We start from the raw sequence: 144,179 nt of genomic DNA, 5'->3' as shown, positions 1-144,179 counted from the left end.
CTGTTTTACAAGTTCAAATATTAAGTTACGATTTAAAGGAAAGATGGGAAGATGTGAACATATATTTTAAAAACACAAAATAATTCAAATGTATTTAATATTTTTATAATCAAACTATCAAGAGTGGAAAACAAATCTTTCTTCCTTAGCATTTCACTGAAAAACAAAAATTAGTTTACAACCAATTTGATCCACCTGTGTTAGAAAGTTAGTTTGTCATCCATGATTATTTCTTCTTGGTCTTGATTCAATATGGTGGTTTTCAAGACTTTCTCAAAAATCACAAGCCTAGGTGCAAATATTGGGGGGAAGGAGGAGGAATGCAACAAAAAGCATTTCTGATGATGCGTACAATTGTATTATATAATCTAAAATCATATACCGTATATACTTGAGTATAAGCCGAATTTTTCAGCCCACTTTTTGGGCTGAAAAAATCCACTTCGGCTTATACTCCAGTGAACAAAAAAAAGAACTTACCGAGGACTTGCGCGCGGCCGAGGCTTCGGTGCTTCCGGGATCGCGCGCACCTCTCCCAAGCCGCCGCCGTCCGGAGACCTGCCGAAGTTTGGGGAGGTGCGCACGCACCTCCCCAAACCTCCCCAAACGTCGGCAGGTCTCCGGACCTCCGCGCCCTGCCTGCCTGCTTCTTTCCGCTGCCTGGCTGCCCTACGATGTAACCCGCTTCATGATAGAGTGCGACGCCTGCAAGGACTGATTTCACGGCAGGTAACACAAAGCGGTCATTCTCGCCTTTCCCTCCCCCCCTCGCCCGCCCGCTCGCTTTTTTTTTCCTCTCAAGCATCACTGGACTGGGCCAGGGAAATCAGAGAGAAGCTGGGCGTGCAGCGTCACGGCAACGGCTGGAAGCCTCGCCCAGCTAGAGACAGAGAGGAGGGAGGGAGGGCGTGCGCAGGCAGAGAGGGTTTGGTCAGGGTGGCGGCGGCGGCGGCGGACGCGGGGAGCTGAGGCGCCGTCCGGTAGGTAGAGGCCGTTATGGGAAGGAGGCGGGAGAAGGGACGTGTGGGGAAAGTACGGGGGCCGTGTAAACGGAGTACGTGCGGCGCCGCGCGGGTCTGATAGAACTGGGCCGGCAACGGGTGCTTGTGAAGCGGCTGAGGGCTGACTAGGAAGGGGGCGGCGGCGGCGGACACGGGGAGCTGAGGTGCCGTCTGGTAGGTAGAGGCCGTTATGGGAAGGAGGCGGGAGAAGGGACGTGTGGGGGAAGTACGGGGGCCGTGTAAACGGAGTACGTGCGGCGCCACGCGGGTCTGATAGAACTGGGCCGGCAACGGGTGCTTGTGAAGCGGCTGAGGGCTGGCTAGGAAGGGGGCGGCGGCGGCGGACGCGGGGAGCTGAGGCGCCGTCCGGTAGGTAGAGGCCATTATGGGAAGGAGGCGGGAGAAGGGACGTGTGGGGGAAGTACGGGGGCCGTGTAAACGGAGTACGTGCGGCGCCGCGCGGGTCTGATAGAACTGGGCCGGCAACGGGTGCTTGTGAAGCGGCTGAGGGCTGGCTAGGAAGGGGGCGGCGGCGGCGGATGCGGGGAGCTGAGGCGCCGTCCGGTAGGTAGAGGCCGTTATGGGAAGGAGGCGGGAGAAGGGATGTGTGGGGGAAGTACGGGGGCCGTGTAAACGGAGTACGTGCGGCGACGCGCGGGTCTGATAGAACTGGACCGGCAACGGGTGCTTGTGAAGCGGCTGAGGGCTGGCTAGGAAGGGGGCGGCGGCGGTGGCGCTGGCGCTTTGCGGGTGGGACAAGGCTCTCGAGAGAGAACATGGCGGAGGCAGAACCGACCCCGCCGCTCCCTGCAGGGGAGAGAAGCCGGGCAAGCGCTGCTCCAGTCCTCGCTCTTCTTCCCTCTCCCGATTTTGCCTTCCTCTCCAAGATAAGTTCGAGCGGTAGGGGAAAGTTAGAGCCCCTTTCCGAGGCCGCCCCTTACTTGGGATTGTTGGGCGAGAAGGCGATGTGGGCACAGAGGAGGAAGTAAGTTGCGCTTTACTCGTCGCTGTGGGGCGGGGAGAAAAAAAGTTCTTGCCGGCCGGACTTGGATGGCGGCAGCGGCCTCAGCTGGGAGCCGCAGCCCCGCCTAGTCCGGCTGAGCTGAACCAGCTCAACACAAAGCGATCGGGCCTTTCCTCCCCCCCCCTTTCCCTCCCCCCTCCCGCTCTAGGGCAGAGATCCCCTTCCTATCGCTCGGGGCCTTTTGTCTCTTTGGCTCGCCAGGGCTGGAGCGGTGAGAGCGAGCGGCAGAGGAGAGATGGTGGGCTCCTGGCTGCCGCTTCTGCTCTGTGCAGTTTTCCAGCAGGCCTTTTTGGAGAAGAGGAGGCAGAGGCTTGCGGAGCGCGGATCCAGCCTCCGCCGGCGGCAGAGGCTTGCGGAGCGCGGATCCAGCCTCCGCCGGCGGCAGAGGCTTGCGGAGCGCGGATCCAGCCTCCGCCGGCGGCAGAGGCTTGCGGAGCGCGGATCCAGCCTCCGCCGGCGGCAGAGGCTTGCGGAGCGCGTATCCAGCCTCCGCCGGCGGCAGAGGCTTCCGGAGCGCGGATCCAGCCTCCGCCGGCGGCAGAGGCTTGCGGAGCGCGGATCCAGCCGGCGGCAGAGGCTTCCAGAGCGTGGATCCAGCCTCCGCTGGCGGCAGAGGCTTGCGGAGCGCGGATCCAGCCGGCGGCAGAGGCTTGCGGAGCGCGGATCCAGCCTCCGCCGGCGGCAGAGGCTTGCAGAGCGCGGATCCAGCCTCCGCCGGCGGCAGAGGCTTGCGGAGCGCGGATCCAGCCTCCGCCGGCGGCAGAGGCTTGCGGAGCGCGGATCCAGCCTCCGCCGGCGGCAGAGGCTTGCGGAGCGCGGATCCAGCCTCCGCCGGCGGCAGAGGCTTGCGGAGCGCAGATCCAGCCTCCGCCGCCGACAGAGGCTCGATCCGCCGTTCTGCAAGCCTCCGCCACCGGTTAATACCCTGTATTCAGCTCTGGGAAGTGGGGGGAAGGGGGAGAGAGGGGGAGTTTGGGAGGAGGGGGAGGGGGAGCTCCACGGTGTAAAAATAAAGCCCTGCCGCTCTTCGCGTTGCTTGCCCGACTGGCTGTCACGGGACTGCACGGATCGCCTCGCTCCCACCGGCAGCTGATTCCTTCGAGTTTGGTCTCGAGCGATTTTGCATTTTCTCCAGTGCTGAAAGCCACTCGGGGAACTTGAGTTACCGGCTCCCCGATCGCTCCACCCTCATCTTCTCTTCGTTCCCGCTTCCCCTTCCGAAGGTTCCTCTCGCCATCCGTGACTAAAGTCCCACTCCCACCCTCCGCGGCAGGTTGGATCCCCCCAACTATCTTGAGTACCTCCTAGAGCCCCGCGCTGCCCTCCCCCAGGCCACCGCAGCCGGTGAGGACGGCTCTGAAGTTAGATATTCCGCCCATAAGTCGCAGAGGGACCCCGGGTGTTCATAATTGATCCATAAAAACCTAATACCGAATAAAAGTACGATACATCAATAAAAAGATCCAATTTGATTTCCCCTCCCCGCCACACACACACACACACACAGGTTGGAGACCCTCCGACGTGGCTTGGGCACCCAGAGGCTCCCGCTGCCCCCTTTTCTCCACCGGGCGAGAGAGGCAAAACGTGCACCAGCCCTGCCCCCATCCACCTCCAGTATGGATGGCTCTGCCAAAAGAAAAGCAGCCGAAGCAAGCCTCCCATTGAGAGAATGGGGCAGTGGAGGCTTGCAGAACGGTGGATCGAGCCGAGGCTTATACTTGAGTCAAGAACTTTTTCCAGTTTTGGGGGGTAAAATTAGGGGTCTCGGCTTATACTCGAGTCGGCTTATACTCAAGTATATACGGTACATTTTAAATTTCATGGTGTGACTAGCAGGAGGAAATGCTTTTAGAAGTACTTCCAAATCTAGCAAGAAAGCTTCCACCATCTGAATACTGTTTCCACACATCAAGGTGGAGGAAACTCACCTTACTTTGGAGATAGTCCCGCTCCCAGCCCTACCAAACTCACAGGGTTGTTATGAAGAAAATGAAAAGAGGGAACTCTGTATATATTGTCATGAGCTACAGTAGGACAAATAAATAAAATTGTAATTGTGTCTTTGTTGGGAAACAGGAAAATACAAAGACTAAAAACAATAAAAAGGCTGAAATCATGGACGACAAAAAGGCTGGGCAGAAATTTCAACATGACAGGGAACATATTATAATCAAGAATTATTTTTCACAAGTTCTTTCATAGAGTTTTTAATTTTCATTACAAAGCAATTTATTTTTTTCTTAAAGATCAATAATATACCTTTAAAATATAATGATCAAATCAACTGGTCTGATAACTCCTTTCAAACTGCAGCCAAATGTCGATTGGTGGCCCCCAGGGGGAGGTCCTTCTCTGTGGGCGCCCCGGAGCTATGGAATTGGCTGCCGGTTGAGCTCCGGATGGCGCCCGACCTTCGCTCCTTCCGTCGCGATCTGAAGACACTCTTATTTGAACAAGCTGGCCTGGCCTGATGGGGGATGGGTTGGGTTTTATGGTCATTTTTAATATTTGTATTTACTGTTTTTAGTCGGGCATATGTTTAATTTTCTTTTAACTTTTGTATTTTGGTATTTTTTATATATTTGCCCTGTTCACCGCCCTGAGTCCTTCGGGAGAAGGGCGGTATATAAATAAAATTATTAAATTATTAAATTATTAAATTAAATTAAATTAAATTAAATTAAATTAAATTAAATTAACTCTGCTTCTGCTACCATAACCTGTACCTTTATCTTCTCTTGTTTTCTTTGAGGAACAAGCTCTCAGATGCAAACAAAAGTTCCTCTAGGAAGACCTATAGCTATGTTGGTTGCTCTGTGGTGTTTCCAAAGGCATCGCATACTGTATCTCCTTCACTTCACGGCCTGATCAAGGTGACAGAAATGTTTCACTGGGAAAATCAGGCTTTTTGTTTTGCTGGAAAGTTTGACCATCCATTGTGTCTGGGTCACTTTGAAAAAATTGACTTGATAATTCAATTTTCCAATAGTACAGAAAATCAACCCAATTTGATCAAATCAAATCAAACAGACATAATCTTAACTCTTGCAACAAACATAAAGAATTTAAATATACTTATTAGTGGTTTGCAATTTTCAATTATTTCATGCAATAACATTTAGGATTAATTATATAAAATTATACAGTAATGAAAACTGAACAAAGTGGAAATAAATGGCTAAAATGTATCTTCAGTTGCAGTTCTCTCTTTTCTAGACATTACACTTTACTGGTGTTTAAAATAGCAATTTACCTTTGTTAACTTGCAGAAGGCAGCATAATTCATACAACACTCTCTTTCTTCCAGCACAGAAGAAAACCTAGGAACAGTCCACACCTAATTTACAAGATTCACTAGGTTAAAAGAGTTCCCTTTATTTCTCCTTAGTTTGATCCAGCCTCCCACAAACTTGCATTGCAGAAAGAGGGGCACTGTGACATAAAACGCAGAACTTTTTTTCCCCCAAGTTCTTTCATAGTCTTTAATTTCCAGTATTTCACACTGTAACCTTTTGTTCTTTTATCTCTGTATTCATATTTGCAACACCTTACATAATATTGGAGGAAGGGAGAAAGAGAACAATTACAAACCTTTTTGCCATGTTAAAAATATTCAGTAAATTTAGTGTGGTAAAATTAGCGTCACTGATTAGCAACCTTTGCCTATGCATAGTTATGCAGAAGTAAAAGCTATTAGTTTTATGAGATTATTTCCAAGTAAACATGCACAGAAATGTAGTCCATTGCAGCCTTATTCTATAACCAAATGCATCATCACCACCACCACCATCATCATTCTGTTCCTCCTCCTCCTCATCATCTTTTTTCCTCAGAAAGAATGAAAGACAAATATCAATGCACCATTTTAAAGACCACAAACAAATGAGCTGTTTTCTTTCCCAGACCAAACTGGATTGATGTACCATTTCATAACAGTAGTTAGCAACAGTTGTATTCTTCATACTAAAATATAGATTTGATTTTACTTACCTATTTTAATTCCAATAAAAATGGGAAACAATATGATTACCCAAAGTCTGTGAACAAGTCCTCATTTGGCTATTAGTGACAAAAACCACTAGTATATTCATCATTAGGGGGGAAAAATCCATATATGAAAGTACCAAGACTGTGTTGGAAAACATCATTAAGCTTTAAAATACTTTTCACCTTGAGCAGAACAGAATCCTGTCAACGAACAATTTGCAATAGGTGTCCTGGAAGGCACTTCTGCAACTGTCATTCTAACAACCCCAGGCAGCATCATTTCAGGGGCTCAAAAAGAAGAGCCCAAATTAGCATCTTCAGTGGCATCTCTTAGAAATAAATACATGGCTGCCTTCACACAAAATGTTTAACCTGATTAACTTAATTAACCCATTTTCTGATTCACACAGCACAATGAATCAGAAAGTGAGTCCAGGGTTTGCCCAACGTGAAAAGCCATAAAAAAATAGCCACGGTTACATTAACCACGTTTAGAACGTGGTGTTTTTTTTTATCTGTTGCAAAACAATTTACATAGGAAGGGTGGCAATGGAAAGCTTTTTCGTGAATGCACAGAATATGCCCTTCAAGTTCAGCACTCAAGCATTTGCCCTTGTTAGTGCTTCTGTGTGAAGGCCACGGGACTCGGTTCCACATAGAGGTCCGGCTCGGTGTGTGTAACAGATGAGTGATCCCTCACAAGAAAGGGGCCACCGTAGACGGTTGCCCAAAAGAGCCGTGTGCCCGAATCGGAGGTAGACACCGAAACGAGAGCGGTCAGATAAGGATTCTACATCAAGGAACTCAAATCACACTTAGGGACCGGTGGAAAGCAGCGCAGAGCCACCGCCTGGAGAGCGCGACTGCCAAGGAAGATCACCGTTGCGGAGCGAACCAAAATCACTACGCGATCTACGGGGCGGCGGGGGGGGGTGACGGGAGGGATGGAAGGAGGAAGAATCCGCGAAAGCACGGGCCGATGGAGTCCGAGGCGTGAAGGCAGAAGATGGACCCGAAAAGACGTCCGAGAGACAAACGGAAGAAGGCGGAGAGGAATAAGGACAGGCGAGCGCTCGCAAGGCTCGGACCCGACGGACCACAAGGTTTCCCACCCCCACCACCCCCACCACCCCAAGGAAAGGCTTCTGACTCCCCGGTTTACCTGGCATTCGGCGCCGGTGACCCCCGGGCGACACTGGCAGCTGTAAGCAGGCTGAGGCGAAAGAAAAAGCAACGGCAGGCGGTGGGGCGCGGCGGGCAGTTTGGCTAAGACCGGCGAGCAGGTGCCGTTGTTCTTGCAGGGCTGGCTGAGGCAGGGGTCCGCCGCGCTCTCCAGGGACGAGGCGGTGGGCCCGGCGAGGGAGACGCGGCGCTGGGCCAAGCCGAGCAGCAGCAAGAGGAGCGGGACGGCACGAGACATAATGGCACGGGCCGCCCCGGGGAGCAAGGCAAAGAGCGCACCCGGCTCGTGCTCCGGTTACCGGCGAGAAGCGAAGGCTGAGGAGACGGCAGCGCTACGGCGGCTTCCCGGCTCTGACAACGTGCGGGCGGAGACTGGGGAGGGAGTGGTCGGCATGGCCACACGTCAGCGCCGGCGATCGGCAGAGGGCGCTGTCAGGACCTTGGCGCTGGGAGCCCACGGACGGGGGGGGGGAGAGGGGCGCAGCTGCCCGGGCAAGGACGGCCGGGCCGAGGAGAAGGCGAGAGCGAGAGCAAGAAATGGCAGCGCGTGCGTGCTGGGCAACCTGCGGAAAACGGGGCAGGTGTAAAGGAGAGGTCGTAGCCGGAGGGACGAGGAGAGGAAAGTGGAGGGTAGGGAACAGCGCAGTAGACCAGCATCTTCACGGAGGCGCTCATTTGGTGACCCTAGGCCTCTTTACTGTCTGGGGTCTTAGCCGACCTCGCAAATTAAATCACCTAAACTGCCCTGAGCTTCTTGGGTGGACCCCGGGCAAAAGTAATAGCTATCATACCTTCAAAAAAAATTGTCAGTGTCTGTGGTCGAAAGAATAACTGTGCTAAAAATAAAATTGCCTGCCTAGATAGATAGATGGATGGATGAATGGATAGATAGATAGATAGATAGATAGACAGACAGACAGACAGATAGATAGAGCGATTCTTGAAACAGTAAGATACACAGTTAATCAACTTAATGAATACCTTTTTAGAACTGATAACATACAGAAAAAATAAAAAGTTGGCATAAAATGGGAGAAGCACAAAACCAGTAATAATAGATAATCCATTTGTTGTTTTTTTAAAAAAAATACATTTTTAAAAAAAATACATTATTAAACCTAAATGAGGACCCAGATTGTTGGGGGCAATTAAGCTGACTTTGTAATAATGCCGCTTGGGTGTGTGTGTGAAAGCCCTAATAAGCAGGCATATACATAGAATGAAGGCTACTGCTAAGCTTGTAAGCCGCCCTGAGTCTTTGGAGAAGGGCGGGATATAAATGGAATTAAAATAAATAAAAATAAATCTCACAATATTATATTACACTGATAAAGAACGGACAGACACATATTGTTTGGGGTAAATTTATTTATTTATTTATTAGACTTATATACTGCTCATCTCACTGGAGCAACACTAGGTGCAGTGGTGGGATTCAAATATGTGAACAACCAGTTCTCTGTGTGGATGCCGCTTCTGGAAGTCCATTCTGGGTCTGGGCAACAAAAAATTAGCTACCGGTTCTGCCGAACTGGTGCGAACTGGCTGAATCCCACCACTGACTAGGTGGCTGTACAGCATGGTAATACTGTCCATATTGAAAATATGCTATGCCTATACTTAGAAAATCCATAGTTCATTGTATGATGACAAAAATCTAAAATTTTGGGATATAATAACATATTTCTGGATACTATGTCAAAATCCAGCAATGGTGAGAAAAGGTTATCATTTTCATAAATCATGCCCATCATTTTACATTTCTAGCACATAAAATTAACCCTCAGACATTTTTAAACGTTCTATGAGATGTCTAATGAGGGAGGAACTTCTCTTGAATCAATCTCATTATGAGATCATTCAAACCTTTAATTTTTGCTTTGTTTTCACAGGATTTTCCAAGTCTTTATTCCAAAGCTTTTCTAAATAATTAATGGACATATTAAGTAATAGAAGAGAATATAATAGGTATATAATATAATAGGTAGCTGAGAGTTCAACTGTAAAATCCTTGTGTTCTCTGAGCTTGGTTGCTTGCTTGCAGACATTTTATTACCCAATTAGGTAACATCAGTGCACAACATTGGCTCACAGATACATTAACTGTACATTCAATTGTCTACTTAAAATAGTACAAATTTCAACACACAAAATGCATTTTTGTGCAGAAATAATTCAAGAGTTTTAGATGTCCTCCTGTATCTGGACTAAACTGATGAACTACTAAACTAAATCAGATGAACTTTTAATTGAATATAATCAGTGGATTCCTTGGTTTTAAGCATCCCAGATTCTTCATAATTATTTAAAAACTGGAATTAAGCACCTTTCATGATGTCAAAGGGATGATATAGTAACTATCTCATTGTATCCATGATGGTTTTGGTGTGTGATTACAGTACTTGAATCCCAGTCATGTCTTTTTTCAGGATTGCGTGCTGCTTTGGAAGCTACCCTCAGTCATTTCCAGTTGGATGTGCATACCATCCACTTAGTTCCACTAGCTATCTGCTGCTCCCAAATAGTAGGGCTATTGGCAGGAAACAGCGTAGCATGAAACTTCATGTTGTTTCACTTGAGAAAGTAGCCTCAGTAATGGATAGGTAGACAGCAGAACGTTTGTACACACACACACACATACCTTCTGATCTGTCACTTATTCTGTTTTGAAAAGATGTAAGCATATTTCTGCAGAAGAGATCCAGTCCTGGGGTTTTTTATTTTCATTAACTGACAAAATGAGGGTGGGGCAGGGAGTACCTAGTTGAAACAATCTCAGTGAAACAGGAAAACGTGGGAAAAGGGAGCTTTTCTTGAAATCAGCTTCAAGGTATGGCATTTATCTTTCTGAAGGGAGGTTCTATAAGCCAGCAGTACAACATGTGTTCCAATATCTCAGGGGCTGCCACAAAGAAGAGGGAGTCAAGCTATTCTCCAAAGCACCTGAAAGCAGGACAAGAAGCAACGGATGGAAACTAGTCAAGGAGAGAAGCAACCTAGAACTGAGGAGAAACTTCCTGACAGTTAGAACAATTAACCAGTGGAACAGCGTGCCTCCAGAAGTGGTGAATGCTCCAACACTGGAAGTTTTTAAGAAGAGACTGGACAGCCATTTGTCTGAAATGGTATAGGGTTTCCTGCCTTAGCAGGGGGTTGGACTAGATGACCTCCAAGGTCCCTTCCAACTTTTTTTATTATTATTATTATTATTATTATTATTATTATTATTATTATTATTATTATTATTATTATTATTATTATTATTATTATTATTATTATTACATGTGTCCTACATATGGGAAGTAGTATATTCAGTCATTTAGATTTTGGTGACACATGTTCTCCCTAAGACAGAACTGAGCAACCAAACCAAACCCCAAATGATCACATATCTCATGTCACATTTACATCGATGCCAAAGCTGCTTTTAATACTCAGCTGCAAATTTTGAGCTAGATTCTGGAGAAGATAATAAGATCCATTCCAGAGCAGCTTAGGGCCTGGGTTTAGCATCAAAGCAGCCTTGAATGTCCTGACTGATTAAACTTCTCAGGAGGGAGACATGGAAAATTCTAACATATTGAGTCTGCTGGTTTTTACATCGCTGATCATGTGATCTAGAGGCATCAAATCAAAGGCAGTGGGGTTTTTTCCCTCTCTGCAGTGCTACCAACAACAAAAAAAATGGCAGCTGGAGGTTTTTAATCTAGTCTAGACCCATGATCTTTGAGCTTTGGGGCTATCACAAGTTTTATTCTTCACTATTGTTAAGAGTCTACCTACATGAAACCACTGGAGGCAGTCATCAAGAAATCTGGAATTCATCAGTATTGCCATCAGTAACATTCAGCTCTATATTTTCATGTGAATCAGGAAAGGAAAATTATGGGGAGGCTGAGAAAGGAAGGCAAAGACAATAGACCTAATCAACAAGAGAAAGAGCACAAATTTGTTGATATTTGTATGATGCATTGTCATTCAGCCCAGATGGAAAAAAGCCTCAGAAGTATTTCAAAACATTCAAAAAGATCCTACCTTAATTAATTCACTATACGGAGAGACAGGTAATTCCTCTGATAGTTTCCAAAATTTACTCCAATCTACCAGTGAAAATACCTTACTGAAATTTGCATATTCTTGACCATGCCTAGCTGCATAAAGCTTGATATTGGTCTTAGAAACACCTTATCCTTTTATGTTTTTGTGTTTTAGTTCTATGCCATGACCATAGTTCCACAACAAAGCCCATCGACAGCAGCATAAGTTCCTGAAGCTGTCTTCCAGAATAAGTACCGGTATGTAGCTTAGCCAATTCTCTTGATTCTCATCTGTCAATAGAGACACAGCTAGCCTAAATAGCAAAAAACTTCCATGCAAAGATTGGCTGTAACACCAACTAAAATCCTACACAATCTAGCCTGACTGATTTATGATGTAATCATTGCTTGATTTGTTTACTGCAGTACATTTACTTGAGGCTAGAGATGACCTAAAAGCTGCCACTAGTACAGAATGCTTTAGTTGCGTTATCCCTGCTAGTGGAGTGGCTGAATAGAACCACAAAAGGTGTTATATTAATCTGTAAGATACCTTGCAGTCTAAATACTCATCATATCTCTCATTTAGTTTGTTGTCCATTAGCAAGTTTGATTCACAGTATAATAGCTTAAAGTAGGACTTTCTATTGACAATGCCTTGATTACAGCAGTCTCCAAGAGATACCCAACTAATCCCTATGCTGACTTCTTTCAGAAAACAGTAGAAACTTGCTTATGCATTTATGGGGTACAGTACTTCAGAATCAGGTTACTTTATGTTTGCTGGTGGAGATGTGAAGAAGAGAAGGAAGAATATTATATTCTTAGACCCTGTAGATTTTACATAAGATTTCTCCCTCCTTTTCTGGAAGGGGTTTCTCTGGGGAAAAAGGATAATATAGAAATCATATAATGTTACTGAAATCATCAATTTAGTTTTTTACCATTGAGGGCCAGCAAATACACATAATTTTATGTAAGTCTTAAGCTTAGCATAGTTTTCAAATCAATACATTTTTCAAACACTTTTCAAATCCAGGGAAAAAATGGAAAATCCTGGCCCAATCGATTAAAGATACTACATAGTTTACCTTGATCATTGTCCAATCTGCTGTGGCCATTGGTCCTTCCTAAAATGTTACCTGTTGCACCAGCCACCAAGAATGCGCAGATATATGCGCGTGCGCACACAGGCACACACACACATGCACCAGTTCCTGTGGTTTATTTTATGGCAAACTGAGAATGTCCTGACAATATGGGGAAAGCAATTAATTTTCCCTTCCCCATCTGGCTGCATCTTTTTATCTGCTGAATTTTAATATTACATAAAGTGCCACACTCACTCCCTCTGGTGGTCCATTGTTTCCTGAACTTACACTCTTGTGCCTGCTGCTTTGGATCACAGCTTCTGTGCAATATCCGTGTTGGTATGATATTCAAGGAATTGTAATGAGAAACACCTGGTGGGCTATTAAAGTGCGGGCTGCTATATTAGATAATGTATTTCCTTTGACCCCAAGTGTTCTTTCATAGCATTTTTATAATCTCTCTGCTCAGTGCTGACTCCTTTTAAATGTAGAATGAACTAAATGAAACCAATCTGATAATGTCCAGCCAACACTATATGAAGGTATTAACATGAGTACAGTTTATTACAGGTTTTTTTGTAATAGGTTGCCACTTTTGATTTGCAGAAGTGATTTTCATGGCTTTTACAACTTGCTTCCATCAGCAATCAATTGATTAAAGAAGCCAAGAGAGACTTGCCAAAGTCTTTGGCAGAAAAGAAAATTGAATCCAGCTCAGCTCTCTAGAGCAGTGTTTCTCATCCTTGGCAACTTTTAAGACGTGTGTGCTTCAGCTCCCAGAATTCCACACATTTTGAAGTTGCTGAGATTGAGAAATGCTACACCAGAAGAATATCTGTTCTTTATCTTTTCTAAAACCTAATATACTTTCTTTAGTTCTAAAGAAGAAAGAAAGTACAAATCCATGTACGCAGTGAAATTTTGGGCTGACTGGTAACTCTTTGCCTAGGGACCTGACCATTGGCTAAAATCAACTGTAAACCAGCTTCAAGTCCCATTATCATACATTAGATATGGTTACTAAGGAGGTACATTTATTAGTGGGCCTGTTCATATAGTACAGATTGAAGAACTGACAATATTGTAGCCTTATTTCAAAGGATTTTCACATCCTACTAGCAAAAAGGAATTGCAAAAAACAATCGTTATGCTTGGAATAGATTATCAATATTTTAACATTCTTCTAATTTCTTCATATGTACACATCATATGTTGCTTACTGTATTTCAATAACTCTTGTGTTAGGACTGTGCAGTTAGACTTCTGTAGCTTAAACATGGATTTTAAATAGCAGAAAATTGGGTAGGTAATGAACCAGAGTAGACTGTTATCTCCAAAAAGTTATAACTAAATAACTATAAATTATAAATAGCACCATTTGTAAATCATTTCAATATTAATTCTTTTCAGAAATATATATCATATAGACATTTATAGTGCAAATGGAACAATTATCTTTGGTAGGGAAAGTGCTTACTTTCAGTTAAGGCCACTATTATTAGGCCATGCATGTTAACCGTTTGGTCAATTGCATCTAAAATATTTAAAATCTCATTTGCGTCCAGCTCTTTATTTGAGCAGAATGTGCTGAGGCAAAATGTTTGTGAATCTATGAAAACAACAGGAGAAAATTCCTTCAAACTTTTCCCTAAGGGAAGGAGTCATATTTATTTATTTATTTTATTTTAATTCCATTTATATCCCGCCCTTCTCCGAAGACTCAGGGCGGCTTACAAGCTTAGCAGTAGCCTTCATTCTATGTATATGCCTGCTTATTAGGGCTTTCACACACACCCCCAAGCGGCATTATTACAAAGTCAGCTTATTGCCCCCAACAATTGCCCCAAACATGTATTGAATGTACATGTATTTTGCTCAACTATTGAGAGCTTTGCATAAAACATAAACCCTCTGCTTCAAATTAGGTACAATTGTTTCACTACCTAATGCCTAAACTTTGATGCCTTGATGCCCTGCTGTGTCACTTATGACCTTGTAAGCTGGGTAGAACTACAGGAGCAGAAAGGAATGCATGGGGGAAGGGTGGGAGGGAGAGTATTCTTCTCTCACCCTGGGCTCACAGGAAGATGGTTCCCAGCAAGCAAAGGGCCTGTCTAGTTGGGTTTTTGCATAAAGAGCTTTCTTTGGCAGAATGCACCTTTCGACTGTGAAGGGAACTGACATTACATGAGGCTTGAATTAATTTTGCAATTTTAAGCATCTGGGAGAAAATTATTTTTTCCCACCATCTAGTTATGGTGGCCTCAGTCCACATAAGCATGCTGACTTGGCTGCCATGTCATCCTAAACTAAGAGCAGAAAATGAAAAGTCTCTAAAGCAGTATTTTTCAAACTTGGCAACTTTAAGATGTGTGGGCTTAAATTTCCAGAATTTTCCTAGCCAATATATGAAGACTGCAGTATTTTTTTCCTTTATCAGTAAAGGGAGAAAAAAAAACTTAAAATAAAAAGACTAAAAAAGCACCCATTTTGGTGTCATAGCCCCCTCTACTGGTAAAGAATAAAAAAGTGCATGGGGATTCAAGAGGAGGGAAATTGTTACCCAAAATAAAGTTGTATTTTAAAATAATAAAATAAAAATACTACTTTTTCACTGACAATAAAATATTTAAGAAAAAATAAATTTAAAAAGTGTACAGACCTTGTTGTGCTATGCACCCTAGTATAGCATTCAAGCTGAAATAAGGTACAAATCGCTGCCTAAATCATGTGGTTTGATTAGCTTTGGATTACATTCTATTCATGTTCTATTGTAAGACCAGCCTATTACAAATTGATTCACTAAACCACAGTTAAGCAAGCCCTATTTTAACATGTACAAATTAGATTGTTCCATACCTAATTAAAAGAGTCAACTGCATCCTTAATAAATGTGATGGTGCCTAACTTCATTTTAAAAAAGTAAAGTCTCCATGAACTTGATTCCTGGTGTCTTTCTGACAACATGGCATTCCAGGCTGATTTTTTTATTCACCAGTCTATCCTGCAGCCCTTGTACTCCCCATATCTGCCTACCCAGATTCTCAACTACTCTGACCTTCCCAGCTAACAGGGTAAACATGTGGGATCCTGGCCAGCTGAGCCCTAAGCAAGTAGCTTCAATGAAATAAAGAAATAGCATTAAAGTATTAGAAAAGTTATGTAATCTATGTGTTGGCTTTTTTCTCACACAATGCATTTGCAGGTAGGAGACATTAAGCAAGTAGATCTAGTAAGATGTTGATTTCTAAAACTGTGACTTTATTTGTAGGTGGATGGATTCTGAGCTGTCTGTAAAACCCGGAAAAAGAGGTCATGTTGGGTATCTCACAGAGAATGTTGGCTCAGCATTCAACAAATCTGAAAAGAGTAAATGTCATGCCAGAGATAATTAAGAAAGGGATTGAAAAATAAAAGTGCCAACATTGTTTGAATACTGTTTATAATTCTGGTTACTACACTTTAAAAAAAGACATAATAAAGCTACAAAAAAGGCAGATGATGGCAAATAAGATGATTGCAGGATCAAACATATTATTTATGAGAAAAGGCTTTGAAGTTTGGAACTCTTTAGATTTTTTAAAAAGAGATATGATTGGAATTTATAAAATCATACTTGGTATGCAGAAAGTGAGCAGGAAATATTTTCTTTCCCCCTATTACTTTGTAAAAACATCAGTCAGAAACTGATTAGGACATGTAAAAGAAAGAAAGGCACTTCTTCACCCACCCAATAATTAATCCATGGGATTCATTAACCTAAAAACATGATGATAGGCATTTACATGGACAGTTTTAAAAAGCAACTGGATTTTTAAAAAGGGATTGATTAAATTCATGGCTGACAGGTATATCAAAGATTATGGATCTTGCAAAGTGTTATTTCCAGATTGGGGACAATATGCTTCCAAATACGAATTTGAGGAGAACAAGAGTGACATTTAATGTTTCTTTTTCATGTTTACAGCCAAAATGTTAGTCTAAGATGAGCCTTGGCCTGATCCAAGAAGGGTATTCTTATATCTCTGTTTTGCAATTTGCTTACAAAATAATTTCATTTACTATTGCTTTTTCTTTCTTTTATTTTTACTATTTCCTTTATAATTTCTTCCTTTAACATTTAGCAATAATTTCTTTTATCATTAACAAAATGGCATTTTGTTCACCATTTCCAAACATATTAAGAGAATTCTGATAAACAGAATAACTAGCATGTCTTTTATCAGTGCATTGCCAGTATAATATTTGTTCTACACAATTTGTCTAATGTTTAATGAAAAAAATAGATTAACATTGTTTATTTATCTTATACTCTACTACAGTCCAACAACACTAAGCAACTTCCCTAGTATCAATATATGAAACAACAAAACAAGATCCATGATAGGGCTAAAAGAGAACATCATAAAGCCCTGGAAACAAAAACAAAGATAATATTTTTTAATGAAGCAGTTCTTAACTAGAGTAGGAGACTGTCCTCTGAAATAAATGTGGTATCAAATTCCATAGAGAGATCTAACAGATCCTTGAGGGGCAGATTGCCCCTCATCCAGGTCTTGGCATAGGTCAGAGATGACAAATGTTGGGTTCAGCATGTTAAAAATTAGGAAAATGCCTAACATGATTCTGATGGGGTATTACACCCCCAACTCCTAAGCAAACAAGAAACAATTCTTTACATATGCATTTATTTTTTTAAAAATACAGTCCAATCATGATCCCCAAGATATTCCATGTACCACTTACCCCTCAGGTGGCATTCTGTATCTGTTGATAGGCCCTTGCAACCAATTTGAGGCTGCCTTTTCAAAAAGGGGCAATTCAGTCTCCTTCAAGGCTGGTAGTAACTACTTTCCTGCAAGGAGGTGCTTACAATCTCCAAACAATTAACTTTCCCCCTGCTCCAATAGTCAGGAAGGCCAGGTTCTAAAGAACAGGTGATAGGAAACAACCTAAACAGTATTCCCTCTATTTCTTCAGAGTTCCCAGGCTGAAAGGAATCCCATATACAGTAATAGTGCAAGAAGGTGCGCCAATCTCTATGAAGACAGCCCATATGGGCTCAAACTGTGTTAAATCTGAGCAATTTGACCCAGTGAGATCTGTATGTTAATATCTCCCTATTAGGAAATTGGTTGTTGTAAACAAGACTGCCTGCTAATACAATAAGAGAAAAAACAGACATGCTTTGTCTTCCTTATTGCCACAAAGTAGGCCCAAACATGGGCATATATTTATTCAGTTAATTCAACTTTAAAAAGGTAAAGGTAAAGGTTCCCCCGCACATGCGTGCTAGTTGTTTCCGACTCTAGGGGCCGGTGCTCATCTCCGTTTCAAAGCCGAAGAGCCAGCGCTTGTCCGATGTGGCCGGCATGACTAGATGCCAAAGGCGCACGGAACGCTGTTACCTTCCCACCGTAGTGGTCCCTATTTTTCTACTTGCATTTTTACGTGCTTTCGAACTGCTAGGTTAGCAGAAGCTAGGACGAGTAACAGGCGCTCACTCTGTTACGCGGCACTCGGGATTCAACCCACCAAACTGCCGACCATCTGATCGACAATCTCAGCATCCTAACCCACTGAGCCACCGCGTCCCTAATTCAACTTTAGTGCCACCTAATTGCTCAGTTAGATTTGCTTTTCATCTTTTTCCACTGGCTCTCTAAACACTGTTTCTCAGCGTCCTGTCCTGAAGATCCCCATTAAATCAAGATCCAGGCTGGGGATGGCTCCCCAAAGAGGCTACTCAGGAAGCAATACTGTTCATGGCCTGATTTGTCTCCCATTGCCAGTTACTCCACAGTATTGCACAGAATTCCTTGCTGAATGGTTGGGAAATTATTTGCAGAACAACAGAATAAGAGAACAACAGAGTTGAAAGGGACCTTGGAGGTCTTTTAGTCCAAACCCCCTGCTCAGGCAGGAAACCCTATACCATTTCAGACACAGTTGTCTACTCTCTTCTTAAAAATTTCCAGTACTGGAGCATTCACAACTTCTGAAGGCAAGTTGTTCCACTGATTATTTCTTCTAACTGTCAGGACATTTCTCCTTAGTTCTAGGTTGCTTCTCTCCTTGATTATTTTCCATCCATTGCTTCTTGTCCTGCCTTCAGGTGCTGTGGAGAATACCTTGATTCCTTCTTTTTTTGTGGCAACCCCTAAAATATTGGAATATTGCTATCATGTCACCCCTAGTCCTTCTTTTCATTAAATGAGACATACCCAATTCCAGCAACCATTCTTTATATGTTTGAGCCTCCAGTCTCCTAATCATCTTTGTGGTTCTTATCTGCACCTTTTTTAAGAGTCTCAACATCTTGCCTTAGGTTGACTAGACGTCTTGGGAAGCACGTTCAATCATTCTTATGTACCTATCCAGAGAGAGAGGTAGATTATAATCACCCTGTTCAATCATCAGAATGCAAGCATTCAGGTCCTTCCCAAGCACTTTCTCAATAATTCCAAAACCCCACAGCTTCTTACTTCAAGCAAGGCCTTCTAATCCCTGCCACATATTATGCTTGAGGCAGTCTTTAAATTTAACAGAAATCAAATTAATAGGGCTGGGGTGTGTCTAAATGTTCCCCTCCAAATATTCAGGGTCCATAGACCTTTGCCTTCCATCTTAGTAGGTTAGTATGGAAGGTCTTCATCTGAATTCACCTTCCAACAGCAATTGTCCAGTCATCTATCCTAGACCTGGTAACTCTTTGTTACAGTTGATCCAATTCTGACCACAGTTGACTGATAACACACTCTGATGCTTTTACAGTCTGAATTCCAGCAGAGGTCTTGCTGAGTTATAGTCAGAAGCAAGAGTAATGAGATCACACTATCCTCATGCTCTAAAGTCCAGTTCAATTTAATTCTCCAGCACATTAATCTCCACAAACGTTTTAGAGTGGCAATGAGTGGTTCAGCTGTCACAACTCAGCTGCTACTGGAATTCTGCAACATCAGACTCTCCAGTCCAGCCAGATCCTTTGATTCATGTCTGCTCAGAACTATGAAGGCTTGGTTCAAATGGAATTTACTTCCCCAGAAAACTACCTAAGATTGTTCTCTCAGGTATGTATAAAGTTATGTAGTATATAAAATGTATAGAATTTGTCTTTCATTGCAGGTGTCCAGTTCTTAGCAAGAGATGGAAGGGGATTTGTCCTTCACCAGATACTCCATCATCCCCAGACAGTTCAGCTGATACCTACAATCCAGAAACTGGATTGTTACAGTTCTTTTGTACATACGGTTAGTCATATGCATTTGTTTTAATAAATAAAACCTAAACAGTCATGTTATTGCCAGGCACATTTAGCATGTTTTGTGAATATAGCAAAATAACTGTTTGCTTTTCCTTTCCATTTTATCATAGGAAATAGTAATTCAGAACCTAAATAATATTCATATATCAATCTTACGGGTAAGATTATTTGGCCCATGTTCAAGGAAAAGTGGTTAATACATCCTCATATTTTAGGATTCAAATATGCAGCTATATTACTGAAGAAACTTAATTATTGTTGAAAAGCCTATAGCAATAAAAGTGTAAACAAGAATCAGTGGATGGCAACTAATCAAGGACAGAAGCAACATGGAAATAAGGAGCAACTTCCTAACAGTGAGAACAATTAACCAATGGAACAGTTTGCCTTCAGAGGTTGTAGGTGTTTCATCACTGGTGGTTTTTAAGAAAAAACTGGACAGCCATCTGTCTGAAATGGTATAGGTTCTCCTGCTTGAGCAGAGATTGGATTAGAAGACCTCCAAAGTCCTTTCCAGCTCTATTCTGATTATTATTTTGAATGGGATTTAAAATTAAGAGAATGAGAAAAACTGCTGTATAATTAAATGAAGTTTTTTTTTAACTTAGAAGGGAAAATAGGACAACTCCTGAATTTTCATACCATGGTGTAAAACATTTTGGAGGACCACACATTAGCTCACGCTTTTGCTGACCCTTGAACAGTAGAAGATGCCTTAATGAAATCTATTTGTATACAGTAGTCCTTGACTTACAAACAGAATTTCCATTGCTAAGCAAAGCAGTTGGGTGAGTCACACCTGATTTTATGACCTTTTTGCCAGTTGTTAAAACAAATCACTGCAGTTATTAAATGAATCAGGTGGTTGTTAAGCAAATCCAGCTTCTTGTCAGAAGCCGGAAGGACAAAAATGTTAATCATGTAACTCCAGTATGCTGTAATTGTCTTAAATACATGCCAGTTGCCAAGTGGCTGAATTTTGATCCTGTCACCATGGGGATGCTGCCCCAATCATGATGGTGAAGACTAGTCATAAATCTAGTCAGTGCCGTTATAACTTCAAATGGTTATAAGTCAAAGACTACCTGTATCTAACCCAATATTGTTCCTCTGGCAAAGTTAGTGTACTTTGGAGCCATTCGATCAAATACCATATATCAGAACACAGAAAGCGTACTTTCTTTGCTGCAACATCTACCCTCTGGAATGACATCCCCCAAAATCCATGTTGTTCCCACCCTGATAATGTTCTGGAAGTCTTTAAAAACCTGACAGTATTCCCAGGCCTTGCAATAAAGAGTATTTGTGGAGCCCCTATCAGTTGTGGTACATACTATATAGAATGTGGTTTTTTCAGACACATTTTTCTTTTTAAGTGTAAACTGACAAGTGTCATTCTGGAGCCAGCAGGCCTCTAAATTTAATGAACAAACACTACCAGAGAAAAAGCACTGCTGAAGGTGCTATTGTAGATGGAAGGTCCACATCTCATCTTTAGAAAATTTAACTCAGCTTCTAAGACGTATTAGCCATAAACATTTCAATTAATCAGATTACACTAAGAATAAACAAAAGCACTTTACTAGTTGTGATTTTTATATGTACATAAAACATATGTATAGATGTTAGATCCATTCCGAAGTAGCTAAAGCAACTAGCAGAAATGAGATTTATCCGTCTTGTCTTAAAATGTTATCTTTGTAAAAATTGTCATAGTGGGGCTTTAAAAGCATTAGAAAGCAGATGACAAAAACGACACCTAAATTTTATCTTCAAAAGGAAGATGCTTCTGACATTTATAAAATTCCCATTCATTTAAGGCTCATCTTAAAGTGAAATTGCATGCAACACTTTCACTGTGTTTGCACAGCATAATACCCATGGTTGGCTAACCATAGTTTACTGATTTAAGTCATTTTCTCAGACTGCTTATCACACTGAATAAATTAACATAAATTCAGTTCAAACAAGCCAATTATATATCTTTATATTTTATATTTATAAATCCAGGCTTTATGAGCTTTATGCTTAATGGTTTTAGCTTGGTTTTTTGGATTTTAAAGTCAAATTGGAACAAACATCCTCTTGTGACTGCGTATTTCTGCAACAGTGTTTAAAATGATATGGTTTACACAATAACAGCCTAGTATGCTGTCTGTCTCCATCGACGGTGAGTTATTCAATAAACCATGGTTAGGTAAACTATGTACAATGCATGCATCCAGTCAGTGACATTTTCCAAGTGCTCTGCCACCTGATTTAGGAAGAAATACTCATGGCACTAATTTATCTATCTAGCTCAATTATCTATCTGGATTTTGTATCTTTCTACCAACTTCTCATCAACTCTAACCAATACATCTTTAGAATTTAGAATTCTAAGGTACCGAAGAGATGCTCAAGATACTAGCTTATTCTAAGGATACTACAAATCAATGTAACTTTGCCTGAAGATTGTTTTAAAAGAAAATATTGCAATTCCTTTTGTACATGGAATATGTTTCCATAGCATAAATCAAAGGCAATAACATTGCAGGAAGTGGCATAGACACCACTTTAGTATCTGAAAATTAAGCAGCTGTTTTCTTCCATAATTGCTTTAATGCAGTCAAAACTGTGCCTTATGATAGAGCTAAGAACTGTTCCTATATTAGGAATAAAATTCAGAGATGTAAAAGCAATTTTAAGACACTTAAACATGAATACATTTAGGAAAACTAAGTGAAGTTCTTTTGAGAAGAGTCACAGAAAGAGATGTCACTCATTGTGACAATTGTGTATTAAAGTAATGGTTCATTTTCACTTTCTACTTTGTCTGATTTTTAAGTAATTATGAAAAGGCACGAATGAATAAACAGAAAAAATGGAATGAAAAATAGTGCTCTTATGAACTATTATAAAAATTAAAATAGCAACAAGTAATATCTAGAAATGTGTATTTAGGCTAAATTAAGGACCAAGTATTGGAAAGCAGCAGTAGACCAAAGACAGGAAAGTACAAATGAAAATTTATTGCACCTTCATAGATATTAAAACTACAGGGTTATATAGTGTTTCCAATAGTGATGTGTCTGTAAACCTGGTGTGCTACGTTTTCAGTGAATGAAGTTAATAATAGAGTAAAAACAACTAGAAAAAATTACAAAATCCCAGAAATGGCAGATCGAAGTTCAATGCTTATGGAGAAAAAAATCTTGTTCCAATTGTGATTGGAGCCCCCACAGCAATACCTAAAGGTTACCCTTGATATATGAAATATCAGAATTTATTAGACCCCAACACTTTACAAAAACCCACCCTATTTGGAACTACCTATATCCTTGGACACCCCCACAATTCTTAGGTCCTTTGTTAGGACTTTTATTCAGTTTCCACCTCTTTAGACTACCTCATATGATAATAATATGGCACAATACTAACTAGAAATTTTCAGTTTGGAAGTAAGTTGGGCCATGATAGCTATGGGCAACATAATGTACTGATAATAAAAGAGTTTCAGACTACTATTAGGAGTCCTGAAAGGGTAACTTAAGAAAGAATAGCTTTGTCCACGCTATTCTTGGCACGCTTTACCCATGCTAAGTTGTTGGACTACAATTCCCACAATCTTTTATTATGCTTGCTAAAGGATTGTTTCCCATTCTGGTTTGAAGAGTGTTATTCAGCAAAACAAATAAGATTATTGTAAAGTCTTCAGGAAGCAGTATTTTATGTTGTCATTTCTTACTGTGAATAGAACTATAATTATATATTCAACCTAATTCTTAAAATTTAGCAATGCATATAAACTGCAATGCATATAAACTGCATGCATTAAGCAAGGAAAACTAACAAAATGTTTATCTGCTTAATTTGCTCAGTAATTCATTTTGCTTGAACAGAATTCGAAGACCATCTTACAAAGTACACAGCTGGAGGCATCCGACAGTCTACTAAACTACTGAAGACAAACAATTGATCTACATTTTGTTAGCTGCTTTAAAGCCTTGGTGGAGCAGTGGGCTAATGCCTCCTTAAGTAACACCAGCTGCCTGCAATTAGTGCAGGTTCGCATCCCACCAGGCTCAAGGTTGACTCAGCCTTCCATCCTTCCGAGGTAGGTAAAATGAGGACCCAGATTGTTGGGGGCAATTAAGCTGACTTTGTAATAATGCCGCTTGGGGTGTGTGTGAAAGCCCTAATAAGCAGGCATATACATAGAATGAAGGCTACTGCTAAGCTTGTAAGCCGCCCTGAGTCTTCGGAGAAGGGCGGGATATAAATGGAAATAAAATAAATAAATAAATAAATATGTTAAACTAGATTACAATGTCACTGTTTCTGCTAGCAGCAGCAAATATATATCCAAAATTACTGGTATGACAATAGTGATGAATTTTGTCAGTATCACCAATTTTTTCAAAGTAACAGATCTTATTGGTCAATTTTTAATTAACAAAAGACTTATATTATTCAGGAAACCACGATGCAGTTTTCTATATTTCACTTCATTTTGGCATACCAAAGTTTGCTATGGTAAAATAGTCAGGCTTCCTCATGTGTCATTCTATATGATTCTTGTGCTTGCTGAATGAGCACTATTCTGTTTAAACCCTTCTCATTTCCAGATTAGCCATAAAACTTGCCTGTAGCATGGATCCAATGGGGCAATAGCCCAGTTTTTCTCAAACAGTACTCTTCCAATCCCACCCCACCCCAAAGCTACGTGGGCTTTCAGAAATCAAGAGGACTATTTGAATTTAAGAACTGCCATTCAACGAAACCCAGATTCTGTAGGGAGACAACATGGGTAAAAAAAATATCAATACAGATGATATTTTAATACAAAATATTTTTACATAAGTCATTTTTTTTTAAAATATAGAACCTTAAAAAAAAGAACAAATTGCTATCAATATACTATAAACACGAGTCTTTGTGCCATGTTTGATAGCATTATCTGAACAATTTTAAATACCAGTCCATATTTTAACACTGCCTTTCGGTTTTTAAGAAATACTAGCCATGTCTGTTATGTCCACTGTGAAGTACTTCCATTCAGTTCTAATCTGACAGACTGCTCAATGTCTTTGCATAATGATTTTCACGTTCAGCTTCTCATCACAGTTCAGTGGTGCACAATATGGCCAGTCCCATTATCTTAAAAGAATATCAGTTACATGTACTTGAGTACATTATGTAGTTACAAGTTCTTCATCTGAAAAGCAATCTTGCTGAGGTTTAATAGATGCTCTACCCTGATCATCCAACCAAATTTAACAGCACTCCAATGTTTATTTTGATTTCTCAAAGTTGAATAAAGTCATATGTCAGTTTTTCATTAAGAGATGAACTACATAGCATGTACATCTCAGGAATGTTTTGGAATATTCTATTTTTGAACTCATGAAAATAAAAGAAAACTAGATCTTGCAAACTCTTGTTTAATGGTAAATCATCCATGACAAGATGGCAACTTAGCCAACGAAATTTAAGATGATTTACTTGCATTGGAATAATTTACAGGTTTGAACTTATGCATACAGTACAGAACTATGAACAAAAAGATGAAGCAAACTTTATTTATATTCAGGTAAAAACATTAACCTGATGAAGTAAATTATTGCAGATTTGAGAAATCAGCACATAAAACAGTAGGACAGCATTTCTTACAGGTGCATTATCTATGTCAAAAATGGATGAATTGTCTTGATTCATACCAGTATTATGGGCAAATGGGGGGGGGAGGAGATGCTAGCTGACAGCAGGGGCAAGTAATATAGAAAAAACTGTGAACTTAAAGGGAACAGGACTGAATAGGGAAGAAAAAATATTAATTTGACTTTATAAAAAACTTTACATCAATTCAAAATGTTCTGGCCACATCATAAATATTGGCCAGACCAATCAATTGTTGAGTTTTTCAACTACACAAAAAGCATTAATCCCTCCTAGCCCCTGGTAAGAGTTGATTTGCCTAAATCAGTGTGTAAACAGCTCTAGAGTTTCTTCTGTAAGTAGCCAATATACTCTACTACATTAAAACTAAGCTATAGGAAACATCCTACCTACTTACAAAGGTGGAATTATTGACAATATATTTAATAAAATTAAATTATGTTTTAATTTGAGAAAACATGGAGCAGTAAATGTCCATGTCCAAAAATGTAACAATTGTGAGTGATGCACAAATAGAGCCATGTGGATTGCATATCAGACAATACATGAGGGAGGGTAAGGGTAAGGGAAGCAAATCATGGTATACAGAACTAGTCTACTTAGCTGGAGGGTCCAATACTTCTTTCAATTTCTGTACTTATGTACAAAGTTGTCTTTGGGAGGAAAAAACTGCAGACTTGGCTAGATGGATACACACAGCCCAGTATTAAACTGCACAGCAACATTTATTGTTCCAGCCTGAAAAAACATCCCTTTTTAAATTTCACACAGCAAAGCAAGTTAAACTTCACTCATTGATAAATGATAATTTAAAACAAGAACTTGCTAAAGAAACTTTGTCACAACAACTTTAGGGCCTGATCACTTTAAAGTCCAAGGGGCCTTTAATGAATTTCAACCTAGTGTCTTTGCTTATAATCTGCAAGCCGTTTTCTAAACAAGGCGTTACGTTTCCTCGACTCAGATGATACATTTAGAAAAGAATCATGATTCTCTTTTTGCTGTAACAGGCAGACATTGCATTATTCTTTGTGATCAGGAAAGGTGGAATGACTGCTGCCCTTCTTTTGCAGCTATCAAAAGTTTTTCACGCATTATCTCAATACTTGAATAGTCTGGCAACTTGAGATAGTTTACACAGGTCATTACTGAGGGTAAGAAGTCATCTGGATTTTCTGTGGATTCAAATGTCTTCCGTACAATCGTAAGAGGAGGATTCAAACTTCGAAAGCCTAAAAAGAAAGGGAGGTAAAAAGCAATCTTCACTACAAATTATATATAAAGCTATCAGGCTAGAATACAGCATGCTTTACATTGTTATTGTATCATTGAAGTGGATCCATATGAAATCAAACCATCTTTCAGCTCACATTTGCCAAAGCAAAGTCTCATGTCTTTTCTTCCATTATAGGATTCACCATTACAAAAGATACATGTTTGTAGATTTCCACAATGTTTTGTTGTATGGATGGTATGATGCTCTTTTCCTAACAAAGAATTGCAATATTTAAAATGCAAGTCTTTATATTTTCCCTGGAAGCTACCTCAGATAGTAAATCATTTAAAAAAAATAGGAAGGAAAGATAGAGCATTTGAAGCTATGATGTTTCTTCAAAAATCTCTTGCCAACTTTTTCCTTCCTCAGCAGGCTAGAACTCAAGAGTTTTAAATGAGTGACTGTCACAAAAAGCCTAGTTATTTAGAGCTTTCTATATGCATTTCCCCCTCCCTCCACCGGAACAAGATAAGCTTGTTAAATATTGACTCCTTATTCAAGGCAAGTAAATGGTGCTGTGATGAAATTATACATTTTTTGATCATGTGTATTTGTTAGATCCGTTATGCTTAAAATCCTACAAGCTAGACTCCAGCAGTATGTGGATCGAGAACTACCAGAAGTACAGGCAGGATTTCGAAGAGGCAGAGGAACTAGAGATCAAATTGCCAACATACGCTGGATCATGGAAAAAGCTAGAGAGTTCCAGAAAAACATCTACTTCTGCTTCATTGACTATGCTAAAGCCTTTGATTGTGTGGATCATAACAAACTGTGGCAAGTTCTTAAAGAGATGGGAGTACCAGAACATCTTATTTGTCTCTTGAGAAACCTATATGCGGGCCAAGAAGCAACAGTGAGAACTGGACACGGAACCACTGATTGGTTCAAAATTGGGAAAGGAGTCCGGCAAGGCTGTATACTGTCGCCTTGCCTATTTAACTTATATGCAGAGCACATCATGAGAAAGGCAGGGCTAGATGAATCAAAAGTTGGAATTAAGATTGCTGGAAGAAATATCAACAACCTAAGATATGCAGATGATACCACTCTAATGGCAGAAAGTGAAGAGGAACTGAAGAGTCTCTTGTTGCGAGTGAAGAAGGAGAGTGCAAAAGTTGGGTTGAAACTAAACATTAAGAAAACTAAGATCATGGCATCCGGCCCTCTTAATTCCTGGCAAATAGATGGGGAAGAAATGGAGGTAGTGACAGATTTTATTTTCCTGGGCTCCAAGATCACTGCAGATGGGGACTGTAGTCAAGAAATTAAAAGACGCTTGCTCCTAGGGAGGAAAGCCATGGCAAATCTAGACAGCACACTAAAAAGCAGAGACATCACCCTGTCAACAAAAGTGCGTATAGTCAAGGCTATGGTCTTCCCAGTTGCAATGTATGGCAGTGAAAGTTGGACCATAAGAAAGGCTGAGCGCAAAAGAATTGAGGCCTTTGAACTCTGGTGCTGGAGAAGACTCCTGCGAGTCCCTTGGACTGCAAGGCGATCAAACCGGTCAGTCCTAGAGGAGATCAACCCTGACTGCTCTTTAGAAGGCCAGATCCTGAAGCTAAAACTCAAATACTTTGGCCACCTAATGAGGAGGAAGGACTCACTGGAGAAGAGCCTAATGCTGGGAAAGATTGAGGGCAATAGAAGAAGGGGACGACAGAGAATGAGGTGGCTGGATGGAGTCACTGAAGCAGTAGGCGTGAGCTTAACTGGACTCCAGAAGATGGTAGAGGACAGGAAGGCCTGGAGGAACATTGTCCATAGGGTCGCGATGGGTCGGACACGACTTCGCAACTAACAACAATTTGTTAGATCCAGTTTTCTCCTTTCAGGAACTCAAGAAGCATCTTTCCCCACAATAACCTGCCTGAGAGACAGTGAGTGGTCCAAAGATATAAAGAGTACGCCCATACAATTAAACAAACCAGAGGCCAGATCTACTTTCATTATAACTTCTTATGTACTAGGATAATGTTGCAGTCAATATATACTTATATATTGTTTATTATACTTGACAGACTTTATTTACTGGTATGATCCAAGCAGGGTCAGGCCATAAATGATTTCATTTTAAAGCTTAACTAGGGAGATGATTACAAATTAAGAATTATATAAATACACCCTTTGGAGCTGAAGCTGTGTTATGTGGAACAAAGATGGCTTTCAACACAAATAAATCATTATCATTTTTTTTATTAAGATACCAAACCAAACACCTACCTCCTACTGGCAGTCTAGGGCTACCAGTCACAAACTGAAGAAATAATCTCTGCTGTTCACTATCAAAACCACTAAGAATTTCAAACAGGAATTTCACAGCACGACTAAAATAATAAAAAGAGGAATACTTCAGTTAATAGCCTTATAGAATACAGTTATTATCCTTATATAGATACAATATAAAAAGCCATTCGATACATAAATGAATTATTGCCACTTATCAAGAAATTCATGTTACCTGTCATGTGTATATCCATGATCTGGCCTGCAACATTCCATTAGTGTCTTTGCATCCCAAGTATCTGTTTTGCTACCACACAGCAACTGATCCAGCTATAACAGTGTTTTAGACCAGGATGCAATATGAGAAATGCAAAGAGAGAAAAGTAGAAAAGCCAAGTCAACTTATTACCGCAGAACTATTACATGATTAACAGAATGCCTTGTGCAGAGCTGCAAGCACCACCACTTATCCAAATCTTGCAGAAATTCAGCTTGGTATTTTTCATATATTTTTTTCCCTTTTTGACCTAGTTTTTATTCCTTACAAAGAAAACCACATATCATGAAAGACTATCACTAGAAACACTAGAAAAATAAACGGCCACTTCAAAACTATGCCAAGAAATCAGGATAATTTAGTTTTATGAAGCTAAGTATTTTCCATGAGAGATTTCCATTACCAAATAAGTTGTATAAATCTGCATATATATACCAAGGAAATAAAACTTAGGAGTACAAAGTTATTTCTCTAGATTCGGACATAAAATGTACTAACCTCCTCGGGATAGAAGTACTGAAGATGACTAAGGGGAAAAACAGATTCAAATCCATCTCTGAATGAGTCAAATTGTCTAGAAACACCTTCATTTAGTGCCCAGAATATAACTAGCTATAAGAAAACATTGACAAGATAGTAACATTACTATGCTACTCAAGAATATATTATTAATAATGGGTAACAATATTTTCAAGAAAACTAATTACAGCTACCATTCAAATCTAAGCTATGTAAGATAAAACAGTTCTAAAGTTGATAGTTTCCTTTTAGTTATTAATATTAAAGCAGGAATATTCAGCAATATTTATGATAGAAATTTTTGAACTATGAAATTTATTCTGTATTCAGTTATAGGTATCAGCTCAATATCTGCTCATGCAGCACGGTTAACTGGCAAAACTACACATTTCTATCTAAATAATATTGTTGTCCTTTGCTGACAACACATGATTTTAAATATATATGTAAAGATTTCCACTGATTTTTTTATTTTTAAGTGTAACTTTTAAGTTTAAAAAATGATTAAGATATATTCGTTCTCTGAAATAGTTTAAAACACAATGAAAGCATAGAATATCGGTGTAATAAGCACGTTTATAAATAAGCGTATCCAGGAACAAGTGATTAAATAACTTTTAGCAAGTACTTTAATTAAAAATAATTACAGTTGAAGTTTCATCACCAGCATCATGGAACACATCAGCTATCATTCATTATTAGTATTAATAATAAAATCTTAAAGCCAATCAAATTCTTCAAGAACTCTAATGCTACTTACTCTGAGATATTCTTCTAAATTGTGAATAGTGACAGGTATGTCTTTCCCTCCTTTTTTCAGTTCTATATTTGGAAACCCTGGCAATGTGAAATCCAATCCTAGATCTTCTACTGAACAGCCATTCATTGTAAGGGTCTCCAGTGCGTATTGTAGACTTTCTTTGGTCTAAAGGTATAAGCATAAACAGAAGTGACAACTTGGTAAAAATGTTTTAGCTTTCTATATTTTAAGTATATAGTTAAACATCTTCTCTGAATAATTAATTTAAATGGGGGAAGAAGTGAAATACTCCTTTTAAGGAGAATTGCTGTCATTCACGGCCCTGTGACTTCCCATCTGGATTACTACAATGCACATGGAGCTGCCCTTGTAGAGCATTTGGAAGCTGCAAATAGTTGCAGAACGCAGCTGCATGGGTAGTAAATGATTTTAGATACTCAACACATGCTACAATGCAGCTTCATAAGCTGCGCTGGTTTACAGTGTGTTTCCAGGTACAATTCAAGGTGCTGGTTTCACCTTAAAAGTCCTTCATTGCTTGGGACTGGGTTGCCTGAGGACCATCTTTTCCAAGTTGTTTTCCAAGTCCAATCTGGTCCAGCAGGATGGGCATACTCTGGGTCCTGTCAGCCAAGGAATATCAGCTGGCAGGAACTCAGAAGCATGCTATCTCTGCTGTAGCCTTGGCTCTCTGGAACATTCTTGCTCCAGATATTAGGATGACCCGAGTCTCGTTGGTCTTTTTAAGTCTTGAAGACCTGCTTACATGCCACATTTCCTGGTTATATTAATATCTATGGCCTATAATTTTTCTCAGCTTTTGTATATATTTATTTGTTGCACTGTTTATAATTAGTTTTAATTGATTTTATACTTACTTATCACCCAAAGTCACTTGTTTCAGATGGCTAGCTATAAAAATTGAGTGAATGAATGAATGAATGAGGATGGAACCTTTCATCTCTCTAATCTCAGATATGAAAAATAAAACTGTGCAAATCATTCAAGAAGCTAAGGATAAGTATTTATTTATTCCATACAATTTGGAAGTTAGCAATTGACTAGAAACTACATCCAGCTGTTGCCTTTTTTTTTTACAAAATGTTGCCTTCAAGTATATGATAGTTGAGTTTGTGTAAAAGTATAACTTAGTTACAACTTGAGTTAATGCATCATGAGCAACCAAATAAAGCCTTTTCTATCTAATAAGCATGGATACCTGTGATTTATCTTGTTCAAGTCTTCTCTTCTGTCTCACAATTTCTTCAAGATGATACACAGATTTGGCTACTACAGGGTCAATATTGAACAAGTCATAAGATGTTAGAGATGTTTCCTGTCGCAGCATCCATTTGTAAAAGGGAAGGCCAAGTGGAAGGTCAACCTAAAAGCAAAAGGTAAAAAAAATCAATAGCTAAACCAAACCAAACATATATACATATACGTGTGTGTGTGTGTGTGTGTGTGTGTGTGTGTGTGTGTGTGTGTGTGTGTACACACATACATATATATTTTTCATCTCATGCTGCAGACCACATAGCTATATTAAAAAAGCTATCCATACCAATAGTTGATAAATGGAGAATAATTAGAATCAGGAGAAAGGAGAAATTATTGACAAATATTATGAATGAAATTAAACACAAAGGAAATACCACAAACATGGAAAGAAGCACATGCAGCAATTATACAGACCAATCTTTTTATTGAATGTAGACTATAAAATTTTGATATTAGCTGAATATCAAAACGTAAATCATATCCAGCAAATTCTGTATAATTTTTCCCCAAAATTAAAAGATGTACTGCTTAGTATGCAATTTCACATATGAAATTGACATATGTGACATATGACATAATAAAAGTTACTTCAAAGATAGTAAAAGTTACATCAAGCTCAACCCAGTTATGCTCTTACCAATCTAAAATCCATGATTGCTTTTGCCATTAATTTTCCCAGAAAACGAAACTTCATTTTAACTTTAGCAATATGGGCAGGCTTGGCAGTTCTGCCAAATGGAAGTGCAAAGAGACCTTGAATATTATGAATATATTTGGTCCCTTCTTGGCTTCCTGTTTAAAACAAAAAGTAGTCTTATATACAAATCAAATGACAAGATTAAAATAGTAACATCTTAAAGCTAACCACACCAGTCTAAAGGTATTTACCAGGCCTTTTTTGTCATAGAAGGCTCAGAATGGAGTTCCATCACCTTTTTTGGATGGAACCTTGTAGGGTAGGTAAGGTGGGCTGTATGACATGTGTGAGTTCCGGCACCTTTTTCTTTTACAAAAAAAGGACTGGTATTTACTGTAGTGCATTTTTAAAAACATGGAGAGTTTCAAGAAAAATTAACAATATGAAGCAATATAATATTTATATGCTGCTCCAAACTTAGCAAAAAGTCAAGCAATTGTGATTTAAACTTTTACAAACTGTAAACTCTATTTACAGTTCTACACCAGATTTGGGAATTTCTCCAAAGCTTTTGTCTTATTTACAGTATCAAATCTTCCAAAGTTTTCAATATCAGTATTGAATTTCCATTTTCTAAAAAAGTATCACACAGAGCAATCCTGATCCAGCATCTACCAGCTAATAAGAGTTAGGAATAAGCAAGCAAATCCTTGGGTTACTTCTATTGAGGAAATGTAGAAGACTGTCAGTCCAAGATGCCAATCATACTTGTAGCTCAATTCTGCAAGTCTACCATTAATTATAGTATATACACACTAGTACTCGTTTTAGAAGTGAAGTAGGACAGATACATGGCAGAAGTGACCCTACATTTACTGGTTTCTAAATTCCTTAGTCTCTGAAGAGATCTTCAGCACAACACACTGTGTTCCCTTCTACCCTCACTGGCAGATAAATTTCCATGGGCAGATACCACTGAATCAATGATGGAATACGATTTGATTTGATCCTTATTTACCTTTAGGATTGGCAAGAGTAACTTCTTCACCTCTCCATAGGCCTAAGTCTGCTCTTTGTAATTCCTGAGATACAAGTGCATAAAACTCCAGTGTGGGGCCTAAACCTGTGCCAACCTTTTGAAGAAGAAAAAAAATCACTATTTAACATTTTATGATCTTTGAAGGGAAAAACCAACAACAGCCCTCCAACAGGAAATACTGGTTGTTAAAATTCAGCAAACCATATAGGACTCATTCTTGAAAGGAAGAGCAAACATAAAAAACAGCCACTGAAAACATTGCAGTGGAAGACTTAATTATAAGTCAGTCACAATGGAAAAATAATCAAAATATTTTTACTTCAAATACCTTTACTTTAATCATTTTGTGATAATTCTGGACAAATAATCTTAAAGTTCCTATGTCAGAGATAACAATTCTGGGGAATGAATTCCTTCCAAAATTTTCCAGAAGACGTGAAATGTACAAGATGTGAAAAGTCACATTTCAGTCAAGAACAATGGCATTAGATTTCATGGCAAGTTTAAACCTTAAAATATTTTTAAAAGTAATTTTCAGATATTGTAGATACAATATTGCCAATCCCTGTGATTATAGGGGTTGGCAGTAGACAAAAAAAGGGAAAACAGAGATTTAGAGCACAGAACCTGTTTTATTGTTTTACTCACTCACAGAGGAAGATAAACATTACCACTATTTGTAGAAACAAGTAGTCATAATCTTTGCTTACTTCATTTTCATATTGGATTTCCAACATAGCTCTTGAACTGCCAAGATCTTGCATCACCGATTCTGCTTGTTTTAACAATTCCTCTCTATTCACTGTGCGCTGGTGTCAAAGAAAATGACAATTTATTTTTTCTGCATTTCTGCATTTATTGTCTAGCTCTAGCTGTTTCATTTATTGTACAACTTTAATATCATCATAACCATATATGAGAATATAAGTTCACTAAGGTAGACATCACATTTTTAAATTTTTTTTAGATCCTGCCTTTCTTATTTTTAAAAATAACTCAACGTAGCAAACATACCTAATTCTTCTTTCTCCTATTTTCCCCATAATAACTCTGTGAGATTGGTTAGGCTGAGAGAGATTGATTGACCAAAGTCACCCAGCCAGCTTTCATGCCTAAGGCAGAACTAGAATTCTGTCTCATGATTTTTAGTATGGCACCTTAGTCACAAAACTGTCTCTCTAGTCATGTAAATTACATTTAATTTAATATAATTCATTTAAATTATATATAATGGTAATTTGACATAGATTCACATATCATCTTAGGGTTGTTTTAGCTATTGTTTGTTGAAATAACCTAATATTGCAGATGAGCAATCCTGGTATTTATTTCCTTCCTAGTTTTCTCACCTTATAGGGAAGATGGACAGCATAAAAATTAATTAAATTAATTATTCAAAATCCAACGGCTTAAGAAAGACAATTTTCCTATAATAATTTACCTTCTTCCGATCCAGCCGGGGTGCTACTCTGCTATCCTGAGAATCAGACTGATTAATTTCTGGATTAGTGTCCAGCAGTCTCTGCATGGCTCGATCACGATCAAATGCAGTTACATAAAACAGCATTTGCCGAGTGTCAAATGGAAAGAAAAAAGGACTATAAAAAGAGAAATAATGTTTACATTACAAGTTTATTTTAGAATTAAATGCCATTACAAAGCTGTAATCATGAGGTTGAAAACATTTTCATTATCTAGTTCTCACTGCCCAATTTAAATTTTAAAATAACTTACCAAATAAGTTAATGAAAAAATATTAACTACAGTAAAATATTTAAAGTACACTACTAGACACTAAACTGGCCAGTCCTAGAGGAGATCAACCCTGACTGCTCTTTAGAAGGCCAGATCCTGAAGCTAAAACTCAAATACTTTGGCCACCTAATGAGAAGGAAGGACTCACTGGAGAAGAGCCTAACGCTGGGAAAGATTGAGGGCAATAGAAGAAGAGGACGACAGAGAATGAGGTGGCTGGATGGAGTCACTGAAGCAGTAGGCATGAGCTTAAATGGACTCCAGAAGATGGTGGAGGACAGGAAGGCCTGGAGGAACGTTGTCCATAGGGTCGCGATGGGTCGGACATGACTTCGCAGCTAACAACCACAACAACAACTAGACACTACTGAAGGTGCAACTCAACACAAGCATTTAAACCTAGCAACTGAATGCCTACTGAAACAGATTTCAAGTAAACACTTAGGGGAAAAAAAGATTCATGTGATTTTCTTGGAAGCTACAAAACATATCTCTGAAGTTCATGATGCTCTCAAACAAGCTGACATTACATTAGTTAGCCCTTCAAATAAATCCATTCAGCACTTTTATATGTTAAAACCAGTAGAAAGTGAATTAATGAACTGATTTAAGTATTGGCAAGATAAAGACTCACGTAAAGCTGGATTTTCAACCAATGACACTTTTAATTTCCAAAATTCAGCCTCATGTAATGTAATTCTATCTAGAAAATCTGGGACAATAGTAAAAGAAGCCAGATCTCCTAACTGCTTAAAGTTATGATGTTACATAAGTAATACTTGAGCACTCATTTGAAGAGCCAGTTTTAATAGAACAACTTTTGGGAGCAGAGATACAACCTAGTGTCATGACTTGAAAAACTGTCACCAGGAAACAATACCTGTCTTTTTATTATTTTCTTTCATCTCCCAACCACTAAGTATCTATGCAAACTGTAAATACTGCCTAAACATTAAAAAGACAAGCCCACTCAAAACTTTATGCAAATAATTGCTTCTTACTCTTATTGGTATTATGCATTTCAGTAACATGAAATATAGTATATATAAGTGCTTCTTATTAAATCAAGCGGTCTTATATGTTTCACAAAGTCATCCATCTACCTACTCCATATTAAAATTTGGTATTTTTATTAACTTTTTTTTATTCCTTTATAATAAAGAAATCCTTATGCAATAAGGAATAACACATTAAAATATCTACAATGATTAACAAACTTCATACCATGATTTTCCAAGCTCTGTCAGCCATGTTGGTATGTTTCCTGTCATTATTACCAAAGGATCTTGAAGCTGTCTGTTAGCTTTTGCTGTTAACTTACTGTTGATAAATTCAGATGTTGGAATAATTTCTTTACAGCTTGCATTCTGCAGTAACAAAAAGAAAGTTGTTTCTATTTGGCACTTAAATGTATTAGGACTATTATGAAGACAGAGATTGTGACATGCCGCCTTCTGAATCTACTTTGCCTCTTTATAAATCATGGTATGCCATCAAAAGTTAGGTGCAATAACTCTCCCACTTCCTTTCTGTATAAAATTTCCTATTCTCATTAACCATGCCATATATAACATAAAGAACTACCACAATACATGGAGAACAAAAAATATAAGCCCTTCCCAAACCTACCCAGCTAGCAGTAGCTTACATTTCCTAAAAAGCCTTTTGAAGTACACTTCCAAAGAGTCATTTGATAAGTGATCATGTAAATGATTTTCTGTATTTAACAATTTCACAGGACATATGCATTTATTAATACACTGAATAAATTGTCTTTGCTGTGATCTAAGGCAGTTCTTATATTCTCAGAAATGTCAAGTAATCAACATTTGATATAGTTTTTAAAGTGTGGTATCTGCATGAATGGATAACCAAGCAGTACATTAATCAGGTCCACTATAAATTTCTAATGATATACATGGACAAGTTAGCTTTCTGGTGAAACAATGCTATTGCCATTAGGGCAATAATCAATAATTTCATACATTGTTAATTAACATTCTTCTGCTGTTCTTAAAATGGACAAGTAAACAATTAAAATTTGTTTAAATTATACTGAAGAAAAATTGAAGAAGCTCAACACAGACCTAATGCAAATGTACCACGAGTACTTACATCATATAGGTAATACCAATAGCGACTGATGGCATGTAAAACTCTTAAAAGTATAACAACATCTAAAGAAGGATCTTCAAAAGTTATACTTTCAGGAGGGGAAGATATGAGATAAACTTCCAAAGGATTTGAGACAGAAGGACATATACCATCTACAAGAAAATACATTCTATTAGAGAAGGAATTATATAAGATATTTTCATTACAGTAATTTTACATAATACAAGTGTAGAAATACAATGTCAATTAAATTGCAGTTGAAACAATATAATTCAAATCTTATACAACCTTTAGTTACTTACCATGCCACAATTCATCATGTTTTTTTGCATTTCTGGGAGATGTTTTTGTAGGAGCAGTTTGTGCTCTTCCTCTCTTACCACCAACACAATCTTTATTACTATCTTCATCTTCTCGTACTGGCTTGTACCTAAAAGAAATACACTTTAATAAATAATTGACTCAACAACTGAGAAGCATGAGGAATAGCTTTTTTCCTTGGATCAATTTAAACAGGAAAAAATAAAAAATAAAGTTATACCTATAAAATCAAATTATTAATTTACAATTTATCTCCCAATCTCTCCCTATTTATGTCACTTGATGGGGCCCCGCGTAGCACACACATTCTGTTTGTTTTTCTTGATCTGAAATCTGCATTCAACTCTATACTTAGAATAGGTCCTGGTAGAAATTGATCTTCTCCTTCACAAATGAGAAATGTATACTGTTAATTAAGAAAACATAAAAATATCCCATGAAAGTTAGATTTGATAATTATCTTTATCTCTGCCAATATCCTAATGCTGAAAGGGGTGAAGTAGAATAGCATTTTGCCTCTTCTCTTACTTATTTATTTTTATTTTATTTATTTATTTTAATTCCATTTATATCCCGCCCTTCTCCGAAGACTCAGGGCGGCTTACAAGCTTAGCAGTAGCCTTCATTCTATGTATATGCCTGCTTATTAGGGCTTTCACACACACCCCAAGCGGCATTATTACAAAGTCAGCTTAATTGCCCCCAACAATCTGGGTCCTCATTTTACCAACCTCGGAAGGATGGAAGGCTGAGTCAACCTTGAGCCTGGTGGGATACGAACCTGCACTAATTGCAGGCAGCTGGTGTTACTTAAGGAGGCATTAGCCCACTGCTCCACCAAGGCTCCTTAATATTTATATTTGATATTTATTTCAATTCTACAGCTTTAACTAAAAACAACTCATAACCTTTCACTATAAGGAATATACAGATCACTATGTTTCCTTATGTTGATGCTGCTACTATCATTTTTACTACAGATTAGACACAGCAGAAGACTGAGCTCTAGCAAGCTACTGTGATGAGGAAAAGCTATCTATCTATCTATCTATCTATCTATCTATCTATCTATCTATCTATCTATCTATCTATCTATCTATCTATCTATATTGTCATCAGATTTACATAAGAATCATTGATCCTTTGCTTTGACTCACCAAATGGTATGAGTTTTGGTCCATATGCCAGCTCTTCCCAATGGATTGCTTTCATCATCTGTAGACTCCCTCTCTTCTTCAGCTTGCAAGCTAAATTGTCTAACTGCTTGATAAACTGTCATGTTGTACGGCAAGAGATGATCTCCAATATAGAATTGAAGCCGGTGCCTCACATTTCCCGAATTTAGAAACTGAGCAGCCTATTAAAAAAAGTAGAAGTGGCCAGGGGGGGCAGGGGAGGGAGAAAAAAACTTTAAAAAAACAACTTTTGGAAATGCAAAGCAGAATTATACACTGAACAGTGCCTTACCAGAGATTCGTCTATTTCCTCATCTGATCCATCATCATCACTATCTTCATCATCTTCTCTCACTCTGCCATAACCTAAAAGAAATAAATAGAATGTGCCACTGGATCTTCAAAAAAGAATGCTTTTAAAACAATTACAGAAGCTGTAAAGTATATTTTACGCTCTTATATTTATAGATTTTTTTTCTCCAATGGAAGAAGCAAAGAAAGGGAAAACTGCCGGCTTTTAAAAACTATTATTAAATGCTAAATCACAGTTTAATATTATATTTCAAGTAGCCCATTACAGAAAGAATAACTTAGCATGGGAGCTCCAAGAATCTTACCAAGAATCTTCTACAAAGTAAGTGATCTAAGAAAGGACAATTAAAACTGTCTGCTGTAGGCATGGGAAGAGTTACCAGCATGCTTCTTCTAGGATAAGTGATAGGTGGGAGTTATGATTTTAAAATTATTTTGCATGAGCAATCTAAAGTTTGGTGGAAACTTAATAATTCAAGTCCTAACCAAGTACCTGAGATGGTACTAAGGTAACATCTAACAATATGGGCAGTTCCAAGCAGGGTGATTTCTTAGAGTGTTCAGATCAGTTAAATTCAATATTCTGAGATATTGAGGAAGTTCTTTATGAGGGCTCCAATCAGGATTGGTATAACAATGGACGTATTTTTCACAGGTGTACAACTTTGATCTGTAATTCCCAGTGTTTCAGTATTTTGGCATTTTTGTCCACCTATCAAGCACTTCCTATGGACCCGGAATGATGAAAACTATATGGTTTTTGGCTAACTTTATCATTTTTGCTTATACTACAGAAGTAATAATATATATGTACATACATACATATTTGTGCATGCATGCATAAATACCTTCCTAAGTCATCCAATCACCTTTGCGTTACTTATTAAGATATGGGCTTGCACAAACTAATGGATATATCTGTATTATGAATCTATATATTACTAAAACTCACATGTCTGAAACCTTCAATTGGGATGAAATGGTGCATCATAGGGCAAAACATTTTCCATCAAGGTACTTCAAATGGGTTAAATTACAGAATGTGTCCAAAGTTTGGGAGCCATGAATTGAAATTTGACAAATTTTATATAACATTTTATAACAAAAAACTATTTAAAAACATTTATTATGTAATAAGAAATGTCAAAAAACATTTCCTGTGGTCAACTCCTGATGTTTGATTGTTTAACATGGGCTATTTTTAAGGTAGATACAACTCTGAATATTTCCCTGAATATTTAAGAATTTTCTAAATATATTAGAAGCTATGCCAGTGACCCAAAGAGTAACAGGATGCCTAGTTTCTATCAGTAATGCAAGACAGATAGCAACTATTACAGAGGGAGCAATTATCATTCAGAGTCATCAGCTGTGTATCCCAGGAGCATGGAAAAATGTGGGCAGGGAAAATTGTCATATCACACTGGAAATGTTCCTTGCCTTATTTAATACATGAAATCCTTGACAATACAACAAAAAACTGTTGCTGATCTATGAAGGAAAAATGTATATGCATATACTGTGTTTCCCCCAAAATAAGACCCAACCGGAAAATAAGCCCTAGCATGATTTTTCAGGACGCTCGTAATATAAGCCCCACCCCAAAAATAAGCCCCAGTTAAAATTGTCAGCCAGATGTATCAGAAATTGACAGTTTGTGATACTACTCTGAGTTTCCATCAGGGGTGGGCAGTTATTCATCCCTTAATTTGTATTTGTTGATGGCTTTTAGGTCAGAAACTAAGATACCATATTTCTCCGAATATAAGCCCTAATGCGTCTTTTGGAGCAAAAATTAATATAATACCTGGTCTTATTTTCAGGGAAACACAGTATGTTATACTTTCTGACCTAAAAGCCATCAACAAATATAAATTAAGGGATGAATAACTGCCCACCCCGATGGAAACTCAGAGTAGTATCACAAAATGTCAATTTCTAAGCAATACATATTTTACGCACTAATCCATGAACATAGAAGAATTGAGTTTATAGCAATGGACTTGTCAGCAGGAAATTGTGGGCAAAGCATTTAGCCACAGTAACCTACCCTTAAACATAATAACCTTGTTGAGATTTTACTTGGATAAAATTTTTTAACTTGAGTTATAACAATATTCAATAAGACGTATCTTTCAATTAGTTATTTGTCCATATTAGCTGGTTAATATATTCCTGATTCTGGATTAAATATGAATAGACCATTTGGAATGGGCAGACCAAACTGTTCTTAAAAGTATTATTCAAATAGCTAGATATAAACATTGAGCACTAATGCAACAGGGACTAGAATATGGTTGCAAAAAAAAATCTTGTGGCTAGGCTGTTTCAAACTCTTAACTAAGTGGAATATCATATAGTAGGTAAAAGCTGAACTCTTAAAACACAATTAGAAATAACATACAATTGTGACTATACAGAGGTAGTAACTCATTAACAAGAATAAAATACCTCTAACTACAAGGTATCTTTCAATGGCTTGTACCAACGCCAGAGGATCTATCTTCACAGGTCCTCCTTTCCACTGTTTCACATTAGCACAATCTGGATGTCTTTGGAGCTGGCATTTTAACTGATGCGTGTTGAAAAATTTTAAAGCTTGTGATCCTCTGTTAAGAGAAAAACTCAAGATAATTTATGAAAAACGTTGCTACAGTTATTCTATTTTCAGTTTCATACAATCAAATCATTACAATAAATAAATAATTCACCTTTTGCATTGGTTACATAGATTACATTGGTAAGATTACAGATATTTTAATTTGTCTTTCTAATTCAGAACCTTCATAACACATGATATCTTTCGTTTGATTTCAATCTATTATAGTTAGGTGCTGCTCAAGGAAGTTTAAACTGATTAAAGTAGCACCTTCATGCAATCTTACCCAGGGCAAGACCCATTTAAAAGTGTTACCTCCTTTTGAAAAAATATGTAGAATAATGCACTACTAGAAGAAAATAATTAGATATTACTTCATTAGATGGACCACCTCGTTACTTTTAATATCAATGTTTAAGCATACAAAATGTGTTAGGTTATTGTTTAACCTATTGTTTAACAATAACATATGTTATTGTTGTTAGTTCAAATTACAGAAAAAATTCTGTAGATTTTCATCAACTAGTCTAAAATTAACATAGACTTCCACTTTCCCATAATTCCTACAGATGCCATAATAGTATGATGGAAGATTACAAGAACATTTCAGTGAAGCTGATACCCACATTATTTACAAGCTAGCACTTCCCAACAGTTACTTTGGTGTATTTTTAATTAAGTGAATTCCTCAAAGAGTAGCAGTTTTTTCAGGAATTTAGTATATCAGTTAAGAAAATTATGATGGATACCAGCATCAAAAATGATTTATCAATTGACAAAAACTTTTATGTTACATATCAGAATTTTATTTTGGAAAGCTAGTGTTTTCTTATCTTAAAACAAAAACAAAGGAAAGCATTTGGATTATAATTTCAATTACAATCTAATTTAAGAAATTTGGTTTGAGATTTATATGGAGCCTCCTGCATCTTTTTCTCATAATCCATGTGGATTTTTTATACTATAGTTTTTATACTATACTTTTTATACTATAGTTTTTATACTATACTTTTTTCCTCTTATAAAAATAAAGACAGAATAGTCAGAAAGACAGGTTACTTATTTATAACTATAAATCTTTGGTTGGCATCTGCACCTTCATATAAGCAGGTTTTACACCTACATTAAAGCCTATCAAAAACCATCTACAGATAAGGTTTTTGGTAGTCAAGAACCTTCTATAACTGATTTGTGGTGGAAAACATGTCAGTATTGTCCAGGAAATTTTCCTGTTTCCTTCCCAGTTCCTAAGGATTAGCAAAAAAATGCTTGAACTAGAGTCACCCAGGAAGGTAGACCTAAAAGAGGAAGGCAAGTGGTTTGTGCAAATGAACAGATGATAAAAGAACTACAGTTGCAAAATAATCTGTTTTTCTTTATTGTGGCCTCAGTGCAACACATATCTAGGGGAAGTTTATCGGAGAGTGGTGGCCTGGTGCTCCTATTAGATCAAAACAAATAAGAGTAATACCCTACCAAATTAAGAATTTCCCCTGATTCACTGACTGAGTTGGGAACATACCAAAAACACAAAGGCATTAACCAGATGCTTCTTTGTAGATATCTGACAGAAATATACCCTTAAATAACAATGTTGATATTGAAAGGGTCCATGTGGAGTAAATACATAATTCCTAATTCATTCAGAATCTACTGTACAAAAATGGACAGAAACCTGAGAGCTATATTGTGGGATGAAGGTGGATTGATAACTACTGAAACTTGTTCTGAAAATCACATCTGGATAAAATATTCTCAGGGGCAAACCCACAGTGGAGAAAAAAACAGTGCTGTTTGTACTAAGGTACTAACAGAGCCATTGTACTAATGTACTAACATTGATTATATTGGTCCACAAGCTACAAATTCAGTTCAACAGGTTATAAAGCCTGTTAGACAGCAATAATTCTATTGTAACCTGCCTTTGAAAACAAAATCAATGAGTGAATTTCTTGGCTATAGAAGCGATTAAAGGGGGGGGGGGAAGGAATATCCTCAACAATTAACCAACTGTTAAGTGGCAGAAAGGAATGAAGAGGAAAGGAAGAGACTGTTTACATGCATGCCAATATTGGCATAGTTCCCCAGGAAAAATTTCTTCAGCAATAGAAGATTCACAAAGCCCACATAAGTGATGCACAGAGACCACACATGAAGAACCAGAGACACCTTTAGGTATAATACCTTTGCAATTATTCCACAAAGGAATGATTCAAACCATGAATTACAGCTGGGAAACAACCAGGAGCAAAGAGGTTTGTTCTCAGAGTATCAAAAGGAGGAGACCTACTATATGTAATAATATTATAGATCAATCTATTTGAACTAAATTCAAACCAAGAGTCATTTTCTCTAAATACAAAGTACAATCTCTAGTAGTTAATGAACATCAACACCTAAGAAAATTAAATAACATGCCTTGATTAAAATACTGGAGGTAGAATACAACTTGAAATTGCAATAATGATATTGCATTAGCCTCATAGAAAGGTTTTTCACTACTGGAAAACACTTTACTACAGATTAATAAAAATGGCATGATTGTTGGTTTAAAAAAAATCATTCTTTCCAAAGTGCATCTACTTCAAAGGATTTGAAACCAGAAAAATCTTGAATGTCTACCTACTATATATATATATATAATAGATTATGAAGATCTATTTTCATAAATCAACACAGATAAGGCATGATTACATGTTATAATAATGTTCTGCATTTATCTTAAATTTTCCTACCATATTTGGTCAATACAGTTTAGTTATAGATCTATCTGATAATGTCTCCCCCATTGCAAATTATATCAAATTCACTTTTGCTGCTAATGACAGAAAGTGTCATTTTCCTTCTCTTTTATGTGAGTAGACACAGACTCAAACACTTCTTCAATAGATTGAGGAAGACAATTTTAGAGGCAAAAGTGTGAAGTGCGGGTAGATGAAATGGGCAAATCATATTCTGACAATTGAAGTTCATGCATCATGCCAGATTAGGAAGCTGGAGTTTTATAAATATTAAATTCTTGCACTTCTACACAGAACAATTTAAGATTTTCCACTATTCGTATAGTCTGGAAATACCTATTTAGTATTTAAAGAAAATAAACAATAAATACCATATGGCATTTCATTTTATCTGTGCAGAACTCATTATACAAGGAACATGCTACAAAGAATACAAATAAGTTTACCTGAGCATTAATCCTTACCTGCTCCCTGTTCCATTTCCACTTGGAAAGTCATGGACTTTCACTGGAAATTGCTCCATCTGACTAAGACAATTATTCATTTTATGGACCAAAGCTAACAAAGGTGCGTTTTCTAGAGGTTCCAATCTTCCAAAGGGTTCTTCTCCAGGAAGCTGTAAACGTTAAGTTTTCCCATTATGTAAAATCACAAAGTTTGGATAAGTCAAAATTTAGATAATCCAAACCGACAAACAGAAGTGGAACAAAATTATATATTTGGAAGGAACCAATGAATGTAGAATGTAGAAATGTAGAAACTGAAATTAAAGAAACTCCTATGGATAGCTACCTAATACACTATTATTTTACTTCTTTCAGCAATACAGAAGCTATATTCCAAATGTTCAGGACAGTACAACTCTGATAAGACTATAGTTCACCAGGAGCACTATAATTGTCTGGATCATTAAACTGAAGAATTTACATATCAAATAGAAAACAAGACATTTGTCTTTGTATGGAGTTTGCATCAAATCATATTTCATAATTTGTCTGTCAAGCATTTAGTGGGGTAAAATAACCAGCATATATTTGTCTGGCAGAAATGTCTTTAATATCATCTTCAAAAGATTTGTTACAGAGTAGATAACGTACACTGGAATGAAAAGACCCCTATAATTTTGAACAATACATGAATACTTACAGGAGAAGAGAAAAATACATGAAGGAACCTTTTCAATCTGACATCTCTGCTTACAGCATCTTTTTCACCCTTTGACGTCAAGTAAAGCAGCAGCTGTTTCATAAAACCACTGTGCTGGATCTCAAATGAAGAGACATCAGACTCAGAGACTATACTACGGATTTCTACAAGGCACTCAACTCCACCATCCACCTGAAATAAATAGTTTCTATATAAGAACAAGGCTTAGTAGTGTTGGAACTATTCTATAAATGGAACAGAATGAAGTAGTTAAAAGTAGAAATGAAAGATGTACTGCAAAATATTCACAGATTTGACTTTTACTGACCTGTTTTGTCGTATCTGAGTATGTACAAAATGCACACTATAAGTAAACAGATAGAGCACAATATGCTCATGCAATGCATGACCCACACAGATATGATGCTTTAAATAGTGATGTTCAAAACACTTCCTCAGAGCCATCCAAGTGAAACTTTGGCACACATACAAAAATGGACATTTTCTTCTGACTGATTGAGGCAACAAACAATAAGGACCAAACTATGCATTTCTTCTTTCCCTCTTATTTTCATAACAGTTTCAATGTTTCCACCTTGGCTTATTAAATTCATCAATACCCATTATTTGTGAACCCTGAAATTTTCATTCATTCACTGCTCACTAATTAGTATACAGTCAGTTATACCTATATCTATACAGATATCTACTATTACAAATTAGTGAGTAAAAATACAAAGAACACTTAAAACAGCTGGATGAGAATATTAATAGCCACTCTTACAAAGTTATAAGATTTTTATTAACCAAGTAAATAGAGATACCAGATCTATTGAATTAAGTAACAAGGCTATGCAAAGTATCTGAACAAGGTTTTTTGCAGTGCATGGGGCCTTGAATGAAACATCTCTCTTTAACAAATCATTAAAGCAGCTTTGTATTTAGTGGAAAGCAAAACAAGACTATGTATACAGAAACATCTGAAAACAATTTCTCAAGTAAATGTCTTTCTAAAAAAGCTTGCACAAGCCAGAAGCCCATCACTTTTTGTATTAGTTTGAATACATCCTACTATCGGAAGTCCTCATTTAGCAACCACAATGGGGACCGGCAATTTGGCTGTAAAGCAAAGTGGTCACTAACTGCAACTGCAACTATGCTTACATTCTTACTTCAGCTTTCCTTTGCTTTGCAGAACTGTAACAGTCATTCTATCAGTGAGATGGGTGGTACATAAATGTAATAAATAAATGTGAGAATTTGTTGCAAAGTTACTTTCTCATTACTGTTGCAACTGCAAACAGCTGCTATACAAAGGTGGGACTACCTGTACCATGAAATGAGTGCAACTATTTTTGAAGTGCTTAAATTAAAGTAGCAGCTGCTTGTATGGTTAGTGTCAAAGCTCAACTCTCCCAACATTTGACCTTTTTTATATTTAGTTATTTTAAAATACCTATTGCTATGGAAAATAGTATTTAATTGGCTGCAGATTAAATTCAAAATCTACTCAAATGCAAATTTTTAGTGTATTTCAAACATAAAATGTGGCTATCCTTCTATATTTTTCTGAAGAGAAAGCTTGGCCTTTCATGGACATGCACATCTTCGTACTGGATCATTAATTGGAATGAGAATTCCACAACAATCTAGCCCTGATCAGCCCAAGTTACTTCTGTTTGCAATATTAAATTCACACATTCACAGATCGAGCTCAGGCACTAGTTTTACTCTATGTTCAATTGTGCTTAGTAATATCATTACAAAATTACATCTTAGAATTAAAAAAAGAATTTAAAAAAATTATATCCTTAAAAATTATTTGAATAAAAAGTGATAGTGACATCGTATCACCATCTTTCTTCAGGAAAAAAAACTACAAACTAGAAAAACTCATAATCCTTGAGCATCGCCAAGTGTTTTCCAAAGCAAAGCTACATACATTAAACATTTTTAGTTAAAAAAGATGTATAGTTTAAGCAGCAAAGTGCTTAATTGTCCTCCCACAAAAGTCACCCTTTTATTCAAAGGCAAATGAAAAAGATATCCTAACCTGAAGGTTGAGTTGTTCAGTTGCAGTGCAAAGTCTCTGTAACACATTTAGTGCAGGGTTACTTCCATCCATATTCTCCGAACTAAAATAACGGTCCACAAATTTGTGAGCCTGCTCTTTAATCCAACCCTTAATTTTCTCTCTACAAGAAATACACAATTTTATACATTATCATCTGTGTACTAGAAACTTTCTAAGGACTTTTTGAATGTATATTTATAATGTAAACAAATCACATAATTTCAGAAGAGTGAAAACTAAAAGCCAATTTTTTTTCTTCCATCAGTAATCTCTGCTTATTTCAGATTGACTGGTTTCTTCAACATTCCTTTTCTTTTTACAGAAACATAATAATCTTGTCCTACTTATTTATCCTAGTTTTATAGCTTGAATGATTTTCCTTTGATTTTTCACACATTCCTTGATAATGTCCATCATCTAATTATTGGATATATTTTTTTATTAAAGAGTTTTACAAAAAAAAAATTTACAATACATATCCCCACATATCCCCACTTCCCAGACCTGAATACAGGGTCATAGATATAAGTTTTGGGGCGTTAAGATTGCTGATTAAATTTTTAAATTAGTATCTTAATGGATTAAATTTATCATAGACGAGAAAGAAAGTTTTTTTTTAATATTTAACACAATTTAAGATGGATGTTATTTGCTTGTTAGAAAAGTATATTAGGGTTATGGACTAAAAGTATGTGTTGAACTAAGAATGGGTATGCAAGCTCCTAATTAACAACAAGTTGTCTTACAGACTGCTTAAACCCTTTTTTTTTTTACTCTTTTTATTTGAACTCAAGGATGACTTGGAACTGCGAGACATTTGGTGCGATACATGCAAGAATTATTTTTGATTATGGTTTAGTTTGGTTGGAGATTATTAAGGCTAATAGATAGGCGCTTTTGGCGCGTAACTGAGAATTTGTTTTTTTTTTTTTCTTTGAAATTAATATGAATAAGGACTGGGATTAAGAAAATCTATTCTGAGTAAAGCTCCTTTCTGTTTTTCTCCTTTTCTTTTTTACTTTATTTGTAATATTAATATTGTTTGTATTCATTTTACATGAGCTAGAGGGAGATAGAACTAATAGTTTATTGCTGATAACATAGGGGTGCTTATGTTTGTTTTTTGATTTTATACCATATTTAGCTCTGGGAAGTCGGGGGGGGAGGAGGGAATGGGGGGAAGGGATAGGGAGGGTTGGGTGGGGGTGGGGGAGGGGGGGATTAAAGTCAAAATGTATTGTAAAACTTTTTAAATAAAAATAATAATAATAATAATCATATTTTAACTAAAATTATCCATTATAAAATTAACCAAATTCATAATGTGCTTTAACTCCCCTTTAACATTGATACATTCAAATTATTAAAAACATAATAATAACTTAAACAAAAATATAATCAATACTAATACTAAAATTAACATTTTTGACCCAACATGTTCTTTAGGATCTTCTGTCTTTAGAGATGTTATAAGCTTAGTTGCTACAAACAGGGGTGGGGATTGATGGTCCTTTTATGACTTGTAGATTTCAATTCCCAGAATTCCCAAGCCAGTCATAAAGGGGCCATCGTTCCCCACCTCTGCTATAGACAAATCAATACATTAAAAAATAAAAGTAAAAAGTCACATTGGACGTTGAACAGAAAGGTGTTTCACATAACAAAGTTGAATTCCATTTTTTCTGTACCTGTTGTTGGATATTGTATCTTTTGAAGCAGCTCTTGCCAGGCCACTCACACCAGCTGTACGTGCTGGTTCAATGTTGTTGCTGTTTGACTGTGTGCTTAATCTTCCCCACGTTTTAGGATTCAAACTTGCCAAGAAGGAAGATTTGGGAGATTGCGTAGCAGTAGGGCTTTTTGCTTTTAGGAAAGAATGGAAAACAGTAACAGAATTTAAGTTTAAGGGAACTTACATAGGATGAATACATTTGACAATTATCTTAAGATTGTTCTAGATTAAGAGCTACCAACATTTGTGTTTGTTAATACTCTGTATGTGATTCAACCCACAGCTAGCTATAAGCAGTTACGGCTGCCAAGTGAATTAAAAATAGTATTATATTACCAAATACACTTTCAAAATGAGGACATGTATTCTTCATGCTTTACATACCCATATTGCTGCCACTGTTTGGTTTATATATACATATAAGCTGCCACTGCAGGCATATACCACTGTAACAGTTCTTTGGTATACATACCAACTTTCAAGATCATCAAGATGCTGAGGGGCCTGATGTTTGGGTATCTGTCTGTTGACTCCTGGTACTAACAGTCAAGCATCAGAACCCTCAGCATCAATTACCTGGGGCAGGAAATCACCAGGAGGGAAGGAGGAGCTAGGTGATAGCTAGGGGTCAGATTCTGGCAGCGCATCCAACTCCAGAATGTATCTGTGCTGCTCAGCTCCAGAAGAAACAAAGACACAAATCCTTATAATTGAGCTACCATGCCAACTGGCCTATTTAAGAATAGCTGCCAGTAATTGCCCTTCTGCTGGAAACAGCTCATCCCGTAGGATCTGCATTCCTATATTCCTGCTCTGTTTTATAGCTCTGCCTAGCTGACTATCTCTCTAATGTTTGATTTCAGGGCTGCAGTGAACATTTGCCTCTCTGTCTCTGCTGTTGCAGCTTCTTTTCCCGAACTTGTACAAGTATTCCTTGACTTAACGAATCACAATTGAGCCCAAAATTTATGTTGCTAAGTGAGACAGTTAAGTGAATTTTGCCTCATTTTACAACTTTTCTTGCCACAGTTAAGTGAATCACTGCAATTGTTTAGTTAGTAACATGGTTGTTAAGTGTTTCTGGCTTCCCCATTGACTTTGCTTGTCAGAAGGTTGCAAAAGGGGATCACATGACCCTGGAACATTGCAACGGACATAAATATGAGTCAGCTGCCAAGGATCTCAATTTTGATCACATGACCAAGGGGACACTGCAACGGTCGTAAGACTGATAAACGTTAATAAGTCAGTTTTCAGTGCCGTTGTAACTTCAAACAGTTACAAAAAGAGCTGCTGTATTGGTATGGACCACCTGTATTCTGTCAGTGCCCTATAGTTTGACTCTGGACTTAACTCTTAACCATTTGCGCTATGCCTAGTTATCAAAGCAAGACACTTCCCTGTGTTTTCCAGGGCAAGCATGCATCTGCAAAGCTAACTCTTTGTAATTCCCTACAATACTATTCATTAAACCTGTTCTAAATCAAGCTGATGTGGATGCTCAGCCTGAAGCAAGATATCAACCTAGTTTTTTAAAAATATTGTGTGTGCTTTAGAAAGGTTTTAATGTTACAAAATTTGCTATTGTTTTATTTTTCCCTATTAATACTTTGGGTTACTCAAATGCCATAATCACTTTTTTCCTCCCAAGCAAATCAAAGTAACTGCAAATAAATATATATATAAATATGCAAATAAATAAATAAATAAATAAATAAATAAATAATAACTAGCATAAAATAAATAAGCCAGGATGTTTCAGATTCCAGCTTCTTATTTCATGGTATATAACCAATATTTAACTGCTTGCTTGTTCATTCATTTAATATGTATAATGTTGGTTTCAATGAAGGGACTCACAGAGCAATTTACAGCAAAAGCAAAAGGTATCTGTCATAACAAATAATAAAACATGTTAATAGGACTTAAATGCAGGATTAGAATATCCATGGCATATTTAAAAATTAAATATTTCAAAAATTTTAGATGTGTAAAAACCCGGATGACATCTATACATTTAAGAGAAGCCCTATCAAAGAGGGCTTGAGAGGCTTTTCTAGAAGATGGTATTTCAGCAGAAAAGCAGCAGCACCTGGCAACAGCCTGGAAATTTCTCAGAAGTGGGCTATCCCAGCAATTTCACTTGAGATGGGTTTGTTGGCTGCAACAATACTAGCTGAACAATGTGGCCTTGAAGAAACCTAGATGTGAATTTATTTTAATAATTTAAAGTACCTGTTTTGACAAAACTTACCTTGATTGTCTACTTTGTCCTCATCTCTGGGAGGTGAATATTTTGGCCTTCTGGGCCCACGTTTTGGCAATCTTTTTCTTTTCAAAACATCACTTAATCGGCTATTGTATCAAAAACACATCATATGTCAGGCTTATTAATGTGGCTTCATATTTTAGTAAGTATCATTTTTAAAAACATATGGATTTTAAATGATCTTACTAGATATATTTGTCAGCAGCTATTGCCAACACACTGAGCACCTGATAGCAATCAGCTTGGACCACCAGTCCACTCAATGCCTCTTGGGCAGGTGGGGAGAAAAACATGGGAACAAGAGCCTTATCTCTAGCTTCCACAGTCTCTTATGATTGGCAAACTGAAAACATTTCAAATTTTCTTTTGTTGAAATGCAATGATGGACATTTCAAGTATGGCTATTTTGTTTCAAGCCCAAAACAAACCACACTTCCTATTTTTTGGAAAGCCATCTCTTTAAAAACTCTTAACATTTAAGCATTGTGTATTATCTGTTTAGAATATAAATATCTGCCTTGAGACAGGTTGGCAAATAGTTCATTGAATATCAACTACTGATATATATTTTAAAAGATCAAAGACAGCTAGAACAAAAAATGCAGACTTAAAAAAAATGCATGTAGGAAGAAGTCCAAAATTATTACAACAGTAAAGGTAAAGGTTCCCCTGCACATGCGCGCTAGTCGTTTCCAACTCTAGGGGCCGGTGCTCATCTCCGTTTCAAAGCTGAAGAGCCAGCACTTGTCCAAGGACGTCTCCGTGGTCATGTGGCCAGCATGACTAGATGCCAAAGGCGCACGGAATGCTGTTACCTTCCCACCATAGTGGTCCCTATTTTTCTACTTGCATTTTTATGTGCTTTCGAACTGCTAGGTTGGCAGAAGCTGGGATGAGTAACAGGCACTCACTCTGCTACACGGCACTCGGGATTTGACCCGCCAAACTGCCGATCTTCTGATCGACATGCTCAGCGTCCTAACCCACTGAGCCACTGCGTCCCTAGTATTACAACAGTACTACCATCCAATTATGTTGACTTCTTTTTAAAACTCATTGACACATTAAATATTGAATCATAAAATTTTTCACTCCAATTTTCTTTATATGCAAATAAAGAATAGAAAACCTTGAACAGGTTGATAGACAGCTTAGGAGGATATCTGATTCAGAGACCCAGTCAAGTGAACTCACCCCTGTGGACTCAGGTCCAAAGAGTCTTCCCTACTGTGCTGTAAGCTTGGAGAACCTAAGTCTGAAACAGCATTGCCAGCAGAAGTGGCTGTTCCAGTGCTTACTGTTGTAGTAGCACTAAGTGTTCCTGAGCCATTAGTGCAAGCTTTGGGGGGACTTGTCAGTAAAGCCTCTGATTCTGCTAAATTCTTCACCTGGTGCATCACACCTGAAAAAAGTGACAGAATTTATACTTCATTAGATGAAAAATTTAGTTTTAAGATAAATAGAACATGGTTTAATTATTACTTTAAAAAATAAATGTTGCATGTACATTCAAAGATCATGATGCCCAGTCTTTGTATAGGCTATTGATTACATCACTCTTTAAGAAATAATGCAATGTTATCCTACTTTCAAAAAATTGGTAGGATAAAGATAAAATAGTTAAATCAAGTAAATTTACCCCCCCCAAAAGAAACAAGTAAACAGAAAAAATGAACTTATTTCTTTCTCTTCAACAATTCTTTGACAGTTTCTAACGAAAAGGAGAAAGCAATTTCCTCTTATAAATGTACAGATATTTCTTGCTGTCTTCAGAACTCGGAAGCAACTGTTCCCCAAACCTTTTTTCCATATTAAAAATCTACATTTCATATTCACTCAGATGAAGTAGGAAGAAGAAAAAGAACGTGACTTCCGGTTTGCCACGCAGCCGCCATGGACACCTGGAAGACGAGTTCCATCTTCCCTGTCCACTTTCACACCGCTGGGGGACCCTGAAAAGGGTCAAAAGTCACCCTGTAGAGGCATCAAGCAAGGAGGGGCCCTTGCTGGATCACGGGAGAGCAGTAGCTCTCCCTCTAGAGCCGGCGAATTCCTCCAAACTGGCAGATGAAAGACCGGCCATAGAAATATGGCTTGTCACTAGGCTGCAGACCGCTGAAGTCACACCTACCATCAGGCAACTTTAAAGCAGCGTGGAAGAGACTGGGTGAGATCTACCTCTCTTAAATCCTAACTCTGTGGTGGCGAACCTCTGGCACGGGTGCCACAGGTGGCACGCAGAGCCGTCTCTGTGGGCACATGTGCCGTCGCCCCAGTCCTAGGCCTTCAGCAAGGTTTTATAAAACCTTTTCGCTTTAGGCCTCCGCCACTGTGTACAAAAAAAAGTTTCCATCAATCAATTTCAACTTCTCACGGGGGAAAAAAAGTTCTCGCAAAGTTGGAATTGATTAATTGAACTTTTTAGTCCCACCCAGTCTGCCTTCACCACTGCAGCCATGCCCACCCAATGGGTCACGCCCACCTAGCACCCAATGATACATAAGTGGGTTTTGGGTTGCAGTTTGGGCACTCGGTCTCTAAAAGATTTGCCATCACTGTCCTAACTATTTTCTGTACCTGTATAAGCTGCTAAAGTATGTTTCCCCCTTTGGAGAGGGAAGGGAGATCTTAGCCCTCCCTCTAGAAACAGCAGCAACCGACTACCCACGGGAGTTTAAAACAATGAAAAAATAACTGGATCCTAATCAGAATTCTATTTCCTAATATTGGTGGACTAAAAGACTTTCTATTCTTTATCTTTTACTTTCTATTTTTACTGAAGATCTGGGTTTACCCTTTTGAAATTGAAGTAAAACTGAAAAGATCAAAATAACTTTGGGGTGACATCTTGTGGCTAAACTTAATACTTCAACCTAGTATTGTCTAAAAGAGACTTGGCTGACAGCCCAGAAAATAGATAAGATACATGCAACCTTGAAACTTCTGCTGTGTAAAGCTCAGCTGTGCTTTTTATCTATTTCCTGACAGTAAAGCTTTTAGTCTAATATACTATCATGGAAGAAAACCAGGAACAGATTTTTCCTATGGAAGAAGGTCAGGAACAATTTTTTGTTATGCTGAAAGCAATTCTTCAAAATCTCCTTACAGCTGGTGAAGAAAAGAAGCTACAGAAAAAAACAAGAAGGTAGCCCGGATATGCAATCTCAAACTATGACTATAACTAAAGAATCATCTATACAAAATACAACAAAGTGGAACAATTAAATACTATAACAGAAAATTTAACTACTCAACAAATAAATAATGGAAAATCCAGAAAAGAAACTGACAATATGGAAAAAGGAAAAGACTTCCTATACAAATCAGAAGGAACCTGAGGATCAAAAAGAAAAACAGACAGAAGAGAAGATAAACAGTTCAGGACAATTACGTCGAGATGGAAAAGTAAAGAGAAGACTTGTTGGACCTGCTAGTCCTCTCAAAAAAATGGCGACTGGATGGTTTTCGCAACGTCAAATAACAGACATAACAAAACAAGGAGATTTGCTTGATGACCCAAAAGCATGGACATGGAGGACGATTTGGCAAAGAAAGCAAGCTAGAATAAGAATGAAGAAGAATGGGGTTTTGATTTACTTATGAGAATTAAAATAGAATATACTTAAATAGATAAAATGTGTATTTTGAATATAAGATATTGTTATGAATTGAGATAAAAGAAAATTTTGGTCATGTAAAATTTAGAAGTATAATTACTAACAGTTAAATTTGAATATTGATTTATGTGTAAAAGTCATGTAAAGATGATTAAGATATATATGTATATAAGATAAAATCTTATTGAATATAATAAATAGGTCTCTATGTAGCGGTAAGAAAAAAATATTAGTTTAAATATTAGATAATAGGTATAAAGAGGACGAGAGAGGAAGTATTAAACGTTGAAATAAAAGAAATTTTGGTTATTAAATTTAAGATATTTGAAAATTATTAGAAAATAAGAACATTATATTGTATTATTAATTGGTTGATATAGATGGTGAGAACCTATATAGATAAGATGTGTATCCTGAACATTAGACATTATGAGGAATTGTGATAAAGGAATTGGGGTCTTGCAAAATTTGGAAATGATAAATATTAAACATTAAATTTAAATATTAATGAGAAATTAAAATTGGGAAAAATTAGGTCACACTGATTGTCTAAAAGATTGAATGTTAAAACAATTAAGATATATATAAATTAAGAACTAATGATAAATGTCAGAAAGTTATTTTTTACTTGATTGATAGAATAAGAATTGCATTAATCTAAATAGGAGACAGTATATATTAAAGGGAAAAGAGACGGAATACTTACTGTAATAGTTTGAGATTTGTACTAATGATATTGTATGTAATTGAATTATTGTAACTCAGCCACCACGTTGCTTTTCAAATATTTATTTAATTTAATTTGTATACCGCCCTTCTCCCAAAGGACTCAGGGCGGTGAACAGGGCCATAAATACCAAAATAACCAAAATACAAAATTAAAAACAAATTAAACCCTAGTGCCCAAATGTAAAAATAAATTATATTAAAACAATAATTAAAACCCAAACCCATCAGACCAGGCCGGATTGTTCAAACAAAAAGGTTTTTAGATCACGTTGGAAGGAGCGAAGGTCGGGAGCCATCCGGAGCTCAACCGGTAAACAGTTCCAAAGGTCAGGCGCACCAACAGAGAACGCCCTCCCCCTGGGAGCCACCAGATGGCATTCTCCGACCGGTGGCACCCTAAGGAGGCCCTCTCTGTGGGAGCGCACTGGGCGGAGGGAAGTTGATGCCAGCCACAGGTGCTCCCTAAGGTATTCCGGACCCATGCCATGTAGGGCTTTGTAGGTCATTACCAGTAAGGGCGGTATATAAATCTAAATAAATAAATAAGTAAATAAATAAATAAATAAAATCTTGAATCTCACCCGGAAGGTAACTGGAAGCCAATGCAGTTCACGGAGCAGAGGTGTAATATGGGAGTATCGGGAGACCCCCAACACAACTCGCGCGGCTGCATTCTGCACCAGTTGGAGCCTCCGAGTGGTCCTCAAGGGCAGCCCCATGTAGAGAGCGTTGCAGTAGTCTAACCGAGAGGTCACAAGCGCATGAGTGACTGTACACAAGGCATCCCGGTCTAGGTAGGGCCGCAACTGGCGCACCAGGCGAACCTAGGCGAAGGCCCCCCTAGTCACAGTTACTATATGATTTTCTAAAGAAAGCTGTGAATCTAGGAGAACTCCCAAGTTGCGAGCCTTATCTACGGGAGGTAATAACTCACCACCCATAGTGAGAGATGGAATGATCTGAATTTCCTGAGATGCTGGCACGTACAGCCACTCAGTCTTGTCAGGGTTGAGCTGAAGCCTGTTCCTCCCCATCCATTTCATTTCATTGAAATGAAAAGCTGATGATACCCAACTCCAAAGCCATGAATGATCTCACCCAGAGGCTTCATATAGATGTTGAACAGGAGAGGCGAGAGGACCGACCCCTGAGGAACTCCACAAACGAGAGGCCTCGAGGTTGATCTCTGTCCCCCTGCCAACACCGACTGCGAACGTCTCAGGAGGTAGGAGGAGAACCACTGAAGAACCGTGCCTCCCACTCCCAATCCCCTGAGACGCTGCAGCAGGATACCATGGTCGATGGTATCAAAAGCCGCTGAGAGGTCTAATAGGACTAGGACAGAGGAATAACCCCTGTCCCGAGCCCTCCAGAGATCATTCACCAGAGTGTCCAATGCCGTCTCCGTGCTGTGCCCGGGCCTGAAACCCGATTGGTACGGGTTCAGATAGTCAGTTTCCTCCAGGACCAAAGGGAGCTGATGCGCCACCACGCTCTCAACAACCTTCGCAAGAAAGCGGAGGTTGGAGACCGGACAAAAGTTGTTTAATACAGCTGGGTCCAAGGTAGGCTTCTTGAGGAGAGGTCTCACCACCGCCTCCTTCAAGACGGAGGGGAAACAACCTTCACTCAAGGAAGCAGATATCACCGCCTGGAGCCAGCCTCGTGTTCCCTCCCGAGCCGCATAAACCAGCCAGGAAGGGCACGGGTCCAATAAACAAGTGGTGGAGCTCAGCTCCCTCATAATCCTGTCCACTTCCTTTGGAGTCACAGGATCAAACTCCTCCCAGATAACATCTACAAGACCACCCATGTCCTGATCGTCAGACTCTGCCCAGTCGGAGTCCAAATATGTAGACATAATATTAGAAAATCAATTAAAATTTATAAAAAAGAAGAAGAGAAAGTATAGTACAGGAGTGCAGAGTAAAGACATGTCAATTAGTGGAGACAAAAATATCCAAAATGGTTAGAATTCAAACCCTTTCAAATTTAAAATATCCTGTTTGGACCAATAGCTGATTTGAGTGTAAGTACAGAATGTCTTGTTCCTTTTGGTTCAAACTCCAAGCACATTCAAGATGACTGAAACATTATTTTACATTCAAAATAAATAATTATGGATTCAAAAGAGGAAAATTCATTTTTTAAATTAATTTTAAAACATTTTTCACAATTTTGAATATATGATGAGAGGCAGAATGGTATCATAATTAATGTGCCAGACTGAAACTGAAGAAACCCAGGTTCTAGTCCTCATTTAGGCATGGAAGGCAACTGGGTGACTTTGGACCATTCTTTGTCAGTCCTAGACAAAAATTATCCCCAAAGAAGTAATGGCAAACCACCTAAGAAAACTGCACAGATCTATCCAAGTAGTCATCAGAATCAGAAGTGATTCAAGAACCCTCAAGAGAAAATGATAGCAACTTTTCTTCAGATTGCCCCTGTTGTACGCAACAGCTCCCTCTTGAAACTGCTCCTGCAGCTAATATGAGATATGCACTCAGAAGAATGAGCAGCTCGCTCAGCCCCTTTGTGTGGCCAGAAGAGTTGCACTAAATGTTAGTGATAGAAATGGTGTACAACTAAAGTTCATTAGAAGGATTGAGGGGGCATTAATTTTGTAAAGTAGTTCAGACAAGAACCACACCTCACCTGGTTGAACTAATCCCATTTTATTGTAAGGTTACATTAACAGAATCTTGTTAGAATGGAAGTATTTCTCCCTTCCTCTCTTTTTAGTCCCTGGGAAACTAGGGAGAGTGTGGACTGAATTGCCTTTTATCAGACCATTGTCTATGATGTGGGTTTTCTTCCGGTCTCCACAGGTCATTCCCACATATCATTATAGGTAGCTCCATCAGGTCCTTATAGCCTAAGAATCACAGAGCATCAAGTTTAATTTTCATAGTTCTACAAATACTGAATGTTTAACTACTTGATTACATATATAATCAAAACTGTATGTAGGATACCAAACACCAGAATCCAGTCAAAAGTTAGCATTACCTTCTCTCCTGAAGTAAACACTGAAAATGTCAGGTAATTTTTGCATTAAGATTTCTGCCATCTGAAGGGCTCCAACAACTATCTTAAGATCTTGACTTGACAGCATAGAGGCAATATGACTGTAACAATCAAACAACAAAAAAGTATTATGGAAAATGCAATTTAACCTGATAAATTATTATATTTTCACTACTGAACATGATGCAGAAGATGGAGAGGAAAGGAATTAAAATAAAATCAGCAATACACTTTACATTTCTATTGCATACCCAATATGCTAATATGCAAGCAACAATAGAACATGGGTTTGTTTATTTGCCAGACTATATTTTTCCAAATTGAAAATAACTATACATTACTAAATATTTTGTTTTTATTTCTGTTATCTTTATTGCTGAATATTTGAGTCAGTTCTCATTGAGAAATAATATGAATGTGAGAAAGGAAATTTACTATACTTTACTTAGGGAAAACATAAGATATAAAATTGGGTTATGTTTTGCACAAATATGTAGTTGAGCGTTAGTGGATGGATGCAGCAGGTGGAGTGGTACATGATGGAATGTTATAAAAGTAAATGGAAAGTATAGGGCACATATACACACATGCACACACATACACTATACACATATAATATTGTAGAGATCTCCTAGATACATTATGTAGAATTTGGGATGCAACAAGGTGGACAGATATGAAAATTAGCATATCCAAAACTAGTCTAATTATTGTGACAGAAAAATGGAAGTAAGTAGATGAGATTTGGCAGAATGTTTTGAACAGAAGGGAAAATTAAGAAATTTTAAGAAATGCAAATGCTGGTAGAAAGCTGGTAAGTAGTATGTGGTCTATTAAAGGAATGAATATTTATCAAAATAAGATGAATTGGGTATGAAGGAGATCCCGTTTTTGCCTGCTTGGGTATGTAGAAGTGAGAGCTGGGAATGTCAGGAAACATAAAAGTTATATTGAATGCAATGAAATAAGGAAGAAGTGTAGACACTATATCATGAAGGAATGGGGCAAAAACGAATGAATGCTAAATGAGAATGGGAACTGAATGCAAAAAAACTAGCCAATAAAAAACAAGTACTGTGAAGTGGTTTGGTGATTCACAGGGACTAAGTGAAAAATTTGTAATCAACAAATAGAGAAAGGAAAAATGAATGGGTCAAGGAGGAAGAGACAACTGAGTAGTGGTTGGATGGATACGAACTTCAAGAAGAACTTATAAGAAGTTAAAGAATAAAGGCAATAAAAAAGAACCATATAAATATGGTAAGAGAAGCAAAGGCGGTTAGCAAGGACAGATAATATTGATGTGAACTATTCTTACCTACATTTCTTTTTCCTGTCTGACACTTTGAATTTCTTTATCTTATTATTTCCTACTCTTTTTGCATATTTTGCATAATGTTTCTAACTATCTCTTTATTTCCTTTGTATCATAGGTCACACTAACATTTTCCTCAAGGCAATGTGTCAGCAATAACATAGGAAAAAGATATTCCTTAATATCCCCATTGGTGAAATAAGACTAATTTTGGGACTGGCATTTTTCTGGTATATTAACCTTCGTTAAAGTACACATCTGAACTCCATAAACAATAATCTTAGCAAGACCTGCAGTAATAAAATTTTGATGGGAAATTCAAATAAGACCCAATAAAAGAAATAAGTGCTCTAAGATAAAGAGAGATCCAGCTGCATCTCAAGATATTTATACTTACTATTTATGCATCTTACAATATATAATGCAAAAGCCAATACTAGGTTTTTGATAATTTATTCCAAGTAATATTTAGGCAAAAAGAAGCCAATGCCCTCAATGCCTTTCTCATTCCCACTTGGGAGAAAGACAAAATTACGTCAACTACAAAGTTGAAAGTGCAATTTTGTAACACTATAGGATAATGAACAGAAAATGTAACAGCCTCAATTATTAATAAATAAATTAAAGGGGAAAAAAGGCTAAAATGCACCCTTGCCTTACTTATATCTTATATTCCATCATTAACATCTGTCTCTCAACATGGGGTTAAAATAAAGAGTCTGAATAAGAAAAAACAATGTTTTATCCACTGTTTTCTCTCATAGCCTTTCAAATCAAAATGAAGGTAACCTTTTGGCAGTGAAATATAATTTTTGGCTAAATGGACAGTCCAAGGTTGAACTGTCCACTCTGAATCCTGCCTAGTCCTCAGCAAAAATATTTTCACATGGTCTCAATCCAATAATTTTAAATAAATGTTTGCATATAGCTTTCTTTCTTCATAATGGCCTGATTCTACTCAGATAGGAAACATGCTGTATTAATATCAGTAAATGATATCAGCTGGCACTTAATATTAAATAATAAACATTTAATGTTGATTAATTAACATTTTCAACAGTTCTCATTGTAGCTATAATTGCCAAACACAGAAACCTCAAACAATTAAATATCTTAATTAAATTAAATTATTAAAATTTCAGGATACTGGTTTCAGCAAAAATCAAGTATTTTTATAGTATCATTCACAACAACGATATGAATTAGTAAGTACCTTGACACAGCATGATTTTTCAGTACATCTTTCAGGAGTTCAGCATCAGCAAAATAAATTATTCTAAGAATTGCTCTAAGGCACTTGTGTCTAACAGCAGGTCCGGCTGAAGAACTATACACTTCATAGAGAACACCAAATAAGGTTTTAATAAAAGATTTAGCCAGTTCTGGGTCTTCTTTCATTAGCTGTGCTCGAGCATCATCCTTCTTTGATTCTGGATGTCCGCCTATAAAAGGATAAATAGATGGTTAATTATTTGTATTGAACTAAATGTACACATAGCATTCAATTTGATTTGATTTGATTCGATTCCATTTATATATTATAGCATTTTTAGAAAAAGTTTCACACTTCTACATTTACAAAAAATATCATAAATTTTCCAGTACCTAACTAAATTTCAAACTAAGCACTCAGAAATAATCTTCCTTAAAGTTTTGTTGAATATTTATTCATTTTTATTTTGTCTTTTATTACTTTATAACTCAAGGCAGTGAACATACATAATATTTCTTCCTCTTCCAATTTTCCCCACAGTAATTATCCTGTGGGATGGATTGGCTGAACAAGAGTGAGTGACCTGAAGTTACTCAGCCGGCTGTCAATGCTCCAACTCATAGTCTCCTGGTTTCTAGACCAGCATCTTAACTATTATACCAAGCTAACTCTCAATGTTTTAGAAAAGAATATGGATCCTGAAAAATGAAGGACATATTAAAAATATAAATAAAACAGTCAAATACAAGTAACATTCAAGTAAGTAAACATGGGATCTAAAACTGCATTGAGCTTTGCAATATATCCTTAATTACTTACAAAGTTTAGACATATATCACTTTGGTAGTCTGTAAGCGAGCACTGGCAACTTCACTTATCTCTCATTCCACACTGAAAGAAATATTTTCCCTTGGGATTTGAAACATAGCACTCTACCACCAGTGAGTGAGATCCAACAGAATAGCATAAATATCACTATAACTTAATATACTACTCTATCAGATCTGCATCATGAAAAAGCTACCCATATAAAGCCATGCTAAGATATGTAGATAATAAACCCAGAAAATAGGATATAGAGCAGACATGTGAAACACAAGGTTCACGGGCTGAATCTGGCCCCCAATGGGCCCAGATCTGACCCACAGGCCACTCTGGAGATGGCGGGGACAGGCTCCTGCTACCCCAGCCCACCCCAACCCGGCCGGGCACCTCCCCAGCACACACAGAGGACGCAGCAAGCATGCAGGGGCTGACAGTGTCCAGCAGCAGCCGCAGCCCACTGGCCCCTTGGCCAGTGCACTCTGGGGTTCTGCAGCCTGTGCAGCATAGGCGGGTACAGGACAGCCCTCCAAGCTGCAGGCAGAAGCAGAAGTGTGGGGGAGAGGCCCGTCCGCCTGCTCCATCCCATCTGTCTTTGCTAGCTCACGGCCACCGTGGCTGGAACAGGGCAGGTGGCTGCCCAGCTGCCTGGCATGTTCAGATCACATGACTCCCCCCGCCTCTGCCTCCGCCAGTTACAGCCACTGCAGGGCAAGCAAGGCAAGTCAGGTGGTGAGGCAGAGGTGGTGCTACGCCAAGGCCCTTGTGCGCTGGGGCCCTGCCATCCAACCTCATCCTCCAGTTCCGCCACACAGCAGGACAAGCCTCCCACCCGCTGGCCCATCTGCGATGGCTCTGGTGAATGGGAAGGGCGTGGAACACCTATCACCAAGAGGCATCCAGGCAGCACAGCGCAGGTGGGGCCAAGCACCACGACCGAGCCAGCCCTCCAAGCAGGAAGCGGAGGCAGAGGCAAGGGGGGAGCCACGGCAGCCGCAAGTAAGCAAAGACAGATGGTAGCGCTAACTGTCAGAGCAGTTCAACAGTAGATGCAATCCTTTCTGGGTATACTTTAATTTGGAGTTCTACAGTCAGAAGAAGTAGATTTAATAACTTAAGAAGACACCTAAATCACTATGATTCTAGAAGAAGCAGACTATGTCACCAATTCTGCTCATTGAAACCACTGGAATATATGCAGTTCCAATAATTTATTAGTATGATTTCTACAAGACATTTGTAACCCAAAGTGGGATCTGCTTTTTGGATTAGGAATATATAAAATTGGTGGATTTACTCAAGGTAGATTAACAGCCTAGGCCACCAACAGGGATACCACTGCCTAATTATATCTCCTCTGGATCAAGAGACTCTGGTAATTTCATTGTGATCCTCTACAGCAGACATGTCAAACCTGCGACATCACGTGACGTCACGCAACATACTGGAGCTTTTTCTCCATTGCCGGCAATGGGATGGGCATGGTTTTGGAATAACGCGCCCGGCCCGCGGGCCAGCAGTTTGACACCCCTGATCTACAGGTATGAAATTGTGCATAGAAAACTAGCAATAAATAAATATATGAAAAAATAAATTGTAAGAATATACAGGAAGCACTCTTCAGTGACAAAAGTAAAATAGTGCTTACTAGTACTGGTATTGGCTAGAGGATTAGGTTTTCTCTGAATGGCCCGTGCTGTTCCAGTATCCTCATTGATCTGCTGCATAGAATTAAAGTCAATTGTATAAACACGTCCCAATGTAGATAGACTTATTTCATCTTCACCAACCTGATGAGCTGCCTGAGAACAAATAAATAAGTTTAAATACAAGTACAAACAACTTCCTCTTCTTCCTATTCAGCAACACATTTCTGAGTAATCACAGAATGCTTTAAATGGCTTAATTCACACACAATACTAAACCATAGTGGGTGGGTTACTTGCTTCTACATGATTTTTTTACCCATCATTTTGGCTTAATGTTATATAGAAATCAGGTCTATGAGTTCATCTAATTATATATGTAACTAATTTTAAAGTTTATTGGCTTTTTTCTGTTTAACTATCTTGATTTTATTTAATCTACCCTGTGATCCTGAATGACAGTAGAGACATTTTTCAATAGCAATATATGCAATATTAGGAAGAAATACATTTTAATCATTCAGATAAAAAAGACAAATGATTCAGCAATTTATGAAAATTGAATTTATAAGTATCACATCTTCCCTACTAGTGCTAATTCCAAAGATCTACCTGAAATTCGTAGTTGAAATTTGATTAGAAGTTGTTACATTTATGACAGTGGCTGATAAGTGATGTCCAACCCCCTATATAAAATGCAGATGTTTATATGCTGATATTACTACCTCAATTATCCGGCTATCAATTCTGTTATAGGGATGCCAGAGACCCCTGTCATCTCGCCACTGCCATATTGCACCATCTGTGTTTTGCGCATTTCCTTTCTTTAGCATAGTGTCAACAGCAAAAATTCCTTCTTTAGGTAAGCATGGCATCAATTCACTAAAAAGAACAAGTCAACATTTTAACAGTAAATGTGTGTTTTAGTAACAATATTCATCTCATTTTAGGTATTAGGAAATATGATCCTGGACAAAAACTGAATAATAATTTCAGAGAAAACCTACCAGATAAGTGAAGTAAGTTCATACAGTTCTTGAGGGCTTCTTGGAACAAGATCAATTTGTTCCTGACAACTCCCATTTGAGGCTCCACAAAGAAGAAAGTGAAGAGTTTCTGCAATATCTTTAATAAAAAACACACAATTAGAATATTAGTTTCTGCTTTAATGTATAATCAACATGTTTAATGTATAATCAACATCAACACAGCGCCAGCCCTGTGGAACCAGCTCCCCCATGAGCTTCGGATGGCCCAAGATCTCCGGTCCTTTCGCCACGGCCTCAAAACACTCCTTTTCCACCTGGCTGACCTGGACTGACAGGGATTTTAATTATGTTTTTAATTTTTAACTCTAACTTTTAATTTATTTTAATTTTAATTTTAATTTATTGTACAGAGGCTTTTAATTTTAATTTTTATCTTAACTTCTGTATTTATTATATGTTACTGTTGTTAGCCGCCCTGAGTCCTTCGGGAGATAGGGCGGCATATAAGTCCCAAAAATAAATAAATAAATAAATAAATAAATAAATAAATAAATAAATAAATAAATAAATAAATAAATAAATAAATAAAAATGTTGCTTTGAAAACATACTATGCAGATTTACATGATGTAACTTAATCAGATCTGTGAAAAAATGGTTATATATGCTAGTTTTACATCTAGAGTAGGGTTTTTTGATGGCTTATACAAATCAGATTATTTGATGATGATTCCAGAAATTCACTTGTAAACTGCCAGGAATCTGTTGGAATCAATAGCTGTGTTTGATAAAATAAACAAATGCAATCAGAACATCCAAAAAATGAAATAAATTGAATATGCTATGCAAATCCAATTTTCAGCTACATGAATTAAGTACCCAGACACAACAATTGAAAAAAAGCCAAACCACAACTTCACATGCCCTTGAAGGCAGAAAGATATGACACACTGCAAGATAGACATTATTTTCTTTCAGTACAAGTCTGTTTGGGCAAGTGTCATGACATACAACAACTGAAAGATATACTGTGGCCTTCTCAAGATGTTTGCAATGATCACTTATTTTTAGAGTGAGGCTTTTCTGTATAAATATGTGTGTGTTTTTCTCAGGAATGTCAACATTTACAGAATGGAAGAAAAAAGGAAGAAAGGAAGGAGGCAGTTTTATAAAAGCAACTATATCAATAACTAAACCACAGTTCATTCTACTCTCCATTAATTTTTTTAAAAAACTGTTTAGCAAAATAGAGTTTAGTCCAGTAAAAGCTGTTGAATTTTGATTATGTCACAGCTACACCAAAACTACAACATTAGAACAATGTTTTTCCCATTACATTTTCTGTAGCTAATAGTATATAGACATCCAGTGCTATTTCATACTTAACATAGTTCATATTGCTAAGCTTGTAAGCCGCCCTGAGTCTTCGGAGAAGGGCGGGATATAAATGGAATTAAAATAAATAAAATAAATAAATATGATCTATTTCAGTCAAATATTGACTGGGATTTTGACAAAGAAATTGCTTTCATGGTCTGTCAGATGTCACTGAGAGACAATAAAGATCCTGATAATCTTCTTTAACACCACAAGTGATTTGCTGTGCTATTCTTTTGAAGAGACTTGGTATTAGGGTCCTGTTTGTTTTTTAGTTCCCCCAGTCTTTTGACACCTGATTCATAATTAATTCTGTGGCCCAATTCAAATAGTTTGTACTTTGAACACCTTCATTACTTGGCACGGCACTGATATCTATCGCCACAGATCTTTGGAGTCTCTTTTCTAAGGCTACCAACTAAATAAAACATGGTATAATATACTGTATGTGGAGTGCTTAGTGCTCTCTGAGCTTTGTTATTTTCTTGCAGAGGTTTTATTACCTGGCTAGATAACATCTTCAGTGCTGGAAGGGAAGGGAATTTGCTCTCTATTTATATACAGTAACTTGGCCTATCAGTATTGATGGAGGTGTTGTTTTCTCCTTGCTAGTTGATTGATTGGACTACTGCTCTGAGTTGGTAGTTCCTTTATTAGGGTATTGTTTACTGCTTGTCTGTCTTATGTTGCTCCTGGTATTAATCCTTACTTTTCTGGGTATTATTACTGGCAAGGAGTGTTCTGATAATTTTTGTTTGTTTTTTAGCTTTTTTATTGACTGTTTTGAAGGGTATGTAAATATGGTTTAAGTCTATGTCCCTGCTGATCTGTCTGAATGCCAAGCTTACAAGATTCCCTAGTGTTTTTGGATTTAACTTGGTCCAGCATCTTCACAGATTCCCAGTTGAAACTATGGCTAAGTCTGTCCATATGTTCTGAAATTCAGTAATTTTCATAGTATATTCTGTCTGTCCTACATGGAGGCTATTGTAGTTCTTACACATGTTCTACCTGACTTCTGTTTTTTCTTCTTTGGTTACTGGGTAATTTGGTCTATTTAAGATGATTTGGAGGCCTTTCATCAGTTTGTATACTATGGTAGTGCCATGTGGTTGTACTAGTCTGTGTTGCTTGTGCAATGTGTTTGGTGTATGGCAATGTTATCCTTTTCATAGCTTGTGTTGGTCATAGTGTAGTGCAGGGGTGTCAAACTCAATTTCATTGAGGGCCGCATTAGCATTGCGGTTGCCCTCAGGGGCCCGGGTGGGTATGGCCAGGGTGAGCGTTGCCTACTGGGTGGGCGTGGCTAGAGTGCATATGGCCTACTGGGTGGGCATGGCCAGCTCTACATCGTTCGCATCAAGGGTGCCTATGGGGGCCTGGGCAGGAGTGGGACAGATCTGAGGGTCTCTGGCAGAAGGAGGGTCTCTGGGCCAGGGCCAAGGCAGTGGGGGCCGTTCCCTCACTGTTTCCAGGATGGCTTCGCGGGCCACATGAAACCACTTCGCGGGCCGGATCCGGCCCCCGGGCCTTGTGTTTGACATGTCTGGTATAGTGGGTTGATATAGTTGTGTGGGTATCTGTCTTGTTGGAAGCTGTATAGGCGGTCTGCTTCCTTCTTTGGCATTCTGAGTTGCTGCACTATGCTTCTGATCATCTATATAATGTTCTTACCCAGCTCCTTCAGTGGAAAGTGAGGTTATTTTGGCAGGGGAGTACTTGGTTAGTGTAAATAGTTCTTCAATATACTGCTTCTAATTTGCCACAATTTTGGTTACTGATAAGAATATCCAGGAAGGCTCTTGGTAGTCTTCGACTTACAACTATTAGTTTCACAATGGTCTGGAATTATGGCAGCCCATAAAGAACTCCCAGCCATTGCAAAGGGTTGCAGTCACAATTGCAATATGGGTGCTTGGCAACTTGTTTGCCCTTACAACAGGTTGCCAATCACCCTTTGGTCATGTGATCCCCATTTGCAATCTGCTCTGCCGGTTTCCCCAGAAGGTCAATGGGGAAACTGTCAGGGAAGGTGGCAAGCTGCCGCCACCTGCTGAGAAGACTCACTCTTGTCTCTGAGGGCTGGCTAAAAGGGAGCTGAACTCCCATGCCAGGCAGCTCTTTTCGCCAGTCTCCAGAAATGAGAGGCAGCCAAAATCCAAGCAGAAAGACAGCATGTAAATGTGAGGAGCAGAGGAGGTCCAGGGAGACCTGAGAAAGGCCATGCTTATCTCTTCACTCAGGGGCTGTAAATCCTACTTGGATTTTGGCAGGGAGGATTTTCAGCTCCTGAGTGAAGCCTCCAGGATCCCCCCTATCCCGAGTCACCCTACACAACTTACCTGGCATCTAATAATCATAATCAGGAGTGCTAGGATTGTAGTGGTTGAGAGAAGTAGTCATGTGAACATCTTGTTTAATGACTGCTTCACTTACTGACCAAGATTCTGGTCCTAATTGTGGTCTTACATTGAGGACTACCTGTTCTGTGGTGTGTTTTTTCTTCTCTTGTGAATTTTATTCCTCTGAAGATGTTGATTGTTTCATGTATCTTCTGTTGATGTTGTTTTACGTGTTCCATTTGTGTTTGTGTGTCTCAGCCATTAAATATCATTGCCAGGGGAGTTCATAGCACCCAGTATGATGACATTCCAGAGCCAAAGTTTTTTAAAAACATTACTTATTTCACTTTGTCTGTCTTTCATCTAAGCTGCTTTTATCCTATTGTTTTCAGCTTTTACAGTTATGTTACTATCTTTCTATACTGCTAGAAAGGTCTTGCTATGTAGTGGCCTACAAGATTTTATTCCCAGCTAATGTCAATAAACTTTTCCTCAAGAAATGTGCTGCAGTACCCTTGTCAGATTCTTAAAAATAATTTCTATTGCTACCTGATGCATCACCCTTTCCCAGCTTGGCACTTACTGATTTGTTGGACTTCATCTATAAAAACTATCAGCTAGTAAACAAAAATAATTGACACAAGAACTTACTTTGCTTCATAAGCTGAACTGCTAGCATAGGACAGTTGGAACACATTAGGGAAAACATGCGCACCACCATGATGAACATCCCTGAGCTCAAAATTGGAGGAGTCACTACTAGGAGTTGTTGAATATTTGTAAGCAAATCCTTAGAAGCAACCTGCTGCAGCAGATTCTTTGAGAAAAGAAAGAGAAATTAATATTCCATATAATCAAACCTTTTTAAAATTACACTGAAGAAAAAGAAGACGTTACCTCTTCATGTTGGAAGTTGTCCACCAAACGTGCAAAACAAAGGCAAGTGCTTTCTACTGACTTTTTATCCTATATGGTTTGAATACAAATATTATGTTTTAATATACAAATATACAATGTCAGGCATATCAAGAACCAAAATCCTGAAAAATGTCATTAAGAACAAAGATAGTGACCAAGAAATAAGCAAAAGTATCAAACTCAGCTCCAAATATCTGATAGGAACTGAATCTATTGCTTTTTTTACTTTGGCCATAAAGCTCGGTTGATATCAAGTATTTTCTCCCATAATGGATCTATCATTTAGAATTATAGGAAGTTCTTCATGAAAACCTTGAACCATACAACATGAAAGCCTTAAACCATACCACAGTTCAAAAGATTTTCCAACCTGGTGGGTTAGCCTTTGGGTAAGCAGTGGAAGAGAATCTGCAACAAAGTGAAACTCATCAGGAGTGATGCTTTGGCAGCAATTGGCAGCAATAGCTAATGCATTCCTCTGAGCATTTATGCTGAAAAACTCCAGGTACAGCAAACAGTCAGCTAAGCCCCCCTATAAAAACAAAAGTAAAAAAAAAAATGTTTGAGTCATAAGAGAGGGGAAGGGGAGGCAGGCATTTCTAGGAGTCTTTCATTTGCTTGAAGAGAAAACTATGGTAATGTTCACTATAGAATAACTATTTTTTAATTGGAAGCAATACTTACTGCCTGCAAAATAGCTTTACTATGTCTGCGTGATAGCATCTCCAAGGCAGTCAATGCTTGCTCTGCTACATCAATACACTGAATAACTTGAAGCTAGGACAAATGAAAATTATATAACAAATCATTTACATTTTCAGTTGATATTTTTCCTCTCATTCATTTTAGCAGTTTTTAAAAGACATTTCAAAATACAGAGAAGCCTAAAGTATATAAGGACCAGAAATTCTAAAAGAAAACTAAAAGTACTTCCTGAATTGAACTTATTATCAAAGACACCCTATTAGTTATTCTAAGTGTGTAATATTAGCTGCCATTTTCTCTGACACACATGGATAATTTCAAAATCTAGAAAAATCTAGAACAGCCCTTCCCAAACTTGGATAAATTAGCCCAAATTAGGTAAAAGTGGTTTCTCTTTGGGTAACAACACATAAACCCATTACCCAATCTCAGGAGGAAAATTTAAATTGACTTTTACTTATATTGGGCAACAAGGTCTTTCTAATAGTTTCAAGTAAAGAACAAAAAAGTTTGGGAAGCACTGATCTAGAAGATCTAAGAAGTTGATCTACTAGAATTTATACTAAATTCAGGGAGAGGAGATTCACTCATAAATATACATTAACATCATAAGAATATATTTGGCTACAAAACGGGGGGAAATTTAAGCAAAACAATTAAATAAGCCAAAGATGTCAATTAATCCCTGGGATTAATACAAACAAAAAAGTATTTTGTACAAAGGATACAAGGAATATATTTCAAGTTTCCTTCAAGCCTAGATAAACAATGCTTAGATAACTGCTACATGTAGAAAGATTACTAGGCAAAAATAATCTAAATTTTACATTTTATCTGATCAATATTAGACAGACTTCACATTTCTATATTTAAACTTTTTAAAGCTCTTTTTCTATTCTCAAATGCACTAGTTCTATATTTTATAGTGCTCCTGCTCTTTCCCTATTGTACATGGCATTAAGATTTAAATAATAGTAGACATGATATAATGATTAAGAATATTCAGGTATAAATTATAAAATTATTTACTTCTTAAAAGAACTTATAGGAAATTCTGAATTCCTGTACCAGTTAGTATTAAGCACAGCCAATGAACAATGACTTTGAGAACATTAATTGACAATGTCTTTTATTGCAATTCTTGGCTGATCAGTTTTACCTTCTCCAAAAAAACAGGAATTGCATCCACCACAACTGCAGATGATCTGGGAAGTGCTTCCATCATGTAGGTTAAGGCTCGACAAGCATGATTCATCTGTGAAAGCAATCAAATATAAAAGCACTCCTGCCAGATCACACCAAAAGTTTGCTTACTTTGACACAGCATTTTCTTTCATAGTATAGCTAACTAGAAATCCCAAAGAAGCTCAGAAGCAGAACATTCAATCAATATTTCCCCTTCCTACTGCTAGTTCCTATAGATATTACTTTAGTGACAAAATGTTTCTAACTCTGAAGATGGGTAGCTCATTTAGACATTTGCCATCAAAATGTATGTATACACAAACTATCTTTAAGATGAAATACTCACAATGTCGAAGTTGTGCTCCATCTGTAGCAAAGTTATCTGTAAATAATAGAAAAAGAATTGTCTTTACTTATTGCTTTATATTCCCCCTTTCCTTCAGAAGCTTAAGGCAGCAGGTTTTATTGTATTTATGTCTATTTCTTTATAGTTTATACAATCTTCCTTATTAGCAGTCTCAGTAATAGGTTAATGAAGTGTGCCTTGTACTATATTGAGCAGACAACAATCAGATGACACAAAAATTACAGCTGTCGCCAAGAAAGGCTAGTAAAAAATGTTTCTAAAATTTAGCACCTCCCCATCCCTAAAGAATTTATGTTTCTATTTTAGGTACATTGCTATATTATCTTAAGTCAGTTTGAGAACTACTCTAACAGTTTATAACGTTTTATGCTATGGACCCCTTCAAATAAGCAACAATATGGGGAAAAACTTAAATCCATTTATCTACATATTTCAATTGATCCATTTGGTCTTTCATGAATTCATAATGAACCAAGGTAAAAGTTGATATGAATTAATGAATATGCTTACCAGAGCTGGAACAACACTCTTGACTGGAAAACCTCCTAAAGTTTCTTCATTACCCATGACCAATAACTGACACATTTCTATCACTGACTGTAACTGCTGGCTTTCATCAGTGGCTTGAAGTCCTTGTAGAAGTTGCTGAGCTTTAGAACCTAAAAAGGAAAAGGAATTCAAAGCATATTTGTTCACATTTTTACAACAGCTATTTGATTATAGTAGACAATAACTTTATTAGTTCCTTATTTAAAAATGGTGTATGATTTTTATATGTTGATGGTGCTTAAAGTTTTCCTTTCAGTCACAAATATATATTTCATATAGATATTACAAATACTTTCTATATTGAGAAGCAGAAAAAGTATAATTTAAAAGTGTGCTTTCAATTAGCAAAGCTTGAACATTCTTACAGCACATATCTGGTTTTTCCATCACTTTAACTTCTTGTACTTTCACTCTTGGCCACAGTACTGAATACTAATATTCTATACTTTTCTGATGATTTATATCTGCAAAGTAAAAGTCGCCAGTCTTTACTACTTTACTACTTTCTTGAAAGTTAATAGGGTGGGATCCATGGATATCTCCAAATGCTCCATTAGGCAGGTGCTTAATGAAGACTTACTATCCTAAAATATTGTAAAATATGCAAATTAGTCTACTTACTAGCTCCACTTCCAATTGTTCGGTGGAATAGCTGAGACATTCGAGGACCAAGAGGACCAAATAGATGTGGAGGGAGTCCTCTAGCTTCTAACAGAGCTAGAAATAAAAAAAATGTAAATCTGCATTAAACTCTTTATATTAAATTACAAGCTGTGATTTGCATAATATAAATTTTCATTTTGTAGCATTTAAATGATTGAAACTTCTACATTTTTATTTTACAAGATTATTATTAAGCAGTTATATATTTTACTTTTGTAGAATCCTAGCCATAAAACAATTTTTCTCTTGAATGCCACTAACACTGGAATTTATCATTATGCAGTTTTAATGGCCACATATATTTTTGTTTCTGCACAGAGTTTTTAAATTTTGGAAAGTTTTGAAAAGTCATGTTAGATACATGCTACTTTAGCTTTACCTCTCTAAGTCAAAATCAAGGAAACCTGCTCTTCTTCCATATTAAAAATACCAAAATTTGAATGGAAAATTTGCATCCTACAAATAATAATGGATTTTGATTTCCAACAGCTTTAATAGGCATGACAATGGTCAAGAATGTTAAGAGCAGGAGTACAAACAAAATTTAGAGATCACAGGCTCCCTTGTGTACTTTGGATAGATGAACTAAAAATATCTTTAAGAATAAAAAGGGTCTGAATTCTAAAGAAAATTATACATCTACATAGATTGCAGGAGTTCCTCTAGTAATAATGCCTTTGAATACTAAGGAGAGAAAACCAGATGATTAAAAAGTAAAATAGTTTCTAAAAATCAGTTTCCCTAAATAAAATAGATTTTACAACTTATAACAATTCTTTAAATTATAATAATAATTCCAATGTACTCATTTATGCCAAAGATGACTGATATGCCACTGAATTTTAGCAGACCTTCAATTACGTGGTCAAAAAGACCAAGCATTTCGTTCAAGTTATAGAAAATTTTTTGAAGGGAACATCAGAAAAGGGTTCTAAGAAAGCCTCCAACTGTTTAAAACAAGCATGTCAAACTGGCAGCCTCCAGACCAGATGCATCATGCCGAAACCGCGCCCACCCCATTGCTGGCAATGGGGGGAAAGTCCCAATACGTCATGCGACGTCACATGACATCACGAGTTTGATATGCCTGGTTTAAAAGAAATTTAGAGAGTTGTAACCTTAAAGTTGTTATTTATATAATGTAAGCTTAGTATGTACCTTGTAATCTTCCCATCTCAGAATCATCTGATTCACTTTCACCAGAGGTGGTCATGCCCACAGCCCCAGCAACAGAACTAGAAGCTAATGAAGAACACAAAATAAATGGCATTAATAAATCATGCAGCTTACGTACTTACGTACTTATAAACTCAGAAATCTTCCTTCCAAAATTGTCAAAGAAAATCTTTAACAACCTCAGTAGGAATTGGAATGGGCAAATGAAACAGCAGGTTTATTTTTAGTTTTGACTTACACAGTATGGAAAAACTGCACTTGAACAGTCAATTTAGGCTTTCAACCATGCATATTGAAATCTTCTGAATTTTTACTCATTTTTCTTTTTTCTTTTATTTGAAATAAGGAAAAATTAAACACAAATCTGACAAGAGCTTGACAGATCTGAAATTATAATACTCTGATCTGAAATGTATACCAAAAAGTAATGGTATAACATCTTCACAAACCCCCCAAAAGAATGAAAATTACTATTGTAAATAAATGTTTCCCACAAAAATCAAGGAACATGTTCACATCTCTAAGAAACTTTTCCAAAGGAAGCACTAATAGCTTAACCAAAAATATAATACTACAATGTTAATTGTTATTCTGTTTAAATCAGAAAATATGAAAAATAAGCCTATTGATCATCATACATTGATAACAATTTAATTTCTTTAATTGCATTTAACCATATTTTTTATCAAAATATATTGAACATATCAGATAAAAATGTATTTAACTAGATCACTATAGGAAAAACCCTGGCTCTTTTTAAACTATAGTAAAGACATTGCACACCAGTTAAAGTTTTTTTGAGATATTTTCCCATTCTTAAATATTATATTTACTTAAGAAGCAATACCAACTCTCATCCCAAATTAATTAATAGTGATAAGGGCTTTTCCTTAACTTCAATTATAAAACCTTGAACAATTATATGTTATTAGAAAAAGAATAAGTCAGGAAGAAAAGATCAGGTCCAACATGAAGGTTCAATTAAACTAATTGCTAAATCATGGCTATGCACAACAACCTGAACTATCAGTAAACACTTGCTTAGGGTTGCATAAGCATCATAAAATTCAGAGGTGGTGACGGCTGTGGACTAAGTTCATTTGTGGCTGTTTGGGGATTCTAGGTTGATCTCTCTTTTAACTCTGCCCGTCCTGCCACTCCAAGTGCTGGTCTCGAGTCTAAGGACCTCCTGTCAAGAGTGAAAAGGTGGCAGCTACGTGCCTCTTTGTTTTCATCTTGCCATTAGAGCAGACATGTCAAACTCGTGACGTCGCACAACGTATTGGAGCTTTTTCCCCATTGCCGGCAGGAGGGCAGAGGTCAAGCCCTAGGCCTCTTAGTTGTGGAGTGCCTCAGGGATCGGTGCTCTTGCCCCTCCTGTTCAACATCTATATGAAGCCGCTGGGAGAGATCATCCGTGGCTTCGGGGTGAAATATCATCAATATGCTGATGATACCCAGCTATTCATCTCTACCCCGAACCAACCCAGTGATGCCCTCGATGTGATGTCCCGTTGCCTGGAAGCGGTACAGATTTGGATGGGAGAAAACAGGCTTCGACTCAACCCGGCCAAGACTGAGTGGCTGTACATACCGTCATCTCGTTTAGTCCAAGAGGTTCCATCTTTGACTATAGGAGGAGAGATGTTACCTCCCATTGATAGAGCACGCAATCTGGGCGTCCTCCTAGATCCACGACTCAGTTTTGAAGATCATATTGGAGTCGTGGCTAGGGGGGCATTTGCACAGATTCGCCTTATATACCAATTGTGCCCCTTTTTGGACCGAGATGCCCTACGTACAGTCACCCACGCACTCGTTACCTCCCGTATAGATTACTGTAATGCTCTCTGCATGGGGCTGCCCTTGAAGACCACCCGGAGGCTTCAGCTGGTGCAGAATGCAGCTGCACGGGTTGTGATGGGAGCACCCCGATACTCCCATATTACACCCCTCCTGCGTGAGCTGCATTGGCTACCAGTTGCCCTCCGGGTGAGATTTAAGGTGCTGGTACTTACCTTTAAAGCCCTACATGGCTTAGGCCCGGGATACTTGCAGGACCATCTGCTGCCGGGAACAAATTCCCATCGTCCAGTACACTCACACAGAGAAGGCCTCCTCAGGGTACCGTCAGCTAGGCAATGTCGGCTGGCAACCCCCAGGGGGAGGGCCTTCTCTGTGGGAGCACCAGCCCTATGGAATCAGCTCCCCCGAGCTTCGGATGGCCCAAAATCTCCAATCCTTTCGCCGCGGCCTCAAAACACTCCTGTTCCACCAGGCTGACCTGGACTGACAGGCATTTTAATTAATTATATTTAGAATTTTTAATTTATTTTTTAATTTTTAATTTTAATTTATTGCACAGATGATTTCAATTTTATTTTTATCTTGATTTCTGTACTTATTATATGTTTTGTTGTTAGCCGCCTTGAGTCCTTCGGGAGATAGGGCGGGATATAAATCCCATCAATAAATAAATAAATAAATAAATAAATGGGGTGGGCGCTGTTTCTTTGTGACACGTGCGGCCCGCGGGCCGGCAGTTTGACAGCCCTGCATTAGAGTAAGGGGGGATGGGGAGATGATGCTTTCAGCTGGGTTAGAGAAACAAAACCTCTCTGGTTCTTTGGAAGTCTGCTGAAAGATGGCTGTCTGGAAATCTTTCAAGGACATTCTAGCAGGTATGAAGAAGATAGCAGACAGTTCCCATAACAAAGAGAATGTTTACATGAGCTACGTGGACATCTGGAGGGTTTGTCTAGGAATGTCATTGTTATATGCTATGGTTTGATGCCTTGGGATTTTAGAGTTAGTTTTCCTTTTCCTATACCAGGCCATGTATTCAATAAAACAGTAATCTTTTCAGAAATGAAAATGAGGCTGGACTTTTATTTGGATATTCAAGCTGGAGGTTGACACCTACAGATTACCAACCCACTTTGATTGGGTTACTATGACCCTGTCCAGAGCTAAACATGGAGCATCTCTGGAAACAGAGGGCTTCCATACCCTCACAATCTCCATATATTCAATAATGTCTCCTGATCAGCCCAGAATTAAGATACCAATCAGTTATTTATTTAGCGTATGGCTGGTCACACACAGAATTAAAAGCACTTCATATTTACAAGTTAGAACAGTTAAAACAATTTTTTTTAAAAAGAAGCAATTATAAAACCTAAGAGGAAAACAGAAATAACATTTCAGAGTTTAATGTCGAGTTTGGAGATCCAGTTAGTAGCTGCCGTTGTTACCCAGAGGAAGTCCTTAAAATCTCCTGGGTATCTTCTATTAGTGCATTCCCTCACTATATGTTGGATAGTCTGTCGGGGAGCCCGGCAATCACATTGTGCTGAAGTTGTCTTTCCCCATTTATACAAAGAATCAGCACACACCCCATAAGTCGTTCTAATTCTATTGTCTGTCACCCATATGTGTCGGGGTACATTAAATCCTGGAGGTATACTATTAGGATTAATATGCTCAGAAATATCTTGGGAGGTATAGCTACTCCATGCTTGCATCCACTTTTGTATAGTGCTCTGATGTTCAGCCAGCAGCTTAAGTGCTGTGAGGAGTGGTGGATTTCTTGACTTTAATACCAATCAGTATTGTCTGCTTACTGGTGATACCTGAATCTATCCTAGTAAAGACCAGCCTTAGCAGCTTCATTTACATTTTAAATAGGAAGAGGGAAAGTATTTATGTCTCTCCACAGTAGGTCTTAAGGTTTGTCCTCTCAACCTTACCACTGATTTGAACCAGTACTTAGAAAGAAAAACCATAATACAATGCCCGTAATATCAAATCTCACAGATGGTTTAGAAGGATACCATGATTAATTATATTGAAAACCACTGAAAGATCAGGTTTAAATTTCTCCACGTTGTTCTTCAGAGACTAATGTGAATTCATTTTTTCTGTACCTGAGCTTAAACCTTGACTGAAAGGACTAATATATTTTCTCCAGAATTCCATCCAACTTCAACAGCCACCCACCCTCAAACTTTCAATCACATTCTCCCAGAAGGAAAGATCATGGGCTGGTGAAAGCTAATCTAAATTGCTAGGTCAAGTGAAGGCCAAAAGTGAATAGCTAATCTAAATACTGGGTCAAGTGAAGGCTACTTGATAACAGAGCGCACCATGCCTCCTTCAAGTCAGACAGCATCATCTTTTCCCTTGAAAAGTATTAATCACCATCCAAACTCAGCATTCTGTCACACTTTTGGAGTTTTTCATCAGCCAGAAGGAAGAATGGGGTTTCAAGATTAAGTGGCTGTGCTGATTTAGCAGAAATCAGAACTGACCCCTTTAAAATAATCCCACATAATCTTGCAAAATTATCTTCATAGGATCTGACCGTTAACAACCAATTAACATTCAAATTGAGAGTGAATCTAAGTGATTTTAGCCCACAAACTCTTCCCGGTGACTCAGAACATGGTATTTTAGCCTATTTTCCTCCAAAAAGCCACAACACTTTAAACAGAACAACAAGCCAGGACTACAAGGACATAATAAAAGCATGAAAAATTGCTCTTGCCGTGCTTATTGCCATAGTATACTGTAGTCTCAAACCCAAATTCACATCTGTATTCAGTCAAATACAGGCCTTTGCTCTCTTGCTTCATCTCCCATAGCTCCCCACCCAGTAAACAAGGAAAAATCTCTGGATTGGCAAACTTGGAAAATCACTCAAGTATAATTCGGTCCTATATTCTATAACGTTACTAATCTTGAGCCACCAAAATGTTGGGGAAATGATTGCCACTGTAACTTTTTTTTTGGGGGGGGGGGTGGAAATCAAGTATTCTCAAATCAAGAAGATCCATTAGCCATTAGGGTGAACAATCAAATAAATCTATTCTAGTAGAAATTAGCAATACTATCAATTACATAGCATCACCGTGTGCAGCTAGCACTTCCTAAATGTAATTTTGCCTTTAAGAATACAGAAACAAGACTTTAAAATACTATTTTAACCATCTACAATATTTTAGAGATGTTTAATTGGTTCTTTATTTAAATAAGCTCAGCTGATACCATAAATTATTTTTAAAGTCTTAAATTTATCAGAAGACATAAGAGGTTTAAAATCTATTTCAGTATCCTCAACTTTCAACCATAATTGGGATCAGAATCTCAGTCATTGATTGAAGCAGTCATTAAATGAGATGCCTAACTGATTGCTTCATTCAATAACTCCATCCCGGCACTCCCATTAGTACTGGTTAAGCAATTTCCTAGGCTGTAAAGAAGATGGACTGAAAGAGCTGCCTGCCAAGTTCAGCTCCCCTGTATGTGGAAGAGAACTCCTTTGACAGGCTGCAGGAAAGGAGATCTGAGCTCTGTTTCTTTATCCTGCCACAGCAATTGTGCTCTCACCAGTTGCAGGAAGAGAACTTGAAATCTTTATCTGAGCTCCATTCATCTGGCAACTCTCCCAGAGACAAGAGGGAGTCCTCTCAGCAGGCAGCAGCAGCAGCTTGTAATCTTCCCTGCCAGCTTCTCCACTGAGTTTCTGGGGAAGCCAGCAGAGAACACTGAAAATAGGAATCATATAATTGCAGGAAGCTTGGCAATTGACTGTAAGTACAAGCAGGTTGCCAAGCACCCAGATTGCAATCATGTGACTGCAGGGGTTGTAATACAACATTTTGCAATGGCCAGAAATGTCTTACAGTCCATATAGCACCATTTCCAAGATCATTATAATTCCAGACCATCATTAAATGAACAGTCATAAGTTAAAGATTACCTGTAATTCAAATTTTAAAAAAATGCTTATATACTTAACAATAATTATAAAGTGTTCAAATCCTTGAGGACTGTAGGAAATTTACAACAGGAAAAGGGAAAAAATAATACAATCACAGTAAAAAAAGATATGCCTTTAACAATTGGGTAGGATAGTTTACTGAAATAATATCTATGTAACTTGGTTAAAGAATGTAAAAAATATGGGGATTTCTGTATTTCTGGAGGGATCCTATTCCACAAAAGAAGGCCTACTTTGGATAATGCCTGTCATCTTGTGCTCAACCCATGAAATTTACAAGGAGAAACTCTAGCAGGATTTCTCTACACATGACAAGCAAAATCAGTTCCAGCACAGTATTTCCCGATAAACCCAGCACTGCATTAGAAGAAAGCACTATATAGTGAAAGTAACCTAGAACTTATAGGTATTTTTTCCTTACCTGCAGCTCCTTGTGGAGCCTCATCAGCTCGTGCAGCTGAAGAATTAACACCATCCTGATTGTTATCAGGATCAGCCATTTTCTCCTGTCGGCGAGCCTCAGCTGCTCCTCTTTTGCCCAGGCCAGAGCCTCGCCGACTAAAAAAAACAGGTACAATCAGAAACCTTCTAGATTATGTTTTTAGTTCGCAATGGAGTCAAATGAAACCCTATACAGCCTATAGTAGTGCTTTTTCATTGTGTGTTCAAAAATACTTTAAAAAGCAACTTCAATAAATATAAGAAGTACAGGTAGTCCTCGACTTACAATCGTTCATTTAGTGACTGTTTGAAGTTACAATGGCCCTGGAAAAAGTGACTAATGAGCCTTGGTGGAGCAGTGGGCTAATGCCTCCTTAAGTAACACCAGCTGCCTGCAATTAGTGCAGGTTCGCATCCCACCAGGCTCAAGGTTGACTCAGCCTTCCATCCTTCCGAGGTAGGTAAAATGAGGACCCAGATTGTTGGGGGCAATTAAGCTGACTTTGTAATAATGCCGCTTGGGGTGTGTGTGAAAGCCCTAATAAGCAGGCATATACATAGGATGAAGGCTACTGCTAAGCTTGTAAGCCGCCCTGAGTCTTCGGAGAAGGGCGGGATATAAATGGAATTAAAATAAATAAAAAATAAATAAATATTTCAGTTATAACCTTTGCAGCATCCTCGTGGTCACATGATCAAAATTCAGATGCTTGGCAACTGGTTCATATTAATGACCACTGCTGGTAAGCAAAGTCAATGGGGAAGCCGGATTCACTTCATAACCGGATTACTATCAATTGCAGTGATTCACTTAACAACTGTGACAAGAAAGGTTGTAAAATGGGGCAGAACTCACTTAACAAATGTTTCACTTAACAACAGAAATTTTGCGTTCAATTGTGGTCGTAAGTCAAGGACTGCCTAGCTCACAGGTCTGCAACCCGCGGCTCCGGAGCCGCATGCGGCTCTTTCAGCCGTCTCCTGCGGCTCCCAGTCCTCTGCCATGTGCAGTCCCCCCCCAAAAAAAGTGGGACTAAAAAAGTTCAACCAATCAACTTAAATATGCAGGGTAGGTGCATATCTCGCCTTGGCGCCACTCTTCAGTCAAATCCTGTTCTGCGCATGTACGCGCATGTGCACACATTTTTTGCGGCTCCCAGTTTTTCCTTTTGTGTGGGAACCAGTTCTGAGTGGCTCTTTCACTGTTTCAGGTTGCTGACCCCTGGCCTAGCTATTTCATAAAGATAGAGCAATTACCTAATTTATGGTTAAATATTATATAAAGTTCTGCACAACTAACCAGCATCTTCAGGGCTTTTACTTAAACTTTATGTTTCTAACACAAAATATTTAGTGTGGACCTGCTACTTCAGTACAATACTGCGAACATATTCCTTATTTCAAACTGTGATTTTATGTTATACTATTTCTCATTTCATTAAACTTATCAAATTAAACATACTATCAGGCACACAAATATAAACTGTCTGTTATGCTCATTTAAATTCTTTATAAGCTTTTCCCAAATGCAATTTCTTCAACTATTTTAAAGTGTTTATAATTCTATATCACATTATACCTGGTACTAGCACAGGAGCCCGTGGTCTTTTGCCGTGTGCTCCGCCTCAAACTGGGGAGCTCAGCAGGTGGTGATTCACTGCGCTTTTTTGTAGATTTTCTCAAGCCTAAACAAATAGAAGATGGGTAATAATGACAGCTTATATTTCTTCACAAGTTTCCCAACATGAAATGTTCCCTTTCATTACACTCTTCACTCTTTTTACTCATTATCATTACCCATCATGAAAGAGAACTTCTACACAGAGATGATTTAAGAAAAATAAAAATATGGTAAGGTTAAAAATGTATTTATTTCACACACTACACATTACACTATTACTGTGTGCATTTATTTACATGCTATTAGGGAAGGATTTCAATATTCTCACCAGTAAAAAAAAATAACCTGGTATTTGTTAGATTTATATTCTCACTTTCCTCTAGGTACTCATTTGCTGAATATTATTCTGCCTATTTTTTTCTCTACAATTTTGTGAGATTTGTTGGCCTAAGAATGACTGACCCACTGAACTTCATGACTGACTTGAACCTTATCAGTTCTTCCCTAAATTCTATCTCATGCAACTGCATGTCCCATAGCATGTCCAGCTCTATGCTATGATCTATGGAAGTCTATAACATGCCTGATGTAGAGGACAGGAAAAAGAATGTTTCAATCAACTATTTTCTTTAAGTCTAATAAAGATATATACAAACTATTTGGACCTTGAAATGCCTTGTTTAAAATTATGTTTTTTAAATTTGAAACAAGATATTTCAATCTAATTTTATCTCAAAACAGTGCTGTTCTCTGCCCAGGACACCTTTGGAAACTTATTTAATATCAGAATATCAAAACATTTGACAATACTGTATAGAATATCTTGTATGAAATGAAACACCACAAAATAATCTCTCACATCAAAAAATATATCCGTATACCGTATGAACATTTTGATATATCAACCCACCTAAAAGAAATTGCCTTCTAATGTCAACAACCTAACTATTCTTCAGTGAAGAACTGATGTATAGGGAGAATCATCAAAATATGATGAGATACAAGAAATTCAAACAGGAATTAATTTTCAATCATTGTTGAAGCTAAAATAGACTTTTACATGAAATTAAAAAGCAGAGTAGCTTGATTTTCTTTTTTAGAAAGTCATAAATATCTGCACAAAGTGAAGGGAACTAAATCCTTTCTATCTCAATAAATGGGATGACTTAAGCTATAATTTCTTTCCAAAAGGTTGACTCAGCCTTCCATCCTTCCAAGGTAGGTAAAATGAGGACCCAGATTGTTGGGGGCAATAAGCTGACTTTGTAATAATGCCGCTTGGGGGGGTGTGTGAAAGCCCTAATAAGCAGGCATATACATAGAATGAAGGCTACTGCTAAGCTTGTAAGCCGCCCTGAGTCTTCGGAGAAGGGCGGGATATAAATGGAATTTTTAAAAAAAACATAATTGAAGGAAATTTCTTGAAACTATGGAAAATAATAAGAAAGGTGCTGACAAAGTTTAGGATGCTCCCATATGCATGACCATAGAAAGAAAAATAAATTCTTCCCTTCTCCTGGAGAGAATACAAGGACATGAGTGTTACCTTTTCTTTTATGAGTAGAAATTGGAACATTAGAATTAAAAATAGTTTATACTAATGCCATCTCATCTACTTTTATTTTAATTTGCAGGGAAAAAAGGCAAAATACTGGAAAGGAGAAAGAATATTTGTACTATATGTTGGTATTATTTCTGTACAAATTAAACATGTCAAATTATAAATTTTGAATACTGATCAAAGAAAAAAAACTCCTCAAGGACTTGTTTATGGGTTTATTTAAATTTATTTAAATCAGTGTAGTACTGTATCATTCACAGCTAGGGCTGTGCAATGCTTTGAATTCAATTTCTAAAGGCTGCTTCAAAATGCAATGGAGCACAAATGCAACATTTATCTATAACTTTTCTTCCACAGATGCGTGGTTATTCCCACACAGCTGTCACATAATCCCAAAGTCCTGATTCATTTACAAATTATAGGATATGGTATCATATTTGCTTCCTTGGATGTTCAGAAGTACCTTTTGTGGATTAAACTAAAGCAGTACACAACTGCATAAACATAAACTACTTACTGTGACTACTAATGAATCTATTTAAGTGATAACATCATTATATTGCTATTGTTGCTCCCTCTACTGGCTATCCATAGTAAAACTATATTGTTGCCCTTGTAACTGGCAAGACAAAGGGAGCTGAGTTAGTAGGCTGAAATCTGAGGGGGGGAAAGGAGGCAACAGAATTTTCAAATATATTTTGAAGTACAATTTTAAATTAGCAAATATGTGAAACTATTACTACTGTGTAGCAAGTTTCTTCCCCCTCCCACATCTTAATTCTAGAAAAATATTTCAGTTAGCATTCATCAGTTTTTTTACACAAATTCAGCACAATAGTACAATCTAATGAAATTACTGGGCCTAAACCACTTCCTAATTGGAAATATAGATCATTAGCCACTATCTGTGATGAGGAATTTCAAAATTTAGAATTAAAGCTGTAATGACACATACATACATATCTAAAAGTTGCCTTTTTATTGAACAAATTTATTTTATTTATTAAGTTCTACATGCTGCTCAAATTGGATGGAAGCCTGAATGATATGTTCCAAGATCTAGTAGTCAGATATTAAAAAATAAATAGCAGTAAGAAAGCAAAATCGGAGAATAAAAAGTGCAATCCCATTTAACTATTCTAAACTTTAACAATTCCTGGCACATCATTTTCAGAAGTAATTCAATTATCCGTCTGATCCCACAAACCACTTGGAAGAACCAGGCATTAACAGCCTCTAAAACAATAGCAAGAAAAGGAGATATCTTTATATCGAGGGGAAGTGGTTCCTATTCCAAATGAGCAGGAAACTAAAGAAGACTCACCCTAAGAGTCCTTGTTATCAACATTCCCTAGGACTTGAGATGCAAAACAAGTCCTCCCAACTAGAACTTACTGGATGGGAGAATCCACCTGGAAAAGGCATGTCTATAAGTATCCAAATCCTTACCCATAAAGAACTTTAAACCGCAGCTTGAATTGCACCTGGAAGCCTACTGCTAACTAGTCCAGTTCCCAAAGTGATAGGCAAACAAATGACATTCTGGACTAGCAAAGGCTTCCTGCTAATCTTCATAGACAGTTCCATACACACAGCAGGTCCAGCTGTGAGGTGCAGAGTGGTCACCTACAAAGCCTCTTAATGTAAAATTAATGTACAAAATGGAGCTTTGCAAAGATTCTCCTGGCCATAGCCAGGGAATAAATCTAAAGTCTCTCTTTCTTTCTCTTTCCCCAACTCCAACATGACCTCCAGATTATAAATACCTCTGTAAAAATCTGAATAACTGAACATCTTTAGTACAAATCAAAGCTAGAATCTTGCTAGAATCTGTCAGATTTTGAACCCATAGTTATTGGGGAGGTGTCACCATCCCTTAAAGAGGCAGTGATTTGCTCCTTCCTCCTACCATAAGAATCCATCCCTAGACTCAACTATTTCAGAAAATTTTCATCCCATCTCCAATCTTTCCTTCCTAGGGAAGGTTGTTGACAATATGGTTGCTTTATAACTTCAGAAGGTCCTGGATGAGCCAGATTATCTGGACCCCTTCCAGTTGGTCTTCAGGTTAGAGTATGGGATTGAAACAGCATTGGATGGTCACTGGAAGGAGAATAGAGTGTCAATCGTTATTCTCCCTGATTCCTATTGGCAGCCTTCAACACCTTTCAACATGGTATTCTTCTGGATTAACTCTGAAGAATAGGAGTTGAGGAGAGCTGACTTTCCTCCTTCCTCTGGGATCAGCTCCAGCCAATGTAAATGGGGGGACAGGTATATTCTGCAACCCTCTTATGTGGGATCCCTCAAGGCTCAACTCTCTCCGCATTCCTATTTAACATCCACATGAAGCCACTGGATGAGGTACCATCAATATTCTGAGGATATTCAAGATGTTGCAATGGGCTGTGAGAACATGGGAGGCAGAAAGAAGAGCCACAAACTAGACAATGGTCTGATAAATAAAATCTGAGCACAATAGAGGAATGGGAGTGGAATAAGTATCTCAGAAGGGTCATTCCCAAGTTCTCTAGAAATTAAAAGCAGGGGAGGGGGAAGCCTTTAGGGTGCTTCTTTTAAATGCCACCAACTGTCGTGGTCCGATCACAGCTTGGTGAAGAAAATGTGAGCTATATCCACCCTCCCTTGAGGACCTATTAGGCTGCTCCACTCCCAGCAATTAATGGGACTGGGTGGACTTCAGAAAGAACTGGAGGTTATAACTGCAGATCTACTGCATAGTCCTGCCAAGCTCTTAGTTGCCACTTGGAATAGGAAGATCACTCGGGCTCAGGATAGGATTGTGCCCACTCTCCTAATCCATAGACCTCTTCATCCCATAGTATATGGAAAAATTGAGAGGGATGAAATGGATGAGGAGATGTCTACTGCACCACTGGCAAAAGAAAAAGAACAAACTCAGCTGAACATACAATAAAAAACAAGAATGTCAAGGCACAATTTCAACTAAAGTTAGAAACGAGTTTGCCCACATTTCAACTACTCTGATTTCTCCTTAATTTTTTTTCTGAAGAAAATTAATAAACAAATATTAGAAATCATTTTGAAGGAATATCTGTTGGTGCTGAAACCTTGAAGTTTCAGCCAGTGTCATAGAAAAGAATTCTACTTTAACAGGAAAATTTGATTCTGAACTATAAGGTTGAACAGCAAAAAAGAAAAGGCTTAATTTTTAGACAAGCAAATCTTTTTGAAATCTGTGCACTAATATTTAGACTGTAAACATACTCAGGCATATTGCCACAACATTTTTAAATAAAAAGTTATTCTTTTCTAAAAATTTAGTCTAAATGCTCTTTGATATTACCCCTCTTCAGATATTAAAATTCTTCCGATTGGGTAAAGGACTATGCCTTGCTCTGCTTCCTTCATCCCATCCTCCCTGTCAACACAGGACAGATTTGAATATCTGCTATTTAAGTAGTTCTTCACAATCCTTCCTCTAAAATTTGCTACAGAATGATGAACAATTTGGATTGTTATTTTAAAAAAATAGAACATTTCATAAGGGTTGAAGCTGTCAAAGGCTTTTAACTGTCATATGTCTATTTATCACAAACAGTATCAAAAGGAACATACTTCTCAAAACTAATTTTTGGAAAACAGAAGTATTTGTTCATAGTCTATGAATTTTCTAGAGGCATCTGATTTTCTCAAAACAGTATGGACTAGGCATGTAGAATCAGAGAAATGGTTTTGTTTCAACTCAGAAGCAGCATTCTGGTATTTTGTAGAAGCCTTTCTAAACTCATTTGGAAATATTAGAAACGTAATAAATTTTATGTGAATTAAACTGCACAGAGATTTAATTTTAATTAATTCCAGGTTTAAAGAAACCTGTTTAGTTCAAACTATATCTAGACATCCCTTCATGGATTACTGCCTTGTTGTGGCGAAGGGGCTTGCGTAATTCAATGAATTCAATGAAGCTATGAGCTATGCCGTGCAGGGCCACCCAAGACAGAAAGGTCATAGCAGAGAGTTCTGACAAAACATGATCCACTGGAGAAGGAAATGGCAACCCACTCCAGTATCTTTGCCATGAAAACCCTATGGACAGTACCAAAAGGCAAAACGATATGACGCCGGAAGATGAGCCCCTCAGGTCAGAAGGCGTCCAATATGCTACTGGGGAAGAGCAGAGGGCTAGTACTAGTAGCGCCAGAAAGAATGAAGCGACTGGGCCAAAGCCGAAAGGACGCTCAGCTGTGGATGTGTCTGGTGGTGAAAGGAAAGTCTGATACTGTAAAGATTTTTTCTCCATAGGAACCTGGAATGTAAGATCCATGAATCAAGGAAAGCTGGACGTGGTCAAACAAGAGATGACAAGACTGAACATCGAAATCTTAGGTATCAGCGAACTAAAATGAACAGGAATGGATGAATTTAATTCAGATGACCATCAGGTATACTACTGCGGGCAAGAATCCCTCAGGAGAAATGGAGTAGCCTTCATAGTCAATAAAAGAGTAGGAAAAGCAATACTGGGATACAATCCTCAAAATGACAGAATGATCTCAGTTCGAATCCAAGGCAAACCATTCAATATCACAGTAGTCCAAGTCTATGCCCCCAACCACCGGTGCTGAAGAGGATGAAATTGACCGGTTCTATGAAGCCCTACAGCACCTTATAGAACTAACACCCAAAAATGATGTCCTTATCATCATGGGGGATTGGAATGCTAAAGTAGGAAGCCAAAAGATAACCGGAATAACAGGCAAGTTTGGCCTTGGAGTACAAAATGAAGCAGGGCACAGGCTGATAGAATTTTGTCAAGAGAATACGATGGTCATAGCAAACACTCTTTTCCAACAACCCAAGAGATGGCTCCACACATGGACATCACCAGACGGTCAACACAGAAATCAGATTGACTATATACTCTGCAGGCAAAGATGGAGAAGCTCTATACAGTCAGTAAAAACAAGACCAGGAGCTGACTGTGGCTCAGACCATGAGCTTCTCATTGCAAAGTTTAGGCTTAAACTGAAGAAAGTAGGGAAAAGCACTAGGTCACTCGGGTATGAATTAAATCATATCCCTGTTGAATATACAATAGAGGTGACAAATAGATTTAAGGAATTAGATATGATAGACAGAATGCCTGAAGAACTATGGACAGAGGTTCGCAACATTGTACAAGAGGTAGCAACTAAAACCATCCCAAAGAAAAAGAAATGCAAGAAAGCAAAATGGCTGTCTGAGGAAGCTTTGCTAATAGCTGAGGGAAGGAGGGAAGCGAAAGGCAAGGGAGAAAAAGATACGGCCCAACTGAATGCAGAATTCCAGAGAATAGCTAGAAGAGATAAGAATGCCTTCTTAAATGAACAGTGCAAAGAAATAGAAGAAAACAATAGAATAGGGAGGACCAGAGATCTTTTCAAGAAAATTGGAGAGATGAAGGGAACGTTTAATGCAAAAATGGGCATGATAAAGGACCAAAATGGCAGGCACCTAACAGAGGCAGAAGAGATTAAGAAGAGATGGCAAAATTACACAGAAGAACTATACAAGAATGAGCTTAACGTCCCTGATAATCACAATGAGATGGTCACTGACCTCGAGCCAGACATCCTAGAATGTGAAGTGGGCCTTAGAATAGCTGAGCAACAACAAAGCTAGTGGAGGTGACAGTATTCCAGCTGAGCTATTCAAAATCTTAAAAGACAATGCAGTAAAAGTGCTACACTCAATTTGCCAGCAAATTTGGAAAACTCAACAGTGGCCACAGGATTGGAAAAGATCAGTTTACATTCCAATTCCAAAGAAAGGCAGTGCCAAAGAATGTTCAAACTATCTCACCATTGCACTCATTTCTTATGCTAGTAAAGTTATGCTTAAAATCCTACAAGCTAGACTCCAGCAGTATGTGGATCGAGAACTACTAGAAGTACAGGCAGGATTTCGAAGAGGCAGAGGAACTAGAGATCAAATTGCGAACATACGCTGGATCAAGGAGAAAGCTAGAGAGTTCCAGAAAAACATCTACTTCTGCTTCATTGACTATGCTAAAGCCTTTGATTGTGTGGATCATAACAAACTGTGGCAAGTTCTTAAAGAGATGGGCGTACCAGACCATCTTATTTCTCTTTTGAGAAACCTATATGTGGGCCAAGAAGCAACAGTGAGAACTGGAAAGGGAACCACTGATTGGTTGAAAATTGGGAAAGGAGTCCGGCAAGGCTGTATACTGTCGCCCTGCCTATTTAACTTATATGCAGAGCACATCATGAGAAAGGCAGGGCTAGATGAATCAAAAGTTGGAATTAAGATTGCTGGAAGAAATATCAACAACCTAAGATATGCAGATGATACCACTCTAATGGCAGAAAGTGAAGAAGAACTAAAGAGCCTCGTGTTGCGGGTGAAGAAGGAGAGTGCAAAAGTTGGGTTGAAACTTAACATTAAGAAAACCAAGATCATGGCATCCGGCCCTCTCAATTCCTGGCAAATAGATGGGGAAGAAATGGAGGTAGTGACAGATTTTATTTTCCTGGGCTCAAAGATCACTGCAGATGGGGACTGTAGCCAAGAAATTAAAAGACGCTTGCTCCTCGGGAGGAAAGTCATGACAAATCTAGACAGCACACTAAAAAGCAGAGACATCACCCTGTCAACAAAAGTGCGTATAGTCAAGGCTATGGTCTTCCCAGTTGCAATGTATGGCAGTGAAAGTTGGACCATAAAAAAGGCTGAGTGCCAAAGAATTGAGGCCTTTGAACTATGGTGCTGGAGAAGACTCCTGCGAGTCCCTAGGACTGCAAGGGGATCAAACCGGTCAGTCCTAGAGGAGATCAACCCTGACTGCTCTTTAGAAAGCCAGATCCTGAAGGTAAAACTCAAATACTTTGGCCACCTAATGAGAAGGAAGGACTCACTGGAGTAGAGCCTAATGCTGGGAAAGATTAAGGGCAATAGAAGAAGGGGACGACAGAGAATGAGGTGGCTGGATGGAGTCACTGAAGCAGTAGGCGTGAGCTTAAATGGACTCCAGAAGATGGTAGAGGACAGGAAGGCCTGGAGGAACATTGTCCATAGGGTCGCGATGGGTTGGACACAACTTTGCAGCTAACAACAACAACAACATATCTAGACATGAAATGACCCAGCAAATATATATATTTAAAAAATGGGCATCACACAGTAGTGCTCTAGATTTTCAATATTTACATTAAAAAAAATTTTCATGTTCTACACTAAGTCCAATATATATGGTATCAGAGAGCAAGAATTATAAATATGATACACTCTATCCTGAATTTTACTGAACAAATTATTTTTATATATTATACATCACCAAACATGTACACAAACATATGGTAGTATAGACTGCAGTGATAAAATTGGAGATCTTTTAATTTCAAAATTGTCCTCCTTAAACTAAATATTTACTGCAAAAGTATGCATTGTTTTCTTATAGCACATGGTAAATATGTATATTTATAAATCATATGGATTGCAAAGTTAGAAATCTACTGGAAAAACAGGATAAGTTAGTTGATAATTGATAATTTAAGTATCAAAGAGAAACTCTGAAGAGAATCCTTTCAGTCTCTTAAGTTATGTTGCAGTAGACAATGTTGCAAAACATTTCATTATTTAGATCCGATCACCTTTCCTACACTTGGTAACCCTGGTGTTGATACCCTTCCCTCTTTGCCACACAGGATTATGAATAAATAATTCCTATTCTTGCTTGGAAGATACAACTTAAGAAATAAGAAAAGTGGACTCATTCAACAAAAAATACGCTAATAAGTAGGATAACGTGAAATGTAGGCAAAATATATAAAAACTAGAGGGCACTAAAAAGTTAAATCTTTTCTAGTTTATTATAAGCAAAGAACTTAAGCATAAAAAGACATACCACTGGGATAGAGATCAAGAGTAAGAACTAATGTTTCTTTGCACCTGAAATACACACTCCTTGCCTAGAACCCCCAATAGCCTTTCCTTGAATTTACTAATCATGCAGTGATTATATCAGGTAAATTATCTTTCATATGACTCAATGCAGATCTTACTAAATTATTACAATATCTAATTTACAATATTAAAACATTTTCAACAACTCACTTGCTAGTTTAGCCTGTAATCCTGAAGGCCCAGGTTTTGATGCCTCTGGCTTAGAAGAGCCAGGTAGAGAAAGTTTTGTTTTAGGCAAGCTAACTTTGGGGCTAAAACGAGCAGCCCAATCAAACTTTGAAGAGCCACCTATTTTATTTTGTTCTTTATCCCTGCTACTCCTCCGTGGGCTGGGGCTGGATGCAGATCTGGAGCGCCTGGCCTTGCTCTGGTCTTTTCCCTGTTTGACTCTAGCACCTTGAGAAACAGCAGAAGATGCAGAAGCAACAACGGGAGGAGGAGGAAGATGTAGAGGCCGAAGAGGAGGAATCTGTGATGGTACTGCACCCAGCTTTGGCTGAGCTCACTGATTTTGAAGCCAGCTTGGTGGGTTTTGCTGGTCTCTCTTCACTGCCAGTTGATTCAGTTGCTGAACGACTCTTTACAATAGATAAGGTTTCGGTCCTTTTCCGTTTCTGGCTTCTGGAGCTAACAGTAGCTCCACCCTTCCTGGTGTGAGCTTTACTGGTTGATGGCAATTGTGAAGACTTTGAATCTTGCTCTTGATGCAAATGTCTTTTCTTAGACTTAGTCTGAGTTTTATTTCTTTCCAAGTCCGAAGAAGAATCAGCGTGCTGAAGTGCTTTGGTTTTTTTGGCAGGGCTAGGAGAATTTGTCTGGTTGTAATCTGGGCTAGCACTACGTTTCACTCCCCGAGAACTGTCTCTTTTAGGCACCTGCCCAGTTTTCTGTTGCTCTAAAGTACTGTCTGTGTCCAGAGCCTCTTGTTGTGGAATTATAATAGCAGATGAGCCTCTGAGAAGGTAAACATAAATTCAATATTACTAATCAGCAAAGAAAATAACATTTTTAAAACCTGCAGAAATCATCTGGCTATTTAATTTGTACTTTTCAAGGAAATGTGGGCGAACAGTTACTATTTTACCTCTGTATAAGAACACAGATTCAGAGCAAAGCTTTGAGCCAAATCACAATAATCAACTAAGCAGTTGTGCTGCAAAGGTTTACAGATTCTCTTACTGCCAATAGATTTGTATCTTTCAAACATACTAAACAATTAATGCAGAAAACTCCCAAAGCATGAATTATATTTAAGTAATTTTTAAAGTTAATATTTAGTATAATTGTGCAACCTAAATAGATCATTTATAGTAAGTTATAGTAAATTATATGAAGGAACACTAGCAAATATAATTCTGGAGTATGCAGTATGCCCATAGATAATTTCTTGGATATTTGTTAGTTTTTTTGCCCAACTTGGCTTGAAAAAAATTACAAAAAGAAATAGAAAGCTGGCACATTAAATATGACTATCTTCGGCTTCATATTTATTTTCAAAAACGACAATCTCTAAACATCTTTTCAAAATAAAATTACTGGGTCGTGTGATCCAGTATTTGAAGAGTATAAGATCACCTGTTCTTTAGAAGTCATAAGTAATGAGGAAAGGAGGAGAATGGAAATAAATGCAATCATATTTTGTGATCACAGATCATAGTTATTTTATACGAATACCCAAAATATGCTCTTAACTTACATATATTCATTAACCTTGGACAGACATGTCAAACTCGCGACGTCACATGACGTCGCACAATGTATCGGAGCTTTTTCTCCATTGCCAGCAATGGGTTTTGGGATGACGCATCCAGCCCACGGGCTGGCAGTTTAACACCCCTGACCTAGAACATTCTTTCTCAACCAGCTGGGGATTTCTGGGAATTGATATCTATGCACCTTATACTTGCCAAGATTGAGAAACACTGGGCTAGAAAGTTAAGAATTTCTATGTAGTAAATGAGGGAGAAACTGAGCAAATTTGAATGGGTTACAGGCCAAGGTACAAACTACATCTTTTATTAAGCTTCACTTTTTGGGAGAGAGAGGGGGAAAGCTTTAAATGCAAAAATAAACCAGGTTAAACATGGTTTCCTGCCAACTAGAGACAAACATATTCAATAACCAGTGTCAAATTCCACCAAAGAGATGCTATTGAACACTTCTGAAATAAAGAATTTCTATATCTTTGCTATTTTGTTTCCAGAACTATCTTTATGAGAAATGGCAACAAACCAATTCTGATTGTCAGCACAGTGAAGTTTCCTTGCTTCACATCTGATCTTCTTAAATCAGGGCTTGTAATACTTCATTTGAGATACACTGAGTTTCACAATGAAAAGTGGAAATACTGAACAAAATTAAAGATGGTAAAGTATTCAATGAAACAATCTGATTCCATATTACTTGGACAATTGAATTGTTATTTCACTAGGACTCCATTAAATTTCCCAAATAGGAAATTAAAAAAAATCAAAACACCTATTCATCTTTTGAAATGAATAAACAGATTATGATTCAGACAGCCCAGCTGAATTCAGAAGGGCTTCACAAACCTTGAAAATGAAAGAATGCTTTTGACTTTGCACAAGCACATCATTTTTCTATTATTAATTACAGGAAGCAATTTCACAAAGCACAAATATGTTGTTCCTTTAAGGAAAAAAATAATTAAAGCAGTGTCTCTTTAACATGACTCTTAAAGCTGTTTCATCTTTTTTACTTCCATAGAAGCTTTAAAAAAGACTTGCATACTTTAGCAAATAGCAGAGGAGTGCTATGTTTGCACAAAGCATTTCTCCCAAATTATTTCTGAACAGATTATCTAATTTTCAACATCTATAAACAAGTTTATTAAAACACCAATCTGCCATAAATAATATTCATCTATTCTCTTTCTTGCAGCTTAGAACAGATGTGCAAGTACACTGCTTTTTATTTACTCAAACGGACACCTTTCATTCTGCTGATATCAGGCTTGTCAAATTTTCATTACCATGTACTTATATTTCAGATCTGAATGTCTGAAATTGAAAATTTTTCTGTTTACTCAAATCAGGTAAAAGTTATTTCGATGTTTCTAATAAATCAGCCTGTTTGCAACATATTCCATTGAAGTTACATTAGTGAATTCAAAATATAAAGCTATTACCTTTTAGAAAAGTGTCCTTTGGACTGTTCAGTAGTAGTATTGGACTGCACTTTGGGTGCCTTTGAAATAGATTTTCTACTTTCAGAAGGGCTACGTGCCTTATGTTTTGCCTGCCCTAAATGTGACCTGTCAGCAGAAAGTTAAAAACAGAAACCTATGAAAAACACTGGGACACAAACACAAACATGCATAAGGAGTATTTACACATTGAATTTATAACACAGTTTCTCATTAAGTTGCATAACATGTTTAGGGAACAGCGCTACTAGCTAAGCTATGAACTCCTATTGTTCCAATAATTTAAAGTTTTAGAAACTGTAAGCTGTTCGAAAGCTCCTTCTTTCTTTTATTATCAATATTTGCCTATTTTATTTAACTACTTATACTGAGTTACTTTGAAAAAGTCCTGAACATTTGTGTTTTCCTTCTCAACAGATTTAAACTATATTAAATTAATGGTGATTTTGATTAAACAAGTCCCACCTGTATAAAAATAAAAGTTAGCTGATTTTAGAGAAATGTGCAAGCCTGTGCTGTAAGGATAAAAATAAATTGTTTTAAATGCCGCCTGGGTTAGTCAAAACTTACTTATTATTATTAATTAAATTTGTATGCATCCCATTTCTCTACCAAGCAACTCTGGGCAGCTTACACCACGAAGATGAAATGATGTAAATGATATTAACTATTCCAGAGGTGTTTAATTTGACAATATGATCCTACTTGTTCTACTTGAACATGAGCACACAATTTAAGGATTTGATCAACCATAAAACCCATGGAATATGGATAGGAAAGTTTACATGAAATCTAGCAAAAGAATGAAAGATGTAAATAATGAAAGCAAATGGAGGAAATGGAGATGGAGATAGGAAGTGCTATTGTCACTTCCAGGAAACAGATATCGTTGTAATTTTGAATGGTCATTAAACAGGACAGTTGCTAACTAAGGACTACCTATATGTAGAGGATGAATGCAAGAAAGAGCATCTATTTCAGTGACCTCCCCAACCATGCATGTACTTTGTAACAGCTTTGTCCCCAAATGTTGTTTACTTTTATTTATTTAAATCCATTCCTTACCACTTTCCTTTAAAAGAACACTCCAAGCAATTTACTATTACGAACTACACATAAATCTAAATGAACATATTTATAAATACCATGCAAAAAAACAAAATAAAGTAATAAGCAAAAAAATCAGAAAATAAAAGCAGTAATAGTTATATCAAAGCAGCATTTGAACATTATTAAGAGACCTGGAAGGCTAAAAATCTCTCTCTCTCTCTCTCTCTCTCTCTCTCTCTCTCTCTCTGTGTGTGTGTGTGTGTGTGTGTGTGTGTGTGCAAATAATAAGGAAACCATATAAAACATGCATGGCAAGGAATTTTCTTCCTTGCAAATCTTTCTTCTCACCTTCTCTCCTTACGCTGTTCTTAGGACAGTTTACAGCTCCAAAACCAACCTCTACATTTAAAGTTTCTCAAATATCATCTCTTCAACAATGCACCAAGAGATGGTATATCAACTACACAAATCTGGGTGACCACATGATAGCACTGAAGAGATATTTTTAAATCTCTTTTCATTGCTGCTACATAATGGGCAGAATTACATATAACTAAAAAATCAATTAACTGGTAGTACAACAAAAAGAAAAAAATTGTAATTCATGGAGCAACCAAAACATTGTACTTGCTAACTGAATATATGGTCCTTTTTAAAAGTGTAGCACAGCATGGAACCATTCTAGTTAGGCTCTGGATACAGCAAGAGACAGAATTTCCTGCTAGTTTCAGAATGGGAGGAACATGGCAAAGCAATTGTGTGGATGTGGCCTAAGACAGTAAATAATTGAGTATTCATTTGATTAAAAGATAAAGTATACAAGAGTCACTGTACAGTTTGCTTTGGAAGAGGCCAAGATGACAATAATTATTAATAATCTTTATAAGCTTGAAAGGAACAGATCTGATATACTATCAACTCAAGTTGACAAACGCTAAGCGTGCTTACAATGATGTGGGATAAAGATGTTTCAAATATGCTTATTTATGTTTTTGTACACAGGCTGTACTATTAGAAATTACTACAAAAAACCCTGAACTTAATGTAATAACTTTCAAAAATTTATTTGGAGTCTATGTTATGGGAGACTGTTTCTCCTTCAAGAGGCTTTTGTCAGCCAAAGCACAAATATGCCGACGACTTACATCATTTAAAATTCTTCTTCAGAATTATTTTCCATTTGAAATATTTTTACTTGTCCTTTTATTCCAGCGCTTCATGAGTGGAACTGTTTTGTTATAAATTTGAAAAATTGTGGTGTGGTTAAATTAGAAAATTTTAAAAGACTTCATAAAATGCCATTCTATAATGCTCAAAAAGTCGCCTTTAGACACACAAATCAATCAATCAATCAATCAATCAATCAAATACATACACACAAGTGATAATTTATTCTGGAGTTTAAGATGCCAAAAAAGATGTTATGAATTTCACAGAGTCAAAGTCATATGAGGCAGTTAAGAAAGCTGTCCTACAAGAATACAAATCTTACAGTTTTAGCTAATGTTCAGGAGAATTTTTAAATATAATCCAAACCTAAGCTTAAAACAAGATATCATTCTGTTGTGTACAGGTAGTCCTTGACTTACAACTATTCATTTAGCAACCATTTGAATTTACCACAGCACAACACATTTACAACAGTGACTTACAAAGGTGACTGGTCCTTACACTTACGACTATCACAGCATTCCCATGGTCATGTGATCAAAATTCTGGCACTTGGCAACTGGCATATATTTTATGAAGGCTGAAGCATCCTGGGTTATGTGATCTCCATGTACGATCTTCCTAGTTGTCTTCTGACAAGCAAAGTCCATGGAAGAAGCCAGATTCATTTAACAACTATGCGATTCACTTAATAACTGCAGTGACTCGCTTAACAACTGTGGCAAAAAAAGGTTGTAAAATCGGGCACAACTTGCGTAACTGCTTTGCTTAGTAACAGAAATTCTGCTACCAATTGTGGTCATAAGTCGAGGACTACCCGTATTAGGCTATCATTCTGTTGTATATTATTAACAATATCCCTAGTAATTCACCATGCAAATAAACCTCAGCCCATAAATCCAAAATTATTACTTTCTAATCAACTCCAACTAATTATCTATACATCCAGCCATCCAGCCAACCAATGTACATAGCCATCTATTTCATATATATGATCCTGAACAGTTGTATAAACAAACTGACTATATTCCATCTCAATTTGCTATCAATCTCAATTGATGGTTTCTTAATGTTATTGCCCAGTCACATTTTGTGCGATGGGTGGCTATATAAATGACAGATAAATAAAGAAATCTATAATAAGATCTTTGAATAATGAATAAAACATTTATCTGTTCAAAAACCACTTTTTGCATTAAAATATAACCCCAAACAATGGCAGAATAGAAGATTCTAGCTATATTAATTTTGGATCTTTGCCCTCTCAATATATCATGCTTACAAAAAGGAAATTATATACATTCGTAAATGACAGAGAGATAACAATAGCACAATACTAAATCTCAAGAGGCATACCCTAAATCACAGTTGCTGGGAATTATCATACCAATTCTATGGATTCATGAGGTTTTATATAAAATTAATTGAGAAAATCCTAGCATAGTTTTTCCTTTTTATTCAGGCATCAAACAATATTTACTTTCAGTTTTTAGAGTCTTTCTATGAATTATATACAACTAGATAGCCATATTCCATTCTCTACTTAGTTGATTGTTTGCTTAATTATCTGGACCGAGATGCCCTACGCACAGTCACTCATGCGCTCGTGACCTCCCGGTTAGACTACTGCAATGCTCTCTACATGGGGCTGCCCTTGAGGACCACTCGGAGGCTTCAGCTGGTGCAGAATATGGCCGCGCGAGTCGTGATGGGAGTCTCCCGATACTCCCATGTAACACCTCTCCTCCGCGAGCTGCATTGGCTTCCGGTTGCCCTCCGGGTAAGATTCAAGGTGCTGGTGATGACCTATAAAGCTCTAAATGGCATGGGTCCGGATTATCTTAGAGAGCACCTGCTGCCAGCATCAATTTCCCATCGTCCTGTGCGCTCCCAGAGGGAGGGCCTCCTTAGGGTACCACCGGTCAGGGAGTGCTGACGGGTGATCCCCAGGGGAAGTGCGTTCTCTGTGGGCGCGCCTGCCCTGTGGAACCATCTGCCTGTGGAACTCCGGACCGCCCCCGACCTTCTTTCGTTTCACCAGGACCTAAAAACTTGGTTATTTGATTTATCTGGCCTGGACTGAGGGGTTTTAATTTTTAAACTTTTAAATTTTTAAACTTTGGGCTACTAATTGTTATTTAATCTTATTTTAATTCTATTTTAACTCTTATTTTGTCTTTTAACTTTGCCCTGTAAACCGCCCTGAGTCCTTCGGGAATAGGGCGGTATATAAAACTAATAAAATAAAATAAAATAAATAAATAAATAAATAGTGCTGGTTAACTGTGTTTTTTCCTGTGTTTGAATATTATGCAGCCTGTGTTCTCCAGATATTTACGGATTTTATAATACTGACTTAATATATGTGTATTTGTATGTACTAGTATGTACTTTACTACTGACAACAAAATGAAATGAGAACTTATAAATTTATTCAAAATGTCAATGAATTTACAGAGCTGAGCTTCTTACTTGTTAACTATATATCAAATATAGGGATATTTCACTTTGAAGTTAGAAATATTTTCTAGACTGCAGAAACAGTACTTAATTATTACCTCTTAATATTTCAATGTTAATAACTTACAGATTCAAAAAAGGCAGGTATAGCATTCTGGAAACTGTACCCAAAAGAGATTGGTGCAAACATAAAAATGTTTATACAGTAGTTCAGTGACCTCTCATTCAGTGATCATTCAAAGTTATGATGGTGATGAATGAGAGCACCTATGATTGCTCCTCATAGTTGCAGCTATCACAGCATCCACAAGATCACATAATAATGATTTGGGCTGAAAATCAGGTAATCATGATTTGGCAATTGACTTGTAATTATGACAGTCTCAGTGTCCCACAATTGCTAATTGTAACCTTCACTGGCAATATCCAACAAACAAAGTGAATACAGAAGCCATTAGGTGGTCACAAATGTGATCCCACAACCATGGTATATTGTAAATGCATAAGATTCGCCTAATGACAGCAACTGAGACTGCTGCAACTGCATTTTAAGTTAGTCTGTGACCTGACATCACACAATATGATCGCGTCACTTAGCACTGAATTTGCTGATTTCAATTACCATTGTTCAGCGATGACTACCTGAACACAGCATTACTGTATAATGCATTAAAAAGAAAAACAGCCTGCAGCTATAATGAATAAAATTTTCTACATTTTTATGTAGAAAATAGCTACTTTAAATTGAAAACTAAGGATTATCAACTATCAGAAATCTACCTGTAATATGTAATCATTCAGCATCTACAAAAAGTATTTCCATGAAGCATGTGTATTCCCTAAACCAGACATGTCAAACTCACGACGTCATGTGATGTCGCGCAACGTATCAGGACGGTTTTGCCACTGCCAGCAATGGGGTGGGCACGGCTTCCAGATGACGCGACCGGCCCACAGGCCGGCAGTTTGACACCCCTGCCCTAAACAATTTAAAGGTGAGCTATTTCTACTCTGAAAGTAGCTATTACAAAATACTCAGAATTTTACTGCATCTCATGAAACAATATTAGTTTTTTTATAATTTAAACTTATTTACTCTTAATCCTTTGATAATACTGCATTCCAACTCATGATGTATTTTCTTCAAACATGACCCTAGAGATTAGTTTGTTAGATATCCTTCAATTTCCCCAGGTAAACAAGTATCCTACCATTAGTAAAGAGGAAATTATTGGTGTAATGTTGAAACAACTGGGAGGGGAAAAAACATAAAAGTGTTTTGCATAAAAATCCAGAAAACATGATTTTTTCCAGTGAAAAATTATTAAAAATCTACTGTTCTTCAGATATAAATTTTGAGAAAATACTGAAACCAAAATCTTATTTAGAGTGAATGTTACAACAATTTTAATTCTTTAATAAATCTTGCTCCAGACAATGACGGTGTTATTTCACAAGCACACACCTAAGTTATATTTCTGTTTAAGATACAGTTCTAGGGAGGTACTATTTTAAGCTTCTTTAAACCCAAAGTAAATTGACCACCAGAATGGCCACTTACAGTAGATCAAATCTACAGTAGCTCAAATTCATCTTATTGCTACAGTTCTAATAATCTTAGCTATATGACTCCCTTTTTAAAACACAACTTGCATACTATTTAAACCCTTCAACACACTTACTAAATAGAGTATCAGTAGAAATTGCTAAGTATGTTATATAGATATTAACATTAAGTGGTATTTAAATAGTAAAAAAAGAGAAAAAGTTCTGAAACTCATTATGAATTTCTGCTAGGTAAGAGATGCAGACACTGCCATTTTCTCACACCTAAATTAAAGATTGTCCATACATCCTTCAGCCAGCAGAAAACTAAAGCAAAATAAATGTCCTGTCCCTAATGCCAAGTCATATCTTCCCACCATAGCCATTGTTCCACTTCAGGATAATAGTATCCTGAAATCAGATTATTTAGAGTTTATTAAACACAACCACTGATTTTCCTTTTCCCAATGTCATCACCTGACAGAAAACTATCTGCCAATCATAACTCTTATCAGAAGTTTATCTAGAAGGGTGGGAGACTACCCAAGACACTGTGATAGGTTCTTCAGTTTACTGGAAAAGTTTTCCAGCCCCCAAACCAACTGTTCAATTAAAACCTGACTACACTAACTACTAGTATCAGTGGGATCTTGTCTTTTACAGTGCTACTGGTTTCCGCTATCTTAATGGGAAAACATTATTTCATTCTGGTATGTATAACCATATTTGTACACTTCTCCTTTAAAATATAGCACATTATTTAAAATTGTTCTTTGTAGTTATTCTGTGTGATTCGTATTTGCTGTTACTGTTACTATTCAGATAGTAATATCAATAATGAGCTCTTTTAATTAGTGCTTAGGAGAAAGTTACGTAATTTCCTGTCATTTTAGTCGTTAACAATGTATTCAAAAATATCAAAAATATTAATTACTACATTCAAACCCCAGTTTATATTTAAAAGACATCACAGCTTCTTTTGTACAATAAATTATGCTGACTTTTGATAAATTTGAAGAAATTAGCATACCTTCCTCCTACTGCGTCGTCTTGTGATTGGGCCCCGACAGTGTTCCTTCGTGAACGTCGCAGTGACCCCCCTGGACTGTTATTAGGCCGGTTGGACATTGGCACCTCTCTCCTGAAGGGACATACCCTTTCTAGACACTACCATTCACTGAAAAATAAAACAAACATTTTTATTTAATCAAAATATAGGACATTCACCAACAAAATTGTCTGTTTGTGGGCTGACACATTCTACTGTATAGCAAAAAAAAGGCTTAAATAGTAAAACCATGAAACTTACTATATGTTGTTTTGTTCTTGCTATGTTTCCATTTTTTGTTAAAGGTTATTTTAACACCTCAGTTTTACAAAATAGAGAATCAAGCATTGTAACTGTTTCATTCAATAACTGATTTTATGAAATGTTTAAATTACCTCTCAATTACCTACTAGAATCATTTCTATTTTTCCAAATTATTGTGTTAGATATTTCATTATGAAACATAATCTGAGAGTTTATGTTTATGAATAGACAATACTGGTGTTTTTTAAATGCACAAATTAAATTGATCCTAAGTTAACACAATGAATAAACAGCTGGGATACAAAAAGAGTAAATAAAATTCAAGATTAAATATCAGTATTTTCTTATTTTTAAGCTGCAAAAAACTATGCAGGAGCACTATTTTCTTGCAATATTATCCAATGAAAGTTATATCATAAAAAATGGACCAATAGTCCATTTTAGTCTAATAATGGCCTATCAGACAGTCCAATAATGACCTATCACAATGCACTGAAAAGAGAGAAGATATTTCATTTATAGGAAGAGCCAAATAGATATTAATCAAGAGGTAAGAATTATTTGCTGAAATACTCCCAATATCATAGTATAAACAGATTTGACAGGATATATCATATTAAGATTACTTTTAATTGGCTAACTAGGTCAATTAGTAGAAAATGCAAACTCCCCTACAACTGTCTACTATTGAAAGAAAAAAATGATAATAAAGAACTCATATTTTTTTAATAATGATGTTTATGGAATTTTAAAGCAAAGAATTCTTTCTGAATATTATGTTAATTATGCTATTTAATATTTAGACATCTGTTGTATGTGAAACACAGTCACCCAACCCATTTTGCCTATGAAAATAAGAAATATTCTTAAACAGAGTATAGAAGCACATAGACAAACATCATTCCAAGTGATAGTTTATGGTGTGTACAAAGAAAAAATGTTGTGAATCATAGACACATGACCATGAGATACCGGAAACAACCCTAAATATGGGCCAGTTGCTGAGCACCCAAATTCCGGACACATGGATGCGGGAAGGGAGGGGCAGTTGTTAGAACTTCAGAACTAATGATAAGTACCTTTTGGGGAGTCCATTGTAATTTCATATAGTTGCTAAGCAACCGGTGTAAGTCAAGGACTCTCTACTTACTTGCAAATCAAGTTCATCAACTCTCCTACAAACCATGTAGTTATCCATCTGGACTGCTCCATTAAAAAACAGTTAAAAATCAGCTATAATTTACATAGCAGACATGCGCCTGAAACTAGTCATTCTCTCTCATCTGGCCATCTTTGAGAGTGAAAGTGCTGCTTGATAGATTGATTTCACCTTGCACAGAGCCAAGCAGTACTTTTGCTCTCAAGGAGGCTAGGTGGAAAAAGTCACCCCCAAAATCCAAGCAAGATTTGCTGCTTGGATTTCATCACAGCCTTTTGCAGCCAGCCTTCATGAACCAGAGCGACTCCTCTGGGTAGACACCTGTGGCTTGCAACCTTCCCTAATGGCTTTCTCGTTAACTTTCTGCAGAAGCCAGCAGGGAAGATTGCACATGCGATTGCAGGGCATTTGGTAACTGATCATAAGATGCCAAACAACCAGATCACAATCACATGAGTGTGGGGGCACAATGGCCATAATGTTCAGGTATAGGCCATAAGTCCATTCATTCAGTGCCATAATTTTAACTATTTAACTGAATGGACATTAAGTGAGGACTACCTGTAGTAAACATATTGGAATCTTGCCACAAAGAAAATAAATCAGATGAAACTTGGATTCCTGCAAACCTACTCTGCTCTCAAACTATTCTCAAACATTTGAATGGGGTATTTTATTATAATTTTATTTTTGTTTGGTTTTTAATCTAAAATGAGACAGAAATGCTGCACTTGTGGCTTCTAGAGTGAATTACCTGAGTGAAAGAATCCCACTTTCAATATGTCAAGTAAAAACAAACTAGTGAACCAGAAGCAAGCTATGGAAATAAGTGAGGCAGAGAGATCTCCCGCCCCCAGGAATGGGACTGAGGGACACTGCAGACCACATTCTAAAATTTAACTCACAGCTGAACTTCAACAAATATTAGGGCCATGGGGGGGCAATCTATTATTGTAACCATACTCAAATGTTTTTTTAAAGGTTTCACCCTTTTTGATGTATTACTGTCACTGTACACCCTTCAGAAAATCAGAAGGCTGAGCTCAATCATCATTCGAGATTATACATTTTCTAGATGAAATTTCAGCCCTCCCATATAAACCAGACAGGAAGCGGGATTAGATGAATCCTACATTATTGTAAGGCTACATTAACGAAATCTTGCAGATCTGAAGGTACAAACTTCCCACTGTGATTTTTAACATTGATTCATTAGAAGGTACAGAATTCTTCCCAAGCTTCTCTTTCTGACCATTAAGCCATTGAGGGCTCCTGCCTCTCTTGTCTGTTTCCTAGGCAGAATTTCTTCTCTTCTTTCCCCAAGGTCATTCACGTACCCCATTACAGGAAATGACAGCATACAACTAATCCTTGGGTTACAGTGATAATTGTTCCAGGAATTTCTGTAGGCAAGCAATGTCATATAAATGCATTGCTTAGCAATGCACAAACCCGCAGTTGGTTGCTGTTTAACCCCAGGACTATATGGGCCATTAAGCATGAGGAGCCAGGAGTCCAAGACAAGGAAGCTGGTGGGTTCAAGTACTATGGAGTGTCGTGGACAGGCGTTCCAGGGCGGGTACAGATGTGCAAGTGAGCAACTACAGGCAGGCACTTAAGAGCGGGGTATTTGCACAGATGCTGCAGGCAAGTGCTAAGGAACATGGGCAAGTGGAAAAGGGAAGGGAGTGAAAGCAACTTACAACTTCCCACTGGCTTCTCCATTGGCTTCGTTCATAAGAAGCCAGCAGAAAACATTGGAAATAACTATCACATGATTGTGGCTAACTGCCCTGTCAGCACAAGCTGGGCACGATCACATTACTGTGGGGGTGCTGCAATAATCACAAATTTGTGGACCAGTCACAAGCGCTTCTTATTCAGTGCCACTGTATCTTTGAATGGTCATTAAATGAGTGGCTGCAACTTGAGGACCTTTATGTGCATTTTATCTAACTACTAAGAAGTACAGTAATCAACTTTGTAATTCCTTTGAAGTAGCTAGGGCTAACAGAGTCTGCAGCAAACCATAATTATAACAAAATGATAACATACTTTGTGTCATCATTACACAAACATTGCTTTTATATTGTTGCAGCAGAAATCAGAACAGAAATTGCAGGATTTTGGGGATGAAATTATCTTGCATGTTTTCTCATTTGTCCTATCTCCATCTGTGGATGACCACAAGTAGTGCTCTACTCTGCTGAATTCACAATACATGGCCCACTCCATTCATGTATATACAGTAATCTTCAACTTACGACAATTGGGACAGAATGTCTGCTGCTAAGCACCCAATTTTATACCTTTTTTGTTATTAAGCAAATGATTGTAATTAGGAGGACCACTTGTAAATTACTTTTTTCAGTGATGCTGTAACTTTGAACATGTCATAAACAAATGGTTGTAGGGCAAGGACTACCTGTACTACACCCTTCTTCACAAATTGCAGAATATTTATTATGTGCTTAAAAACATGTGCAGTTACTACAAAAGTGTGAAAATCTATCCTTAAGACAAAGATTATTTTCTAATTACAAAAACTTTCTAATCTGCAAATGAAGCCAAAATCTAAATAGCGAAACATTACAGAAGTGCTTCAATAATGGCTCAGTATAGTACATGATTTCAAAACACTAAGCATACAACAATGGACTTTCCCTAGTGTATCACTAAGTCTTTCATCAGCAGCATTTCCCTTTAAACAATATACATGATTTTAGTTTCCAGAAAATATTCACTTTTTATAAGAGTCCAAACATTATTGCCCATGGGCAACAATGTCCTACCTTGCTAGTCCCCTCTCCTACTCTCAGAGTTTGAAATATTTCAATTTGGAATGAGATTAAAAAGATAGAAAATTACTGATCAAAACACTAGCCTCCATTATTATCTCCACTTACAAATTGCCTTGAATTCCATAGAAGCCCCATAACTATTCTTGTAAATAAAATAATAAGTGCTGGTGGCTCAGTGTTTTGTTTGGTTTTTAATGAAAAGGATTGGGTGATAAGAGTCTCAGCCAACCAGCCAGCATAAAGATAGGAAATGATAGCTAGCCAGCATAAAGATTGCTGACATTATCAGCTGAAGAAGAGGACTGGCAAATCACAACTAATCAGCTACTGTGTTTTCTGTCACATGTTCAATGTTTTTCTCATGGGAAAACTAGGTTCATACATTATCTGCGCCAAGATATAATCATGATTTATTTTCATTAATAAATATTTTATTATGAAAATAATTTATTTTATTATGATAAACCATAATGGTAAAGTATGCAAAAAGCAAGAGGTTTTTTTAAAACATAAATGCTTAGGTTTTCTTAACTGCATTTAAAACTTCTTTAGTACAACAGCATATAATAGCTATCTGTAATTTTTTTTCATAGCCTATCCTTTCTACGTGTCTTAATTTTTCCACAGTTTATAAATGGTCAGTTGTGAAAGAGTTATAAATTATGGTTTTAAAAAATATATACATTTTTTCTTTTTCCTTTGTTGGACACCAACAGGGGCTCATCTAAATGAGCACATTTTATATGCAGGGAATCAAATAGTACTTATCAACATAAAGGTCACTCATTCAGAACAAGGAACATCTTTGTACATATTTTCCCCTTCCCCTATTGTTCTTCTGCAATCAGAACAATAGTATGCATATCATTTATATGCATGTGCATATATACAATAATTTCAACAATCTTTCATTTTAGCCATTTAGATAAAATTAAGGTAGATGCTAACACAATTTTATGTCAAGGTCCATGTAGCTCATGTTTCAGAATTTAATCAAATGTACACACTTTAAATTAGCAAGCTTTCAGAGGGTAATAAGGTCTTTCGTTTGGGAAAAGGAAAGTTATTTCAAGGGACTAGCTCTTTCCCTCTGAGTCTTCCTTCCATTCTCAATAATCAAAATACAGAAGAATATTATAGTATAAAATGCAATATGAAGATACCACCAATATGTCTCAGAAGTTTCAGGAGGTATCAGGATACGATCAAGTTCTCTAAATTAGATGATTAAATCAATTAAACCAATATTTTACTCAGACCTCTGAAACAGAAGGTATTTAAGAAAATATGCAAAAAATGCCTATCCCTATGTTATTCTCAGTCCTGAACTGAATTTGAGGAAAATCTGAATTAAGATTCAGCTATAATTACCGTACTATATGAACAATGTACATTATGCAAAATATATTTAGGAAAAAGTAGTACATATTTTCTAAATTGTAATTTCAACTAAATATTTCAAATTTTTATCTGAATTATGTTTTCAATCTTTTTCCTGTTTTTAATTTGTGATACTAATAATACACACACAACACAGCTGAATACGGAGTTATATTTTAAATTCATTTGAACTCAGTTTAAAAAATTGATAAAAAGCATCCAGTTTTTTTCCTTCACTAACATACATTACCACTTTGCCTCTGAAGATGCCTGCCACAGTTGTCAATGAAATATCAGGAAATCTGCTTTCTAGATTAGTCGACCCTGAAGCCCAACTCTGCCCCAAAGAGTAAATGTTTCCCAATTTAGGACAAGAGTTAGCAATGGCACAGGCACCCAAGCATTCATCATTGTCTATATTAGCTATAACAACTTTCAGGGCAAAACGCAAGATGCTCAAGAAATAAATATTTGCTAATGAGGTTTGAAATAAAATCACATGAGTAAGATGATGGAAGATATTTTTTTTATCCCATTTATATCCCGCCCTTCTCCGAAGACTCAGGGCAGTTTACAATCTAAGCACAAATCAATGTGATTAGCAATAGCCTTCATTCTATGTATATGCCTGCTTATTAGGGCTTTCCCCTCCCCCAGCGGCATTATTACAAAGTCAGCTTATCGCCCCCAACAATCTGGGTCCTCATTTTACCTACCTCGGAAGGATGGAAGGCTGAGTCAACCTTGAGCCTGGTGGGATGCGAACCTGCGCTAATTGCAGGCAGCTGGTGTTACTTAAGGAGGCATTAGCCCACTGCTCCACCAAAGCTCTATTTTAACACAAGGCTTCATAAATCACTGAAATAATTCCATTTTTAACAATAGTAGCTTCTTCTCTGAAATAATTAATCCAAAATTAGGAATAAGTTGAAAACCAAAAAAGGAAGAAAGTTTGTTTTGGTTTTCCAAATTCTAAATAAGAGAGATACCTGAAGGACGAATTGACCTCTTATGGAAGTCACCAGGTTAAATTCCTGGCATTACTTTTACCTTTAATTTTTTTTAAAAAATGTGTATGTTTTTACTAGAATTATATTCAATTTATCATATGTTAAAGCAAGCCAGATAGAACAAATTAGTACAATTTGAAACTAATGATGGCTATCCTGCAAGCACATAATGCAAGCACATTACTCTTTTAAACATTTACAACAATTAATTGAACTAAAACTGGTTCAGTTCCTAAGACTGAAGTTGTATATATATCTGCTTACACAGTGCTAAAAGCTATATTCTATTTTTATTCTTTCATGGAAAGAAATTACATAAAGAGGCTTAAAGCTCCATTTATTTGCCTGTCTGTCTGCCCATCAGCAGGATAACTGCCAAAATCATTGTGGGACCAAATTTAGTATGGTGGGAAAAGTCTGTAAAATAAAGACTGAGTTTAAGGATGGGCTAGATATGTCCGATGGCTAGGAATAAAAACATTTCAAAAAAGATTTCTCCAAACAGACAAATAGATAAACACAACATACATATGTCCAATTAGACCCTCCCTAATGTTCAAAAAACCTTATGCTCACTGCTCAAACAGGCCGGGGGAAAATTCAGAAGCCATGCCCTACAAGTTATCCATATCTAATTTCATGAAAATTAATCTGAAAAAAGTCTTGCTTAAAATTGATTTGTATGATATACAGTCAGAACATATATTCAATTTACATCAAACAAGAATGTATTTTAATAAAACCAGGCAATACTTTGGATCTGGACTGGAAAAGTGTTTCAGAAACACACATTTTAGGACTTCACATCTCATACAGTAGTTGCATATTCCTAGAAAGGGCATGGCTATTTTAATGAGCCACAGGTAGAAGCTGCATTTGTGCAACTACGCATATTGAGTCATCACTTCTAATCAAAAAGGAAGCTATGCAGAGTTCTACTAAACCAAGCATTACCAAGGAACGATTCTGTCAAGAAGGTACCACAAATGATGCATTAGTCTTCACCGACAAAAAGCATACTTTGTCATAAAATTCACACACAAACTGAAATCCAGGAGTGACTATAAGTAGTTCAGGCCACACAGGATGACTGAGTTTAATGTTTAGGACAAACAAGTCCTGGAAAACCTCAACTTACTTGTTTTTGTTACAAGTTACTGAAGAGTATGCATTTGATAATGGATAGAATCTGCATTATGGCCCCTTTACTGTTCTAAATTCTGCTACCTCCTTTTATCTGCAAGTGTTTGAAAGCATATCCCCTATTCTTATATCACCATGAAAATGTATTGCACTACTGAAAGTTTATGGATAAACTATAGAAAAAGTAATCATATCATGCCATAACTTAAGTTTTGAATTTTTACCAGTCCCAAACAGTGAATCAAACTGAAGATTAACCAATAATAACAATAATAATAAATTACATTTGTATGCCACCAAATGTCAAAGGCTCATAACAATTAAAAATCAATTACAATTTATAAATATTTACTTAATAAATTTATAAATTACAGCATGGTATCCTCCAATTTCAATAGAAATAGTGAAGCTCTTTATCTGAGAAGAGGACTGGAGAATTCACTTTTATCTACTTCATTCAAGGATGTGTTCTTTCTAGTTTACAACTTTCTCTAGAGATCCAATGTTCTATTCCAGGGGTGTCAAACTGCCGGCCTGCGGGCCAGATGCGTCACCGGGAAGCCACGCCCACCCCATTGTCAGCAATGGTGAAAAAGCTCCAATATGTTGTCCGAAGTCACATGACGTCACGAGTTTGACATGTCTGTTCTATTCATTCCAAATTTAAATCATATGGCTTAGCTTCCAGTACCTTTATCTTTGGATTCATATGTTCAGAAAGAAGTTTGAGAATACACAATTTTCATAATATCACTAATCATATAGTCAGAATGTTATACCATATTAATAATACACATAATATATACTTTAACAAGAAAACCAAAGTATGAACTCTGCATTCCTCCATATAGCTCTCCTCCTTAAAATGACTATGAAAGTCACTATCAGGTTTTTACAGGGATGCATTCATATGCTCTGATGTTCTAAATGGCATATTAACAAGCTCATCTAATGTAAAGATCAAGTTCTTCCCTTCAGTCCAGTGTCTATCTTCTGTATCTGTGGAACAATTTCATACTAGCTAACAGGTTAGATATCCAACAATGGACAAGAGATTTCAATCTCTAGTGTAGACTACTGCAAAAGTCTGTAAATGTTCTGTCTTCTGTAAATGTTCAGGATCATATAATCACTGTTGATAGTCTTCTTAAAAAGATTAAATACATATTTAGAAATTCTAATTATCATGTACTGCATTTGATGTGATAAGAAAAGGGCTCTTCTCTAACAATCTTTGTAAACCTGTTTATCAGCTAGTGAGGTCCAGAAGAAGAGCCTTTTCTTCCATAGCTCCTGTCCTCTGGAACAACATACCCCGAGGTTAGATCCATAGCCACCCTTGTGGCCTTCCAAGAGAGCCTAGAGACCTGGCTCTGCCAACTGGCCTGGGTTCTAAATGGGGTATGTCATTCTGAAGGTGGTTAATAAACTAAGACCCCCATCTCCTCCCCATATGCATCTTGTTCCCTTCTTTCCCATATTTGTCGATATTAAGCCACATTTAATGTTACTATTTATTGTTTTAATGTTTCATGGGGGGGTTATGATTGCAGGCTGCCTAGAGTTGCATCCAGGCAAGATGGGCAGTGTATAAATATAATAAATAAATGAAAACTGAACTGCAATAGAGAAGGAAATATAACTAAGATTTCATCTGGAGTCATATATTTATCTCAGTACAAAACTAATCAGTACAATGATTAGGAAAACAACACTTTATAGTTTTCTACCAATCACAATCTTAAACTTCTCTCTCTTCCTAAGTGCTATTTGACCAATTCTAACCTCGTCTGCATACCCCTCCTAAGAGATCATGCAGGATACTATAAAATATTAAGAAGTATCTGGATGAACTGTAAGTAGAAGTTTTTTCATCAAACATTCCAGTGCCCTAAAAGACAGCACTGCTTCCCATTAAAGGAATTTATTTGTGGATTCTTGCTATTAAGGGTACTTCACAAACCAGAATAGTTTATGTTCAAATACTCAATTTATTCTGTATTATTCATTAAAACATCATACTTGGCTAAATTAAAACTACCAACTATTACGGGGAGCAAGCTTAGAGTTGCACAAAAGTTATTTTTTACAAGATTACAGCCCCAGTAAATTAGTCAAGAGATCTTATGTAATTTGCACTGTTTAAGATAAATGGATAAAATCAAATAATGTACTCCTCAGCAGACCAAACCAATATAGATAAGTCATGCAGTATGCTGCATCCACATGAATTCTAGGCTGGGAAATACTGAATGAACAAATCTCAAGTTTTGCTAAAGGCAAACAAGTCCAAATACTTTTTCCACAAACTCAAAGAGTCACTAGTGATTCATGAGGACTCTAACATTAGCTTAATGGCCACAACACAATATTCTTTTCAAACATTGATGCAAAACTGCCTAGTTAAGCTAACAATGAAAAAAAAAGCTCACCATAGCGTGCCATTAAACATATATGTATTAGTTTAAAATTTTTATTGTGAAACGCAGTTGCAAAGAAGAAACATTTCATTAAGTGGAATATCAATATTTGGTTTTTAGTAGTCAGCATGTTGAGGTTTTTTTTTTAATTTCAAATTAGTATCCCCTAATCTAGAAAACCCATTTAAACCTGCCCAAATCCAACTTTTCTAAGCAGAAAGGTCCCCTTTCTTTCAGTTTTTTTTCTCATTTACATTTTCTATTCTTCTCTCCCTAGCCTGTCAGAGTCTGTTTTTGAATTGCCTGGCAGAGATATTTTGCTTGCTTGCTGCCTTCCCACTCCTTGCAAAGGAGAGAAATTTCATGGTAATGCAGCCAGATCCAGTCTTACTCTTCAACCATCTTTTTCATTCCTCCCCTTAGGAAGACTTGGTCTCCTTGCCCAAGCGTTGTTCTACAATGCTCCTGCCAAGCAGCATAGGTGAAGGTTCCCAAAAGGCCCCGATAATAATATGAGAGCCAACTGTGCAACCCCACTGTTGTTGAGACAAAGCGCCAGGTCATCACCAACATACCAATCCTCTCTTCTGGAAGTGTTTCCTAGGATCAGTCTGCATATTTATCCAGCACAAAATATTCTTGCATTGCTTTAGCAGCCTCAGCTTCCCCTAAGTATTATTTTAAACCACAGAAAATAACTTGGAGGACCATATGTACCCCCCACAGGCCTCAGTTCTGCATTTTCTATACTAAAATAGAGCACTAATCGTTATTCCTGATCAAATGTTAAATCATAGCTGTATCATCACAAACACTAAGTATTGACATTCAACCAATGTGAAGTCACTGAAAAGGGATAGACAAACTACAGAAGCAATGTAATGAGTGGATGACCTTGGGAAACTAGGGGAGGAGATGCTGCCTAGAAAACAATCAGACAAGAGAGGAAGGAACCTTCAGTGCCTCAGAGAAAGAAACTTAGGAAAGACCCGCCTCAATTGATATGACAATTAAAAGTGATAGCCAGAAATTTGTACCTTCAGACTTGCAAGACTCTATTAAAGTACTCTTACAATAAAATAGAATTAGCTCATCTAGTTTTGTTTCCCGTCTGGTTTACCTGAGATGGCTGATAACTGTTTGACAATGAAACAATAATTGTTGCTGATATTCAGTAACATCAATATCACCTATAGATGCTACAATTTTCATACCTGATTCACTCACATTTAATTGAAAGTTTTTGTGCCCTGGCTGAACCTGAATCCATTTTATAATTTATGTCAAAGTTTCTTACCTAGTCATACACACACTTCAATGGCTCACCAGTAATTCATGTAGAATGAGTCCTCTCTCCAACTAGAGGAAAACAAAGTGGCCATTCAAGGATGATAAAAGAATAGGAACCCGGCATATCAAACTATTTCCTAGAGCCTAGGACTGAAGCAGCCTTCAGAAATGTTGTTCTTATAAAGGCAAAATAAAAAGTTTTACTTCAATTAAAAAATTTAGTTTGAATAGAACTGAATTCCTGGTAATTCATGAACAAATCATGTGTAATTTTCTTGGAAACAATATGGAAGTTGTTTGCCACTGCCCTCTTCTGGGATATTTTTTTAACTTTTCAGGCTCTATTTCCTAAGTGGCCTCCCAACAAAATATTAACCTGATCTAATGCAGCTTAATTTTCTGAAATCAGATAAAATTAGCTAGATATTTTACTCTTGGTATTTTAATAATTATTTGAATTCAATTAAAAGATGCTAAAGTAGCAGATACTGTTCTATTAATTCTCACTGAGACTTACAGTTGTGGCAATAAAGACTATTTTAGAAACACAATTTCAAATTTTATTATAAGATTTATTATAATAAATCTTCATTATAAGATTTAATATTAAGATATGAGAGATTTAGAACTAATATAAATAATTTAAATATATGGCTATGTGCATTATATTAACAATACTGAAGAAGTTTTAAATTAAGTCTAAATTGACTTAGGCAAACTTTCTTCAATCTCACATATTCCAGGTGTGTTGGGACTGCAGCCCCAGAATTTCTAACCAACAATTTCTAGGCTGATTCTGGGAACTAAAGTCCCAACACATATAAAAGCCACTAGCTCAAGGAAAACCAGCTGAGACATGTCTACCACACAACTGTTTGGGGGGTTGTTTTTACTGCAAAAATAGGAATAAAAGAAATAAGATTCCTGGCAGCAATAGTTTGGAAAGAACACGCCAAAGCGTCTAATATTACTAACATCAACCATTTCACTCACAGAATTATTGGATCAAAATTTCACAGGAAGCAGAAATGTCAAGTTTACCTGACCAGGAAAAGAATACAATATAGCTAAAACTTTAAATAAAGTTGAAAATATTGTAAATGCAGACAAATACAATCTCAGGATGGTATTAGGTTTTTGTATTATGTAGGATGTTCTTACATCCTAAGTGCCCATAACTTTACATTATTCATTAAAAATTTTCAGTATCTCCATTTTAATAATTCCTTCAGTCAGGTATCTTCAAATCAGTTGAGTGCTATGCTAAACATCTTCAGTTAACTGAAGAAACAGGAGGTTTTGTTTATGAGAATGATCTTTCCATTTACATTTTTGAACGCAAGGGCCTTAATGGAAGTTATTTATTTCAGAGTATTCTATTACTTCAAGTATAAAGAGAGAGAGAAATTACAGATGTATATAAGTAACCTGTTTACACTGTCTTCTTTTCCTCTGACACAATCTGGTGTTCTCAGACATGCCTTTTAAACAGTACAAAGCATAAATCAGATAAATATTCTCAACTGAAAAGTATTTTCAGTTCCTAGGTGCCAGCATCATATCCATAAAGCAAGATAACAAAGCCTCCAAAATATTTCCGTATATCCAAAATCAGAATCTACTATACTAAATCCATTTAATACTAAGAACACACACATAATTCACGACAAGTGTAACAAAATGTTACTAATCCTTTATAGTTTTCAACTATCCTGTATCTAACAGTTTCTATTAGGCTTTACCTTTCTTATCTCCATCTTTTCGACCACATCAGCATTCCCAATGCTTTGCTGATATCATACATTTACTGAAACTATTTTTCTATTTCTTATTTGATTGTGAATGCAGTTCCTATACTTGGGAAGAGCCAGCCAGTCAACAGAAGTATAGCCTTTTGTCTAGGTACTATTCTTATTCAGTGTAGCCTCTATCCAATGTGTTTATCTGTCAACAATATAGAGGAAAATAATAAAAATGTCAGCATGGGACATCCCCCCACTCCCCCAAAAAGTACAGGAAATTTTCAAACATAACTAGTAGTAGAACAGCACCTGTAAGTACAAGGCTACTGTATACTAAGTGGTTAGGATAAAGACCACCTTTTTTAAATGCCTCAAACATACACTCCCTTTTATCATTTAAGTTTTTCTTTTCTTTAAACTATTTGATCCAAGGGTGCTTATGATTTTAAAACTTTTAACAAAGAGATTACAGCCCAAACCTAATTCAGTTTTAATACAGCATATTCTCAAATACATCAAATTCCAGCCCTAATCAGTATTCAGTAAGAATGACATCAATTAATATTAAGTTATTAATAAACTTGAATAGAAACGTACATTGATATATTGAATTCAATTTATGAAAACTTAATAGTTAACATTTAAAATTTCAAAAGTTTTGAAAAATTGATTTTGCTGGACAATAAAACTTCACCTCCTCCCAACATTTCTGTTAACATGCAGGCAGACTGTAAACATGTCATCATTTGGTTAAGACCTTATTTATGGAATACAGGATCAGGCAAAACAAAGAACAAAATCTATTTATTTCATAACCTTTCACAGATCTAATACCAACTCTTGTAATAAAGCCATTGTAAAATAAGGAAATGGCTTGGTCAAGAGTAATGAGATGTGGCTTTAAAGCTGTATCAATTCAATGCTTAGGTTAATTAACTGGGCTAACGCAAAGCTTAAAAGTAAGGAATTGTCCGTGAAATTATTAGATCAGAGGTATACTGACAAAGCAATCCTGAAATTAAGTCTTAACGAATTCTAGAAATATTTCTGAAATGCGTTCCAGACACTGAACACATTTACTGTATCCAATGCCAAGCTCTCATTTCTTTTCTCGGTAAATGCGACATAGTCAGGCCTAGTTATGTAGGCCTCTGTAATACAGACAGAACCTTTGTTCCACACATCGATGTTTCTTTCGTAAAGCTCTTGACAAAACTTTCCACTCTCCCCGCCTTAATGTTTTCTTGTTCCTAATGTAAACTTTTTCAAATTCCTGGTGTCTTTTAAACCCACTAGGAAGGACACCCCCACCGCGACAAGGCTGCCCATTAGGAGAAAGGAACAATAAAAGTTGTACAGCAGGCAGCCCGGCCTGCAAGGCTGGCAAACGCCTCGAGATCAGTTTGACTGTTAGCCCGGTACTAGTCGGCAGAAGCTCAAGTTGCTCGGCGGGCAGGAAGGGGGTGAAGAATGTGAATAGCTAAATACGACGCGTTATGCAAACAAACCACAAGGTAGGCTAGTTTCTTCTCGAATATACCAGGAACACAAACCAGCTCTAAAATTACAGGGTGAAAACAATCTGCTCCAGGATTAGGATTCAACACCTAAGGGAATCTATTAACGATCATTCTCCCCCACCCCACAACTACACAATATGATTTTTCCCTGTTTTCGGCCCCAACAATCCAGGTCAGCGTTAAAGCAACTGATAATTTAGCTTTTTTCTTTTTTTTTTAAAAAAAAGAAGTGTTATCGTCTGGTTGGGAAGGGGGTTTTTTTCCCCCCTTGCTTCTCCTAAGTGTATTCAAGGGGGTTCAATAACAGCATCCAAGAAAAAATAAATAAGAGAGGAGGGGGGGAGGGGGGAATAGTGATTAGCCTGAGGAGAAAAGAGGCACAGCGAAATGCAAATCGGATTCAGGATAAACATTAAAGCTGTCCTTTTGTATCTAACTGCCACACAAAACCATAAAGGCAATCTTTACTGGGGCGGGGGGGGGGGAGAAGAGAGAGAGAGAGAGAGAAAGCAAAGTAGGCAAAGGGGTTAGGATAGACCCAAACCGCAGAAAGGAGCCAAAAGTCAGTTTTCGGTACCGTTGGAACAGGGGCCTTCAAATTCACTCACCCCTTTAAATACATCAAAGCTAGCAAGAAGAAAGACAGGAAAAGAAAGAAAGGGAACGGCTGAATCACGATAAGCTTCACCCTACCGCTTGGCCATTTTAAGCAGCTCCATTTCTGCCACCCTGGCTTCCCTTTCGTCACTTCTTCGCTTTGGGGGGAACCCCTTGACCCCTGGGACTTTTCCCCACCTCAGTATAAAAAAGCACCTTCTTTCCGGGCGATTACTTCCTCATACCTGCGAAAGGCCTCGACCCGTGAGACAGCCAACTCTCCCCCCCCCCTCTGCCCGTCTTCCCCTCCCCGGCCCGGGACTCCCTCGCCCCAAGCCGCCTCCTCTGTCAGGCTCCGCGAACCAGGCCCTTCCTGCCACCCATCCCCCCCGCTTCGGCCCTCGGTCAAAAGCAGGCAGGGAAACGAAGGAAAAGGAGGGACCTTCTACTCCCAACAAAAAGCGTCACCTAGAAAAAAATAAATCGCCCCCGCCCGTTGTTGTCTTCTCCCCACTCCTCCCTCCTTCGCACAGTACCTAGTTTGTCCCGACGCGGCCTCCGCAAAAGCACTCCGTGCCTCCCCGGTAGCCTTGGCTCCTTTTCTGTCCTGCCCGGCGCCTCTTCCCTTCAATTATCAGCTGAAGCCGCAGCACCGATCAGTGCGCCGTCTGCCTCCGCTACCGTACCCCTCCGGCGGCGTAAGGGGAGGCCGGGGACTACTTCACCCCCAAAGGGGGCCGAGGGCCCCCCTCTGCCCCCCTCGCCAGCAGCGGGTGTTCTCCTCCTCCCTGCTTCAGCGCTCCCTGCCGCGGAGCCGGCAGCCCCCCTCCTTCCCTTAAAGATCGGCAGCGGTTCTATCCTTCCTGTCCCCCTCCGCTTGTCTCAGACGTTCCTTGGCTGAAAAAGAGGTATCCCTCCGCTAGGGTCGTCACCCCCGGGGTACGTGCAAGCGTTATCCCCTCAGGGTCAGTGAGATCGCTCCAGTCGCTCCCATACTGCGTTTCCCCGTCAACCGTGGCGATTCCGAGGCTCCTCTTTCCTTCCTTGGGGTGATAAAACCTCCGTGACTTCTAACGCTAAGAACTGGTCGTCTCCTTTAAGAGAGGGGGCTGGGCTTCCAGTGACCTTCCATTCGCCCGCCCCTTCCTGGTTGCCAGAGCGACTGGGAGTTGGCGTCCTAAAATGGCGTCTCTCCTGGACGACACTTTGTTCGAGACGCGCGGACAAGCCCCGGCACCTAGCAAAGACTTCTACCAAATCACCGTTACTAAGAAGGATGTGAGTATATTTGTTTTTTCTCCCTTTTGTCGGCCTTCAGAGATTTTTTTTTTTTTGGGGGGGGGGGAATTTCTGTTGGAGGGTGACTAAATATTGAGGAAGAAAGAATAGTACACGGTACCCCGACGAACGGAAAGGAGCGTCAATTACCCTTTACGAAGATACATTCCTGGCAGACAAAATAAATGAAGGAAAGCGGGGGCAAGCGGGAGACAAATTCGCCGAGTGCTCATGTTTTTACGGACAGTTCCTGATTTAGGGCTGGAATGTAAGTCGATTAATAAGGATGGACTGCAGTGCTAATGCTAGCTCCGGCTTAAAAAAAAAATTGTCCAGTTGTAGTTACAAGATGTTTTTCGCGGATGGGGCCCTCAGCTCCCAATACTGAAATAGGCATAAGCTTTTGTTGTTGTTAGCTGCGAATTCGTGTCCGACCCATCGCGACCCTATGGACAACATTCCTCCAGGCCTTCCTGTCCTCTACCATCTTCTGGAGTCCATTTAAGCTCACGCCTACTGCTTCAGTGATTCCATCCAGCCACCTCATTCTCTGTCGTCCCCTTCTTCTCTTGCCCTCCATCTTTCCCAGCATTAGGCTCTTCTCCAGTGAGTCCTTCCTTCTCATTAGGTGGCCAAAGTACTTGAGTTTTAGCTTCAGGATCTGGCCTTCTAAAGAGCAGTCAGGATTGATCTCCTCTAGGACTGACCGGTTTGATCGCCTTGCAGTCCAAGGGACCCGCAGGAGTCTTCTCCAGCACCACAGTTCAAATGCCTCAATTCTTTGGCGCTCAGCCTTTCTTATGGTCCAACTTTCACTGCCATACGTTCCAACTGGGAAGACCATAGCCTTGACTATACGCACTTTTGTTGACAGGGTGATGTCTCTGCTTTTTAGTGTGCTGTCTAGATTTGCCATGGCTTTCCTCCCCAGGAGCAAGCGTCTTTTAATTTCTTGGCTACAGTCCCCATCTGCAGTGATCTTGGAGCCCAGGAAAATAAAATCTGTCACTACCTCCATTTCTTCCCCATCTATTTGCCAGGAATTGAGAGGGCCAGATGCCATGATCTTGGTTTTCTTAATGTTAAGTTTCAACCCAACTTTTGCACTCTCCTTCTTCACCTGCAACAAGAGGCTCTTTAGTTCTTCTTCACTTTCTGCCATTAGAGTGGTATCATCTGCGTATCTTAGGTTGTTGATATTTCTTCCGGCAATCTTAATTCCAACTTTTGATTCATCTAGCCCTGCCTTTCTCATGATGTGCTGTGCATATAAGTTAAATAGGCAGGGCGACAGTATACAGCCTTGCCGGACTCCTTTCCCAATTTTGAACCAATCAGTGGTTCCGTGTCCAGTTCTCACTGTTGCTTCTTGACCCGCATATAGGTTTCTCAAGAGACAAATAAGATGGTGCGATAGTTTGAACATTCTTTGGCACTGCCTTTCTTTGGAATTGGAATGTAAACTGATCTTTTCCAATCCTGAGGCCACTGTTGAGTTTTCCAAATTTGCTGGCAAATTGAGTGTAGCACTTTTACTGCATTGTCTTTTAAGATTTTGAATAGCTCAGCTGGAATACTGTCACTTCCACTAGCTTTGTTGTTGCTCAGCTTTTCTAAGGCCCACTTCACTTCACATTCTAGGATGTCTGGCTCGAGGTCAGTGACCACCTCATTGTGATTATCAGGGACGTTAAGCTCATTCTTGTATAGTTCTTCTGTGTAATTTTGCCACCTCTTCTTAATCTCTTCTGCCTCTGTTAGGTCCCTGCCATTTTGGTCCTTTATCATGCCCATTTTTGCATTAAACGTTCCCTTCATTTCTCCAATTTTCTTGAAAAGATCTCTGGTCCTCCCTATTCTATTGTTTTCTTCTATTTCTTTGCACTGTTCATTTAAGAAGGCATTCTTATCTCTTCTAGCTATTCTCTGGAATTCTGCATTCAATTGGGTGTATCTTTCTTTTTCTCCCTTGCCTTTCGCTTCCCTCCTTTCCTCAGCTATTTGCAAAGCTTCCTCAGACAGCCATTTTGCTTTCTTGCATTTCTTTTTCTTTGGGATGGTTTTGGTTGCTACCTGTTGTACAATGTCGCGAACCTCTGTCCATAGTTCTTCAGGCACTCTGTCTATCAGATCTAATTCCTTAAATCTATTTGTCACCTCTACTGTATATTCAACAGGGATATGATTTAATTCATACCTGAGTGGCCTAGTGCTTTTCCCTACTTTCTTCAGTTTAAGCCTAAACTTTGCAAGGAGAAGCTCATGGTCTGAGCCACAGTCAGCTCCTGGTCTTGTTTTTACTGACTGTATAGAGCTTCTCCATCTTTGGCTGCAGAGCATATAGTCAATCTGATTTCTGTGTTGACCATCTGGTGATGTCCATGTGTAGAGCCGTCTCTTGGGTTGTTGGAAAAGAGTGTTTGCTATGACCATCGTATTCTCTTGACAGAATTCTATCAGCCTGTGCCCTGCTTCATTTTGCACTCCAAGGCCAAACTTGCCTGTTATTCCAGTTATCTTTTGGCTTCCTACTTTAGCATTCCAATCCCCCATGATGATAAGAACATCATTTTTTGGTGTTAGTTCTATAAGGTGCTGTAGTGCTTCATAGAACTGGTCAATTTCATCCTCTTCAGCACTGGTGGTTGGGGCATAGACTTGGACTACTGTGATATTGAATGGTTTGCCTTGGATTCAAACTGAGATCATTCTGTCATTTTGAGGATTGTATCCCAGTATTGCTTTTCCTACTCTTTTATTGACTATGAAGGCTACTCCATTTCTTCTGAAGGATTCTTGCCCACAGTAGTATACCTGATGGTCATCTGAATTAAATTCACCCATTCCTGTCCATTTTAGTTCGCTGATACCTAAGATGTCAATGTTCAGTCTTGTCATCTCTTGTTTGACCACGTCCAGCTTTCCTTGATTCATGGATCTTACATTCCAGGTTCCTATGGAGAAAAAATCTTTACAGCATCGGACTTTCCTTTCACCACCAGACACATCCACAGCTGAGCGTCCTTTCGGCTTTGGCCCAGTCGCTTCATTCTTTCTGGCGCTACTAGTACTAGCCCTCTGCTCTTCCCCAGTAGCATATTGGACGCCTTCCGACCTGAGGGGCTCATCTTCCGGCGTCATATCGTTTTGCCTTTTGGTACTGTCCATAGGGTTTTCATGGCAAAGATACTGGAGTGGTTTGCCATTTCCTTCTCCAGTGGATCACGTTTTGTCAGAACTCTCTGCTATGACCTGTCCGTCTTGGGTGGCCCTGCACGGCATAGCTCATAGCTTCATTGAATTACGCAAGCCCCTTCGCCACGACAAGGCAGTAATCCATGAAGGGGAGGCATAAGCTACATCACTTCTAAACCCCAGTCAGCATGGCCATTCTGAAAGTGATAGTAATATCTGGAAAGCAACAATTTCCTTAAATTTGCTCTAATTTCTGGTGCTTATTTGCCTCATATAACAGGTAGTTTATTCAGTAGTTAAAGCCATAATAAACCTTTCTTCTAATTTAGCCCTTTGTAACTAGATTTATATTCATGTTTGATTCATAATAATTTGTATGCCTCCAAATAGAAGAGGCAGAAGCTGACATGTATAAATCTGTCATTTTACTGATAAAATTCCTGTTTTGTTACATTCATTCCCTACTATGTGAACAAAAAAATAGTTCAAAAAATTGAATATGCTTGTTCAAGAACAGCTAGCTAGAGAAAGATGTTGTTGTTGTTGTTGTTAGCTGCGAAGTCGTGTCCGACCCATCGCGACCCTATGGACAACATTCCTCCAGGCCTTCCTGTCCTCTACCATCTTCTGGAGTCCATTTAAGCTCACGCCTACTGCTTCAGTGACTCCATCCAGCCACCTCATTCTCTGTCGTCCCCTTCTTCTATTGCCCTCGATCTTTCCCAGCATTAGGCTCTTCTCTAGTGAGTCCTTCCTTCTCATTAGGTGGCCAAAGTATTTGAGTTTTAGCTTCAGGATCTGGCCTTCTAAAGAGCAGTCAGGATTGATCTCCTCCAGGACTGACCGGTTTGATCGCCTTGCAGTCCAAGGGACTCGCAGGAGTCTTCTCCAGCACCATAGTTCAAAGGCCTCAATTCTTTGGCGCTCAGCCTTTCTTATGGTCCAACTTTCACTGCCATACATTGCAACTGGGAAGACCATAGCCTTGACTATACGCACTTTTGTTGACAGGGTGATGTCTCTGCTTTTTAGTGTGCTGTCTAGATTTGCCATGGCTTTCCTCCCCAGGAGCAAGCGTCTTTTAATTTCTTGGCTACAGTCCCCATCTGCAGTGATCTTGGAGCCCAGGAAAATAAAATCTGTCACTACCTCCATTTCTTCCCCATCTATTTGCCAGGAATTGAGAGGGCCAGATGCCATGATCTTGGTTTTCTTAATGTTAAGTTTCAACCCAACTTTTGCACTCTCCTTCTTCATCCGCAACAAGAGGCTCTTTATTTCCTCTTCACTTTCTGCCATTAGAGTGGTATCATCTGCATATCTTAGGTTGTTGATGTTTCTTCCGGCAATCTTAATTCCAACTTTTGATTCATCTAGCCCTGCCTTTCTCATGATGTGCTGTGCATATAAGTTAAATAGGCAGGGCGACAGTATACAGCCTTGGCGGACTCCTTTCCCAATTTTGAACCAATCAGTGGTTCCATGTCCAGTTCTCACTGTTGCTTCTTGACCCGCATATAGGTTTCTCAAGAGACAAATAAGATGGTCTGGTACTCCCATCTCTTTAAGAACTTGCCACAGTTTGTTATGATCCACACAATCAAAGGCTTTAGCATAGTCAATGAAGCAGAAGTAGATGTTTTTCTGGAACTCCCTAGCTTTCTCCATGATCCAGCGTATGTTGGCAATTTGATCTCTAGAGAAAGATAGGAGGCAACAATTACACAATTTTGAAAAATGTTTATTATAAATGCTTTACCTTTTACACTTCTACAACATTACATGAAAGTAAGATTTTTTTTGAAAGAACAGTGTGTTTTATATTTCTTATTCCTAAGTAAATATTTTTCAGTACTAGTGTTTTAGAAACCATGTGCTAAACAAGTTAGTGTTATATCCTCCATCTGCTTTGGATTTTATTCCCATACTCAAACAGCCCAATTAGTAGCAAGGGACTATGGCTGGTACAATCTGAAATATCTGAAATACATAGAAAAGATCAGTATGTAGTAAATGCAAGAACCTGAGCTGAATGTTTAAGCAGATAAATTAGGGCAAGGATTCAGAAACCAGGTGATTAAGGTAAAATTGCCAGGTTTCAATTAAGCTAAGTTTCACCTTAGCCAGGCTGGATGCATTGCCCTCAGCAGTCCTTTTTGGACGGTTTAAGGGCACTCCTATGCACCTTTGATTGTGTCCATGTGGTGATGGCTCTATAGAAACTAAGTCATATGCTGTTTCATTGTTCTTTATATAAAGATTCTAGACAGATTTTTATATATCCGATATTGAAGAAAATTCCAGGCAGGGGATATGAATTTTATTTAATGCTACTACTTTTGGATAAGGATCCGAAAATATCAATTCAGGTTGCCCAATTTTGTGCCACCATCTGCACAATACATCGCACCATTATTAAGGTCTGAAAAATTTTAATATGATGTTTTATTTTTAGAATTTTGGATTATATTATACTGATTGTTTGGTGGTTTTATATCCTGTAAATATGGATGTAAGATTGTTATATATTTTGCTGTTATATACCGTATATACTTGAGTATAAGCCGACTCGAGTATAAGCCGAGACCCCCATTTTCACCCCCAAAAACTGGAAAAAGTTCGTGACTCGAGTATAAGCCGATCCGCCGTTCTGCAAGCCTCCGCCGCCAGCAGAGGCTCGATCCGCCATTTTGCAAGCCTGAATACACAGGAATACCCTGTGTGGCCGCGGCTCTCGGGGAAGCCCTGGCTGTCCGCTTCCTCGTTCCACGCTGCCATTCGGGGCCCGCGCGTTCCCTGGGCAAATCGCGGCGCCCAGCAGGCGAGGAAACACGCCCGCTCCAGTCGCCCCCCCTTCCCTCAGGAGACGCGAAGCAAGTGACCGCCCGGAACTTACCGAGGACTTGCGCGCGGCCGAGGCTTCGGTGCTTCCAGGATCGCGCGCACCTCTCCCAAGCCGCCGCCGTCCGGAGACCTGCCGAAGTTTGGGGAGATTTGGGGAGGTGCGCGCGCACCTCCCCAAACCTCCCCAAACGTCAGCAGGTCTCCGGATCTCCGTGCCTTGCCTGCCTGCTTCTTTCGCTCACCCGTGCTTTCTCTCCCCATCGCTCACCCGTGCTTTCCCCCCCCATCGCTCACCCGTGCTTTCCCCCCCCATCGCTCACCCGTGCTTTCCCCCCCCATCGCTCACCCGTGCTTTCCCCCCCCATCGCTCACCCGTGCTTTCCCCCCCCATCGCTCACCCGTGCTTTCTCTCCCCATCGCTCACCCGTGCTTTCCCCCCCCATCGCTCACCCGTGCTTTCCCCCCCCATCGCTCACCCGTGCTTTCTCTCCCCATCGCTCACCCGTGCTTCCCCCCCCATCGCTCACCCGTGCTTTCTCTCCCCATCGCTCACCCGTGCTTTCCCCCCCCATCGCTCACCCGTGCTTTCCCCCCCCATCGCTCACCCGTGCTTTCTCTCCCCATCGCTCACCCGTGCTTCCCCCCCCATCGCTCACCCGTGCTTTCTCTCCCCATCGCTCACCCGTGCTTTCCCCCCCCATCGCTCACCCGTGCTTTCTCTCCCCATCGCTCACCCGTGCCGCCCCGAAAATGCCGCTGCCGCTCGCCCGCTTGCTCGCTTCCTCGCCCGGGGACCAGCACCAGCCAGCCAGCCCGCCGGCGAGAAGCCCGGCCCGGAGGTGAGGGGAGGGAGCGGAGTCGCTCACCCGTGCTTTCCCCCCCCCATCGCTCACCCGTGCTTTCTCTCCCCATCAAAGATCCTTGGAAGTAATGGTTGGAAAAGTTTGCAAGTCTTTGGGAAAGTTCAAGAAGTGAAAGGAATACCCTCCTCTTGAAAGACCAGATAAGGCAGACAGGGAGATGAAGAGTTCAACCGAGTTTCCTCTTTTGTTCAGGCATCTGCACCCGCTGCTTTTAAACTCGCCTGGCGCTGCAACGGCACCCGTTTTCCCCGGCGAGTTTTCCCTACCTGGCCCCTGCAGAATCGCGGCGGCGCCCCCGGAGAAGCCTACCCCGAGGCTGCGGCCGATTTTTCCTTCTCCTAGACTCTGCCGCCCAGAGCGTTGTTTCTCCCCCTCGTGCGTGCATGGGATGAGGCGAGAAACCAACAGCCTGCGTCCGTCTCTCTTTATGTATATTTCTGTATATATCTTATCTCGGGATCTAGACCTTTCGAAGGAGAAGGGGCGGCTGGAGTTCGTGAGTTGCTGTGGGACCCAAGGGTTGGGGGAAGAGAGATGGGAGGGAAAAGGGGAGAAACCTGCCGCTGGCTAGTTCTTTGTCTGATCGGGGAGCCTGAACAAAAGAGGAAACTCGGTTGAACTCTTCATCTCCCTGTCTGCCTTATCTGGCTTTTTGAAACGCACCACCGGCTGCTCCGTCCAGAAGCCCAGATTCGGGAGGGCTGCTTGGCTTCCACTTGAGCCCATCTATGTCCGCGGGCCCCCCCCCACTACCCCTAGACCTCCGCCGCCGGCGGAGGCTGGATCCGCGCTCCGCAGCGGCAGGGCGCGGATCCAGCAGAAAGAAGCAGGCAGGCAAGGCACGGAGATCCGGAGACCTGCTGATGATTGGGGAGGTTTGGGCACCTCCCCAAACCTCGGCAGGTCTTCGGATCTCCGTGCCTTGCCTGCCTGCTTCTTTCTGCTGGATCCGCGCCCTGCCGCCGGCAGAGGCTTGCGGAGCGCGGATCCAGTGTGGGGGGGGGAAAGCCCTTTAGCAGGATTTGCCTGCATGCCGGCGGAGGCTGGATCCGTGCTCCACAAGCCTCTGCCGGCGGCAGGGCGCGGATCCAGCAGAAAGAAGCAGGCAGGCAAGGCACGGAGATCCGAAGACCTGCTGAGGTTTGGGGAGGTGCCCAAACCTCCCCAATCATCAGCAGGTCTCCGGATCTCCGTGCCTTGCCTGCCTGCTTCTTTCTGCTGGATCCGCGCCCTGCCGCTGCGGAGCGCGGATCCAGCCTCCGCCGGCGGCGGAGGTCTAGGGGTAGTGGGGGGGGGCCCGCGGACATAGATGGGCTCAAGTGGAAGCCAAGCAGCCCTCCCGAATCTGGGCTTCTGGACGGAGCAGCCGGTGGTGCGTTTCAAAAAGCCAGATAAGGCAGACAGGGAGATGAAGAGTTCAACCGAGTTTCCTCTTTTGTTCAGGCTCCCCGATCAGACAAAGAACTAGCCAGCGGCAGGTTTCTCCCCTTTTCCCTCCCATCTCTCTTCCCCCAACCCTTGGGTCCCACAGCAACTCACGAACTCCAGCCGCCCCTTCTCCTTCGAAAGGTCTAGATCCCGAGATAAGATATATACAGAAATATACATAAAGAGAGACGGACGCAGGCTGTTGGTTTCTCGCCTCATCCCATGCACGCACGAGGGGGAGAAACAACGCTCTGGGCGGCAGAGTCTAGGAGAAGGAAAAATCGGCCGCAGCCTCGGGGTAGGCTTCTCCGGGGGCGCCGCCGCGATTCTGCAGGGGCCAGGTAGGGAAAACTCGCCGGGGAAAACGGGTGCCGTTGCAGCGCCAGGCGAGTTTAAAAGCAGCGGGTGCAGATGCCTGAACAAAAGAGGAAACTCGGTTGAACTCTTCATCTCCCTGTCTGCCTTATCTGGTCTTTCAAGAGGAGGGTATTCCTTTCACTTCTTGAACTTTCCCAAAGACTTGCAAACTTTTCCAACCATTACTTCCAAGGATCTTTGATGGGGAGAGAAAGCACGGGTGAGCGATGGGGGGGGGGGAAAGCACGGGTGAGCGACTCCGCTCCCTCCCCTCACCTCCGGGCCGGGCTTCTCGCCGGCGGGCTGGCTGGCTGGTGCTGGTCCCCGGGCGAGGAAGCGAGCAAGCGGGCGAGCGGCAGCGGCATTTTCGGGGCGGCACGGGTGAGCGATGGGGAGAGAAAGCACGGGTGAGCGATGGGGGGGGAAAGCACGGGTGAGCGATGGGGAGAGAAAGCACGGGTGAGCGATGGGGGGGAAGCACGGGTGAGCGATGGGGAGAGAAAGCACGGGTGAGCGATGGGGGGGGAAAGCACGGGTGAGCGATGGGGGGGGAAAGCACGGGTGAGCGATGGGGAGAGAAAGCACGGGTGAGCGATGGGGGGGGAAGCACGGGTGAGCGATGGGGAGAGAAAGCACGGGTGAGCGATGGGGGGGGAAAGCACGGGTGAGCGATGGGGGGGGAAAGCACGGGTGAGCGATGGGGAGAGAAAGCACGGGTGAGCGATGGGGGGGGAAAGCACGGGTGAGCGATGGGGGGGGAAAGCACGGGTGAGCGATGGGGAGGGAAAGCACGGGTGAGCGATGGGGGGGGAAAGCACGGGTGAGCGATGGGGAGGGAAAGCACGGGTGAGCGATGGGGGGGGAAAGCACGGGTGAGCGATGGGGGGGGAAAGCACGGGTGAGCGATGGGGGGGAAAGCACGGGTGAGCGATGGGGGGGAAAGCACGGGTGAGCGATGGGGGGGAAAGCGGCAGCGGCATTTTCGGGGGCAGCGGGTGAGCGATGGGGGGGGAAAGCGGCAGCTGCATTTTCGGGGGCAGCGGGTGAGCGATGGGGGGGGGAAAGCGGCAGCGGCGGTTGTTGGGGGCGCAGCAGGCGAGGCAGCTTCTCTCAGCAGCCTGTTCCGAACGAACGGACAGTTCTTTTTTTTTGTTGACTGGAGTATAAGCCGAAGTGGAGTTTTTCAGCCCAAAAAGTGGGCTGAAAAATTCGGCTTATACTCAAGTATATACGGTATTTTGATTGTGTCTGGCCTTAAGGCTGTAATAAACAGATTGATTGATTAAGCTACTGTACCTGTCACATTTGTAGTTCCTTACAGTTGCTTTTAAGTAAATATAAAAATGGGGTTTTTTTCCTGGTAACTGAATTGTCACTTTAAAAAACAACAAGATTGCTTAAAAAGTAATTCATTCAACACTGGGTCATATCAATGATTTCCTAATAGAAGACATGCCCCCTCAAATCCTTCTCTCCTACCTCAATGAGGTGACAGAGTGTTTTTAGGAGAGGTGAACAAAGAATGGCAGGAGTGTACATCATGATTGTATATTTCCAGCAAAGCTGTTTAGCTAAAGTGGACAGGCATTTTTATCGGGCATCAGCAACATAGCAAGATACTGGAAGCAGAAAATTACTTTAGTGACAACAGCAAAGGCATCTTTTCATACCATGGAAGGGATGGCAGTGGCAAACCACTCCTATATTTAACAATGAATAGACAATATAAAATTGATAATATAGTAATGGTTGATTGGCCTCTTAGGTCTGATGGCACTCAACATGTTATTGAGGAAGAGCTGAGTATCTTTTGGGATATTAGTGATGTTTAAAAAATGGCTAGATTAAAGCCTTTGAGATATTTAATTGCTAAGGTTGCCATACAAGAAAGGAAAATCTGAAGCTACAAAGACAAATTACGATGGGAAATAAATATTAGATGCATATACATGGGAGAATCCATACAGTGAAAGACAAAATGAATTGACTATACATTGATCTTTCTGGCATCATTCCATTGAAATTGACTGGAATTGGAAATTTTCAATTAAAAGATGATTTTGTTTATTATTAGAAATATGAAAAACAAAGTGGAACCAGAGTTTCTTTCATAGCCAGGAAAGCTAAAACAAAAACTGTACTTGGGAACAATGCAATCAATGATTGAATAGTGTCAATTATACTTCACAGGCAACCATTTATTATGATGCTTATTCAAGTTTATGCTCCAACTACTGATGCAGAAGAGGGGGTTAATCTGAAGTTGAGAAAATATGTAAGCAAGATGAGCTGCTTGTATTTGGAGACTGGAATACCAACATTGGAAATATTACAAAGGAAAATGTAATTAAACTGTATGGCCTAAGAAACTGAAATGAAGCAAGAGATCAACTTACCAATTTCTGCCAATACTGTCACTTCTTGATTGCTTACACTATATTCCAACAACCATATCAATACATACATACATACATACATACATACATACATACATACATATATATATATATATATATATATATATATATATATATATATATATATATAATCTCACCAGATGGTGTACACAAAAATAAAACCGACTATATATTATTAGCATAAGGAGGTAGAAGAGCTTAATTATAACAGCAAAGACTAGCTAGGGCTGACTGTGGAACAGATCATAAACAACTCATGTGCAAATTCCAAGTCAAGCTAAAATGGAAGACAAAAGCCGAACAGTTTCCCTGATATGATTTTCAGCATGTATCCATCATTTTTAATAAGAATATCATAAGAGATTGGCCAAATTTTATTGGACCAATGTACTTTTATTTCACAATTTTGCTCTCTGGCTAGGTTCACAAATGACACTAATCAATGTTAGTTTAAACATTGTTGGGTTCCTATTAAATACTGAATCTTATATCATAGTGATTTAAGATTCCCAAATAAATCCAATTAAGTAGTACATATTGTTACATACTGGGCTTTTGGTACCACACCACGTGCGTTGCTAGAGAGCTAACAACTCTCCAGCAACCCAGACAGGCTGTCTCCGGTCCTGCAATTGGTCAGCCCCAGGTGGCAAATGCGGTTCAATCCTATTGGCTGCTACCATAGGGCTTGGCTACAGTATATATTGTGGCTGGGTGCAGCCCAAGCTCAAGTACAGTTCCAGCAAGAATAAAAGAATGACTTTCTCTGTACTCAGCCTTGTGTCTTCATTCCTGCTCACCAGAGCCCACGACTTAACACATATCTTTAAAAAAATTATTTTAATTAAATTATTTTTTTCCTTTAAAAGCATTCTTCTAAGAAGGATCATCTTCTGAAAGATTCAAAGCTTCCTAATCTAAATGTTTACTTTAAACTTCACATGCCTCAAAAACGTTTTGCAAAAACTAACTTTTTAAGCATTTCTATGTCTTTTCCACGAAATACTGTGGGGAAAATCACAGCATTTAATCTCTGTATTTTCAGCAGTTACTTTAATGAGTATATTTATGCAAATCAGAATAGGAAGGGAACATTCCTTATAAAAGGAATAATGATAATAGAAAAAAAATCATTTCATAGCATGTATGTGATACAGCTATTCACTCTAAGATTTTAAAAACCTTACTAGTATTAAGTATGGCAAATTGATTAATGTTGCATTTAATTGAATGTATCTGAATAATCAGATAGTTTCTCAAACTTTATATCCAGAAAGGTCTGCGTATATTTTTTTTGTTTGTTTTTGCAGTGGTTAACTATATAATAAATTAAGATTTTCTTTTTACTGTCATCAAAAACAGTTTTTTGTCACTCTCTTTTTTAATTAGTTACAATTATAGATGTGAAAAATTTTATTCAATAACAAGCCAAGTAACTCCTCTTCCAGTTCCTCAAAACTGCCCTGTTTTGAAAGCATAGAAGAGGAAGTAAAGAGTGAAATTGCAATTCACCTTGCAGTCATTATTTACAGTTTCATGGAAAAATGCTTATTTCCTCTGTAAGAATCAGCCAGGCAATGTGTATGTAGTCAGTACTGTATTTCATAACATGCTAAGATTTAGGTCTCTTAGTTCCTTTTGCATCAAAATCTGGCACTGGCAAACTATTCACAGGAAAACAAGTTATATGAAGTGTTCTCTTTTTTGGTGCGGGCACCTCCATGGCTAAATTAATCCTACGTTATATTTCTGTGACTGGATCACAAATTACCCAATCATATTTTGGCTCAATGGAAATCCGTGGTTATTTTGTGGTTTGCTGTATTGTGTGAATCTGCAAAATTGGACTGAGTAAATCATTAATAAATGAACCATTGTTAAGTGTGATGTGCAAACATAGTTATTTCTGCAAGATCATCTACAATTACTAGTAAAGTAGTTACGTGCTTTCTCAGAAGGAAGCCAGTTAGAGATTTTACTTTCCAATATATTTATCAATATCCATCCTGAATTATTTTATATAAATATTAATGTTCTGAATGTCTCAATGTGCAGGTTTGCCTTGTTTTTGCAGTGAAGCTTGTCAATACATGATAACAATGGAGCAGGAAATGTTCATTAACCTTGCCATAAAAGCCTGATGCTGATTAGGACTGAGAGAAGTGACTGGCCCCAAGTCATCTTTGACTAATCTGAGCCTCCCCATTCCTAATCCATCTCCTTAATCACTATACCAGCTTTCTAAATAATTTCTCTAAATACTTGTCACTATTCTCCATTCATAGGTGATTTTCAGGTGGTGGAAAATTTCTCTTCGGAGTGAATTCCGTGAAGCAAGGCCTGGAGAACTCAAAGAATCTCATGAAGATTTCTTGGATGATCCCTCCCTCCAAAGTAGAATACTATGAATTTAGTCATAGTTCAATGCGTGTACTAGTCTTTGGAGAAAATGCATGTTTGAAGAAAATGTGATAAGTCCTATTTTTAACAATTTTGTATAAATCAGTCTTTCTGGTAGTAGAACACTATTTTATTTTCATGACAAATGTGAAGGCATAACATAGTGCTAACAATCTGATGTCTTTTTTAAAAAAGTGTTAAAATTTGAGATTAAATATCCGTTATTTGTGGCATAGGAAATAATCTATGGATTCCTATTCAGCTATTTACAAGAGATAAACTCTATATGAAAATGCAATAATATTCAACATGTGGAGGAACAAATCTACTTTTGAAGAGTTTCGGTGTTCTTTAAAATTCTTATTTACTGATGGTGACAGTTCCCTTATGTCATTCTCTTTAAGAAACTTAATGAAAAATAACATATTCTTGAAATGGTAGTAGAATTTGTAACATTCTACGGTATAATGCTTTGGATTTAATTCTAAAAGTTCCTTTAGTGTGTTTTGTGTGCAAATATAGCACCTATCTGCAACTCTTTAAAACAATCCCATCTTTTCCAAGAACTGCAGTCCCAAGAAAAATCTCATTTGTTTGAGTTGCAATCTTGATATCTCCATAATGTAATGAAAGCTGAAATGCTGCATAGTCCTCCTAATTTATCTCCCTCCAAAATATGAATTTGTATTCCCTAAAACAGAGGTCCCCAACCTTTTGGGTACCAGGAACCAGTTACGTGGAGAGAGGTTTTTCCACCAACTGGAGGGGGTGTGGTTTTGTGTGCTACCTGCATCCCATGGATAGGGCTTTGCTTGTTTGTGCAGCCCGGTTGCTGGCATGCCTTGGATCGATAACAGTCCATGGCCCGGGGGTTGGGGACCCCTGCCCTAAAATACACTTGAATTGTCTTACATCTTGTTTACTTACAGTTGGTAAAATTTGCATAAAATGTAAATGAATCAGATATGTTTTGGAAAGTTTAGAATGATGATCTATTATTCAGCAAGCTAGGGGAATTTTTCCCAATCATGAACTAAATAATAGGAGAAAAATACTATTTATTTATTATTACTGTAGCAGCCCAACTTAACAAGTGAGTTGGCTATCAACTCAAATAACTACAACTCTGGGCATTACTGTATACAGTAAGCAAGCAATAAAATAAAGCATGAATAATTACAATATAATATGAATATGTTATTTCATACAATACTATTACAGTGTATATTTTAACACTATACTCTCAAAAAGTAACATACCCAAAGAAAAGAAAGTATACACTTCAAATCATTACACATTACATCCAGCAACTTAGAATTCAGTATTCCGTTTTAAACAACAACATATGAGAAATATATAAACAGATATTACCGGTAGTCATTTTCTTGATTTTGGACAAAGTTAAGTCTCTTTTGATCATATCTCAACCACACACCAATTTTCATATTAATGTGGATTTCATAATAAAAAGGGATTTGTTATTTCATCCAATGAGTTACTGTATAGTGAAAAGTTGGTTATGGTGGGCAAAAATAAGCTTTTCAGGATTAGGCAGCAATATTGGAAATTCTGCAGACCTTATATTTAGACAAGGATGTAGTGACAGAATTCAGTGAACAGCCTCAAGGCCTTTATTATTTTTCCCAAGAAGCCAGACACTACATAACTATAATTGGATTAAAGCAAAAGAAGATGGAGAGATATTCTAAAGGGATAGTTGCAAAAAGATGCTAATAGGCAAATACAACATTAGTCATTTTTAAGCAATCCTTGCTCAGTTCCATTGTAATGTCGGGAGGCATTTACAGACATGCTGTCATAAAATGTTTGTTTTTTTATCTCAAGAAAAGATAAAGTAAAATTAAATTTGCCAAACCATTGTATGTCAGTCATTATTTTTCCCTGAAAAACATTGTGTGAGGTATTGCTTATAGCAAAACGCTTATGGAATAAACATTTAAATAGTGGAGAACTGATAATGTTTAAATGTTTGTAATGATAAATGAACACCATACCATGAAAAATAATTAAGTGTAATAATACTAATAATGCAGTTTTCCAATTTATACAGTGTTGCTATGCTATTTAAAATAATTTTGTACTAGATATGATTTTGTGGAAATGCAGGACTCCATACACATCAGAACTATAATATTTCTGTGTGTGCATGTTGCAGGCACATGCTTCAAACGTGAGTTCATTCCGTATTGTCAATAAGAAATATTTAAGGGTTCCATCCGAACAGTAATGCTCTAGCTTAATGAAGCTATTTTGATAGAAGTGCTTTGTTGGGAAGATTCCATTAGCAGAAAGACAATATCTGAATCCATGTCTATGTTGTATCTTATTATAGCTTATGAAATGGAATTCATCTCTTAGTTTTCTACAAAATGTATAAATATAATATCAGGGTTTTTTGCATAATAATCATCTTGGAAAGTGTAATAAATAAAAAATGGAGTGTCATACATCATAAGACAGTCAGTTTGGTGTAGTGGTTAAGGCACCAGACTAAAATCAGAAGACTGTGTCTTTTAGTCCCAGCCCTGAAAGTCAGGTAAGTGACTTTGGGGCAGTCATATTCTCTCAGACCAACCTACCTCACAGGATTGTTGTTGTGGAGAAAATAGCAATAGGGATAAGAATTAGCTAGGTTTTCTCCTTAAGTTATTTATAAAAACAATAAGGAAGATTAAAAATGTAAAATATTTTTTAAAAAAATAAAATTATTATCCTACTGTCAAGGTAACTGAGAATAACAAAGATGGTTTCAGCCAGGTTCATTTCAGAAGTTGACACCTAATCCTTTTAGGCAACTTTATGACAGAATTAGAATGAGGTAAAAATGTCCCTTTCCTGATAGTAAGAAATTTCACAGGAGGGGCAAATCTGTTGGTCCCATAGGCTCCCACCAAGCCGTGTTGGCATAGATTTATAGACAGCAGCATTCCTACAGGCAGTACAACCTGAAAATCACTCACAGGGATCTATAACCTCTTTAATAGTTCAAGTGTCTTTAGGATTGGATTCATCAATAATTCCAGCCTATTGTTATTGGGGACAACAAAGAATGAGGTGGCTGGATGGAGTCACAGAAGCAGTAGGTGTGAGCTTAAATGGACTCCAGAAGATGGTAGAGGACAGGAAAGCCTGGAGGAACGTTATCCATAGGGTCGCAATGGGTCGGACACGACTACGCAGCTAACAACAACAACAACAATTGTTATTGGACAGAGCAAACTTAAGTCAGTATGGAGGCTTGTTGGCACTACTACCCTCAATAAATGGAAGACACATTTGGATGCTACCCCAGATATCTTATGGATCTGAATAGATTCCTACAGGAAATCATTCAGATTCCTTGGAGATTTTCTCACTGAACTGGCAAATAGTTTAGTTACATACTTGGTCAGTCTCTGAAACTCAGAGGTGATAAACGAGCTAAATGCAATTCCTATCAAACAACTTCTGCCTGCCCGTCAACCCCAGGAAATTCCTTCATTCATTAAGGAGCTCTGTAATATAAAACCTGCAGCATCGGTGGTATAGACTAAGACTGAACATAAATATGAGCTCAGGTTTAAATCTCCAATGTGACTATAACAGCAGTAAAGAAATAGATTTTTCTGTACTTATTACATTGTGAAATATCATCTAGCAGCTCTGTTCAATGTGATATGCACCCTGTTGAGAATGGGCAAGCATCAAGACACAGTTAAAAAAAATCATTCCAAAACTTTCTGTTCCACTCAAAACAATAGAAAAGCCTTTTACTCCATGATGCTAAGATCAGCCTCCGGAAGGTGCCCATGTCTATGTTAAGCCTTCTTTTATAGCCAATTAGTGTTCTTCATTACCTTTCATCCTTCACCCTCATTTTCTATTCTCACCATCCTGCAATTTCAGGATTTGCTTTTGCTTTTTCTGACAGTCCAATGGAAGCATTATCTCTGTATGCAGACACATAAAAATCAACCAAGGTTGGACTTTGGGTCAAATCTTTCAAGGGAAAAGGCTACTATAATACTTCAGGGATAGATGTTTCACTTGTGCAATGCATATTATAATATGTCCTTTTCAAATGCTTTGTACAGCCCTAGTAGAGAATAGTAGAGAAGAATCACTGCTGTTATATGGTGGTGTTCTCCACCTTGCTGAGAATTATGGAATTTACCATCCCAGCCCATTTCAGGATGAGGTTGAAATCTGTTATAATACTGTTTCTCAAACAAGTTCAACAACTCAAGGATCAGTGGGTTTTAGCAATGATTCCTTAAGTACAGTCTAAATTGTAAGCAATAAACCTGTTTAATATCTATTGATTATATTTAGGTTTTTCTGACTTAGTTGTACTTTCTAAAATTGCAGTTCAAATAGCCATTGTGTTTGGAGCAAGCACTCTGGAGCATATCTTCAATCTGTGCAGAGGTAATTTTGATTTCCTGGTGCGACTGCCTGATACATTACTTCTGTACATCATGTCTTATTTGGATCTTGAAGACATTGCAAGGCTTTCCCAAGTATCACACAGATTTGAAACGGTAAAAATGAACTTGATATGTGTGAGCTTTTAGTTCTAGTTCTGCATAAATATCTCATTTCTAGAGATTTATGGTACTTTGATTTCTTTATTAAAATCTTATAGTAAAACCTCAAATTGCTAAGCTAATTGTGGAAGGCTGTCCTCCATACAATGTGTATAGTATCAATGTTCTTTTCTTCTTTTTTTGGAATAGCCAGTGCTTTTTTTGTAAAAGAAAAAGGTGCTGGAACTCACACATGTCATACAACCCGCCTTGCCTACCCTACAAGGTTCCATCCAAAAAAGGTGCCGGAACTCCATTCTGAGTGTTCTATGACAAAAAAAGCCCTGGGAATAGCTAATATTTCTATTTAGCAGCATAAGGGGCTTAAATGTGGGTAGCTGTACTATTCAAAATCCATACAATAAACCAACTTCATGTTTGGTTAGTATTTTGATAAAACACTAGCAGAAATGCCAGGGTTGTAGACTAGATTGAGAAGCTGAATAGCATCCTGGAAGAGGAAACAGCAGTGCCCTTTTATAGGAAGGCACTAGAATTCAACTGCAATTCAAAGGAGACTGTATTTTTTAAATTGGATTGTATAGCTCAGTGATTTCTTCCCGATGTTATATATAACCATCTGGCTTGACAAATTTAACTTTGTTACACTGTCACTATTATTGATAATATATTGTATATCTGCATTTCATCTGGCAAGTTAACCAGGGATGATTTGCATCGTTAATTATTATAATAAAGTGCCTTGCAATTTCTATCATCTCTAATTTTTGAAATCATTAAAATGCCACTAGAGGGAGCTTAAACCTAATACAAAATAGAAAGTAATGGAGATGCATTTTTAACAGTTTAATTTTGATTATAAGTATGGTTTATTAGTACTTTTAGTAAAGCATTCTAAAAAAATTCAAATATTAACAAGCTTCAAGAAAAAATGTTTTAGAAAGTAATCCTACATTTATCTATCAAACACCACTAAGTCTTAAAATTTATCCCTAGGTAAATGGATATAGGATTTATATAGGATTTCAGATCTCATTTTTTACCATTATTTGATTCACATAAATGATTGCAGATCAGATATGTACTATCAGAGTGTTGCAGCTCTCTTATGTGACATAAAGATAAATTTGATAAAGAATTTTATTTTTTAAAACATGTTATCTAAGGTTCATTTTAAAAAGCAAATCAGAGTTATCTATGATACAAACAACCATTCTGCTTTTATTTCCTGCATTAAAAATATATGCTTATGCTTGATGATCCAATTTATTTACATTCAAATAAATTGTTGGATGTTTTATGTTTTAATTTCTGGTGGCATATACAGCTTCTTAATCACAGTTGGCCAAACTCCAAATTCAACTGTGAGGAATATTTAAATGTTATTGAATCTCCATTGTTTATGACATTGTCCATACTCAGTGGTGGGATTCAAATATGTGAACAACTGGTTCTCTGTGTGGATGCTGCTTCAGGAAGTCCATTCTGGGCCTGGGCAACAAAAAATTAGCTACCAGTTCTGCAAAAGTGGTGCAAACTGGCTGAATCCCACCATTGCCCATACTCCATGGGATAGGAATCTAATATACAGTATCGAAGGCCACAAATTTCTGTTCTTGTCTACTTCCTTTTTTTCCTCTATAAGGGTAGCCCAGGCCAACCAGTTACTAGTGTTTTTATTATCAGCATAAAATCTTAAAATTAGGAAGAGTTTGGAAATTTTTTGTTTCAGGGTTGCTGGCACACACTTCCAAAGCTGAAATATGTACTATAGTTAAAACAGATAACAACAAATAGGAATGTAGCTCAGATGTCTAGTAAAATGCATTTGCCTGAAAAATGCTGGTACAGGCCGAGAAGCAAAAGCATCATCCAAATATGTTCCAAGAGCCACAGAACATCAAAAGAGGTAGTCAGCCAAAAAGTCACAAGCTAGAAAGCCAAATGGTTATCTCCAGCAAAAGTCTGCAAAGAAAGCAGCTACCTAAATCTGTCTGCTAACAGTTAGCTGCAGCCACTCATGCCTCACCGTTTGTTTAGTAAGGAGTCTCATTGAGGAGAATTGCTCTGCTTGCCTCTGTAAATGTCTAAACCTGGGGCTTGGGGTTGTGTAATGTCATCAGACTGTTACACCAGAACAGAAGATGCCTGTGGCTGATCAGACTGAAATGAATCCAGACTTATTGGGTCCTGAGGCTGACAATCCTGAAGCACAGACTCAACTGGAGTAACATCATCAGATTCAAAATGGACGGTTGTAATAAGTAACTGAAATAAAGGATGGTTCCTAAATATTATTTGAATTGAATTTTAAAATGTAGAGTTGATACTCATGGTGATAACAGGTACTATAAATTAAGGATATGAACATTATTATGCAATTGTCTGTTTCATTTTTGAAAAAACTTGCAAATACTGGACCTCAAACAACCCAATGGAATCAGATACCTAATATTTATTTGCTTCTAATAAAATAAATTTATTTTTATATGCTCCTATTTTTTATTTCTTTACAAATAGTTATGCAACTCTGACAAACTATGGGAAATGATTGTGCAAGATTTATTGGACACCATCACTCCAGAAATGAAGTCCCTGGCACAAGAAATTGGGTGGAAGCAGTTCTTTTTCACTAACAAGCTTCAGCTGCAATTACAGCTCCGAAGGAGGAAAAATAAGTCAGCTGGTTCTTCTGAAAGTGACTGATTAGACAAGTATTTTTCCTAATTAAACATTTTGAAATGTGTGGATTTTTTTATTTTTTTTTTGGTAAGCTGAACATCTTGTTTAGCTTTTTAGAAAAAAATCTGATCACAAGATTTGAATATATAGACTGCCTTAAAATATGCTATTAGAGATGTCTGAGAAAATCTTTGTTATACTATATTATTCCATACATTTTCATTTAATATTTCATTTAAATTGCATTTTGTTCTCCATTTGTTTTCAGTAAATTTAAATTGTTCACATTTTATTGTCTTTTTATGACTTTTTTTTTGCTTTATTGGGACTGTATTTGGTGGCCAGCAGGTAGCAGCCACCTCTCATTTTATATCACTGTTATCAGCAGTGATTACTAATATGAATGTATGCTGTTCTTTTCATACAATACCTGAAATGACACAATATCTATAGCATTCTAAGAAAATAAAATGAGAACTTCCAAGAGACGGCAAATGTAATCAGCTACAATTATGAAGAAAAGTTAAAAATCTCCCAAATTAATCCAAATTAATGTCAAATAGTAAAACTGGGATAATGAAAACTCATTTGTTTTTTGGATTCGTTTGCTATAAATCTGTTATGTACTCTTCTGATGAAGATTTTCCTTCAAAATTGTTGAAGGAAAAGTCTTCAGCACTTCCTTTAATCAAATTATTAACATTTCTATCCCACAATTTCATTGACAGAGCAAACATTTCTTTGTCATGCTTTAATTCTAAAGTACTCAGAAAATCTATCCCTAAAAAAAATTAGGGAGAGGAAACATTTTTTCCTGATAAGCATTTCTACAAAACTTGAGTAGCATTGAATTTACCAAGAAATGTATTTGCCAGGCAAGAGTGTTATCTTCCTGACACATGACAGTCATACTGTGAATTATAAATTTCCAGCATACTGAATCTCTTTTTCTTTCATAAATGTATAAAAATGTGTAATGCTTTTTCTGTAGTGTTAAAATGCTGATTCAACCCGAGTGCCTCAAAAATACCATAGACTGAATGATAAGCAATATTGTTCATAAGGATCCTGATTATTTGCACTATAAAGGATCTTTTTGTTACCTAACATAATTCTTTATAAAATATTTATGAAGATGGGTCCATTAATCTTTTATAGGAAAATAGTTTTTCTACTTTAAAAATAAAATAAAATACAGCTAGATGATCTGAAACAATGCAAACATGACCATTTTCTACTTTAACAACTTCAAAAAACATTATACCTATTTTTTTCCTATTGATATAGGGTGCTTGGTGTTATAATTTTAAAATAATTATACTTTCAAGTAGAATTATCTACTACAGAAACAAATGTGTGTGGGTTTCTTTCAGTATCTTTTTGTTTTCTAGTTCATTAATTACATATGCCAATATTTTAGTTAGCATGTTTGCTACTAATATGTCTGTCCTTCAATAAAATATTCCATTTGGAAATGTCTACGTATTTGATTTTATGTATGGTAGAAAAATAATTTGTCTTTTTATTATAAATATCTAGATAAAATCCTTATATTGAAAATTAAATAATACTGTGCAATATAGTTTAATGTTCAGTTTAATTATATAAAAACTTCTGCAGAATAATGGAGTTGGAAGGGGTCTTGGAGGTCTTCTAGTGCAACCTCCTGCTCAGGTAGGAGACCCTATGCCATTCCAGACAACTGGCTGTCCAGTCTCTTCTTAAAAGCCTCCAATGAGGAAGCACCTACAACTTCTGAAGGCAAGCTGTTCCACTGGTTAATTGCTGTCACTGTTTGGAAATTTCTCCTTAGTTATAAATTGCTTCTCTCCTTAATTTCCATCCGTTGCTTTTTGTCTTGCCTTCTGGTACTTTGAAAAATCAGTTGACCCCCTCTTCTTTGTGGTAGCCCCTCAAATATTGGAACACTGCTGTCATGTCACCCCAAGTCTTTCTTTTCACCAGACTAGACAAACCTAATTCCTGCAACCATTCTTCATGTTTTAGCTTCCAGCCTCCTAGTCATATTTGTCACTCTTTTCTGCACCATTTCCAGAGTCTTGACAACTTTGTTATAACATGACTGGATGCAGTATTCTAAGTCTGGTCTTATTAAGGTTTTATAAAGTGGTATAGCAGTATTTCTTTGTCATGGTAGAAGAAAGGGCAAAACAGTCTCATTGTAAAATGCCTATTTACAATTTAAAATGCTATTTAAAATGCTAATGGAGAAGTTGGATTCAATTCTTTATTGGGTTTGCATTGTGTTAAACCATGAATTGTTGAATTAATTAATACATGTTTACCTATGCACAAACATTAGATTATAGTTGGCTTGGGCAGTACTTTGGATCTGAAGGTTACAAGATACTTTGAACACTGGGAATGTGAAGGTCCCATCTACGTAGTTCCAGCTTCCCACACACACACATACCACCCTAGGATGGCTGGCAGCTGCATAGGCCAGCCATGTAAAACCAAGAAAAAATGCAACTCCTTTAAGGCATCACTGGCAAACATTATGTTTGAATCCCTGAGGTGGACAAAAACACATATTTGCCTGCAAATCCAAAGTGCCCTTTAGACCTAGTTTATAAATCACACTGGTGGGAATGCTGCTGGTCTGAACTGAGATGTCAGCGGATACTGTATTCGTAAACAGTAAACAGTGTTAGTGGTTGGGAACAGACTAATGATATAAACAAAAAATAAAAGCTCATATCTAAAATAAAATCTAGTATCCATCCAAAATCCAAATTGAAGGATACCTTTTGAGTGAAATGCAGAATACCTTGTAAATTAGTCTAAGTTGGAATTGATACTAATAGGCAAATGTTTCTTTACTAATATCTTAGGTAATTATTGTTATTCTCTCTTGTGTGCACACACACACACACATTCTGAAGGTATTAACAGTTTAGGTATTCTTATTCCAAATGTCATCTCTCAAATAATTTCATTAAATACAAGTAATAAGGTACAGTATCTAAGATGTTTCTTTGCATATTAAAGCCAACTTGGTCTAGTGGTTAAGGCACCAGGGTAGAAAGCAAGAGACTCTGAGTTCAAATCCCGCCTTAGGCATGAAAGCCAGCTGGGTGACTTTGGGCCTCTTTCTCACCTCACAGGATTGTTGTGGGGAAAATAGGAAGAGGGAGGTGTTCTGGATATGCTTGCCTTGAGTTATTTTAAAAAATAATAAATGTGGAGTACAAATAAAGATGAATAAAATAATAGAGAGGGATCTTTAAGCATTATACTTCAGGATAATGTATACACTTAAAATATGAACTGCAAGCCCCAATTTAATTCAAATAATTTGCCAACTTTGGTGCTATAAAACATGGTGGAAAATAGATCTGAGTCCCCATTCTGAGGAAATATAGTAGCCCAAATTATCCAAAGCAAATAGATTTGATCAGTTAGGGGGTGTTCCCTCTTCGCTCTCAGTGTCGTGAAGTTGCTTTAAGAAGAATGGAACTTTTTTGGGGGCATAGATGGTGGTGATACAGAGGCTGTAGAGTACAAAGTATTCTGGGTTGTAAAACAAAGTATTACCCTTATTCTATTCATCCTTAAAAAAATCTGTAATTGTCCCAGATTTTTGTAATCAGTCTGGACTCTTACTCTATTTTCCAGAAAGGCCTCCTTTATGGCAAAAACTCTTTATTAAAACTTAGTAATTCCGCTCAGCTGGCAAAAGTTATCCAGACAAAAATATGTAAAGAAACAGATTGCCTACAGCATAGACTGGAAAAGCATTGCTTACAGAGTAAAACTTGAGGCATCATTTTTAAAAACAAAGGGAGGGTGAGATTTGGGTGGCAGAAATGGGTTGGGAGGAAGGCTTGTTGAGTGCCAGGATCTCAGTTAAAGGTTTATCAATTCTATGAGTGGCATAGCCTAAAATGGTAAAATGTGGAATAAACTTACAAAAGTTAGCAAGCCCAGGAAAAAGTGAAGATGGTGGTCCTGAGATAGGAGAGCCTTCACAAGAGGATTCATTTGCCTACCTTTTAAGGAAATACAATATCAAAAAAGGCCAATTGGGTTTTTTTTCAAGTAAACACTCAGATTGTGTTAGCAGTAACTTGAAGTCTGTGTGCAAAACACTCATCTTATTTTTCAGAATAAAGTAACAGGTTAACTAGACAGGTATTTGTCCAAAGGGGAAAGTGTGATTAATAAATTAATGAAGACTGCAGGAAAATTGACCAAACTGAGTTCCATTACAACATACTGAAACTTGTAATTGGTATCAAATACTGTTAAATGTTTATGCCCCTCTTTCATATGGTTAGGATATAATGTCTCCAAAATAAAATTTGGTAAAAAAATGTATGTTTTGTCTATCTATTTTAAAAGTTCAGAAATAAGTGAAAGAAGGTAACAGTTCCTGATCTAAAATTATGAACCACATTTTCATTAAAAAGACAAGAGTTCCAGGTAACAGAAGACTGGTGAACAAAACCCATTTAATTGCTTATTCTACAATAGTTACATTCAAGGCAGTGAAAAAGAAAAAAGGATAAAACAAATAATAGAATAATAAAAAGTAATGATAGCCATTCATCCCATTTACAATTTGTCATCAATAAATTCATTTAGGCATACCAATTGAGTTCCAGATACATTTTGCTGAGATCTTAGTTCCAATGATAATTTTACAAAACCATTGGGTGAGTAAATTCTATGTTTTTTCACTTCCCAAAATGTTTGTGTGGTCAACATATCTGGCAGATAACAGATGGAGTCTAACTAATGGAGTGAGTCAGATCTTGAAATCTATGATTCTAGCATAACTAATGGTTTCTTGGTCCCAATGAATACACACATTATGAATCTGAAGTTAAGCCATTGCCAAACAATAGGAAAATGCATCAGGATGTCAAATTAAGGTAA

General features: G+C 38.1%; 3 protein-coding genes across 4 annotated transcripts in view; 1 reads left to right on the top strand and 2 right to left on the bottom strand.

Annotated features, from left to right (window-relative positions):
• The window catches only part of DNER (delta/notch like EGF repeat containing), a gene marked incomplete at both ends in the record, with an annotated part of 134,172 nt that extends 126,737 nt beyond the window's left edge, over window positions 1-7,435 (bottom strand). For both annotated transcript variants that reach the window (XM_081330008.1, XM_081330009.1), the window contains one exon: window positions 7,178-7,435. In XM_081330008.1, the coding sequence (XP_081186134.1) occupies window positions 7,178-7,435 (258 nt within the window). The remainder of the gene's footprint in view (window positions 1-7,177) is intronic.
• A 16,953-nt stretch (window positions 7,436-24,388) lies between these two features.
• Window positions 24,389-118,048, bottom strand: TRIP12 (thyroid hormone receptor interactor 12). Its single transcript, XM_081328906.1, is given in 43 exon segments — window positions 24,389-26,479; window positions 28,750-28,853; window positions 28,988-29,082; window positions 29,528-29,641; window positions 30,309-30,473; window positions 31,528-31,692; window positions 32,227-32,381; window positions 33,245-33,359; window positions 33,976-34,074; window positions 34,707-34,863; window positions 36,245-36,387; window positions 37,136-37,287; window positions 37,438-37,565; window positions 38,614-38,813; window positions 38,924-38,997; window positions 41,395-41,552; window positions 44,748-44,899; window positions 45,430-45,621; window positions 47,483-47,624; window positions 49,192-49,366; window positions 51,490-51,590; window positions 52,699-52,906; window positions 58,863-58,981; window positions 61,409-61,637; window positions 63,879-64,032; window positions 64,602-64,758; window positions 64,884-65,001; window positions 69,235-69,400; window positions 69,481-69,549; window positions 69,872-70,033; window positions 70,186-70,278; window positions 71,366-71,461; window positions 71,738-71,773; window positions 72,269-72,417; window positions 72,929-73,024; window positions 74,129-74,212; window positions 80,350-80,486; window positions 81,949-82,054; window positions 91,652-91,931; window positions 91,933-92,455; window positions 94,650-94,775; window positions 101,923-102,069; window positions 117,803-118,048. Coding segments are annotated over 42 exon segments (6,189 nt in total). The 5' UTR covers window positions 102,021-102,069; window positions 117,803-118,048; the 3' UTR covers window positions 24,389-26,282.
• Window positions 118,049-118,322: 274 nt separating this feature from the next.
• FBXO36 (F-box protein 36) lies at window positions 118,323-139,721 on the top strand. The gene is made up of 4 exons (XM_081328907.1): window positions 118,323-118,544; window positions 131,934-132,042; window positions 136,417-136,589; window positions 139,116-139,721. The coding sequence occupies exons 1-4, from the start codon at window positions 118,449-118,451 to the stop codon at window positions 139,299-139,301; spliced, it is 564 nt and encodes a 187-aa protein (XP_081185033.1). The 5' UTR covers window positions 118,323-118,448; the 3' UTR covers window positions 139,302-139,721.
• Window positions 139,722-144,179: the final 4,458 nt, after the last annotated feature.

Source organism: Vipera berus (genome assembly GCF_964194415.1).
Source record: "Vipera berus genome assembly, chromosome: 5".
Classification (NCBI taxonomy): domain Eukaryota; kingdom Metazoa; phylum Chordata; class Lepidosauria; order Squamata; family Viperidae; genus Vipera; species Vipera berus.
This window is presented reverse-complemented; position numbering and strand designations above follow the sequence as displayed.

What these genes read in the sequence shown, in the direction of transcription:
- FBXO36 (XM_081328907.1), top strand. Translation starts at nt 118,449, where the DNA reads ATGGCGTCTCTCCTGGACGACACTTTGTTCGAGACGCGCGGACAAGCC. An exon ending in GGATGATCCCTCCCTCCAAA is followed by an intron (nt 132,043 to 136,416) that starts GTAGAATACTAT and finishes CTAAAATTGCAG; the next exon opens with TTCAAATAGCCATTGTGTTT. An exon ending in TATCACACAGATTTGAAACG is followed by an intron (nt 136,590 to 139,115) that starts GTAAAAATGAAC and finishes CTTTACAAATAG; the next exon opens with TTATGCAACTCTGACAAACT.